Consider the following 101,866-nt stretch of genomic DNA (forward strand, 5'->3'; position numbering starts at 1 on the left):
AGAGAGAAAAACAATTTCCAGAAACCTATAAACTCAGTTTCCTGGAGCCCTAACATCACTCTCCCCTCCATGAGATAGAAAATCTTTAATTAGGGGCGCCTGGCTGGCTCAGTGGGTTAAGCCTCTGCCTTCGGCTCAGGTCATGATCCCAGGGTTCTGGGATTGAGCCCCACATCGGGCTCTCTGCTCAGCGGGGAGCCTGCTTCCCTTCCTCTCTCCCTGCCTGCCTCTCTGCCTACTTGTGATCTCTCTGTCAAATAAATAAAATCTTCAAAAAAATCTTTTAATTAGTCACTCCTCATAACCCCAGTGCAGCTCTTTCTACCCCTGGGTCCTATCTCCGTGCTTTAACAAAGATGTATCAAGCATTCTTTCTTGGCCATTGGCTCCTCAACCCCAACACTCCAAGCCACATCATCACCATTTCCTTTTTATATTCAAGTCCTGGGCATAGTATTCCTGCTGCTGCTGGCCTTTGGGATCCCTCAGTGTTCCGTGTTGGCATCTTGGCTCTTCCGTCACCTCTGAAACCAATTCCCTGAATTAACTTCTTATTTCAAATCCCTTCCATAAGCCATCTTACTCGGAGTGTGTTTTCAGATAAAGTCATGACTGATACACCTGAACTGAAAAGCATCCAGAACTGGAAATTGACAAATTATGATGCTGTCTGTATTTCTTTCCCCAAGACCAATTGGTTCATTATTTGGAATCAGCATATAAAAGTATTGGCTGTGTCTGGCTCAGTTCAATGAAATGTAAGATTGTCCTGATTCTAACACTTTACTCACCAGTGTCTCTCAACTAACTAAGGCAGAGATATTATTTAAAAGAAACTACCAATTAACCCTGAAAAGAAATGTTTAAACAAACAAAAAATGAATGTCCAATAATCATGTCTGTGCATATTACCTCATTCAGGAGACTACAGCTGTAATATCTATTCCTTCCCCCATTAAAGCTGCATACATATTAAATACGTCTTTGGTGAGATGGTTAACTCAGAGAGATGAAATCTTAATAAATATCAAAAAGTTACTTCCTAAAAAAAAAAAAAGTTACTTCCTATCCAAAAAATAGAACCCAAATGTCCATCAGCTGGCAAATGTATAAATACATACATGTAATGTATTTATGTGTAAATACATACATGTAATGTATTATGTATAAATACATACATGTAATGTATTTATGTATAAATACACCCAAAATGTATACAATGGAATATTACTCAGCAATAAAAAGGAATGAAGTTCTGATACATGGTACACCATGGATGACACGGGAAAACACTGCTGTGTGTGAGAGGCCAATCACAGAGGATCGTGTATCATATGATTCCATTTACATGAAAAGTCCAAAACAGGCAAATTTATCAGAAGGTAGGTTAGTGGTTGCTTTGGGCTTGGGCTTGGGGATGGGGGAGATGGAGTAGGAGAATTGGGTATGATGACTAAAAGATGTGGGGTTTCATTTTGATAATGACAATATTCTAAAATTGTGGTGATGATTATATAACTCTGAACATAATAAAAACCACTGAACTGTACATAACTTTAAATGGGTGGATTATATGCTAATGAATTATTTCTCAATAAAATTGATTTTAAAAAGTCACCTCCCAGGAGACTTTCACTATGCCCCTACTCCCCAATATCTCCCTCCCCTAAATTCTTTCAGTTCTGCTTTTATCGGCCCTGCATTTATGGGAAGCATTGTGGGAAGGGATTACCATTTATCAGTTGCTGTGTAAGAAACCATTCCCAGGGGGCGCCTGGGTGGCTCAGTGGGTTAAGCCGCTGCCTTCGGCTCAGGTCATGATCTCGGAGTCCTGGGATCAAGCCCCGCATCGGGCTCTCTGCTCAGCAGGGAGCCTGCTTCCTCCTCTCTCTCTGCCTGCCTCTCTGCCTGCTTGTGATCTGTCAAATAAATAAATAAAATCTTATAAAAAAAAAAAAGAAAGAAAGAAACCATTCCCAGAACTTAGTGGCATAAAACAACAGTATTTCTCTCTCTCTCTCTCTCCCCCATAAATTTACAATTTGAGCATGGTTCCGCAGGTAAGGTTCGTCTCTTTTTCCATGGTGTCAGTCAGGGTCAGTCACCATTTGGATATATTCTTTTTTTGTTTCTTTTTAAAGATTTTCTTTATTTGACAGAAAAACAGCTAGAGAGGGAACATGAGCAGGGGGAATGGGAGAAGCAGTCTTCCCCCTGAGCAGGGAGCCCGATGCGGGTCTCTCGATCCCAGGACCCTGGGATCATGACCCAAGCTGAAGGCAGACGCTTAACAACTGAACCACCCAGGTGCCCCTGGATGTGTTCTTATCCAAAATGCCTCATTTACATGTCTGACAAGTTGGTGCCAGCTGTTGGCTGGGAGCTCACTTAGCACTGAGGGTAGAGGGGACTTCTCATTTTGGTTTGTTTGGTTTTTTAAGTCTCAGGATAAAGGCTAGGTGCTGAAGGATATTTGTGAGGGTGAGCTGGGAGGAACCTTTAGTGCCTTTTAATGGCATAGTCTTGGAAGATAGATAATGTTATTTCCACTGTTGAGGGGACCCCAAAGTCCTGTGCAATTTCAAAGAGAGCTAAAATAGACTCTATCTCTGGTTGGGGGAGTGGCCAGGTTCTGGAAGAGGGCAGAGGACTGGAAATTATTGGTTTGGTCATTTTTGGAAAATACAGCTTGACACAGATGTACTTGTCTGGTGTATCATTTACAATATATCCACCTCCAAGTAACTGGGGGGAAAAAAGTCTAAATGGCAGCTTAAGGCACCATGGCATTTGTTGTTTATTAAGTAGTCCAGAAGTCAGTCCTTCCAGGGTTGATTCAATGGCTCACCAATGTCAATTTCATCTTTCTCCTCCTGCCCTCCTCAGCACATGGGTTTTTCATGCCTGTGCTTGTTGCCTCACAATTGCAAAATGACTACCACATGTCCAGGTATATATCCTTAACCCAACAGTAACCAAAGCATAAAGAGAGAGAAAAAAAAGTTATTTTGCAATTCTGTATCTCTTATCTGAGAGGAAAAGCTTTCCCATAAGGACCCAGCAGACCTCCCGTAACTCGCTGAGCAAATCAGGGGTATGTCCACACCTGACCAATCATTGGCAAAAGGGAGTGAGATTACTGTGATTGGGTTAACAAAATCCTGATTCATTCCCTGAAGCAGAAGAATTCAGACTTCTGGAAGCAAAGATGGAAGCTGTTGAGTAAATAACCAGCAGTGTATGTGCATGGTCGGGTTTCCGCACCACACTAAATTCATTCTTTCCTTGTGTGGGGCCTGCGCTGGACTGAGTAGATTCAAATGGAACAGCCACTCAACCCTCAGAAAGCTTATAGTCTGGGTGAGTTGGATTTACACAAATAATTATAACTAAATTTCTGAGGGCAGAGACCACGTGTTTGCCAATAGACCTTTATAACTACATGTTTGGTGCTAAATCTGATTAGGTCTTGTGGAGATAAAAATAAAGACCTACTTCCTGCCTTTAAAGGTTTCACAGTCTTTGAGAAAAACTGTAAACTGACAATCACAGAGTGTTAACTGAGATATAAACTCTGGGAGCAATTGGAGCAGAGGAGGGACCAGGGACAAGATGTGAGGTGTCAAGAAAGGCTTTCAGAAAGAATGATTATAGGTGGTCAGGATCAGGTAAAAGAAGTGTTTGGAAAAGAACTGCAGGATGGGGGCACATAAGCGAAGGTTAGAAAGCAAGAGAAACAGCTTCATGTGCACAGGGGTCAACAAGCAGTTAAAAACACTGGCCCATCAAGGGGACATACAGTTATGTCAAAGGACGCTGAAGATAAGTTCAAGTTGCCCTCAGCGAAAGATCCTCACGGACCTATCAGTGCATTCATTTATTAAATCAACATCTACAGAGCACTAGGTACCAGTTAGTTTCCAGCCTCAGTGCCTTTGCACTTGCTATGTGTCTGGACCAGCACTCCCTAAATCTTCTCAGGCTTCTTCAGCTCCTTAGTCTCTCAGAGACGCCTACCCCACCCCACCACCCCCCTTATCTAAAATAGTCCCCACGTGGTCACTTCCCATTACACCACAGTTTTGTTTTCCTTGTAGCATTAATCACATTATGAGATTATCGTCTTCGTTTGCTCAAGAGTTAATAGCCTGTCGGTTCCCACGAGAATGTAAGCTCCCCGCCAGCAGGGACCTGGCCTCTTTCATGGTTTTACCCAGAGTTTTGACCTCCTTAGGCCCTCAGCCTCCCTACGGGGACCATACAGAGCGTTCCGCTAGGTAAGTCCCCACCGGAGCATGCGCAGAAGGCCCCTGGCGCGCGCAGCTCTGGCCCCGCCCCGCGCGTCCCGCCCCCTCCAGGGCAGGTTGGCGGTCGCCGTCGCATCTTCGCTGGCCGGTGCTCCCGCCGGGACGCTGTTGCGCACGCCTCAGCGCGGTAACGGACGCGCCGCCCGGTGCGCCGGCTCGGCCCCGGGGATGGGCCCCAAGCTCGCAGACTCCGTGGAGGCGCTCCGCGCCGCCGGCAACCATAGTTTCCGCAACGGCCAGTTCGCCGAAGCCACCGTGCTCTACAGCCGCGCGCTGCGGACGCTGCAGGCGCAAGGTACGACCCCGGCCCCGGTTTCCCCACCAGGCCGGCCTCTCCCCGCGGCGTCCCCAGCCACGGCCGCCCAGACCTCGCTCCTGCCCAGGGTGCCTGCGGCTTGCTTTCCCCCGGGCCAGCTGGCTCAACAGGCCCACCGGGCACCCTTCCTGCCCATTCCCCGCTTCGGCATCCTACGAGAAACTTCCTTGAGCCTTTCTGCTTTTTTTTTTTTTTTTTTAATTGTAATACGGTTTTATTACTGGTTCTTTTTCACTTATTGATTCATCCCAAACATATCTCCATATCAGTGGGTGTTTTATCACTATTTTTTTTATTGCGGTAAAAAACAGCATTAAATTTACCTTCTTAACCGTCTTTAAGTGGAGTATTAAGTACATTCAGATTGTTGTGCAACAGATCGCTGCAGCAGTGAAACTCTGTACCCACTAAAACACTAATCTTCCTTCCCTCCCCTCAGCCCTTTGTTTCCACCTTTCTACTTTTGGTAGCTGTGATTTTGATTAGTTTAACTTCCTATGAGTCCAGTCATACAGTATTTGTGTTTTGTGACTGACTTAGTTTGCTTACCTTAATGGCCCCAAGGAGATTATAATCCCATGTTGTAGCAATGTGACAGATGGTTTCCTCCTTTTTTAAGGCTGCATAATTTTCCATTGTATGGACATACCACATTTAACTTACCCGGATGTAAACTAGGCCTGTCTGATAACCATCAGGGCTGCAAAGAAGACAGACACAGTGATTTGGTAAGAGAGGTGACTGGGGAGCTCTTTTGGAGTGGAAGGTCAAGGACAACTTTGAAGAAGTGACCTTTGAAGTGATGTCTGAATGATTAGAAAAAGCCAAGTGCATAGTTTTGGGTGATGAGTATTCCAGGTGGAACTGTTCATTCCAAAGGCCCCCAGACAGGATTAAGCATGGTGTGTTGCAGGAACCAGAGCATAGTAGCCAGTGGAAGAAGAGTAAATATTGAGGTCAGTTAGATAGAGCCATATTGTGTAGGCATTTTATACAGTAGGCTGTGGTAAGGAGTTTGGATTTTATTCCATGATGGGAGACAACTGGGGAGTTTGGGGTTTTTTTGGTTTCTTAAGATTTTATTTATTTATTTGACAGAGAGAGATCACAAGTAGGCAGAGAGGCAGGCAGAGAGAGAGGGGGAAGCAGGCTCCCCACCGAGCAGAGAGCCCAATGCAGGGCTCGATCCCAGGACCCTAAAACCTGAGCCAAAGGTAGAGGCTTAACCCACTGAGCCACCTAGGCACCCCAACTTTTGTTTTAAACAGAGGAGCAGCATGTCCTTTACCAGTTCTCCCAGCCTCCAGCTCATGGGTAAGACACTTTGGAGAAGAGTTAAGCCTCATTCTAACCAACCACAGTCCACTGGCCCAAACCTCTCCTCCAAAGTGCCTTACCCATGAGCCCTCATTTCCTGTAGTACCTATTTCCTTTTGCCTTCCTTCATTTGTTGAGTGCTTTACTATGTGTTAGACACTACAGACTTCATTTTTTTTTTGTCTACATACAAACCAAGGATAAGACACCTTATAGATGAGGAGTCCAGAAGAGTTAAATCTGTCTACCCTGGGTTATACAATGAGGACATCAGAGGCAGGATCTGAAAACAGGTCTGTCTGATTTGCAAGTCCGAGTTTTGAATCATTTTGCCAGGCTTCTCCTCAAATCCTCTCCAAAGTCCAATCTGTCTTGTTTGACCTTGTGCAATTTCAAGCCCCCCTTTGGCCCCCTCTTGTTTTTCTAGAACACTCCTCTTTAGGCCCACTTCCTCATCTCAGCCTCATTTGATGAAGTCACTGATGAATCTGAGGTATTGATTTTCTACCTTTTTCTTTCATCCTACCCCAGCTGGTCTGCAAAAGCATGTGCTTTTGAATGGATTTATTCTGGATCCTTAGAAGGGCTGCCTGGTGTAGATTTAGTTGGGGACCAGCATTTGGTTCTGATCTTGCTATTGATTTTCCTGGTAATATCTGGGCAAATCCTTTGATTTCTCGGCTCAGCTTTGCTGATCTTGAAAGGACAGCAGGGAGCAAGCGAACAAAATGAACCCTTCCAGCAAGTCTGTAAAGTGGTGTGTTAATGCGATAGGGGAGCACATGCGATCAGAGGGATCAAGTGACTCATGCGGGCTCAGGGGCAGGATCCTCGGCTCCTCTGCTGCTCTTCCCACCACACCCCTGCTGCTTCTGTGCATCCGTGCTCTAGCGCCTTGAGATAACTATGAGTTTTGAGTACTTGTGCTTATTCTTCAAGAGCAAGAATATATTCTACTTTTTCTTGTACTTTGCTGTCTCACTCAGGGCCTGGCAAAATAAGGGGGGACGTTCTGATTTTATTGGTTTGTTACTGTTGATATTGAATGAAAACTGTCATGCCTCGGTATGGTGACATACTTAGTTTAAAAAAGTAAGTTGTGGAAGGATAAGCAGTGGGGTGCCACTTAATTTCGAAAATCTTTGAAAGCTATAAAATGGAATATGCTCTTCCCTGTGAATTCGAAGGTAATAGAAGAAGGCAAGCATGACTACAGGAGGGTGTTACCTACCAACTTCAGAACTGTGCTGACCTCTGGGGGTCTGGGGAGGAAGCAAAGAGAAAAGGGTGAGGATGAATGGAGCTTTAGCCATCTCAAAAATGAAAGAGGTTGGAAACAAATACAATGTATTGCCAAGTCCAGGGATGGATGTCAAGTATCTGTTTCACTGTTTTCTGGATGTTTTGTAATTTTCAGGAAAGAGTTTATTTTACTTCTTTGGGGTATATACTCAGGAGTAGAATTACTGAGTCAACATCTAATAATTTTTGGAGTTTTTGGTTTGTTTGCTTTCCGTGATGGCTTGTGCTAGTGGGTATGAAGTGGTTGAAAAATTATTTTTTTAAAGATTTTATTTATTTATTTGAGAGAGTTAGAGTAGGAAAGCACAAGAGAGGGGAGGGTCAGAGGGAGAAACAGGCTCCCCCCTAAGCAGGGAGCCCAATGCAGGGCATGATCCCGGGACTCCGGGATCATAACCTAAGCCCAAGGCAGACGCCTAACCAACTGAGCCACCCAGGCACCCCAAAAAATTATTTTTTAAAATTGAAAGTCTTTGTGGCCACACAGTAAAAGACATGGGCTTCTGATATTCCTGAGGATAAGGATTACCTTTAGGAAAGTGTCTGATAATTCTCTTCCATACTGGGTTGCTCGAATCCTTCCCCTGATAAAGTTCTGCATATTCTTGCCAGACCCAGAGGACTCTTCTTTGGCAAAGTCCTCTCTGATTTGACCAGGTAGGATTCGTCTCTGACCTGTTCAGTCTCTCTCTTTTTTTTAATTTTATTTTATTTATTTATTTGACAGAGACAGAGATTGCAAGTAGGCAGAGAGGCAGGCAGAGATAGAGGAGGAAGCAGGCTCCCTGCCGAGCAGAGAGCCTGATGCGGGGCTCGATCCCAGGACCCTGAGATCATGACGTGAGCCGAAGGCAGAGGCTTTAACCCACTGAGCCACCCAGGCGCCCCTGACCTGTTCAGTCTCTTTATCACATTTTTCTTTTCCTTTTTCAAAAACCCCTCTCATTGGGTTTACGTGCTTTTTGTAACAAAATTCACACACACATGTAGTTACAGTATGGATATCCTTGAGCAGAAGCCAGCTGGTTCATGTTTTGTCCTTTGCCTGGTCCTGACTTGTGTGCTGGAGTGAGCGAAAGAGAAGTTGATTGGTTCCCTGTGAGTGGCAGGAAGCTTGCTGGCAGCCCCTCAGACCAACAAGCGCCATCAGGAAGCCCAGAGAGCTCCGGGTTTGAAATACACCCCAGAGTCCTGGGGCGTCCATTTCCCACTCTGTTAATTTCATGCTTTCTCTTCCCCTTGGGCAGGTTGCTCGAACCCGGAAGAAGAAAGCATCCTCTTCTCTAACCGTGCAGCGTGCCACCTGAAGGATGGCAACTGCAGGGACTGCATCAAGGACTGCACTTCGTAAGTGGGCGGGGCAGCCCCGGGGTCTCAGGACAGGAGGCTGTGTTCATCGGGCCTGTTCTCTTCTTGGGGTCGATCCCAGCGCTTCCGACTGTGTCAGATAAGGAGGAAGTGTCCCCGAGTGTCACCAGGTCACCAAGGATAGGAGGCTCCACGTGGTGCCTGCGGCCCCTGACTCATGTCTTTGGAGTCTGCCAACGGAGTGGGAGTCTTAGAGGGTGGGCTTAGGTGGGGACTTAGAGGTGAGCCTTACGGGCCTTGTGAGATCGGGGACCCGACGATGAGGGTGAGGTGCAGGCTTGTGACTGGCTCGCCCTGGTGTTTTCTGGGGTGGATGTGTGCAGGAGGGAAAGGAAGAGGGACAGAGGTTAGTTGAATCGCCTCAAAAGAAGCAAGGAGAAGAAGGTGTCCGTCGATCGCGAGGTGTAAAGGATGTTGAGCAGTTTGTTGTACTACTTTCTTCTGCGGCCAGTCTGACCCTGCCTGCTCTTCTCGTCCCTGAGCTGGCAACATGCGTGTGTTCTCAGACCCGCTCTCCTGCGGCATCGCCTTGGGGTCATGCCCTGGTGATAGCTGAGAGAGGAGGAGAGACGAGTGTGCTCCCGGGGCCTGTGCTCGGGTGCTCCATACCGGGCCCATGCTGGGTTTCCTTCCCGGAGGGCTCATGACCGCTCTGCGGGGTAAGTTGACCGTCCCGCCCAGGCTAGAAGTGGGTTGCGGCCGACTGAGGCCGTAAGGTGATCTACCTGGCGTTCCGTGGTCGGTGGCAGAGGTGGAATTCAGACACCACTCCAGCTGACGGCGAAGCCTCTTTCTCCCACCGGGTCGGACTCTGTAGGAACATGTGGGAGAGTACAAGCCACGGGCGCTTGTTCTTGATCTGGGGGGGGTGTGACTCAGAAAATTGGATTTAACAGCCTTAGTGGTTTTCTACCCTTCCTCCCTTCTTCACTTCAGTCTAAGTTGGAAAGTTCCTCTGCTGAGGTTTGACATTTTTAGCCACGTTTCTGTGCCAGCTGTGACCTCCTGTACGCTGAATGTCGCAGATGACCCTGCGTAGAAGGAGCTGTGGGGGGAGCCCTGGTGCCTCAGCAGCTGGATGACATTTCTGCCTCCTGCTCCAGAGCGCTGGCCCTGATTCCCTTCAGCATGAAGCCCCTCCTGCGGCGGGCCTCGGCCTACGAGGCTCTGGAGAAGTACCCCCTGGCCTATGTGGACTACAAGACCGTGCTGCAGATCGATGACAGTGTGGCGTCAGCCGTGGAAGGTCTCAACAGGTGAGCCTGACACCTCAGGTGGTCTCTCCGGAACTCCCTGGCCTCCTGGATTCACTCGGGACCATGGCTTTGGTCAGCTCCTGGGGGTCCCCTGAGACCTGCTGAGCACATGGTGAAAGTGCTGAAGGAGAGTCCGCGGTCATGGTTAGCAGGGCCCTGAGGGGTCAGAGTGAGAGGGTGGATGGCTCGATGGCCCCGCTGCTCAGGTTCATTCACGTGCTAACAGGTTCTGGAGCTCTGTGTAAGGGATTGTGCCGGGTGCCCTGGGGAAGACCCCTCTTGCTTCATAGACCTAACTAGAGTGGGGAGAGTAGGACACAGGTGCAGGCAGCCGGGACACGAGGCTTGTAGGGTGGTGTTTGCAGAGTTGGGTTGGCCTTTGGTACTGTGATGCCTCCTCGAGGCCCGTTGGGCACCATTTTGTTCTGGGCTTTTGAGTGGTGGTTTGTTTTTGCCTCGTGGCTGCCTTCGTTTGTGTAACTGGTCACGTTTCCCCTCTTTGCATGGGCCACTAGAGAGCCAACAACCACACTCGCAGCAACCCTTTCCAGGACTTCGTGGCATGTGTTAAGTGTATCATTTTTAGCTTGACTTGTTTTCTTTCTGTCTTCTTTTATTCAGTCATTCAAGAGAATCTGGCACTTCTGTGTCCCCGACTTTGCACTAGGGCCTGGGCTGATCCCTGACACATAGCTTTTCCTGCCCTAACAGAACCCCCAGTCTCTTGGGGAACCCCAGTCAGTCATAGCCACGCACACCACCGTATGGTGAGTGGTGTGGTAGGAGGAGGCCTAGGGGGCTGAGGGGACAGAAAGGGGCACCTAACCTTCCCTGGGGGAAGGAGGAAGCCAGTCAGGATTTTGGAGAGGAGGTGAGCTGAGGCTGAGAAACGAAGAGATCTGGGGCCAGGGCAGCAGGAAGGGCAACTGCCAGGGTGAGCCAGGATGATGTGTTCTAGGAATTGTGAGAAGTCCCATGTCACTTAGCACTGCTGGTAAGGAGCTCAGCTCGGACGTGTGAGGTGAGCCTGGACCTAATCCAGGCACAGTGAGGTTTTGTGAAAGGGTCTTGAGCAAGGGAGCAACTTGAGCAGATTTGAGAGAAAAAGCTCACTGGCTCCCGTGTTGCTGGATGACGTGAAGGAGAGCAGAGTCAGAAGGGTTAGGCGGTAGCTCAGATGGTGGAGATAGCGGAAGGAGGACAGTGGGACCAGTTTTGGGGACATTTAGGTAGTAGTTCAGTGAATTTGGATGTTGGCGTTAGTGAGAAGGGAAGAATAGAAGAAACATCCTGGTGGGTGACACGGTAAGTCGCAGGGGACCGTGAGATGAGAGGTGTGAGGACAGTGGTTGGTATCTACATGGGTTTTGGAGCAAAAGAGACAAATATAAGGCAGACTATGGATTCGAGGTCATCAGCATAGAGGTGGGTTGAGGTTGTGGGAGAAAAAGAGACCCCCACAGCAAGTGAGCCCGGGGAAGAGGATTGCGTTTTGAAAATTGCAACATTTGAGGGACTTCAGGGAGACGGCAACTGCAGGGGAGGAGGAAACTCAGAGCACTTAGGGAAGAAGTATTTCCAGAAGGATGAAAACCTCATTCCCATCAGGTGTTCCAATGAGTGAAGTGGACTTGTGGGTTTAAGAAGGAGAGTGGCTGTGGTTATATGGAAGCATGCGGCAGGTCAGAAGCCTGCATGGCAGTGGGTTCAAGAAGCCCGGCCGTGAAGAGGCAGAGGAGTCCAGCTGAAATGGCAGGGTGGGGTCTCCAGGAGGCGAAAGTGAGGAAACAGTGAAATGTGGCCACTTAGAGTCGGTGGAGAGAGAGGACGACGCTAGAGGAGAGCTGCTGGCTGTGGTTCCTGATGGGGGCAGGGCGAGGTGAGACCCAGAGCTGAGGTGGAGTGCCTGGCCTTGTCACTTCTTCACGTGTGACAGGAGAGAACTAGGAAGGATTCAGTGCCCACGCAGGTGGGTTTGCGTTAGTGAGACCTGGAACTTTGCCCTGAAAAAGGAGGGGAGGGTAAGGGAGCCGGGCTGAGGAGGGTAGAGGTTCGACATAGCTGTGCTAGTCAGGAAGACAGCTGGAGGCCTTAGAGACCGTGAGTTTGTAGTGATTGCCGTCTGGGACACCGTCCTTCTAGTCACATGGGAGCACAGTTGTTGGAGCAGAGAAAGCATACGGTTGGCTTTATTCACTGATGAAGCACATGATTACAGGGCCTGGGTGGGTGTCGTGTGATGTGCTACGGGCTGGAGATCTCTTAACCAAAGGGACGTGATCCCTGAGCAGCATCTGAAGGAAGTTAGCTGGGCCCAGAAGGGGGTGGGGGATGGAAAGTGAAGACATCATTCCAGGTGGAGGGAAAAGCGTGGGCAGAGGCTCTAACAGCTGGATCAAGAGGGAATGCGGCACACGGTAGAAGTGGGGAGGAGCAGGGGACCAGATCTCAGGCCCTGTCAGCCTAGGGACGTGGGAGGCGTTAGAGGATTTCAAAATTTGAGAATAACCTAAGATTTGTATTTTATAAAAATCTCTGAGCATTAGTCACGCATCAGGTGCTTGCATGGCCTTGTAATAGATCCACTGACAAAATATAAGACGTGATCCTTTCTTGGGGGCGTGTGTGGTCCTTCGGGGGTGAGGTTTGAGTACCCTTTTTTTTTTTAATAAGCGTACTTTTTTTTTTTTTTAAGATTTTATTTATTTGACACAGAGCGATCACAAGTAGGCAGAGAGGCAGACAGAGGGGAAGAGGGAAGCAGGCTCCCTGCTGAGCAGAGAACCCAATGTGGGCTTCAATCCGGGGACTCTGAGATCATGACCTGAGCCGAAGGCAGAAACTTAACCCACTGAGCCACCCAGGTGCCCCAGGTTTGAGCACCCTTAACAAGCAGCTGTCACTGCTTTGAGGTTAACAGAGTGTGGCCAAGTCTGGGCCAGGCAGGGTGGACGTGTCATGGTGCAGACTTGTGTCCCCTTCCTGCTGTGTGTCACAAGGCTGTAAAAGGATGGTGGCTCTCACACACCCCCTCTGGATTTCTGAGAGGAGGGGTATCTTCTTGACCCAGTCAGAAACCTCCTTGTAATTTTCTCTGCCTTTCCAGAATGACCAGAGCTCTCATGGACTTGCTGGGGCCTGAGTGGCGCCTGAAGCTGCCCTCTATCCCCTTGGTGCCTGTCACAGCTCAGAAGAGGTGGGATTCCTCACCTTTGGAGTACCACAAAGAGAACACTAAGGGCAAATTCAGAGAAGCCACAACCGCCAAGGGCAGAGGTAAGCTGTGACTTCCTGCCCAGAGTGTTACAATCTCCCCTTGGCCACCACCTTCAGAGTAATCCTGTAAAACCTGACCTTGCTTAAAGCCAAGCTATAAAAGTTATCCAGGAAACAAAAAGTCTTTACCTTTTAGAGACTGTCTTCTCAGTTCAATCCTGAAGGCAATGAGAAAGCCCGAAAAGGCACGTTGGACACTCAGTCTGGCGCATAGGTATACAGCGTTAGTTCCCTCCTCTTTCCTCTGGCTGCGCTAGGGATGGATGATCCAGGATGTTTTTGGTGGCAAGAACAGAAAACTCAATGTGGTAAAAATAACAAAGAGAACATAACGGCTCATGTAACTGAAAGTTACGAGTTCAGATTCAGGCTAGGTTTGCTCCAGGAGCTCACGACATTAGCAGACTCAGACTCCATTCCTTGGTACTCGTCTCAGCTCTCTTCTTTGGTGTGTCTGCTTTGTCCTGGGGCAGTCTTCCCTCCCAGGGGTAAAATAGCCATAAAGTAGTTCCTGGCCTCGTCCACAATATGCCATGCCTTGTGGCCCAGAGGAAGAGAAAAAGGTGGTTTTCTTCTGAGAGCTCCCTAAGAGAGGGTTTCTTTCCTTTAAATCCCTTTAAATACACTGTCTCAGTGTATTCTGGCCTGTTTGGTCACAGGCCATTCTCTAGGAACTGATCACTGGGGCCAGGGGGATTTTGTGGCCCTAAGCCATCGCCTCCACCTTCATAGTGAGAGGGTGCCGCTTCCCCAGGAGTACACACACCACACGGGGCCCTGGAGGTGGAATAGGGAGGGGAGGTCAAAGCCAGGGAGCCCCAAAACGGGAGACTGTCAACCTCAACCATGTAAAATAGAGGGGCCATTCTTCAGGCCACGGTTCAGCGGTGCCCCAGGGAATGAGCTGGGCCCAGTGAGTCTAGGCATTGAGGAGAGCAGGTGCAGTGGGTGAGCGCTCCAGGCTCGCTCTGGCGGCAGTGCAGGGCGGGGTCACTCCCCTGCCCTCAAGGGAATGAGGGAATGGATCTGGCCGTGGGTAGCATTCACTCTGGTTTGTGGGAACCTGCTAAGTGTCCCTCACTCTTCTCCAGAATGGAAATGTGGGGTGCTAACGAACTCGATGGCTTCAGGGCGCCTACTAAGTATTTCATTCTTTCAGAGTCACTGGCCCATATATTTTCCAGCTCTGTGCCATGTATTTCCAGCGTGACACAGAGAGGACAGGCAGTCTTGGCCGTCGGAAGCCCTCAGTATAAAAAGAGACGGAGACACCTAAACAGCATTTCCAAATACGGGAGGAAGGACACGTGCTTTAGAGCCTTTAGTATTTGGGGAGTTCGAGACAGGAACTGACACCTGTGCGCTTGGAGGAGTCAGGGAAAGCCTCCCGGAGGAGGTGACCAGTGGAGCTGGATGCTGAGGGGGACTGAGGGGGGTGTTCTTCAGGTGGGGAAGGGAAGGGAATGTCTGACAGAGTCAGTAGAAAGAGCTAGAGAATGCAGTGCGTGGTTCTCACTGGGGAGCCGCGGGAGGCCCCAGGCCTGCTGTGTGGAGTTGGGGAGCGTGAGGAAAACCGAAGGGATATGGATGCGGCAGCCCGCCCAGGAGAGGGCAGGAAGGTTCACAGCAGGATGTTGCAACCGCAGACAACAGAACTGGAAACGGTGCAGATCTCCAAGCAGAAGGGATGAATGAGCACTGAGCGCGAGCTACAGGGATACGCGGCAGTACAGCAGAGTCTGAGGAGCACAGTGCCGAGGGGAAGGAGTAAAGTCAAGTCACAGAGGAATAGGAATACTTAGAATCATTTATTCTTTTATATGAAATTTAAAAAAAAAAATGGCAAATGGTTTATAGGAATTATCGTATAGAGTTAAGCTACCAAGGAAGAAAGGGGGAAGAAAGCACAGGCTTGGGGATCATGGTTTCCTCCAGGGGTGGGTTGATTTGGGGAGGGGGCCCCCATGGGGCTTTAAAGGTCTCAGTAAATGTTCCATTTCTGAAGGTGAGGGATGAGTGTAAGGGTGTTAGTTTTGTTCCTAAAACCTTACTGATGTCATAAAGATTCAGGATTTTATAAAGATAGTTTTTAAAAATTAAAGAAACCCGGTGATCTGGGAGCTGGGGCTGGAGCGTGGTTGCGGCTGCGCAGTGAAGGGCCGAGGGCCAGGCCAGCAGCCCGGGTTTCGCCTCGTGTGTCTGTCCGTCTGCGCTGAGGCCGAGCTGCGTGGGGCAGGTGAGGGAAGGTCCAGGCTCAGAACAACACAGAGGGCTCCTCGGCCGTCTTCAGAGATCTGGGGAGCGACACCCTTTCTTTCTCAGATGCTTATTTAAATACTTACTTCCTCTCCTGCTTTAAGTTGATCGGGTGTTCTGCACTTTGTGGCGCACTCAGGTTTTATCCTGACACTGGCCCCGGGTCGGGTTGCTAGTGCCCCAGTATACAGAGGAACTGAGGTCCCCAAGACTAGGCAGGTCACCCGAGGTCCCCGGCTACTGAGGGCCACTGCGGGGACTAGACCTCAGCATGCCCTTTACCGCTTATCTGTCTGACGTGTGTGTCTCTGTGTGTTTCCGTCGGGAGTCCCCAGCCTCCGACTGAGAACCTGTTTAATTTCCCAGAAGCCACGTGGGGGACTCCTTCCTTGGGGACGCTGCTTTAGAGCAGTGTAGGGAGTCTGGGGAGGGGGCGCGGGAGAGGGTCGCTGACAGTGAGGCCTCATGGCCCTCAGGCACCTGCTCCATGGCTCTTTCCTCTTCTGAATTTGCATCTAGTGTCTTCTGCTGGGGATGTGGAGAGAGCCAGAATTCTGAAGGAAGAAGGCAATGAGCTTGTAAAGAAGGGGAACCATAAGAAAGCTATTGAGAAGTACAGTGAAAGCCTGTCCTTTAGTGACATGGAGTCTGCCACGTACAGCAACAGGTATATTCCATGCAGCTGCTGCCCTGGGGGCTTGTGGGACGCTGGCTGTCGCCCCCCAAGTCTGCTTGCGGACTGGGGTGGCCTCTTCACTCCTCTCGTTGACTCGGTGTGTCGCACCTCAGAGTAGGCGTACTTGGTGGTTTTCATCACTGGGAGGCAAGTGTGGCCGGTGGCATTCTCTCTCTTAAAGGAATAGAAACTGAGCGATGCCCCCATGGGGCCTGGGCTCTCTCCCCCTCCCTCCTCTTCAGGCTTTCGTGAACCGTCCAGCTGTGCACACTCCGTGAGTGAGAGCAGTGTGCTTGCCACCCAAACATGGCCTCCGCACCTGTCTCGTAGCCCTCCCCCTGGCCTAGCCCCACGGCTTCCCCAGACCCTCCGGTCGGGTGGGTTGGCCCTGTCTCAGCACAGGGACAGAACTCAGGGTGTGGACTCCCTGTCACCTGGCCTGGGAGCAAGAGAGATGGTCCCGCCTAGCCTGAAGGGTGTGACCTGCGGCCCAGTTGAACAACCCGCACCACGGGCTGCGGCCATGGCTGCTGGTTCTTTCTACCGACGGGGTAGGGGGGTGGGGGGGCACTGTCCTTTTACTGGGTGGGAATCATGGTTTTACACACACTCAGGCGTACTGGTGGTCAGTGGCCTTCCCCTTTGCAAGTCAAGAAATCAGAAGCTCAGAGCTGGAACATCTTCACCTCCGCTCACCTGGCCAGTAAATGGTGGAGACAGACTTGCAACCTGGCTCCGATGAGATCTACTAGTTTTACTGTCAGAAGCTTGGAACACTCACCGAGGGACCATCTCTGAGCCAAATCTTGCTTATAAAAGATTTACTATAAAAATGTTATCAATTGTTTCTCCCGCCCTGCTAACATACACATACTATTACTCTTTAGTTAAAAAATCTTGGATTTACTACAGTCTCGCCATTCCCTATGCAAAATTCTTGGGATAAAAATGTGTTCCAGATCTGAGTAAGGTCATATGGTTCATACATGGGACCACATAATACTCCCACAGGCTCTGGGGCAGTGGCTGAAGTTCACCGTTAGCATTTCTGCCTGAAACACAGGGACAGTCCATGTTCATGTGGGGCAGTGTTCCAGACTAAGTAACCGCGGGCCTGTGCGGGTCAGGTTTTGCTGTCAAATAAGTTCAAGAGAGAACTTTTCATTTTAAAGTGTGGATTTTGGCATTTGGAACCTGTGGTTTTACTGGCTGATTAGACCAGGGGTCCCTCAGTCTGTCAGGCTCACCGGAAGGAAGCGCTGCTGCCCATCTGTTCTGGGTTTCTGCAGCAGCATTTTGATAACCCCATCCCTGGGCCTGCTGGACTCACTTGTCTCATACTGCGAGAGACCTCTAATAGTCTAGTTTCCTGAATTTTTACTGTATTCAAGACAATGCTTTGTTTTGTTTCAATACGGTTTTTCACGCAAGTGTGTTTGTGCCACACTGTTTTAATTATTAGTGCTTTATACTCTCTTGTAGGGGTGGTTTTCTCCTTGTTCTTAATCAGAGCATCACTGGCTCTTTTCCCAGGTTTGTTCTTCTAGCTTTGTCCTTCTAGTAGGATTCTTTTTGACAGACTCCAAAAAGTATCTTGGTGGGCTTTTAGTTGTGGTTACATTGAATTTATAAATTTTTTTGGAAGACTTTTATTATTTATTTATTTGACAGGCCGAGAGGCAGGCAGAGAGAGAGGGGGAAACAGGCTCCCTGCTGAGCAGAGAGCCCGACTCGGGGCTCAATCCTAGGACCCTGAGATCATGACCTGAGCCAAAGGCAGAGGCTTTAACCCACTGAGCCACCCAGGCGCCCCTGAATTTATAAATTTAATTTCGAGGACTGATAACTTGACACAAAACTGAATTTTCCCTCCATTGTGGCTGAAATTATACATCCTGGATGCCACTGAAATGCCCTGCCTTGTGTGTCTGAAGCTCTGCGCACCGGGGCATCGCCTTTGGCTTCCTCCCGTTCTCTCTGTGCAGTTGATATCACTCGGGTGCCCCGCACGTACAGCTTGCCCTGAATGGACCTTCAGAAGAGTCTCATTTAAAATTAAAAATAAACCTGAATCCCTATCTCACTCCATATTTTAAAAGAAATTCTAAGTGGATCACAGTTTCAAATGTGGAAAGTAAAACTATTAAGTTCTAGGAGAATGCACGGATTAATTATCTTGCAGTGGGAAAAGTATTAAAATGGAATTGTTGTGGTGTGGGGGACAGGGACCAGAGCGGTCATTAAAGGAAAAGTAAATTCGACTTCATAAGGTTAAAAACCCTTATGTAAAGATACTGAGCAATTACATTAAAACGGATCTTGTTTTCTTCCATTATTGATTGAAATTAAAGATTGACACCCAGGGTTGGTACAGTTACAGGAAAATAGAAAGTTATTGATGGTGCCTCAGAGAGCAGCTCCTTTGCAGAGCATTTTGGCAACAACAGTCAAGATTTTAAGTGCCCGGGGGGCACCTGGGTGGCTCAGTGGGTTAAGCCTCTGCCTTCAGCTTGGATCATGATCTCAGGGTCCTGGGATGGAGCCCCACATCAAGCTCTCTGCTCGGCGGGGAGCCTGCTTCCCCCTCTCTCTCTGCCTGCCTCTCTGCCTACTTGTAATCTCTGTCTGTCAAATAAATAAATAAAATCTTTAAAAAAAAAAAAGATTATAAGTGCCCGTATCCACTGACCCACGATCCCTCCCAGCAGGCCTCTGAGTTTTATGCACAAGGACACTGATGGCAGTGTCTTGTGTTTACAGACTGGAAGCAATGAAAACTGTCCCCAGATAAGGAATTGGTAAAATAAGTTATGGTTCATCCAACCAAGTGAATACTGCTCCCACTGGAGATGCTGGGGATGGATGGATGGAGGCCCAGAGGGAGCGCCAACACACCTGTTCTTAGCGGCCATCTTTGGAGAAAAGAAGGGGGAAGGTGTACAGACTTTCTGCCCGTAGATGCAGAACATTTTGTCATATGGGTTTCTGTAGCTGTTTTTTTCCCATGATTATGAAAATTCTCACACTATAAGTTGAAAGAATTGTGCATTGAATCACCTACCATCTAAATTCCCCATTAACACTTTGCTCCGTTTGCCCCTATCGCTATGGAGCCGTTGACCGGCGCCTCTTAGTTTGGGCACATTTCAGCGTGAGCCGCAGGCCTCTTCCACCTTCCCGCTAACATGCCCACGTGCGCATCCTCACGGTCCGGTACCCTGGATGACTCTTTAATCCATCAAGGGGGAGGTTTCAGGAGCAAAAGATATCAGGCTGGGAGTGTGAGGTGGCCTGAGGGATGGAGCCACACGGTCAGGATGCGGAGTGCCGCAAGCCGGGCTCCCAAGGGGCACCTCTCCCCCCATCCCACCCCGCGCTGCACCCGCGGGTTCCCGCTATGGAGAGGGGCCAGCCTCCCCCCAAGGGTGAGGAGGGTGTGCGACCACCAGCTCAGAGCGCCGTTTGTCAACTCCAAGATCACCCCTCTGACCACCACACGGCTGGGGTGGGGGGGCTAAGCAGGGGCTGAGACCTCCGTCGGCCTTTCCCATCAGAGCGCTCTGCCATTTGGCCCTGAAGCAGTACAAGGAAGCAGTAAGGGACTGCACAGAAGCCCTCAGGCTGGATGGAAAGAACGTGAAGGCGTTCTACAGACGAGCGCAAGCCTACAAGGCACTCAAGGTAAGAAAAGCCTGAATGAAAGGCACCCACTGAGGCACCAGTGCCTGGGGTGGCCCTTCCAGAGCGTAGGCTGGGCGAGGGGGGGTGGGCCACGTCCCTCCCCATCCAGGGAAGCCCTGGTGGCTCCGGGCAGGCCCTGAGGCTGGGGTTCAAGACCCTCCACCCTGGCCGCTCCAGCCCGCCTCGGTCGGGCCTCCGTCCTCGCCCCCTTCTCTCTCCTCTCAGGACTACAAATCCAGCTTTGAAGACATCAACAGTCTTCTGCAGCTTGAGCCGAGAAACGGCCCTGCCCAGAAGTTGCAGCAGGAAGTTAACCAGAGCTTAAACTAAAGACCCAGAAGGTTAGCGGGAAACCTCTGCCCGAGCTCCCTCCTCCAGGCCTGCTCTGGGGACCCAGCATATCCCCAAGTGAGCTCGGATGTGACTCAGAGGTGACGGCTTCCCGCCCCTTAAGAGGCTTTGCTTGTTCAAATTAAGCTCAGAGTAGTAAAACAAAAAAACAATCCCCAGATGTTGTTTTGCTGGAACGGTCCCTACTCCCCGCCTGCCTCGGACAGTTGGCAGAGCACTTGGCTCTGTCCCTGCCCCAGCTGTGCTCCCCACGGCTGCCCTTCTAGCTGCACCAGACCCATCTCACTGTGGTTCATCTGAGCAAACTGAGCTCGGGGGTTGGGGGGCTAGGGGGGCATGAGGGATAAACTAGAACCCAGAGCAGCCTGTTGAGCTGGTTCTCCAGGGCTGCCGTCCCCGCCCTGTCCCGGGCAGAGTTCCCTGTGTTCTGAGCTCCAGTGCCTTTTGGCTGGGCCCTGCTTTGGTGAGGACGCGGAATCCTGACCCTCTGATGGCCTTGTCCATAGCTCTGCGCCGCAGCCTCCTGCGGGGAGGTGCCCAAGTGGTTTTAAGAGTCCGGAGGTGTGGCCGCTCCTGAAGGTGGGATGGAGAGAAAGGCCTTCTTGAAGTCCGTGTCCTTCCACTCTGGGCAGGGACTTCTTTTGACCTCAACAGTGGCCCCCCCTCCAAGCTTCTAGGTTCTTTGTAACGTGAAGTTAATTTGAACTAAACTACTGATTTTGTTGAACTGTGTATTCAAGCTATTGCATTAAACATCTTTCTGGTACATAGATGCCTACTGTATTCATGTTTGTGCTTTTTCAGCTTTGTGCCTGCACCTTTGCAGTAATAAAGAGCTACAGTGTGTTGAGCATTTGCACACTCGTTGAACAGACTTCCTGGAGTGTCTGCACGGGTTAGGCTCTGTGTACAGTGCTGGGAAGATCGGTGACCAGCCATGTCCCTGCTCGCAGAGGGCTGAGGCCCTGGTGGGCAGGGACGGTGGTCACCAGACAACCCCGGAACAAACCGCAGCCAGGCAAGCGCTCTAGAGCCATCACACAGCGCTTGCCCCGCCTGACCCTGGGGAGGGAAAGGGGTCCCTGAGGAAGTAAAGCTTGCACTGAGTTCTAACGTGGGAGTTTAACTGGTGAGGAGAGCAGTAAGGCAGGCCAAGCAGACACCACAGACGTTTGTATAGGCCCCAGCTGGGAGGAGAGGGCGAGGATGGAGCCCAGAAAGTACTTTCCTGGTCTGTGTCCTAGTCAAATTGTCCCCCCCCCCCTTTTTTTTTTTAAGATTTTGAGAGAACAAGTGGGAGGAAGGGCAGAGAGAGAAGAAGACTCCCCACAGAGCAGGGAGCCTGACATGAGACTCGATCTCAGGATCCTGGATCATGATCTGAGCTGAAGGCAAACTCTTAACCGACCGAGCCACCCAGGCGCCCAATGTGTTTTCCCCTTAATGGAGCAGCACGCAGTCTGAGGACCCTAAGAACAGAGGGAATCCATTATCCCTTTGCTCCTGTCACAGGAGTGCTGAGCGCCATTCAGAGGGTAGCACACTGCTTCTGAGCTCTGAAGGAGGAGCTTCTGCTCTGTGAGCTACCACAGCCCTCTGAACTAAGCAGATTCTAGGGGTCACAGACCCATGTGCCGCATGGCCAAGGGGCCAGAGCGGGGAGCTGTGCCCCTTTTATTGTCACCTCTCAGGCAAGACTCTTAACTGATGGGAGGCAGGTTTAGTGGTAACATCCCCTCACAATTGACTGACTTTTTCTTCTCAAGGTCTAGAAGGCAAGCACCTTGGTTTACTAATGGACACACAGAAGATAAAATCAGGACTTGGGAAGGTATCTAAAAGCAATTCTGTGGGGGCTTTTTCTAGAATAATGGTATGTGATAATGATAATGTGCCCAGACGGCACAGGAGGCCTCCTTGTGCCTGAGGGAGGTGGGGCAGAGCAAAGGGTGGGAGCTTGACTGGGCTGGGATTGGCTGGAAGGAGCAGACACCCGAAGTGCTGGAGGAGAAGGTGTGTACACCAGAGAAGGGGCAGAGCAGGACCATCTGGAAGCGCCCCAAAGCGCACCCAGCAGCGGCCCTCACACAGCACCGAGACAAGGAATTCAAGCTGCAGGTGCCCACGTCTGATGCACATGGAGGTTTCCGGATACCTGGCTGAGTGCCCGGCAGTGCAGGTATCCCCCCTCTCCCAAAGCACCAACTGCCGCTGGCCTCCCGCTAACTGAGGGATTGTGTAACATTATTCTAGACAAACAGAGTTTGCAGCACTTTTAATGCACAAAGCAAAAAGTGATAGGCTGGCGGGGTGTCCAGCCTTCATTCCACATACAGAGCTCAAGTACCCATACAGCCCCAGGGGGAAAGAAGTTATGGTTCACTGAGACGGAGAGCCAAGAACAGGAAACGCCATTCTGTTGTCAGCCAGGGGAGGGAGGATTCCATTTTCTGGGGATGAAAGGATAGGAATAAATGTTTCTCACATTTGGCAGACTCCCGGCCTTCAACTAAGAAGGTAGCCGGCCAAGCCAGGCCTTCCAGCAAGGAGCGTGAAGCCAGGCAATGCCAGGGGCAGCCCTGCCTCTTCCCAGGGAGGCCAGGCAGGACAGCGGGCAAGAGGACATCTGTACTTTTTGCCCAGTGGTCAACATTCATATCACACCGTCTGTCCTCTTCCTTTGATCATCACAGCTTTCCCCAAACTCCTTGGTGCCTCAGAGAAAGCCAGCCACACAGCTTCTTCAAGTCAATCCCTGACTGGTTTTTCCCAGCTTCTCTTGGGCTCAGCTGCTTCTGTCTCCATCTGTCCCACCCCCAGCTACCCACCTGGTCTCAGAGCACATTCACAGTCGTCAGCTCTGTGGCCTGGTGTGCCTGCAGCACTGCCAAGGCCTCTTCCACCTATGGGACACGAGCGGGGGGGTGGCAGTTAGTGCAGCTGCCCAGCGGGGTCCTGGGAGAGCCCTGGCCTCCCAGTGCCTAAGCATGCTAGGTACTGGAAGTCCCCTCCTTCCATAGCATTGGGGCTTGCAAGCGGAAACCCACGGTCACCTTCTCAAGACAGGTGTGTGACCCTAGACTCTGTCAGAACACTGCTCTCTGTACCAAGACCTTGCAAGACCTTGCACATGGAGCTGCAGAGAATTAATGTGGAAGGGCTGGAATAGCAAACGCTTAAGCCCTTTTCTCTGCCTGCTCAAAGATTCAGCAAGTGCAAGCTGGCAGTAGCAGAAAGGGAAACCGTCCCAGCCACCACCTGGTAGCTAGCTCTTCTAGAAGTCTTTGTCATAAGCTCTCCTCCTGCCACCCAGGGCCCAGACCACCTTGGCATTGAGGGACTCTGGGGACTCCAGCATGAGCAGCAGCTCCGAGTTGTCGATCTCCAGTAGCATGCCCGTGATCTTGCCGGCCAGCTGGGTGTGGGTATCGTAGATAAGGGGGTACAGACGCTCACCTGTACAGAACAGCTGGCTGATATCCCAGCAGCCCAAGAGCGGGGGGTGCGGGGGAGGCATGGGTACTGTGGAACAGAGCAGTGAGGCATCTGGGGGCTCATCCCGTCCCTTAGCTCCACTGGGAGCCTCTTTCCCAACTGTAAAGTATGCGGAGCAAACCCTGCTTCAGAGGCTAATTTGAAGAATCAAATTTGATATTCTAGGTGAAGTCATCTACACAGGGTTGGACACAGACTTGGGCTTTAAAGACTACTCTTGTTCATCTTGCAAGAAATAGTTCCCGTATACACACTGAAATCCTAGACAAGATATGCTAATGCTGGACTGGACTTTTGGGGGTGCAGGGGGAGCCACATGCGCAAGATAAATTCACCTTCCACCATCAGGCACTCCTAGTGACAGGACCCAGCACTGGTGGTGAGGCACCCCCTCAGCAATACGTGGACGGTCTGGCCAGACTGGGGTGCTGCGGTGCTAGGGTGCTGGGGTGGGAGAGGTTTACAGGGAACGGCTAACAGCTTCCTGCCTCCATGAAGCCCGTGGAGGATTTCCTTTGACCAGTGGGAAGTGGCAGATCCCCAGGTGAGCTGAGCAAACAACAGGGTGGTGGCAAAGGGGGCCTTCAGAGAGGGTCTGGACATTTTGGTGGCCACGGAGGAAAGAACCTAACACCCAGTAAATAGCAAGCTGGTCATTCGTTCAACAGCGAGTGGCATCCTTTAGCAGGGCTTGTCACAGACAGTGGGCTGGGGACGATCTGCACAGGGAACTCACAGCCCAGCAGGGAACAGGTGTTTGCCCCATGCACACTTAATTCCCACCTCCCCGCAGTGGTCACTGGGAGCTGGACATGTGGGGACAGCCTCTTCCCATTCAGGAGAGGTGAGGCGCTGTGACACCCACCAGCAGAAACCCAAGACCATACCCTGGGGCTCCTGGCCCCTCTCCAGCCCGTCGTGGGCCTGGTGCTGAAGAAACCCGGACCAGTGTTTTGAGACCAGAGAGCGGGGAAGCTGAGAGAACAGAGGCAACCTGAGCAAGGACACCCAGCAGGTGGGTCTGCAGCAACGCTGGACCTTGTCTACACGTCTGACCTCCATTCAGGGCTTTTCCCAACAGGCTGGCCACCCCTCGGCCGCTGCTTCCCCTCCAGGGTAGGGGGACCAGCCACTCACCAATCATCTGCTTTTGCTCATGTAGCGGCGCTGCAGCCAGCATGGACGCCGTCAGGGGCTCCTGTCCCGGGATGCACACAGCGGGCTCCTCCACCTGAACACAGTGCCGGGGACACGTCCCTTAACCACCGCAGATCACAAGACCTCATGACACTTACCCTGTTGGAAGCACAGGCCTCCAGGAATGCTCTGGAAGAGGGGGGCAAGTGGCAAAGTAGGGACCATTGGGTGGGATAGCATCCCTAACAAGGGCACAGTGGGCCAGACACACCCTAATTCGGATGCCTTAGACGGTGCCAGGAACCTGTGAAGTCCCCCGCCTCAATGTTGCTAAAGGAAAGCGTGACTATTCACTTTGTGCCAAATAACACACTTACTATCACCCAGCTTTATAGCCACATCCCCAGCATACGCCTGACCCTCCCACACCATGGTAACTTTGAAAGCATTCTGCCACTTAAAGAGTACACCTGTTCGTTTGGCAAGAAAGACTTTGAAATCTACACACTGAAATTCTAGACAGGATAGGCTAATGCCAAGTCTGGGACTTGGGCAGGGAGATAAATACACAGCTCTTTAAGTCAATGACAATAGATATATTCAGTTATACTGTAGATTAATCACATCCCATTTCTAGAAAAGCTTTCCTTGTTGCTCCACACTGAATATTAATGAAATCCAGGTTAATGTGGCTAATAACCCAGGCAGAGCAAATAATAAACCAAATAATAATAAATAATTAATAAATAATTAATAAACCAAATGTGACCTTGGACCTTTTCCTCCTTCTGTTAGTAAGGGGGAGTGTTTTTTTTTTTTTTTAAGATTATTTATTTATTTATTTATTTGATAGACAGAGATCACAAGTAGGCAGAGAGGCAGGCAGAGAGAGAGGAGGAAGCAGGTTCCCCGCTGAGCAGAGAGCCCGATGCAGGGCTTGATCCTTAAGGTCCTGAGACCATGACCTGAGCCGAAGGCGGAGGCTTCAACTTACTGAGCCACCCAGGCGCCCCTCAACCTACCGAGCCACCCAGGTACCCCAGGGGGAGTGTTTCTTGATTGTACACATTAGCAAATGAAAATTCACAATTCAAGAAAAGAAAAACAAAAAAACAAAAAAACAAGGCCCAGAGAGGGCCAATGCCTCCAATGCCTTAGCCGAGGTTCTGAGCCAACCCCCCTGGAGCCCTGACTAAGAGAGCAGTCAGGCCAGCCTTACCCCAGGGTTGTGTGTTGCTGTGGAGTATTTGTGTGTCAGGAGAGGCCCGCTTGGGGTAGAATATCCGGCCCCGCCGGCTCCTGTGGTCTGGGTACCAATGTGGGCTGTGAGGAATAAGCAGGTGCGTTAGGCCCTCACAGCCATCTAAAGCCACAAAGCCTAAAGACACACATTCATGTAGTAGCCCTGTGCCCACCAGGAGGCTGCCACTTAGATATACACACATTTGCCGAATGAAGGAACGGAGGGGCTCGCCTTACAGCCCACATCTACAACCTTGTTCATGGCTGCTGAATGCTCGCTAAGGTTCTGATCCGAGGCTAAGCCCTGGCATGTGTGATCTCATTGTCCCATGCGACCAAACAGGAAGGCTATTTTCATCCCTATTTTAAAGAGGTGGTGACCAGAGCGAGCAAGGCCAGAGACCTGGGTCTGTGGGATTCTAAGGCCCACGCGAACTCCTATGCCACACAGCCTCCAAAGTCAGCTCTACTCTCGGAGAGGGCAGTGTCACAGCCAAGGTTGCCGTGGAGGCCAGTGCTGACTCCCCACCTGTGCCAACCTGGCACCAAGCCCCTGCCCCGCCCTCCACACACTTCCATTCCTATTGGCCCAGCCCACACTCACCCACTCTTTGGGCGTGGGGCACCAGGGGCGGCACCTGGGTAGAGGCCTGCCTGACACCGCCAACCTGGGCCGGGGGGCGCCGCAACATGGCTGGTGGCCGGACCACAGAGGCACCTGGAGGGTAGATGGCTTGTGGCACAGAAAACATGGAGAGAAAGGTTGGCGGGGCAGGACACTCCGAGTGGCCCACTGCACCCTGAAGATTCCAGGGTGAGGAAGGGAATGGGAAGGGGGAACCAGAACATTCTCAGCAAAAGGATGAGTGAATTCACTGAGTCAGGCAGACCCAGAACTCTGGGGGAGGGGTGTGTGTGGAAATCTCCAATGACAAAGCCAACTTGTTTCTATCCGGAGGCCCCAGCGGCCCCAGGAGGCATAGCCATCATGATCACACCCACAGGGCCCCCAAGACACTGTCGAATCAGGGTGAGCTCTCCTCCTAGGGAGGGGCCATCCATCAGCCACACAGCCCCAGGAGTTAACTGTGACGGCCCCAAATCAGACCGTCCTTGGGAGCTAATTGAAGAGGATGGCTACACCCATAAGTCATTTACAAGTTCAGCACTGCATGGTGCTTTATATAGGCCTCGTTCAGAAGAGGAAACTAGAAGTGAATTACCCACTGAATTAATACCCGGGGGAGTAGCAGAGCCAGGCTTGCCCCCAAAGCCTGTGTTTGTAGCCCCGGGTTCCACACTGCCTTACAGGGCCCAACCCTGCGGGCCTGGCTGAGGGTACCAGGGGCTGAATCACTCACAGGACGGTCTCGGAGGCTGGGCTGTCCACCTGGGGGAGGGCTGCATGGGGGGGCCAGAGGCGTAGTACGCAGCCTGGGCTGGAGGCTGTGAGGGAGAAGCCTGGCAGTCAGGGGTTAGCAGCAGGGGAGAAACCACATCCCCTCCCAGACACCCCTGTAGGAACTTCACTGCCCCCATCCAGGGACTGGCTAGTGAGGTGTCACGAGCTGGGACGATGTCTCTGCTGCCCAGCTCAGGCTGTCCGTGAGCCCTGAACCCTCCGGGACAAGGTGTCAGTTTCGCTCCTTGCCCCTGATCAGAGCTGGTAGCCCAAAGGGTGGCATGAGATGGTCACACACCCACTCGGACCTGTGCCAGCCAAACCTACTGCTACAAGGAGCTGGAATGTCATCCTGGTAGCTGTTAACGGCCATCACATTTCCACTTCCTGTAAGTCCCGTGAGCTCCCTCCTTCGCACACACCTCCAGCAGAGAGGCTGGCGGGCGGCCCGGGAGACAGGACAGGCTAAGCTGGGGAAAGGCTAAGTAGGGGAGAGTAAGGTGTATAGAACAGGGTCATACAGCATAGAAGGCTAGGTCTCTTCTATTTAATGCATTGTTTCTCAAACTTAGTTGCCCAGAGAGAGCCTCTTTGAGCCGAACCCAAACCTCTCCCTGGGTGGGAAGAACGGCGGGACAGCAGCACGCTTACCCGCCCCTCACAGATGGGGTTAGAACGGCCTGCCTGCCGAGTTTCCAGCAGAAACACATGGACAGCCCACATCTAGCTGGGAAGCTGCCCTCCTGCTGTACCTGGCTGTCAGGGAAGGGGTTCGGGCAGGTCGTCACCTGGGGCATGGCAGGCAGGAAGTAGCTGGCGGGCTGCTGGAAGGAGCCCAGGAGGGGGCCACCCAGGGCCCGCACCGTGGAGAGACGCTGCATGTACTGGTTGGTGAGGATGGCTTTCCGCTCCTCTTTGCGCTGGGCCAGTGCCACGTACAGCGGCTTGGTGCCCACGATGCGCCCGTTCATCTCGGTCACGGCCTTGGTCGCCTCTTCTGGAGAGGAAAAACACACAAAGCCAAACCCCTTGCTGTGGCCACCCTCTGTCATCACCTAAAAGCAAGACAAGACAAGGTCTACTGGGGGTGGGGAAGGAAGACTCCGGAGGGCTGCGCTCCTCTTCTTCCCCTCACCCCAGGGGCCCAGGAAAAAATCGTCCCCCTGACATTGACTGAGGCCCATGACATGCCAGATACTGGAAGTGCCTTCTCAGGTCACATGTACCGCACCTGATGAGGACCCCTCCTCCACTCCCACTTCGCAGGGGACCAAGTGGGGCTCGAGAGTGACTTGGCAGAGACCAGGCCACTTGCTAACGGGGGGCTGCTCGCTGTTTAACAGGACACTCCCCAGAGTCTGTGGAAACTGCTGCATTTCAGGATTTTCACATTTTCTTTCTGAAATGGTCTTCCTAAGCTGTGCAGGAAAGCTGCTTTAAACGGAATCTACCTACATTACACGGGCTACCATGAAGGAAGAGGATAGTTGAGGATTGCTTAAAAAATCTAAGACCAGGGCACAGGGTTCTTTAGCCAGAGCCACAATATTAAACACGTCGTGTGATGTCCCTGTGATGAAAATCTGCCTTTCAACTACTCTTTGGTTTTTTTAAACGACCCATACAATTCTTTGGTTCATGTGGGAATCAGGGAAAGAATAAAACGTTCTTAAGAGTTTCCTAGAAAGTCCAATAAAATCACACATATATATATATATATTTTTTTTTATGTGCAGCTTGATCCCCCTGGGATCATGACCTGACCAGACGCTTAGCCAACTGAGCCACCCAGGCGCCCCAAAAGTGATTTATATTTTTGGTGCCTTATTCTATTTTCTTTGTGGTAGAAATAAAAGTCCTTATTACAGTTTAAAAAAGAGAGTGACTTGTCCAGAGTCACCCAGCCTGTGGACACACATCATCCAGGATTCAAACCCAATGCAGCGTTCTGATAATTGTTCATTGCCTCTGCAAGGCACTGAGCCAAATTCTTTAGGAATCTGGGGAAGAGGTTCTTAGCTTTGTTACTAAAATATCATTTTTTTAAGTTTTGGAATAACTTCAGATGCACAGAAAAAATGCAAAACTAGTACGGAGTGGCTATCTTTCAGCCCACTTGCCCCAGTCTGAACAGGGTACATGTGTAGATTAACGTTGGGACGGTACTATTATCAACCACAATGCTATTAACTGATCCGCGGATCTCATTCATCTTTCACTAGTTTTTCTAATAAATATTATTTTTCTCTTCCAGGATCCAATCCACATTGCATGTATGGTTTGTAATGTTTTTTGGAGTCAAGACACTGGCCTGGCTCACACATTTGGACTTGAACGGATATACTTTTAAAATCTGCTTCTCTATTAGAGCCCATGTTCCGTATGTCCTATATCATCGGTGTTCGAACTGCACTTTGCTACCCGACCACACGGGGGCCTGAGCCTGAGGGTTCACAGACACTGCCCCTGCCCAGGGAGGCCCGTGGACAGAAGTCAGGGGATCTGTGAACTCGGATGGGGGGGAACAATGGCCTCTCCTTTCTCACATTAGGGTTCCCTCCTATTGTGAATACAGACAACAAAAATAGGGGAGCCTTGGCTGTGCTTGGAATTTTGTCAGAAAGAGAAAGAAAATATTTTCATATCCTGTTAATCACTGCTGCCTTCAAAATATCTATACTAACGGTTGCCTCCCTAGATCTTATAGTTGGGCACAATAACAAAGCACCTACTACTGTCACCTTCGTGTTTTGATAATTTTGTTTCAATATAATTGGTTTTCCGCAATGCTCTGAATTTTCTTTTATGCACTAAAAAGTATTCTCAAAAGGGATCCATAGGCTTTCCTCACCCAGATTTTCTTGGCACAAAAGTACTGCTTAACAAGTTAATAAGAACTTCTGTTAGATAGTAAAGAATGATAAAATACATTTATGCAGCTTACTATAAACGTGGTAGTGCCATTAGCACTTTACAGGCCTTAATTCCTTTTCGTAATCGTTGCATTTTATATACAATTGAAATCATGGAAATATGTAAACGTCCATAAAATCCCCACTTTATAACCTCGTGGGTCAATGAACAAGATAGTGCCGCAACTCAGAGCAGCCCAAATTTTTACAATTCCCTTCCCTCAGCGAGTCCTCACGGAGGTCGGTGAATCTCCGGAAAATAGACACGACATGTGAATAATCAGATCGTCATTTCACAGCTTATTGGGGGCAGGTGCTCTGCACTCAGGCTCTTCAGTGCTCAGGACACCTTGAGAGGTAGGGAATGTTGCTCCCATTTGACAGATGGGTAAACAGAGTCCAAAAGACAGAGTCACTTCCCTCAGATTCTACAGCTAGTTAATGTAGGACTGGGATTTAGACCTAGTTCTAACTAACTTGAACATCCCAGTTTTCAAACACCATACTACACAAAGTACACGTTTGCTGGCAAAGAGGGTAGATAGCTTTTTTATAATGTTTAAGCAAATGTACAGATGCTTAACTTACACATCTCATAGCTCTGACATTTTTTCAAAGATCCTTAACTCAAAAATTCTTAGAACCTCTGCCCTAAACACCAGACTTCCTGAAGGACATTTAAAATTGTATTCAACGGGGATGCCTGGGTGGCTCAGTCGGTTAAACAAGCGTCTGCCTTTGGCTCAGGTCGTGATCCCAGGGTCCTGCTCGTGGGAAGCCTGCTTCTCCCTCTGCCTGCCACGCCCCCTGTTTGTACTCTCTCTCTCTCTCTGACAAATAAATAAAATCTTTTAAAAAATAAAAAAAAATTTAAAAATTGAAATTGGATTCAACAGACAAAAGACCTTCTAGACCACTTCCCAAGAACCCAACCATCATATCACATATGCAGGTCTCCAGCCCCACCACTCACACTGATGTCTTTGGAAAGTTCCTCCTTCCCCCCGCTGCAGGTCCCTACCTCCTTATAGCCAAGCCAAATGCTTCTGCCACTGTCAGAAGGAGGAAGCCCTCCTTCCTGGTCCCCTGAGTTACCACAGCTCTGCCTCCAATACTCCCAGCCCACACCACAAACACCTTATAAGAGATGTGAGTTGGTGATGCATCTGACTTCCCCCTTGACTGGAAGCTACTCAAGGGCAAGAACCACATCAAACTCATTACTACAGGCTTCCCAGAGGCCCTGGTGAGGCAGGAGGAATATGGAAGGAATGAACACTGGGTTATCCGAAAATCCTCTGAGGAGCTTTAAAATAAGATGCCCAGGCCCTACTGTGAAATCTTCTTTCCGTTTGTCTGACTCAGGTGTCTGTCTGTAAGAGCTGCCAAGAGGGGGTTAATAAGCCAGGGGTCAGAAACATCCAATGAACCCAACAGTCTCATGGTGTAGATGAAGTTCAGAAAACAGCCCATGGTCACAGAGCTACTGAGTAGAACGGCCAGTCATCACATATCAGGTGCTAAGCGGGCTGGGCTCATGGTAAGTGCTCAGTAAATGGGGAACAATGAATGACGAATGAAGTAGCCCAACCCTCTCATTTTCCAAATGGGGAAACTGAGATCCAGAAGACAACAAAAGTCAATGGAAATTCTGAAACGTGAATTTCTAGAATCTGGCATATAGCAGGCACTCAATTAATGCTTTTTGAATGAACCAAGGTTACAGGGAACCCCGATAAGTCCAGCTATGTGACTGGGACTGGACTCACATCCTCTTCCCCTCCAGAGCAGACAAGGCTGCAGAGGGCCACCAAGCTCCAATGGGGATCAGACATAGCCCCCTAAACTCTAAAAGGAATGGCTCAGCACCAGCTCCTCGGAAGTCACAAAGTGGGGGGGGGGGTGCAAGCAGCAGGAGGACAGGAGGGGAAGGCTCTCCATCCCCTGTAGGTGCCCCCAGTCCTCACCTTAGCACTGGTAATCACTCCATAGGGAGAGAACTCTTTTCTCAGCTTCTCATCATCAATGGAGTCATCCAGGTTTTTAACGTACAGGTTCACACCCTAGAAAGAAAGGTTACTGCTGGGGGTGTCCCTTCCCTCCAAGCCTCGGGTTGCTCTGTGTCAGAGGCCAATGTAAGCCATGGGGGGCCTAGAAGCCCTGGCCACCCAGCCTCCTGTTTCCAGTCCTGCATGGCACCCATGCCCCCCAGTCACTAAGCACGGAAGCTACAGCTACCCCTGCCCAACCACTAAAGCCCAGTTCCCAGACACGGGATTGCTGGAGGAAGGCTTCCCATTCAGGGCCCTCCACACACAGACATGCTCACATAGCAGCAGCTGCCCCCAGGGGGCTGTCACCTGGTAACGGGTCAGCCGGTCCTGCTTCATCTGCTCAAACCTGCGCTTCAGCTCATTCTGCCGTTCCACCCGCTTCTGGGCCCGGCCCACGTACAGCAGCCGCCCGCTCACCTCCTTCCCATTCATGTCCATCACCGCCTGGCCGGGGAAGGGGCGAAAGTAACTGGTAACACCCCCATGAGGCCCTGCCTCCAGTCCCAGCATCTGGGCCTGAAGGGGGCCACCTGTCAGCTGGGCCAGCCTCAATGGCTGAGAATTAGTAGAACCAGGATAAAGGCCCTTTAAAGTGAATCCACTTTTTGAAAACATAGATTTTAAAAATTGGGGGATGCCTGGGTGTCTCAGTCGGTTAAGTGTCTGCCTTCAGTTCAGGTCATGATCCCAGGGTCCTGAGATCGAGTCCCTCATCAGGCTCCTTGCTCAGCAGGGAGCCTGCTTATCCCCCTACTTGTTGCTCCCCATGCTTGTGCTCTCACTCTCTCTGGCAAATAAAATCTTGAAAAAATATAAATAAATAAAAATAGGGATGCCTGGATGGCTCCGTGGGTTAGCCTCTGCCTTTGGCTCAGGTCATGATCTCAGGGTCCTGGGATCGAGCCCCACATTGGGCTCTCTGCCTAGCAGGGGGTCTGTTTCTCCCTCTGCCCCTATTCCCCATTTGTGCTCCCTCTCTCTCTTATACACACAAAGTCCTTAAAAAAATATTTTCACACAACAGTGACTTTTGCTTCCCCTCCCAAATATGCAAATCCTTGTAAACATACTCTCAGACCCCAAGAACTGCTAGTTCCACATCAGTCTTAAAAGGTCAGTACCTGGGTTTTCTAATCTGTTCCATTGATCTGTGCATCTATTTTTGTGCCAATACCATACTATTTTGATGACTACAGTTTTGGAATATTATTCAGCCATAAAAAAGAATGAAAGCTTGCCATTTTCAGGACATGGATGGAGCTAGAGAGTATAATGCTAAGCAAAATAGTCAGAGAAAGACAAATACCATATTATTTCACTCATGTGGAATTTAAGAAACAAGACAAATGAGCAAGGGGGAAAAAAGAGGGAGGCAAACCAAGAAACAGACTCTTCACTATAGAGAACTGATGGTTAGCAGAGGTGAGAGGGTGGGGTGAATGGGTGAAATAGGTCTGTTAACACAGTGTAGTTTCAGGTCTACAATATGGTGATTCAACACTTTAATACAGGTGCAATCCTCGATTCCCATCACCTATTTAGCAATAGTTCATTTTTTATGGGTAATATTCCACTGTGTCTTTAAGTGTGTATAAGTACACACACACACACACACACACACATACACACAACACACACACATCTTTTTTATCCATGTCAGCTGATAGACACTTGGGCTGATTCCATAATTTGGCTACTGTAGATAATGTGACTATAAACATCATGGTGTGTATGGAATTGTTGAATCACTATATTGCACACCTGAAACAAACACTGTTAAAAAAAATTTACGCCTACAGAAAATGTATAAAATTCATTGCCAAAGTCTCTAAGATTTTGGAGTCAATGGATCCTTGAAGCTCCAATGTGTCATTTTTACAGTTGAGAAAACCAAAGCCTAGAGAGAGGGTGGGATTTGTCCAAGGACACACAAGAGGTCACCTTTTGAAAGGGGCCATTCACTTAAGAACAAAGCTTCAGAGTCAGAGGAGTGCGTTCTAATCCCAGTGGTGCCTCTCACCAGCTACACCCTTGTGGTAACCGTTGAACCCACGCTGGTAGAGCAGAGAGGAGAGTGTATGCAGCCTTTCGCACAGTGCCCGGCCCATGGTAAGTGCTCGGCCCATGGTAAGTGCTCAGGGAGAGGCGGCTGCCATCAAGATGGCACTGGGCCTGATCTCTCTAGCCAGAATCCACAATGAGCTGAGATCCCCATGTCCAATGGTCTTAATGAGGCAGCAGCCTGGGAAAGAGCGTTAGGGTGGGAAGCCAGATAGGAAAACATTGTCATGGTGTGACCTCATTCCATTCACTTGCTCAGCCTGTGGGTATCTGGTACTTACTGGCAGGTGCAATGCCAGAGATTTCGCTGTGAAATAAGATCCAGTCTCTACCCACAGTTCTATACATGGAGATCTGGGTTATTGATGGAGAGAGGAAGAAGGGGCCCCTCATCAGAAGCATGAGGATAGAAGAGGCTTCTCAGAGGAGGCAAAGAATAAGCAGAAACCCACAGAGTAAGCACTGAGTAGTCTAAAGACGCACTGTCCAATATGGCGGTCAGTAGCCACAGGTGGCTACTGAGCACTGGAATTGTGGCTAGTCTGAGTTCACACGTGCCAGGAGTACCAGATTCCAAAGAATTAATACAAGGGGAACATAAAATATCTCAATTTTTATATTGAATATATACTGGAGTGATAATTTCAATATATTAAGTTGAAGGGGACATTATTAAAATCAATTTGTTGTTTGTCTTATCCTTTGTAATGTGGCTGCTGGAAAATTTTAAATCTCACTTGTGGCCCCCATTCTATTTCTACTGGACAGCCCTAACTGAAAGAGCAAGAGAAGGGAAACATTTTGAGAAACACATTTGCAGAGACCTGGGAGCAAGGAATCACCTAGCACTTCCCCTCCCCAGCCTCAGTCCCACCATCAATTCAAGAAGAGGGCAGTGGCTGTCTCAGAGGCCCCTCCACCTCCCATGTGGGCAAGAACCTATGAAAAGCAGTCGGTTTTAGTTGGCTTCCAAACAGAAGCACCCAAAGGAGGCTGCAACCCTCAGCCTTTGTCACAGGCAGGAAGAGCCCTGACTGCTGTGGGCCCAGGCTGGGGAGGGACTTCCTTCTCCTTCGCAGCAGCTGGAGCCCTCTGTATCTGATCTCCTTTCTTCCTAGTGCTGGCTTGGTGCCTCCTCCATGAAACAGAGCCACAGGGAGGCTCCTACCTTCTGGGCTTCCTCATGCTTCTCAAAGTTGACAAAACCAAAGCCTCGGGAGTGGCCGCTCTCATCCTTCATCACCTTCACACTCAGCATCTTCCCTGGGAAGGGCCAACCTGGCTCAGAGGGGAGTTTGGGAAGCCCCAGGATGTTCCCCTCCCTTTCCCACCCCCCTTGTGGCTTTGGCCCCCCCCGGCCGTGTGGCCCCCCCCCCCCCCCCCCCCCGCCCGCCACAACTCCTCAGGAAGCCTCCGGAAAGGCCCCTCCTCCCAGCCCAATCTAGGGACAGAGGACAAAGTGATCCCTGATGCCCTTGGGGAACACGCCCACCAAACTGGGAGAAGAGGTCTTGCAGGCCCTGCTCATCCAGATCCACATGGAGGTTCTTCACGTAAATGTTGGTGAACTCCACGGCCCGCGCTCCCAGCTCTGCTTCCCGCTCCCGTCGGGACTTGAAGTGGCCGACGAAGCTGCGGACACACTGACGGGGTAGGCGGCTGCCAGCCCTCCGTCACCCCCATCCCACCCAGCAACCCTGTGTCACTTGCGTCAATTGCTACCAGGTCCAAGGCCCCCGAATCCCTCCTCGGGAGGCTGGGCAGGGCAATACTCTTTGGACGGACTACGGCCAAGGCTGGACCACTTCCAACAGCCAAGATTCACGCTGTAGCATACGGTTAAGAAGGGTTCATTCTTGGGGCAAATGCACAGGGAACTCCTCCCATACACCAGGCAGCTGAGTGTGCAGGAGAGAAGAGCAAGTGTGAACTGGAGAGTCAGATGAGCACCTCAATCCTCACTCTGCAGTTGCCTAGCGGTGTGACCCTGGGCACGTTACTCAACCTCTCTGAGCCTCAGCGTGCACTCCTCTAACACTGGGCATGAAGGGTGCCTGGCTGGCTCAGTCCATGGAGCATGCGACTTTTGGTCTCAGGGCTGTAAGTTCAAGCCCCGTGTTGGGTGTAGAGATTACTTAAAAAAAAAAAAAAAAAAAATACCAGGGCTCCTGGGTGGCTCTGTTGGTTAAGCATCTGCCTTTGGCTCAGGTCATGAACCCAGGGTCCTGGGACTGAGTCCCAGGTCAGGCTCCCTGCTCAGCAGGGAGTCTGCTTCTCCCCCTCCCTCTCCCCCTCCCCACTGCTTGTGTGCGCTTTCACTCTCTCACTGAAATAAACAAAATATTTTTTTAAAACCACACAAAATAGAAAAAAAAACTGGGCATGAAGCTCCGATCACAGGCATTTGCTTGTTCATGTAACAGGTACCGGATGCACTAGGGAAGCAGTGGTGAGAGAACCAGACATGTGCCATGCCATGGTTACTATTGGGGCAGACTGAAAATATTAATTTTTTTTTTTTAAGATTTTATTCATCTGACAGACAGAGATCACAACTAGGCAGAGACAGGCAGAGAGAGAGGGGGATGCAGGCTCCCTGCTGAGCAGAGAGCCCGATGAGGGGCTCGATCCCAGGACCCCGGGATCATGACCTGAACTGAAGACAGAGGCTTTAACCCACTGAGCCACCCAGGCACTCCTGAAAATTTAACTTTCAAAATCAGCTTTGTCGGACAAGTTCATGTAAACACTTCCAGAAAAGTATCCTAGGTTAAGAAGAAGACATAAGAGGGGCGCCTGGCTCAGTGGGTTAAGTATCTGCCTGCGGCTCAGGTCATGATCCCAGGGTCCTGGGATCGAGCCCTGCATCGGGCTCCTTGCTCAGGGGGGAGCCTGCTTCTCGCTCTCCCCACTGCTTGTGCTCTCTCTCTGACAAATAAATAAATAAAATCTTTAAAAAAAAAAAAAAGAAAAGAAAACGTAAGAAAATTCCACGGCATCTATAGCACAGTTAGCACAAACAAATGGTAGCTGGCATTAAAAATTACAGAACACGGAGTAGCAAAGGTGAACCTGGGCAAACGGGAGCTAACAAAGATCATGTCCTTCTGAGAACCGGGGAAAGCCCGCCAGGCTCGGTTTCACTGATGGGAGCCTCCCTGAGACGCTCTGGACAAAGCCACTCTCAGTGCATCTTCCAGCTCAGAGCCTGCTTCCCTCCACGGCACTGAGCGTGGGGCTGGTTGTCCCATGGGCAGGATCCAAGCCTGGGAAGGAGATGCGCTCCAGCGTCTTCCCCCCTGCCCTGCCCACCGTGAGGCTGGGGGTCTGCCGCGGTGGCAGCGGTGCCGGGCGGGGGATGTGGGGGGATGGCGAACAGACATGTAAGAAGATGGCATGCTAAGGGCCTACCTCCCTTCCTGTCCAAAAGCCCCATGGAACAACACAAACGTTTTAAGAAAAAAAATTCACAGCCATGCCGAGCAGGCTGGAAACCAGACATCACTGAATCCAGTGGTGATCTGGCCATTAGCTGTTCCCGCCGAAATTTCAAAATCCCCTCACTTAGGACTCAGCACAATCCTCTAGGAACATCTGCAGCCCTGTTCTTCCCTGGGGAAAGGGTGCTTCCGAGGGACTGGACCCTTCCGTGGTCACCCCACCAGCAGAGTTCTGGCTGCGGCTCAGTGTCCGGTGCCCTGAGGCGGTGACGGGCAGCCTCCGGTCCCCCACATCCCAGCACTCACACTTTGCGGTCATTCAGCAGCATCCCGTTCATGGTGGCGATGGCCTGCTGCGCTGCCTCATGGGTCTCAAAGTGGACAAAGCCAAAGCCTCGGGAGCCGTGATCGTCACATACCACCTGGGCCACGGAGGAGATGGATGGGGTTGGGGGGGCACCCCACGGAGAATGGCAAAGGTAATGAATAACCACTACCTGCGTGCTTACTCTGTGCCCCAGGCGGGGTCCCTCCACGTTCCACTCCAGCCCCCTGCTCTTCCCTCCAGATTTAATCATGTAGACCAGAGCCCCACTCCAGGCTAAGCACATGCTAAGGGGATCATAGGCTTCTCTTGTCCTATTTGCTCTAAGAGCTCCTCCAGGCAATTCTTAACCTCTGAGCCCCCACTGCCCAACTGGGGAAGATGGGAATGAAGGACTAGTCCAAGGTCACCAGCCGGCCAAGTTTCTGATTGTGCGAGCTACCACTTAGATGGGGAACAGGGCGTCAGGGTCCTTTCAATGTCGTGAAGATTATCAGACTTAAAATACGTGCATGACAAGCCTATGAGGTAGGTTCTACTAAGGCCCTCTTTTAGAGGAAGTCGAGGTATGGAGAGGTCACACAGCTGGCCCAAGGTCACATTGCCAGGAAGCGGAAAAGGCTGGATTTTGAACCCCAGACAGTCAGCACCAAAGTCCAAGATCTGACCGACTATGTTGTGCTGGCTTCTCAGCAGCTGGCCGACTACACGGGTCTAGTGCTCTTCCTGCCGTGCTCCAGAAACCTTTCCCGGGCAGCCATGTGGTGTGGGTTTCTAGCCTCAGCCTCTGACTGCAGGGCTCACTGGGCTTTTCCCCCACAGAGCCCAATCTCCAGCTTTTCCTAAAAGTCTCACCGTCTCCAACCAGCCTGCGAGCTCCTGGGGTAGGCCCCATCCTGCCACAACGGGTCCTTGTTGGGCCTCAGACACTTGCCCAGGTCCCATCCAGCTTTCTGTCCAATCCTCTGTAGCCCAGAGGAAGCCTTAAGGCTTGACGGCCCTCATGGCCTCAGTGAGCAGCCTTCCAGTATCCACACCCTTCATCCTGTCATGTCTACTGTCCTCACTTTCTGAATTTGAACTTGTCTCGTGACTTGCTTTGGCCAACAGAATGCAGTGGAAGGAAAGGCGGGCCAGTCCCAAGCTTACATCTCAAGAGGCCTGGTGAGCTTCCATGCAGCGTGCCAGGAAGACACCGCCCTTGTCATAGGAATGGCCTGAGCTAGCCCGCTGGAGGAGGAAAGACGGCAGGGAGGGGGGCCGAGCCAGTCAGCTTGCAGGGGGCCTATGAAGGAGCCAGCCGAGAGCAGAACTGCCCAGACCACCAGCTGCAGAATTACAAGCTAAAGAAACGGCTGTTGCTGACAGCTTGGCAAGGTGTGAAGCGGGGGCACTGATTGGGATCCCTCTGCCACACGGGTATTTGACACAGACCCTCTCCTGGAAGGACGCACACCCACCTTGCAAGAGAGGATGTTCCCAAAGGTGGAGAACGTGTCATATAAGGCTTTGTTGTCAATGGAGTCCTCCAGGTTCTTGATGAAGATGTTGCCCACACCCGACTTGCGGAGTCCGGGGTCTCGCTGCGACCACATGATGCGGACGGGCTGGCCTTTGATCACTTCAAAGTTCATTGTGTCCAGTGCCCGCTCCGCTGGACAGGGGGTGGGGGGAGGAGGAGGAGAAAAGGGGGCAAGTAAGGGTATTTCTTTCCCTGAGCCCTAAGGTAATTTATTAGAAGCAAAAAAGGAAAAAAAAAAACAAAAAACACAAAAACTCACTGTCTGGGTCTCACTTGAAAGAAGGGAGATACGTGGAAAGAATTAATGTGCGCAGTGCTCCTCCCACCTTCCTGCTGGGGTCTCGTTCGGCTCCTCACGTGAGCCGGGATCCCTAGCCCCACTTCACAGAGGGGAAAACTGAGGCTCAGAAAGGGGAAGGGTCAGTGGTGTGGCAAGGTCTACTGCGGTGTTCAAAAGCACACGGAGTAGATGCAAATGCAAAGGAGGGCCCATAAGACAAAGACTGGCAGCAGTTAGGGGAAACCAAAGCTCAGAGGTACGGAGGGACAGAGCTGAGACTCAATCCCGAGACGTAGGGCTCTGGGGGAGAACACCTCTCTGAGGTGGTTTCTTCACCTGCAAAGTGGGGATGATGAGATGATGACCCCTTTTCCACATCGAACAAAGGGAGATGGCACTAGCTACCTCCAGGGAGTGGGACAGGTTGAAAATTGAAGAAGATACGCCAGGGGCCTTACACTTTCGGCCTGGCACAAAACAGGAGTTCGGGGAGTGGCAGGGTGTCTGCAAACAGCAGCCTCTGCCCATCCTCCCGCCCCTACCACAGCCCGTTCCCTCCCGGCTAAGAGGCAACATCCTTTCTCTTCCCTAGAGCTCCATTTAGCTCATCTGTGAAGTCTGGCGGAAAGGCCAGAGTGCGCAGGGCTTGGGGGAAGAGGTTAGAGGCAGGGGTAGGGAAAGCAGAGCAAAGGAGAAGGCGCTCTGGAACCTAGTTCAGTCACCTGCTGGGAAACAGGCAGAACCACCCCGGCAAACCCTCGTTTAGGATCCCTTCCCACCCACCCAGGGTTTTTTACCACGCACCAAAGGATACTGGAGATATTCACAGACACAGTGCATTCCTTCTGCGCTGTTGGGGAACAAACCATCACACCTTTTCACAGATGGAGAGGTGGGGAGTGTGAACTCTTGTTCAAGTTCACACCCTAGTGACCGAACTTTGGCAAAACTTGGTGCTCTCACTCTGCATCCTCTCCACCGTCAAACAGTGCGGTCCTAACCACCCAACAAACCAATCAGTCCTCTCAGCTCTGAGACATCAAGTCTGGGGCCTGGAATGGAGACCAGATCTGGGCAGCTGAGAAAGGTGCGAGCCCAAGACCCAGTGCTCCTGCCTTCCCCACTCATCACCTGCAAACTCACCAGGTGCTTTGATTTTCTCATCCTCCCAACCACTGCGGAAAGGCGGGTACCGTCCCCATTCCTCAGACAACCGAATCTCGGAATGGCTGAGTAATTGCTCAAAGTCACACAGCTGCGGGCTTTCCAGTCCGTGGTCTGCCCAGCCCCAGAGCCCTTGGCTGTTTTCATTCAGCCTTAATATTTGCCCCCTGTAAGACGGAGCACCAGTAAGACACACAGTAGGCGCACACTGATTGCCTGTTCTTGTCTCAGGGGCAGCACCCCTTCCAACGCCCTGTATCTCTGGGCCTCAGTTTCCCTGGCTGCAAAATGAGAGCCGTGGGAGCAGCCAGATTTGCCAGCGTGGGCCCGAGCTGCCACTGGTCGGCCCCCGCGTCTGTGCGTCTGTCTGTCTCCCCCCTGCCCCGGGGCTCACCGTCCGCCGGCTGCTGGAAGTTGATATAGGCGTAGCCCAGCGAGCGGCGGGTGGCCACGTCGCGGCACACGCGGATGGACAGGATGGGGCCGGCGGGCGAGAACTTCTCGTACAGCATGGCTTCGGTCACGTCGGGGTGCAGGTCGCCCACGTAGAGCGAGGCGAGCGGGTAGCCCGGGCCGCTGGCGTTCATGGCGTTGGCCGAGACGCCGCGGTGGGCCTCTCCTCCGAGCGGCCGCCCCTCCCTTTAGCCCCCGCCCCGCCCCGCGTCCCACCTGGGACCCCTCAGCGCTCCAGCAGCCCCAGGTGAGGCCTCTGGGACCCCGCCTCTGCAGGCGGAGCGCGTCCTCCACCAGGCCTGGGGTCGGGCTGCGGGGACTCGGGTCAGAGCCCAACCCGGGCTTGTTCCAGTCCCGAAGGTCATTGCCTTCTGGGTCTCTGGGTCCATTTCGCTTCTCAGTAAAACCCCGACGGCGCTCTTCTCAGGGATTGTAAGGGACCCGATGCAATTCTGTGCGTCTCACAGACGAAGAGAATCCCGGGCCAGACTCCCACTTTCAAAGCTTGTGCACCTTGCCTCCTGAAAGTCTTTTCAAGATAGCCAGAATCCAGCACCCGCTCTGGAACCGGCCTTATGACCTGGGACTGAAGGCTCCACTTGAGAATTTGTGACCAAGGCCTTCCTTGACACTGACTCTCGTATCACCAACATCTTTTCCCGGATATTCCTGGCCCACCATTTTTTGGGGTTTTTTTGAGAGTGGTGCGAGGAGTTAGAGAGAATCCTAAGCAGGATCCACTCTGTGTGTGGAGCCCAGTGCAGGGCTCCATCCCACAACTCTTGAGATCATGACCTGAGAGGACTTCCCCACCCCACCCCAGCTTTCTTTTGACTAAGCCCTTCCACCAGCATTCCATCGGGAAGCCTGTTACTCTATGGGGACAGGAGTCACCTGACAGTACAAGGCCGAGACAGTGGCCTGAAGCTGTGCTTGCGGCCTCAACCTACCCGTGGTGTGGGGGCATTTAAAAGAGAATTCCGATGCTCTGTGGGCCCTATTTCCCCTTGCCCCTCACAGGGACTCTCCCGGTTCCCAATGACCTTTGCTTGAGTGAGGTTTCGGCAGGCGGAAGAGCTCGGAACGGGTCTGGTTGTGCTGCACAGTAGTAAGCAGGCACAGGACTGAGTAATCTTGGGCTGAAAAATACCTTCCTTTCTTCCCTTTCCTTATGGGAGTGTGGAAGTTTTTAGAAAGGGTGCAAATGCTATGAGGAAACAGTGCTGCAGGCTCTCAGAAAGTGTTAGGGCAGAGGACAGTCTGGTAGAACCCTGGGGATGACCACGCCTTACGCATCTCTCACAGGCTTTGCTACATCTCAGGGTTTAAAAAAACGGGGTGTGTGTGCTTTTTGAATGGGATGTAAAATAACTGTTCATAGCAAATCTTAGAAGCTACAAAAGAGGACCTAACACATGGGTGGTTTGTCGTGGAGGGCGGAGAAGCGTCCCGTAATAGGCAGAGTGGCTCTTTATTAATGGTAATTTCTCCTCCTTTACAACACCCTGACTTCTGGTTCTAAACAGGGTGAGAAATAAAGATGTTCCCTACTTTTAGAGCAGAGCTACAAGTGAGTGTGACCAGAAGAGGCAGCTAATTCTGGTAGTGAGAGAGATGGCGCCATACATCAGTTCACAGGCAACTGATAAAATTTTTTATTTCACTTTTGAATTTTTACACTTTTCCTGATTATTCCGTGATAAGGTGGAAACTAGAACTGTTTAAAAGACATACACAAATCTAGTACATCAATAACCGGGGATTTTTCTTTTTTTTTCTTTTTTTTTTTTTTTGCTATACTATTTTCACAACCACAGGAGTGCTTGCTAGGCAATATAACCAACCGTCACAGAAGCAAACGTGAGGCAGAATACTGGTAAGGAAAAACGAAGCAAGAAAGAGCTACCAGATATACAGACAGGCTCGTTCCACATTCACTACTGCATTTTCAAGCGCCAAGTATTAACTGCACATTTTTGTTCAGCTAGAAAGGGGGGAGGGTTTTTTTTTTTCCTTTTTTTTTTCCTTTTTTTTGGTTTTAAATCAGTGCATGAATGTTTCTTTTCTCATTTCAGCAGATGGACAAACAGGCGGACACTACAGCTACATGGAATGTTCCAGGGAGAGGGGGTACTGTGAGACTGGTAGGCCTGGCTATTCTGGACTCTCCCCACTGTGGTGTTCATGCAACTTCCCTGCATTATAGGGTCTTGTTCAAACAGGTCTGTGAACTTGGCTGGAGGAGCACACTTGGGAGAGCTGGTGACAGGTACTAACAAGCATTATCAGGGCTGGCTGCAACACAGGGAGAAATCATGGGTATTTAAAAACACTTTTTTGACTCAGATCTTGGTCTGACTGAAGAGCAACGAGCGCGCTGAGAAATCAGAGGAAGCCAGAGCTATGTGCTGGCTCTTCTCAACTCCCCTGAAGTGAGGCCTGCGAACCAAAGTGCTTGCCATCTTCGCTCACCCCCTCCAGGCCCCCGCCCTGCCCGTACGGTGTTCGACAACGAACAGAAGACAACAGAACTGAAAAGGAAAAAAAATGTAAAGGAGGAGGACAGAAACTTCAAGAGGGAAAAGAAAAACCAAGGTCAACAGTCAAAAAGGACAGTGGGAAGAATGTCTCGATTTCAAAATTTGAAAGCCCCAAGCTAGGAAGCACCCAAAGACTTGAGTACTTCTTAAGTGAAAGGCAATCTCTGCAGAACATGACTCTGAAAGGTATTACCCAGGAAACAGATAAGGCCATTCATAAGATACACGGCTTTTCTCTTCTTTAGGTCTTGGTTACAAGGAAAACAGATTCCACTACTGGAGCCCAAGTTGCAAATCAGTAAGATGGCTGTGGGAAAGGGGTGTTAGTCACGGGGTCTAGGAGCACTGGGCCTTTTCACGGTGTCAAAACCCAATTATCAGCCACAAAGAGTTTCCATTTTAGGCTTCGAGTTTATGGAGAGGAAGACACTGTGGACATCTACAGTCATGAACTTTTGAGTGGCAACAGCTCAAACTGGCCAAGTGTCTGTAACCCCCCCAAACAGGCAGAACTACTATGAGTTGCTGTCATAGGACAGGGGTCTTACTCTGTGTCCCAGCGTCACAATATAATCTCTATAACTTTCTGTACAACTTTACAATGGAACTGTTATTTCCGTGACTAGTTTATCAGTTTAAACTTTCCAAAAAGTTACACATAATTTAGGTCTAGTTTTTCTACCAGTAAGAGTTCTGCTAAGTTACAAAACCCCATAATCACAGTGTTCAGTTTAAAAAAAAATTCAGCACATAGTAATCCTGTCAATGTTAATCAAAATCAAAACTTCAGAATGCCGTGGCATTTATGTGACCAATCTGAGTTTTAGATACACACACCAGCTGTTTATCCCATGGACCATTTTGCTAGGCTGAGGCTGTGAAAAATTGAAAGTCGACGTACGACTTTTTTTTTTTTTTTTTTTTTTATCGCACAAAGGGATATATGTGAAGGGTACAGAGTGACACTGAACAGATCACGAAGCACAACAGACATTAGTTCTCTCCCTCCCCAGCATCTCCTTCATCTCCCTGGTTTTCCGACGTCCACAGCTGCAAGAGAAAAACAGAACTCTAATCAAAACAAGGCTCCTAAAATTCACTCAGAGAAGTGGGCCCAGTCTGGACCAACTTATCTCATTTAACTGCTTCAAATTATCACTGTATTACTGCAGACTATGAGGACTGCAGAGGCCAAAACTTTAGCAGTCATTTACAACCAATTTAACAATTTAGTACGTTTCACTCTACTTACAGGGTACAAATCCCCTTGGGGAGTCTTGGGCAACAGTGAATTCTTCGGTCGGTGATAGGAACAAGACTCTAAGCCCTCCAAGAGCAGGGTCGTTAACCAGCAGTACTTACAGTGAGATTGTCCCTAAGCAGCTGCATGATCAGGGTGCTATCTTTGTAAGACTCCTCGTTCAGCGTATCCAACTCAGCAATTGCTTCATCGAATGCCTGCAACAAAGAGCCATTAGCAGAGTTGTCACAGGTTCTCTGGAGCTAGTTTAGCCTAATTTTTTTCCTGTTAACAAATATACGTACTTTCTTTTCCTGTACAGTGCTCTAGGGGAGTTGAGGCTATTATTAATGACCTTGTTTGCTAGTTGTTTCCACAAACAGATAATGCATGGTTATAAGGCACCAACCAACAATGACAAAAAAAATCCCCAGAGAACTTCACTGAATGTGGTAACATAACAGGTATTACTGTCAACCCAACACAAATCCATATTATTATTATTATTATTTTAAAGATTTTATTTATTTATTTGAAAGACAGAGATCACAACTGGGCAGAGAGAGGAAGGGAAGCAGGCTTCCCGCTGAGCACAGAGTCCGATGTGGGGCTCAATCCCAGGACTCTGGGATCATGACCTGAGCCAAAGGCAGAGGCTTTAACCGACTGAGCCACCCAGGCACCCCCATATTATTTTTTAATTGCCAAACCTAACTGCCAATAATCCTTTCCTTCCTTTACTTAAACTCAAAAGGTCTGATACAAGGAATAAAGGAAGAACAGACGTTCACACCACTAAATCTGATTCAATTAAGTGATGGACCTTAAATAATTCATTTCATGTACTTTTTCCAAATTAAAAAAAACATTTAAGTAACAGTGTGCATGTTGAAAGACTAAAAAATATGTAGAAAAGGCGGCTGAGTTACTAACAGAAGACAAGAGGCAGCCCAGCACACAAAGAAAACCTGGTCTGCTTTCTTTCATAAACACAGCTGTAACTTCAAATCTTGGTACAAGGAATATAATACATAATAGAGGCTGACAGAGCCCAAAGTCTGACAAGGAACAACACACTACCTTCCCCCTGAATTTTCTACAACCACCCGCCCAAGCCAATAATAAACACAACAACAACAAAGATCAGCAGGAGGTGCAGAGAAGAAATCAAAAAGTGATAGGTCTGTATTTATGTCACAAAAGATCTACTCCATCTCCAGAACATCTTCAGAAGGACTAGCACAGTCAGTTGTTACATTCAGGCAATAAAAAGAAGTACGTGTACACACACACACACACACACACACACACACACACACACACGCAGTGTTATACTACAATCAGAAACCACACACGGACTTTCTCACCGTTTTTGCCAGGCTGCAAGCCTTTTCAGGAGAGTTTAGAATCTCATAGTAGAAGACTGAGAAATTCAGCGCCAGGCCAAGTCGAATTGGGTGTGTAGGCTGCATTTCTTTCTTACTAATTTCAAAAGCTTCCTGGTAAGCCTGCTGGGAGTTCGACACAGTGGCTACAAGAAAGATAAGGACATTAAAGGCGAGGTTCTCTCTGAGGTACATCACATGCCGGACCCCCATCCAGTTATTTCACCCCACCGAGCAGGAATGAGGAGCGACCAAGCAAGGGGTCAGTGTCTCCACCATCTGATTAACAACGATTTGTTTCACGTTTACTCTAAGCCAAGTACCACATTAAATGCTTTGGGGGAAAGCAGAAATAACCTTTAACAAGACAGAACATGGGAAACAATATGCTCCAGTAGAGGAATTATGGAAAGAGTCAGCAGACTCAAACCTGAACTCCCAACTCTTACTCTCTAAATGTGGGGCTTGGAGTAAGTGAAAACCTCTGTGAGCCTTGGTTTCCTCATCAGAATAACAGGCAGATCCCCACCGGAACTCCTAGGGTTGTATAAGGAATAAATGAGACTCTAAAATACTTGGCACATAGTAGGTACTTAGTAAAGCAGAGCTGTAGTTCTCACCATCACAAAACACATATGTGATAAAAGAAACACTATTTACTATGGTGGTTTTATACCATTAAGTCATCTTAAAGTTTTACTTCTAAGAACAGATACCAAATAACCCTCAAGGTTTTTTGTTGTTTTTTTTTTTTTTTTAATTATAAGAAAAAGATTTCTTTAAATGGACTACTACATCACATTTTTAATGTCCTCTGCACTTTACCCTTAGATACATTGATTTGTCAAGCCCCATTATGCTGACCTGCTAATCATAGGTCAGCATAATGTTAGTGGTCTTTTAGATTCCCAGTACCGTGATGTTCGTGTCTATGGTAAACAAAGTAAAAACTGTTTGAAATTACTGAGGAGGAGGACTGGCTCCACTATTAGTCAAATTCCTTTAAAAAAAAAAAAAAAAGTTACTTACTTTGTTTATTATCTCCAGATGCCACCTCAGAAAGATATCTAAAATAATCGCCTTTCATTTTCAAGTAGAACACCTTGCTTTCCGGTTGTGTAGCATTGGGAATAAGATATTTGTCCAACAGCTCCTAAAAAATGATTCACATTCTGTTAAGAATCTGGAAATATTATTTACAAGATGTTAAAACTATGTTTGAGATTCAAGACACACTACCACTTCTAAATAATTTTGACGATTAAAAAAAAACATAATTTGCATCCAAAGCTTTTAAGTGGTTTTTGGCCCAGGTCCTAATAGCACATGCCTGTATTCTTCGGTTAAAAATCACTTTTGACCATCCACAAGGGGTTGATTAAAGTACAGCCATACAATGGGATGCCACGTAAGGCCTTAAAAATGATGATGCAGAACTACACCAATAACACGGAAAGATTCTCAAAAGAAGTCTGAGTGAAACAAAAAGATCATAAGTACCACATGAATCCTATTTTAATGTTAAACTATGTACGTGTACACACAAACACATAAGGGAAAACTCTTGAGGAATATTTATCGGTATGTTAATAATGATTCTCTACACGACAGGATTAGAAATGATTTTTACTTTCTGATTTATACTCTTCTACCTGGTCACCACCCCTTTAAAAAAAAAAAAAAAAAAAAAGAAACTGTATTTATTTTTTAAATTAAAAAAAAAAAATCTTTCCCTTTTGGGAGGAAAAAGGTGAATAACAGAGCAAAACTGCCAAAAACTAAGTTGAAAATCAATCAGACCTGGGTAGAAGTCCCTCCTCTGCTGCTTACCATCTGTGCCCCTGGACAAATGATTTCTAAGCATCCTGAGCCTCAGTTTTCCCAGCTATACAATGGGGAAGCACAATAGCCATCTTCTAGGGTATGAGGACAAATGAGCTAGAGTACATAAAGTGCTTAACACGATGCCTGGCACGCAGTAAGCACTCAAAAAGTAGCTAATACTATTATTAAGAATAAATTCCTTTAAACATTTATGCTTACAACAAAAGCAGTTCTGAAGGAGTCCAAGCTTCGTATACAGAGCAATATTTTCGAAGAGTTGTTTTAGAATGTGGCATCCTGAAAAACTGGTTAAGAGGCAGTAAGTACCATGCTTTTCTTCACATTCTTTCAGATGCTCTTAAAAGCTGGTCTACATTTCAGGAATTATGGAATTTTCTTGCCCTTGGGATGCATGCCATACTTCATCTGAATACCAGATGTACCTAACATTCAGGAATTAGTGCACCATTAACAAACCCCCAAATTACCAACAGGCAACAAATTTAGCCATGACACTCTTACACCATGAGTCTAACAAGAGCAGCTCAATGCAAAAGCTTAGTTGTAAGGGGATTTAATCAATCGATGTGAGAAGATGCAAGGGGCGGTAGTCATTTTAATACTCTCTGCAGACAGCCAGGGTGTAATTCCTTATGGGTTAGGGAGGAGGAATACTGCCTGATGGCTGACAAGCTTTGTACTGGTTTTCAAAAGAAAGGTGTCATGGGCAGTAACTCGGAGAGGCAGCCAGCAGGGGAGGAGGTAGATCCACAAGTGTGAATTCCTTTTCCCTTCAAAGCAGCCCTCACCGTTCATTTTTACCTGATTTCACCTGGAAGAAAAAGAAAGTTCCCAGTGGGCTCAGGATGTGAGGGAAAGACAATATGATCATGATTTGCTCTAGGATACACACCCCTCCCGTCCAACCCCAGACTGTGGCCAGAGCGGAATAGTTATGACTCAATCATCTGACTAAGGCTTATATAAAACCCAGGAGAGGACAATCCCCAAACCATTTTTGATTTGGCTTTGGACACAGGCCCAACGGACAGACGTGGCTAACTTTCAGGACCTTACGCTGTGCGGACAGGACTGGGAGAGGGGGAATGAGAGTGGGGCTTCTGGCTCCCACCTCCCCGGCTGGAGGTGACATCACCGCTCAGACACAGAACAGCCCATCTGTGGCGGCACCTACCTGAGATCCTGCCAATGTGGACTGAATTTCTAAAGAAAAGAGGGAGGGATGCTCCTGTTTATCATAGGTCTTTGTGAAGGGAGAGGAAAAATACCCCATTCGTGATGAGCAACCTCTGATCAAACAGGAAGTGAGGAAAATCACATCACATCACAGGCTTAAAAATCAGCTCCAAATGAGTGCAGCTTTCCAGCATATTCCGACACCTTTCTCTCATGAGCCGCGTGAGAGTTTGCGTTTGAGCGTTACATTAATACTGTTCGCAAATCGCCGTTTGAAACCGAAACCCCGGCCTCTTACCAGAACGTCATTGCAGATGTCCTGCAGCTCGGCCTCGATCTTCTCCCGGTACTCTTTGCCCATCTGCTGCTTCTTCTCATTCCTCTCTGTTTTCTGCTCAATGCTGGAGATGACACGCCAGGAGGAGCGGCGGGCGCCCACCACGTTCTTGTAGGCGACAGAGAGCAGATTTCTCTCCTCGTTGGAGAGTTCATGCCCCTGTTCCGTGACGGCCTTCATGGCTGCGGCCATGTCGTCGTAGCGCTCTGCCTGCTCGGCAAGTTTGGCCTTCTGTACCAGCTCACTTTTATCCATGGTCGTTCCCTAGGACAGGAGCGAGCGAGAAGAGAGAGAGAAAGCAAGTGTGAGGCTTCAGGGCCCTGGAAATGCATGTGTGAACCTTTTCCCAACCCGTCAGGCAAGAATCATATGTAAATACGAAACATGTACTTGCGAACGCCCTCTGCCGTACTGAACATGAGCACTCAGAGGGCGAAGTCCCTTGCTAATTTTTTTGCCAATTAATTTTCCCAACAGTCCTGAAGAGTAGATTATGTTCACAACAATCCCTTTCCCCCTTTCTGGAGGTGAAGAAGTGGAGGGTCAGAGAAGGCAAGTGATGTGTCCGGCAGCGTTGCTAAGAGACCGCAGACTCCAGCCTCCCTGTCCCCGCGAGTCTGATCAGCCTCCCCATCACACGTGGGCTGCTGGAGAACTATTTCTTTGGAAGCTTAAGCTAAATACACTTCCTTAACTTCTTTCGAGAATTGTCTGGTTTGGACCAAATCTAGTTTTTCCCCCACAGTATTGGGAAAAACACCTTAAATCTGAGGACTGCCTCAATCTTAAAGCAAAGACAGGACTTTAAATGTTACATCTGGCAGTGCCCATCAAGCAGTAGGAACCTAAAAAACAGAAGCCATTTTTGTCCTATCTTCTGCAATTTGCTGACTTGCAGGATACACTGTAGACAAGAGCATCAACTGAAGGGAAGTAGATCTGGCTCTTTCTAGCCCCAGCTCTGCTACTGACAAGTGGTCACATTGCTTAACCTCCGAGAGCTTCAATTTTCTTACTGGAAAGAAAGAAAGAACATTACCTACTCTCCGTGGGGCTGCTGTGAGAACAAATGACCTAATCTACGTGAAGGTGCGTTGAGAAGTTTAGAGCATTAAGTACAAATTATCCGACGCTAATCGTCTCTATGGTATAGGCAGCAAGAGATGGGAGTGTGTTCAAGACGCGCAAGAGAACTGCAAACCGTAACTGAGTTCATTTACAATCTTTTCTGAAACAGTAAAAATTTTAGTAACCTCAGTTCACCAAATCCTCTATACACCTACCAGTAAACACTCCTTATTCACCTCACCTTAGTCAGTTCCCCACTATAATAATCCCCATTTACAGAGAAAGCAGTAATTTTTGGATAAAATGTAACTACAAAAATTTGTTAACCAGTAAGTTCAATAGACTGTTCATTTAAATTTTGGTATGTCCATCTGTGCCACAGCGTAAAAATACACTATCTTAAACCGTAATAAGGTTAAATACTACTAGAAGTATCAGTATTTTTATTTATTTTTTAAAAGATTTTATTTATTTATTTGACAGAGAGAGATCACAAGTTGTCAGAGAGGCAGGCAGAGAGAGAGAGAAAGGAGGAAGCAGGCTCCCCGCTGGGCAGAAAGCCGGATGCGGGGCTCAATCCCAGGACCCTGGGATTGTGACCTGAGCCGAAGGCAGAGGCTTTAACCCACTGAGCCACCCAGGCGCCCCTAAAAGTATCAGTATTTTTAGAACAAATTCTTACAGGGGCACCTGGCTGGATCAGTCAGTGCATATAACTCTTGATCTCAGGGTCATGAGTTTGAGCCCCATGTTGGGTATAGAGATTACTTAAAAATAAAATTTTAAAAATAAAACAAAACAAAAAAGCCCCCAAATTCTTTCATTATAATATACACAGCATCACAATTTAGAACTCTGAAAACAATAATTTTAAAATAGCAAAAGAAGTACTGTCTCCTTCTCACAAAATGGTTTTTTACCTCAAGTTATTTCTGTATTTTCAAGTGTGGGATCCTATAGACGGGGCCCTACCACATGAAAATGTTTTATTACATGGAGCATAATGGTAAGATCCGCCGCCCCCCCCCCCAACTTAAACAACTGAGAAGGAGCTGGCTCCCTAAGTTCAGAACTACTATTTTTCTTCCCACAGTTTATTATCTAAGTCATACTCAAGCTGTGTCCTACATAAGGCTCACTAATTCTAAGTTTCCACTCAGTGAAGTGAGTCTCACCTGATCTGCCCGCCTTCTTCACCATGTCACTGGAATGAGACTGTAACAGAGATAATCCTCACAAAACATTCCACTTGCTCTCCTACATTTCCTGGCAGCCCTCAAGCAACCAGGATGGGTCCCAGGGTGAGTTATGTCTCATGAGACAGCAGAAATGATGCCACTTCCAGGTGAAAACTGAAAAGACTGTATGTCATTTGCGGGCTCTCTTCTCTGACATCAGCTGTCTAGAAGGCCCTGTGCTCTTGACGATGTGCTAGGGCCTGCAGCCCGAGTCCCTGAGTGACTGTTTACATTGACTCCTATAGGCTGGCACTGGACATGGCAGTATAAAAAAGAAATCTTTAGGTGAAGTTACTGAGATGTTGGTGCTGTTAGCTGCCACACCACATCCTAGTCTACTGTGATAAAAGTATACCAAAAGGGACATCAGGGTGGCTCAGTCAGTTAACTGTCTGCTTCCAGCTCAGGCCATGATCCCAGGGTCCTGGGATCAAGTCCTACATCAGGCTCCTTGCTCACGGGGGGAGAATGCTTCTTCCTCTGCCTGCTGTTCCCCCTGCTTGTGCTCTCTTTCTCTCTGGCAAATCAAAAAGTAAATCTTTAAAAAAAAAAAAAAGGTACATCAAAAGGACACCATTCTTCAGCTTCAAATTATACCTTCTCGGTTTATGTCTAACTTTCTTTCTTTTTTTTTTTTTTTTTTAAAGATTTTATTTATTTAGGGCGCCTGGGTGGCTCAGTGGGTTAAAGCCTCTGCCTTCGGCCTTTCGGCTCAGGTCATGATCTCAGGGTTCTGGGATCGAGCCCCGCATTGGGCTCTCTGCTCAGTAGGGAGCCTGCTTTCCTTCCTCTCTCTATGCCTGCTTCTCTGCCTACTTGTGATCTCCCTCTGTCAAATAAAATTAAATTAAATTTAAAAAGATTTTAAAAAGATTAAAAAAAAAGATTAAAAAAATTTTTATTTATTTGACAGAGAGAGAGAGAGAGAGAGAGAGAGAGAGATCACAAGTAGGCAGACGCAGGCAGAGCTGAGCAGAGAGCCCAATGCGGGGCTGGATCCCAGGACCATGAGATCACGACCTGAGCCTAAGGCAGAGGCTTAACCCACTGAGTCACCCAGGCACCCCTATGTCTAAGTTTCTTGACTGCAAGTCTTTCAGTCAGGATACAGCCTCCATCAGCAAATAATCTTACTTCATTGTTCCTCAAAGTGAGAAGTAGGTAGAAGTCAACTTTCAATTAACTTCAAAAATGTTCCGGTCTGCAGACAAATCCAAAGTTACAGTCACTCAGTGGCCCACTCCAAAGTTCATCAAACAGCACCTGCGCAACTATACCAGGAAAGATTCCAATTAATAAAATCCTGGCCAAAAATAAATTAGGAGCTAAGCCATCCCATACAGGATTATAAAAGAGTAACAGAGAAATACAAAGGATCGACACTGCTAAAGATGCCAGGAAACTCTGTGGCCTTACCAGCCCAACCCCCTGGTTAAGCTCCCCTCCCAAACACTCCAAGTTAAATCACACTTCTCTGAAGAATCCTTACTCCTCCCTGGGAGCTCCCACAGGTACATGCCCTCTCTCTCTCAAAATCAAATGTGACTTGTTTGGGGCGCCAACTATTTTAAGCTTCTCCAGGATCACGGAAAGAGCCCTTGGACACTGAGAGCCAACATGATATGGTAAGACCCAATGCATGCCTTAAAAATGTATCCATCTGTTCAAAAAGAAATTAATTCCACACTCACACACACAAAACAACTACAACAAACAAAATCCACAGCTAAATGTCCTGATGCCTACTGCTTACATAACTTTTGACTTATGTAACACGGATTTTGAAGCAGCTAGACCAATTTCAACAGGAAATGGGTTACACAACACCCAGCAGTTTGGAGGAAGGCAGGAGACAAGGGACATCTGGAATTGTTCCTGGTTCTACATCTGCAAGAAGGCTCCCATTCACTCTCTCCCAGACCCACTACCTGCAGTCCCCTTCATGTCTTTATGATCAGACTCGTTCTTAAAATTTTGATCGAGTCACTTCCTGCTCAAAATTCTTTAAAGTTCTCTCCTGCTGACAGTAGTCAGATTCCCTCCAAGTTTTTCCAACCTAGCTTCCTAGACTTTCACCGAAACATGCCTTCCACACAATTTGTGCTTCTGCCAAAATGGTTTTTTTTTTTTTAAAGCTTTTATTTATTTATTCGACAGACAGAGATCACAAGCAGGCAGAGAGGCAGGCAGAGAGAGAGGAAGGGAAGCAGGCTCCCCGCTGAGCAGAGAGCCCCATGTGGGGCTTGATCCCAGGACCCCGGGATCACGACCCAAGCTGAAGGCAGAGGTTTTAACCCACTGAGCCACCCAGGCGCCCTCAAAATGGTTTTCTTAAAGAGTCTGCTTTTCTGTCTCCTTGTCTTTGCTCACCAAGCCACTCCCTCTGCCTGGAACGTCCTCTCCCGTTTACTCAGCATACAAAATTCTTCAGAGCAGGGCTCAAGAGCCATCCCCTTCATGAAGACTTTCTTAAACCGCTAAGCTGGAGATGTCTAATGTAACAGCCACCAGCCACATGCAGATAGTGCCACACGTGGAAACTTTAGTATTTCGGATATATGGAGTTAAGTTCTTAAAAAAAGATTAAATAAAATAAATTTCACTTGTTTCATTGTACTTTTTAAATGTAGAAAATTTTAAATTACACACGGTTCGTGCTGTTTCTATCGGACAGCACTGCTCCAAGCTGAGAGTACTCTCAACAAAGCATTTCATCTATACCTCTCTTAATGTCCTATCACATTTCTCCAGCACTAAAATTATCTGTATATATCTTGAAGTCCCTCACCACCCCATCAACTCTTTAGGGCAGATCTCCCACAGTGCCTTGCACATAATTAGTATGAACAAGCATCTGCTCAATGAATGAACAGATCCCCAAATGAAAGAATAAAACTGCAAATCTGGCAGCGTCTTCTCTCCGCTCAAGTAATTCAAAGCACCTCTTTTTCACAAGCACATTAAATCCTCATGTTTGCACCTTATTCCTTGTACTCCTGCACCCTACTTCAAAATTACTCAAAGGCACAGCACAGGGACTGTTGTTAGTGGCAGTGGGAGAGTACAGTGTCAGGGATACAGTTGGGTGAGCAGAAATTAACACACAGACTTGTTGAATCATGTTACCGTGATTACCATGATATGCATGGTAACTAATGTTACCACTGTGTATCGACTATACTTCAATTAAAAAAAAAGTAAGAAAAACAAAGTGGCTCTTGGTTCTGCCTTCACCCTCACTCCGTCCCTTTGAATGACTCTCTTTTGGCAGCTCCATCTAAACTTTGCCTGGCCCTCAAAGTCCTTCTACAGGATTTTGGCTCCTCCATACCCGTCAGGCTTTATCATCAGCCACTCTCCCAAAGGTACCTTTCCCTCTGGCTGAACATCCTTGAATACTCCATAAGTGGCACGCTCAAACACCCCTGAAATTGCTTTTCTAGTTCCTTCACCTAGAATGCTCTCCCATTTACTTCCTGCCTAAGCAAACTCTATCCATCCAACTGGGTAAAGTCTTCCCTGGCACCACAGCCCCCACTGAGGTTCCGGCCTGTGAGCCCCAGCCCACTTGCAGCCTGTCACACTGCCCAGGGCCTACACCACGTAAGTTATCTGGTACAGATAAGAGTAGTGTCCCTTTACAGGCAGTTCCACGTGGATATGTCCTCAAAGGAAACCTTCACATTTGTTTCTCATTTAAGGTCTCACCCTGGGCTAAGCATAAAACTAATGCTCAGGTAAGTGGCTGCAAATTTTTTTCAGCAAATCTGTCCTGAGAGGGCAGAGAGAAGCCAGGGCAGCTGTAAGCAGGGTGGCAGAAAGGCGGCAGGACTAGGTCTAAGAGTGGGTTGTGAACTACAAAGCTACGTGAACTTGTTCAGCCTCAGCCTTCCAATCTGTACGCAGGCGATACAGCATCCTCCTCAAGAGACGTGCTGGGAAGAGGAGATGCAGGACATTAAAGGAAATCTTTTTTAAAAATGCATAGTGCAAACCAAATGGAAGTACTATTATTCCTCTCACAGGACCTCCACATCACTGTTTCAATCCACAATGTGAGCTTGGATTCTTTCTTATTTAGCATACAACCCATGAGAAGGAAAGCCAGTTGAGATTCATCTCCTACAGGAAGTGAAAATGTTACAGGGTTAACATTCCTAGATAAGACTCCACCCTTCGATAGCCTCAAACGGGACACCCATGGCAACTGTAACACTTTTATCCATTAGTTCCTAACTGAATTTTCTTGAATTGAATATTAAGAAGTGATGGTTTATAATCAGGACCTACTTTTCTTCTAAGACTTTTTCAACCGATGTCCTACCACAAAAATACCTCAGCAAGAGAGCTTTTATTTGCCTCCTCAAAAACCTTAAAAGACTAGCAGCTTCACCATCAGGCCCAGCACTAAGAGCACAGAGACACCAGAGCCCACTTTTCCCCGTGCTGGGCTCAGATCGGGAAGACACAGACAGGTCTCTGCACAGCTCTCAAGCACAGCCACAGGGCGACGACACGCGTCTGTCGACATGTGTTTGTCTGCGACATGCAACTGTCTGCTCGAAGCCACTGGATGCAGCACTTTAGAGGAACGGGAAGCAGGTGCGGAGTAAACCAGCACTGCTGAGTGAAAAACTGGGAACAATCTAAATATCTAATAAGGGAGGGGTTAAGAAGAGGGACTGCTGGGCCAAGACTACATGGTTGTCAAAAGAAGGGATTTAATGTCATGGATCTGCTGATGAGACACATGTAACAGGAAGAATTAGAAAAAGATGTACAAAAGTATTTCATTTTTGTAAAACACTCCAAAGAGTACTATGAAAAGTAATTCCAAGGGTGCCCATGAAATAACAGGATTTCCTGCAAATACATGAAACCTCAAATCTGACAGTAAATGCTGAAACAAGAGTATCTATGAATCCACCAAGGCCCTCTAGTTCAAAATTCTTTGCCCAAGGGATTTCTCTTATCCAGATTCAGGATACTGAGAGGTCATCTCATAGGGGCCAGAAGCAGACACCCAGTATAAGAGGGAAAAAATAAAAATAGAAATGACTACCCACTGTTAAACCATATTTAAAAAAAAAAAAAAGAGCAGCCTTGCAACGGAAGAGAATGACCTTCTGAAATGTGGCCTTTAGAAGTACTTAACTCTCAGCTCTGTTTTGTTTTCAAGGAAAAGAAGAGGCTTAATTCTTTTTGTTTTTTTTGTTTTTTTTAAAGTAGGCTCCACACCCAATGTGGGGTTTGAACTCACAACCCTGAGATCAAAAGTTGCATCCTCTGCTGACTGAGCCAGCCAGGCGCCCCATGCTCAGTTATGAAATACTGAGCTTTAATTGAATTTGATAATTTCCTAGAAATTTAAAATTGAGGATTCCATTATCTATCGTGTGTGAGGATGACTAAACCTCTATTATGAAACACACAGGAGTGGAATTTGTTTCTAGGAAAGCCCTACATAATACATATCTCAGCTTCTAAAGAGAAATTAGGCCATTTTTTTTTTACAGTAACTTCTCTGAACCTCAGTTTCCTTAAATGTTAAAAGGAAACATTAGCAGCTATTGAGGATGTGCAAAAAAATGGCAAGATGGTGCTGGTCAGAGTAAAGGCTCAGTAGACATATTCTTACTCTTTTTGTTTTGGTTTGGGTTTTGGGGAGGGTTGCGGGGGGGTGACAGGGAGAGAGAATCTGAAGCGGACTCCATGCTTGGTGTGTGGAGCCCGACGCAGGGCCGAATCTCACGACCCTGAGACTGTGACTTGAACGGAAATCAAGAGGAGGACACCCAACTGACTGAGCCATCTAGGCGCTCCAACACACTTAGTACTTCATTAAAATGTAGTGCATATAATTTAATGTGTGTTGAAATCACTGTAAATGAAAACACTACCAGTATGTCCAGGAACTTTTCTTGGAATTCGAAAGAAATACAATTAGAACAGTGTGGTCCTTGTCTCTGAGAGCTCACACTCCCCCAACTGGAACAGAAGACGGCACATACTCAAGGGTTATAAAGTTTCTTGAAGAAACCAGCCAGAATTAGAGGGAAGGGGTTTAGTGTAAAAGTGGCTGGGTCCTCACTGGTTTTCTGGGCTGCAGGGGTTCTGCCAGGAGAGGAAAATGATACCCCAGGTAGGGACAAGAAACACCGATATATGAATAAAGAGCACATTATGTTTTTCTAGATGAAACTGAAGAAATCAAAGGCCAAAGTAAATAAAGAGATGAGCAGAGTTATGAATCTGGAGGGAAAACTGACAGGAGCATCTTTACAAGCTTCCATGGGGTAAGGAACTGAGGGTAAATTCTGACTAGCGTTCAGTTGTACCATTTCAGACAGAGGACCCACAGCGCCACAAGGCCAAAGTTACAGTTCCGGAGTCACTCCGCTGAAGGAAAGACAGATGCCGAGGTACAGCAGGAAGGACCTGAGAATGTCAGTGGGGCCAGGTGGTTAGGGGGTGTTACCCAGAAAAAGTGAAGTACTCCTGGCTCTTTAAGAAATCTCCTCACTGAAAAACACCCACTCTAAAAAATGTCTGTGTGCCATTCTACACACAAATTTCATAGTCCTGTCATAACCTGAACTCCATTCAAACATTTGCCTGCTCTCTGATAGAAAATGAAACACAGCATGTCCTAAATACAAAATCGTTAGTGCTGATGTCCAGCAAACACATAACTGTGAAGGGAAAGTTCACTTTCATTTCAAAATCTCTTCCCTCTTCCACGTCAGTTGCTGAGGATCACTGTTCTTTAGGTCCAACTGGCCAAAATTAAACTTTAAAAAATGGAGATATTGAATGATATGCCCAAGGTCACGCACTGTGAATCAACAGCAGATAAGAATAAATTAACCTCTTCATGTCTGATGATCAATCCCAAACAATCTGTTAGTTCTGATCCATAAACGCAGCTCCACCGGTCCATTTTGGGAATAGGGTTCAAAAGCTTGGAGCCCATCAATACAATGGAGTGACCCAGCCCAATTTACCAGTACCACACACCAATGCCACAGGCTACCTGATCTCTGTGTCTGTTTTCTCATGCATGAAAAAGGCATTCATTTAATATGGTTCTTGGAAAGAGTAACTTAGTTCATGATGCAAAATACTTCAGTGTCTACACACTGTAAGCACTCAAATGGCAGCCACACCGGAGTCTAACAAACGGCGTCAGCCAGGCTTGAAAGGACACTTCCAACACACCTCATTTCTTTTAAATCCAGATGGATTTCTTTAAAGACTTTTAGAAGAAAGGCACATGTTAACTTACCTATGCCTATTTCTAAAGTAGCACTTAGCATAATTTACTGTAAATGTCTTTATTGACTCTCACATTGGATTGTGAGCTTACGGTAGGAACCCAGACTTTTATCTTCGGGCACCCAATGTGTGGCACAATGCGTGCCATGCTGAGTATGACTATTCAATCCCTCGGTGCACTTTTTTAAAAGGGAACAAGGCTGTTATTTCCTATGTGGACAGAGTTAAGCAGACCACACCTGACCTATAAAGTACAGACTATATTTATCCTCTGCCTTAGTCTACTTTAGAATAGAGCCACCCCAGCTCCAGTCAGGAAACAACACTATGCTTTTTGACTAATGTTTCTCAGCTACCCATTTTTGTATTTATAGATTCAAAATGAGTTTCAACAAGCCCTTGGAGTACTGTCTGTCCATCTCCTCTTCTGTTCAAAAGACGGTATCAGCTAACTGGCTCGGTAAATGTAATAAAAATACTCATCATTTATAGTTTACCCAAATGTGTAAAGCACTAGGGCTTTAATATCAACTCCTTTAATCCTAAACATCCTATGAAGTAGGTACCCCTATAGGCCCTTTTATAGATTCCAAGAGTAACTTGCCCAGGGTCCCATAGGTAAAATGAGCACACACGCTTTCCTCTATGGGCACTAACTCCTAAAGATCAACTATGATTCTCAATGCTTACTTTTGGAAAAGGGAGAATGGACAATTTTTCAAAAACAAAAAACAAACAAAAAAACCCCCCATAGTTATTACAGTTAGGTTTCAGGGATCAGCCTTAATTTATCTAGCTTTAAAAATCAAAATAAAATTAACTTAAAAACAGCATATGCCAAAAAGCTCAACAGACTGTCAAACAAGCTTTAAGGTAAGGTTTGTGGGCAAACAGTAACAATGGCCAGGACTCATATCTACTTTATTGTCACCTCTGTCCAGGTCAAGGCCATTCAGAAGTAACTTTTACTCCTGGGTCTTTTGGGGAAAACAATGAAATAAAACTAACAGGAAGAAACTTACATAAGAGAGGACTGGCCATATTAAAAAAAAAAAAAAAAAAAAGTCATCTTTTCAACCTACGGCCTGCTGGGAATGACTTGTTTTCTTGAGGCCATCAATCAGTCTCATCTCATTATAAGTACACATTAGAAACACGTAAGTATGCCTATATCAGAAGATCTTTTAGCCCAAAAAGCAGTAAGCTTTCTTACTTGGCTTTTAGCACACATATCCCAAAATAGAAAGTACTTTAGTCTTTTTCCTCCATAAGTATTCCCCTTTGAAAAATTCCCTTAGAATCCAGCTCCAACTGTTAAGTTTCTCCCTCATGACACAGAGATGACGACCAGAACCATATTCATGTAAAGACCAAGATGGTTGTAATACTTAAAAGTTGCTTCTATCCAATGAATTTCTTGTTCCCTTGCTAGGGTGAATTGTCTGTCACCTCTCTCTAGAAACATGTAGGAACCAAGGAATGGGAAGTCCCTTTACAAGTAAACCTTAGTTCATTCTGGGGTATCCTTATTCCTTAAAGGAAAATGGCCCAGTCTGACACCACTGAAAGAAGTACCCTAATAGGACATTATAATTTACAATTTTAATTTACTAGTTCCTCATCTCTTCCTCCCCAACAAAATATGGAAAATCTAAAAATCTACAGAAAAAGTAGTATGATAAACCAAAATTAGTGATGGGAGTCCTGATCAAATTCTGTTAGATGAAGAACCAAGTATCAGACAAATCAAAATGCCACAAAGTAACTGATGACCTGTCTCCCTGACATGAAGCAAATGTGAGAACACTGGGTTTTTCACAAGTGTTGCTTCCTGATGCACACCAGCAGTATCATCCCCACGGGCCAGAATGAATACAGTCCCTCCCAAAAATTACATATGTATCTTCCAAAACAGCTAAAATCCCTGTCGAAACACATTTACTTTAATAGGAGACACGTAAAGAAAAATTAAGGACGAAATGGGGTTCACATGAAACATGCGCCACCACCGGGAGACACTTATCACCAGAGCCAGACTGCTGGGTTTGATTCCTGGCTCCAGCACTTACTTACCTTGTGCTGTGTACACGTGTGTGTGGGCGTGTGTACCCCTGGGAAAATTATTTAACTCTTCTGTGCCTCAGTTTCCTCATCTGTAAAATGGGGCTAACGGTACTTACCCATCACTGGCTGTCAGGAAGGCTTTAGTATGTGTAAAGGGCTGAGAACAAAGCTTCACACACAGTAGGTGATGTGATCGCTATTACTATTATTACAGACCAACTGTCCTGATGCTACCTCATCAGTTGGTGAATAAATCACAGAGACAGAGTCTATGTGTCTATACTATATAGCATATACGCTGTACCTAGTCTCTCTATATATTCATGGATATGGTCAAATAACATATATTAAACACCTACTATATCCCAAATGCTTATTTTGATTTTTCAGTTTATCACAAGAACACAACAAAGACTATTACCACCTGGATTGTACAGATGAGAAACGAGGCTCAGAAAGACTGGACATGGGGTACACAAAATAAAGTTCTACAATAACTTATCAGTTTTTGAAAACAACATGTACACAAAGCAGGGATGGGTCTCATCAGAATGCAGCTGGAGGAAAAAAGAAAGCCATTAATAGTGAATTCTGTGATTAAAAAAACAAAACCAAAAGCTTACATTTAACAGTTTACCCTTTGTAAAAAGGCCCCCAAAACAACTCTGGAGATAGAGAAACTAAGAACCAGAGATTAAGTAACACACTAAATACCCCACAGTTAGAAAACGCTGCAGGTAAGACCTGAATCAAATTTTTATCTGACTCCAGGTCCAGTGCTCTTTGTTTCTGTATCCACAGCCAAATGGGCAAAAGACACTTTTCTTCGCAGTGGCTCAACTCTCTGGAGACTCTGCCTCCGGAACTAGCATCATGGGAATTTGCTCAGCCTGGTTTTATGGAGGCTGCCTCCCTGATCTATAGAGCTCCAATTCTAAAATGGCTTCAACATAACACAAGCACTGCATGATGGGAAATGTACAGAAGATTATAGGGTAGGAGCCATACTCCAGGGGCTGACAGTCCAGAAATATTTGCTCCTGATGAATGAGGATATTCAATCTAAAAACTAGGCGTGTGGTCTAGGCCAAATTACCTCATTTCTCATAAAGACTTCATCTGTAATGTGGGTGAATGGTTTCTTATCTCACTGAAAAGGGAGGCTAGGAAAATCACTCAGCAGTTGCTACTGGATTATTACTCTTCCATCTGGAAGACCACACCTAAAATTCTAAGTTGGGTCTAGTAAAACTGACAGGTTTCACCTTCCCCCTCCTGCATGCTGCTAAGGAAACAGATCCTAGAAAAATGAGGGCTCAGGCGACTGAGATATTCCTAACTGAGAAACAGGGTACACTGGAAGCAATCAAGGAGAAAATCACTAAGAATCAAACATTATTTATACATACACATTTCCAAAGAGAAAATGCAAAAAGCTGGGTAGCCACGTGTCCAGTTCTATAAACTGCCTGTATGTGTGGTTTCAAATGAACAACCGAGACACAGTGAGGAATGGAGACAATTTTCATATTCTTGAAAGTGCTTCATCTTTCTTTTTGGATCCTGTGGCCGCCTGATTTTTGTTATGTTCCTAACATCATCCTGCCAAATCCGGTCTCCCACACAGGGCAAGTAAAATCCGAGTCTGACGCTATCTAGCCTTACTAACAAGAAAAGGAGTGAAGACAAGGAGAAGAGACATGCATTTTTACAGAAAGGTTGGCAAATTGTCTTACCAATACTGCCACCTTCGAAAATCCAATTACATGCAGTTCTCCATTTGCAATAGACAAAGATGTACTCAATCCTCCGAAGAAAAAGGGCCCGAATCAATCCTATCCCTTCCCCACCACCAGGGAGGCCACCAGGCAAATTTCAGTCCTAAAAACGTGCTAACACACAGTATGGGGGGAGCTGGGGTGAGGACACAAAAGACAGGCATTAAAGGACGGTAAATACCGTGGAAGAACACTCCCGATTTGCAGCCTCTGATCTGTTTTTCCTGAGGATCGGGCCTGACTCCGTAACCGGGTCCAACAAATGCATTTTCTTGACTCAAACCTCAACCCTGTGCTCCTCAAGGAATCTCGGGTCCTGCTAGACTCCCAAACCAGCGAACGATGATGAAATGGCTTTACTGCAAAGTGGGAGGGGGTTTTCCCTCTGCTCTCTCCCAAGGTTAAACCCCTTACCCATCCAGAGGGAGTCAACAGAGGCCCTGCGGTTCGAAAACTCGCCCGTATTTGGTTAAATTTTAATTTTTGGAAACCAGAAAACAAGGAGCAGGGGTGACAAAGCTTAAAGGGTCGGTTTTCGCCGCCCGAGGAGCAGGGAGGGGTCGCGCGGGCCACGAAGGTAGGTCGGGAGTCCGCGGCTGAAGATCCCTTCCCGCCCCGTACGGAGCCGCACCCCGCCCGCAGGGCAGGGCCGCAGGCGGCAAGGGCTACCCGGGCCTTTCCGTGAGCTAAGGGGCCCGGCCCCGGAAACAGGGAGGGGCCGTGGCCAGGCCGGGCCCGCGCCGCAGGCGGCCGCGCGGAGCCGAGGAAGCCGCGCGCCACCACCTCCCGGGGCCCACCCGCAGGGTCGCCCGCTCCGCCACGGCGGACGCCGCCGATGGGGGTGGGGAGAAGCTTCGCGCTTGGGCCCCCAGGGGCCCCGGGCGGACCCCGCGCCGCACTCACCGGGGGAGGGCAACAGGAGGAAAAGACGCTTGTGAGCGAAGCTCCGAGCGCGGTGACCGCTTCCTTCCCAAGCCCACTCCTCAGGCGGCAGCGGCGGCGGCTGCACTGGCGGCGACGGCAGCAGCTACCCCGGCTCCGGAATCGGCGGCGGCGGTGGCGGCAACTCCACTTCCGCTCCGGTCACCACTTCCGCTCCGGCCCGGGCCCCGCCCCGCCCCTGCGCCGACTCCTCATTGGACGAGCGGGGCACGGGGTTGCCCCGGCCGCCCGAGAGGGGCGCTGACGGAGGGAGGAGGAAGAGCGGGGAGACTTGGTCGTCGCGGACCGGGAGCGAGGAGGGGGCGGGCGGAGGGGGACGGAAATGGGGGCGGGGGGGGGGCGGAAAGAGGCTGTGGGAGAAAAGTGGGTGGAGCTGGGGGGGGAGTGTGGGAACCGGGGGTACTGGGTGAGAGGAGGGCCTGGGCCGGCACGAGCACCCGGTGCTGCGCTCCCAGCTTGGGCTCAGAACCCTGCAGGGCTGGGCCCACAGACGCCGGGGTCATCGGTTCCTTCCCCACCCAAAAAGGAATCGCCACCGGGTCGGAGGCTGAGGTCAACCCCCTTTGGCTGTGTGCTTTGGGAATACTAGACCTAGGGAAGCACAGAAATTGCTCATCCTTCAGTTTTTGCCTAATCTTCCCTTCAGCCCTTCGAGGCACTCATCATTTTCTCCTTTTGTGGACAGGATAGGCCCCATGAAGTGCCAGGAATCGAACCAGCCAAGTCTTTTTTTTTTTTTTTTTTTTGAAGCCTGTGTCTCTGCTGTCTTCCTTGAGACACGCCCTTCCCAAGGCTCCAAGGGGAAGCTTAAGGAACGGAAACCGGCCTCTACAGCCCCTCATCCAGTTCTCCAGAATGTCTCAGAATGTCTCTCATCTCCTCTGCCTCCCTTTCATTCATTCTTTAAGCAGATATTTATGGAGCAGGCTTTGTGCATAGTGTTGGAGACGCAGCAAGCACAAGACAGCCAGGCACTGCTGTCCTGGAGCTTGTTATCTGGTAGGAGAAAAATCAAGTAAACAGGTCTTTGTCATCTCTCCTTTACCCTTACTTAGCTGAATGACAGACTTCTAAGTCACCACCCTACCCTTAGCCCTGCCCCCCATCAACTGCCAAGGCGATCTTTAAAAAATGTCATTCTTATCTTCCCTTTCTTGCTTAAATCCTTTGGTGATTACTCACTCAGACCTGGGAGACAAGTGATAAGCTCCCTGAGTGTGACAGTCCACGTTCTCCAGAAGCTGCCCTTAACCTTCCTTCTGCCTTTCCCTGCTATTTCCCCTCCATCTTAAAACCCCATTTCCATTGGATGATGCCTTACCCTCCCACTCTGCCATCTCCAGTATTTCTAAGCCATTTGTGTTCATTGCCAACATCTTTTTAAAGACCAAGCGATTTCTATGTGAACAGAAATCTGCATCAGTGCCTTGTCAGCCAACACTGTGTCCACATTTCTGTGTGGCAACAACTGGCTGAAGCCAAGGAGTGGCTGCCCACTCTAGGTCAGGCACAGATTGTTCAAAGTGCCAGGGTCCCCTCCTGATCTGAGTCTACTTTTCAAGTTATCTGCCATATAGGCATTTGTGCCAATGACCCCTACACTCTTAACTTAAGCAAGAGTGAAAGAGAATGTTGTGTAACGTAAACAGCATGGATTTGACATTAAAACCACAGGATTTGAACCCCGGAGGTTTCCCAGTGCAAAAACTTCTCCATGGGGATCCATTTTTGGCAAACCAAAAGATCAATACTAGAGATTGCATAGGTTGAAATAAGACGTAAATGTAATCAGGGACACCTGGGTGGCTCAGTGGGTTAAGCCTCTGCCTTCAACTCAAGTCATGATCTCAGGGTCCTGGGATCAGCTTGGGCTCTCTGCTCAGCAGGGAGCCTGCTTCCCCCTCTCTCTGCCTGCCTCTTGCCTACTTGTGATCTCTGTCTGTCAAATAAATAAATAAAATCTTAAAAAAAAAAAAGACTGAACATAATTGGACTGTGCCTTTTGTCCCCATCCAGAAAATGCCTTGGTGGGTCAGAGGCCTCATGATAATTACACCCAAATGATGGCATCAGTACAATGAGGGACAGAAGTGCCCTTTACCAGGCATCTCTGAGCGTCGGCTAACGGGTTGCATCGATGACCTACTTTCGCCATCTCTGCATTCTAGGCCAAAGGTCAGCAAACCACAGCTATGAATTGACAGACACAAACAGATATTAAAATACAATGTTACAGATACATCCATTAGAATATATGTGCCATATATATATTCGTAAGAATATATATATTATATATGTATATATACAACATAAGAATATATATTATGGGAGCCTGGGGGAAGGGCCCCAACCCATCTTGGGAATGTGGTGGGAGAGCAGGAAAGACTTTCTGAAAGGGAAGATGCTTGAGCCTTAGATTCCATAAAGGGCTTGTTTTAAATTAAGAGACTGCTTTTTTAAAGCAGTTTTAGATTCATAGAAAAATTAAAGAGATAGTACAGAGAGTTCCCATATACCCAATCTCTGCCCACCCACAGATTCCCTTAAAATTAACATCTTAGTTTAGTGTTGTACATTAGTCAGAATTGATGCACCAATATTGATATGTTATTATTAACTAAACTCAAGTTTACATTAGGTCCCTTTTTTTTTAAAGAGAGAGCAGGAGCGGGGGTGGAGGAAGGGCATGAAAGAGAGAGAGAGAGACTCTTAAGCAGGTTCCACTCAGTGTGGAGCCCAACTCGGGGCTCGATCTCACAACCCTGAGATCATGACCTGAGCCGAAATCATCAGACGCTTAACCTGCCCAGCAACCCCAGGATTCATTCTTTCTGTTGTACGGTTCATTGAATTTTGACAAATGCGTACTGTCCGGGATCTCCCATTACAGTATCATACAGAACAGTTTCACGGTCTTAAAGCTCCCCTGTGCCTTCCGCCTCATGGGGCAAAGAGAGAAGATGCTGAACAGGAGGCAGAATTACACTGTTGTTTTCCTCCATCCTGTCCCAAGGGGGCCTGTGCTCTCTCTAAATAACATTAAAGCTAAGAGCAAAAAAATAAAAGATTAAAAAAAAAACACACAAAAATGATTCAATTATTCAACCCTCACCCCCTGCCCTCACCCCAATCCTTGGCAATCATTTCTCTTTTATACTGGTTTTAGTTTTGCCTTTTCCAGATGTCAAGTAATTGGAATCATACAGTCTGCAGCCTTTACTGACTGGATTCTTTCACTAAGCAGCATGATTCAAGGTTCCTTTGGGTCTTTTTATAGCTTGATAACTCATTTCTTTTAATCACTGAATAATATTCCATTGTACAAACGCACCACCATTTGTCAATTCACCTGCTGTTACGGATTGACTCACGTCTTCCAAGAAGATATGTTGAAGTCCTAGTCCCTGGTACCTGTGAATGTGGCCTTATTTGGAAAAGCCTTTGCAGATGTAATCTAGGTAAGCTGAAGTCATTAGGGTGGATTCTAATCCAATGTGATTGATGGCCTCATAAAAAAAAAAAAAAAAGGGAAATGGCCACTACATGTGATGACAGAGGCAGCCGCAAGCCAAGGAGTACCTAGGACCCATAACCACCACCTGAAACTAGGAAGAGGCAGGAAAGGACTCTACCTGGAGTCTCGGGGTAGGGGGACCTCCTGACACCCGGATTTCAGACTTTGAGCTTGTAGAACTGTGAGAATAAATTCCATTGTTTTAATGTTGATTCCATTTCTGACAATTATGAATAAAACTGCTATAAACCTCCATGTGCAGGTTTTTCTGGGGACAGAAGTTTTCAGCTCCTTTGGGTGAATACCTAGGAGCATGACTGCTAAATCACATGTTAAAACTATGTTGAGCTTTGTAAAATATTGTCAACTGTCTTCCAAAGCAGCCGGACCATTTTGAATTTCCACCAGCAGCGAAAGATAGTGCCCGATGCTTCCTATCATGTCAGCATGTGGTGCGGTCAGGTTTTGTTGTTTTCGTTTTGTTTTTTATTTCAACCATTCTTACGTAGATGTGTAAGGTGAGAACCTAGTTTGTTTCTCTAAAAGTTTTTTTTGTTCCTGTTATTCTGAAATTTCATGGTTAATAGCCTTGAGACACCTAGTGGTCTTCCTTTCTTCCTTGTTTCCTTCATTCCTTCCCCTTCACTTCCCCTCCCTTCCTTTTCTTTCCTTATTTCCTCCATCCCTCCTTTCTTCCTTCCTTTCTTTCTTTCTTTCTTTTTTTTTTTTTTAAAGATTTTATTTATTTATTTGACAGACAGCAATCATAAGTAGGAAGAGAGGCAGGCAGAAAGAGAGAGAGAGAGGAGGAAGCAGGCTCCCTATTGAGCAGAGAGCCGGATATGGGGCTTGATCCCAGGACCCTGAGATGATGACCCGAGCCGAAGGCAGAGGCTTAACCCACTGAGCCACCCAGGCGCCCCCTTCCTTTCTTTCTTTCTTTCACTTTTTTTTTATGACAACAATTTTCAAACACAAAAGTGGAATAGTACAGTAAAGTCCACATATCCACCACCCGGCTTTATTTTAATATTTGATGGTATCCTTCATAGCGTTTTTTGTTGTTGTTGTTGTTGTTTGTTTTTTGTTTTTTGAGAGAGAGAGAGAGAGAGAGAGCACATGCACAGGGAGGAGCAGAGGGAGAAGGAGGGAGAGAATTTAAAGTAGGCTCCATACCCAGTGTGGGACTTGATCTCATGACCCTGAGATCATGACCTGAGCCAAAATCAAGAGTCAGCTTCTTAACTGACTGAGCCACCTTAGCGCCCCTATCCTTCATCCATTCTTTTTAAAAGATTTTATTTATTTATTTGACAGTGAGAGAGACAGTGAGAGAGGGAACGCAAGCAGGGGGAGTGGGAGAGGAAGAAGCAGGCACCCTGCTGAGCAGGAAGCCCAATGGGGCCTGGGATCATGACCTGAGCTGAAGGCAGACACTTAATGAACGGTGCCCCCTTTCATCCATTTTTGCAAGAGGATTTTACAGCAAATCCCAGATACTTTATCATTGTATTTGTGAATACCTTAGTATATAGCTCTAACAGATGATAATTTAAAAACTAATAATGATATAACCGCAATTCTGTGATCACACTTAAGGAAATTAACACACAGTCCATGTTTGATTTTCCCTAATTGTCTCAAAAATGACTTTTTTTTTTTGTATTGGCTTATTTGAGTCAGGATTCAAGTTCTACCAATTGTATTTCATTGCTAATTCTCATTTAATCTATAACAATCACTCCTCCTCTTTTTAATATGATTGATTTGTTGAAAAAAACTGGGTAAATTACTCTACAGAATTTCTCACAGTTTGAATTTGGCTGATTGGACCCTTGTGATGTTTTTAAAATGTGACACCATGACTTGAATATCCTGTATTAGATTCCAGTTCAGTTTTTGGCAAGAATATGTTACAGGTGAGATTGTGTATTTCCTATGACATCATACCAGGAGGCACATAATGTCTAATTGTTTCTCAATGATCTTTTTCCATTTGAAAACCCTTTTTCTTCAGCTCTGAGATATTTTTGTGAATTTTTTTTTGAAGATGTCTTTCCTACTTCTCCCTACTTCTCCCTATTTTCTGTGTCTTCACTTTCTAGAACTCCCAATTATTCACATATCTGAGCTTTTGGAATGATTGTCTAATATTACTGTTTTTTTTCCTCCTTCTTTTATGTTTCGTGTGTGTGTGTGTGCGTGTGTGTGTGTGGTGTGTGTTTGGGTCTCTTTTCTGAATATCATCTTCCCACCTGTATTTAGTCAGAGTTCTGTGTAGGAGACAGAAGCAGAAATCACTCTAGATATTTTAAGCAGAAAGGAATTTAATATAGGAAATTAGGTGCTTGTAGACTGGTTGAGAGCATTGCCAACTTGGGAAGGGAAGGAAGGGACAACTCTTGTTTCAAAGTCACCATGGAAAGGTCTGAATTGTTAGGGTCATTCCTGCTGCTGCCACCATAGCTTCCTGACCCCGTGAAGCTGGGGACTTGGGCACTGGATCTGAGAGTGTGTCCACTGATATTTGGCTCAAAAATAGAGTTCAGGGGAGCCTGGGTGGCTCAGTGGGTTAAAGCCTCTGCCTTCGGCTCAGGTCATGATCCCAGGCCCCATTGGGGATCATGGGGATTGAGCCCCGCATTGGGCTGGATTGAACCCCGCATTGGGCTCTCTGCTGCACCGGGAGCCTGCTTCCCCCTCTCTCTCTGCCTGCCTCTCTGCCTACTTGTGATCTCTGTCTGTCAAGTGAATAAATAAAATCTTAAAAAAAAAAAAGTAGAGTTCAAAGACGCGAGAGTTGTTTTTTGGCTCGAATAAGAAGTCGAAATTGTGGGGTAGACTACAACAGGTCAACTCAGTGAGGTCTTTGCTATCCATCCAACCATTCTGGCTTTTTGTTTCAATGAAACAAAGGCTGGAATCCTGACTTACATCAATCAGTATGATCAGAAACCAGAATTCTCCAAGCTCGCTGAATTGAATTTTGGTCACATACTCACTTTTGCTCTCATATAAATGAGGTCATTGGGAAGGCAGGCATCATTAACCTAAAAAAAAAAAAAAATTTTCAGTCTATATTTCAGTTTCATGATAACTGAACCGGAAAGAAGTTTCACAGTGTGTCGAGGTTTTGCCGATTTCTACCTGCAGAGAAAGTGGCAACGCATTGTCATGCTCCAGTACTTCCTCTAGCCCTGGAAAGTTCGCAGAGCTCTCCGCCTCCAGTCTGTTTCTTCAGAGTACCAGCTGGGCAAAAAGAACCATTAATTTGTTGGGTGTTTGTGTGTGTATTTTAAGAATGATATTTTTTACCATTTAATTTTAAGTAAGAAAACACCTGCTGTATTCATTTTAAATAATGTATTTTTGTTACATGGGGACGCACGGATATACTTTCATTGTAAGAAAACTAAAATATTTAAGATTAAAAGTAAGAGTCCCCTGTGATCCCTGCTCCCCATCACCATTCCCTCTCCCCCGAAAGTAACCAAGTAGCAATTATAGGGCAGAGCTCATTAGTCATGGTAGGTCAGGGTTATGCCACAATAACAAAAATTGTCAAAATCTCAGTGCCTCACAAGAACAAAGATTTATTTCTTGATCCTTACATGTTTGTCTTGGGTTGGCTGCAGCTGTTTCTCTGGACATAGGTTGAAGGAGCGGCCAAGATGTGCTAATCTCAATGGCAGAGGGAAAAGAAAGAATGGTAGAAACCTGGGGTGCCTGGGTGGCTCAGTGGCTTAAAGCCTCTGCCTTCGGCTCAGGTCATGATCCCAGGGTCCTGGGATCGAGCCCCGCGTCGGGCTTTCTGCTCAGCGGGGAACCTGCTTCCTCCTCTCTCTCTGCCTGCCTCTCTGCCTACTTGTGATTTCTGTCTGTCAAATAAATAAAATCTTATTTTAAAAAAAAGAGAGAAAGAATGGTGGAAGCTTTTTAAAGCTTCTGCTTAGAATGTCTCATGTCATTTTCACTCACATTTCCTTGGTCAAAGCAAATCATATGGCCAAGCCCCACTTCAGTAGGGGTGGAGATGTATAATCCTTCCACAGGGAAGGGCAGTGAACATTTCCCCGTAGTTTTATAGAATTCATAAAGCTATAGAAATAGGTATAATTTTTTAAAGACTTTATTTATTTATTTGACAGAGAGAGATCACAAGTAGGCAGAGAGACAGGCAGAGAGAGGGGGAGAAGCAGGCTCCCCATTGAGCAGAGACCCCCCCCCCCGATGTGGAGCTCAATCCCAGGACCCTGAGACCATGACCTGAGCTGAAGGCAGAGGCTTAACCCACTGAGCCACCCAGGTGCCCCAGAAATAGGTTTCATTTTAATATAACTTATGATGGTACTGAATCTTACTTTCTGCATGCAAAAATGTATCTTAGAAGTCTTTCCATGTTATGCAAATAGATCTGTCTTCTTTTTGAACAGCAGCATAATATGCCATAATATGAATGTACCACAGTTTATTTAGCTATTTCCTTATTTGAAGACGTTCAAATTATTTTCTAATTTTTTTTTATTATTGCAAACAAGGGTGTAGCAAATATTCTCGCACTTGCCCCTTAGGCATATGTGCGAGTGTTTCTCTAGGGTGGGTAGAGAGAAGTGGAATGGCTGATGAACATTCTGTGCCTATTTTCTCTCTGAATCTTAATATGGCACACTCACATGAGAATTCCAAAGAGAGTTCAATAAAGACTGTTTACAAAGAATAGTGCAGTGCCCCAGGGCTGGTAACAGCGGAGTTATCACCAGCTCTGGGCCAGAAGGAGCAAGGTGAGAGAGCAGGGAGTAGAACAGGGAGGAGAGTCATGTGGAATGGTCTGGTGAAGCCAGCCCAGTATGGCCCCACAGGGAAGGAGCCTAGGGAATAAATGGCTCAAATCACTCTTTTCCCCTCTGGTCTCCTACTGGGTTGACATGAACCAGAGGACTGAGGGCCAAGGAGTCTGTTGCTGTAGTCCACACAGGCCTGCCCCCTAACCTAGGACACAGAAGAGGAGGGGAGAATAGACAGCCAAACTGGAGAACCAAATAGAAGCTATCCACCCCACTCTCCAACCCACAGGACAGGAAATGACGTAATTGTTTGCCAAATCGTAAAGCAAAAAACAATACTTAAGAGTCTGTTTTGGGGGTACCTGGCTGGCTCCGTTGGTAGAGCACGAGACTCTTGATCTCAGGTTTGTGAGTTCAAGTCCCATCCTGGGCATACAGCCTACTTAATTTTTTAAAAAGTGGGTTTTTAATTTGCATTGCTCTAATTATTAGCAAGGACTTCTGCTGATAATTCAGGGACACAGATTGTCTTGTCTTCTCTGGATAGTGCTTCAGCAATTGTGTAATCATATCTGGGCCAGTGGACAGGAAGATCTGACAAATGGATCTGGAGGCATCTTTCAAGTCCTGGATTAAGCCTTACCTGAGGCTGCCCATGACTATTTGGTAACATGAGCCAGTGAATTACCTTTTATTTCAGACAGTTTTGTTGTTGGTGTGATATGTGTGTGTGTGTTGGTCACTCATAACTGAAAGTCCTCCAACTGATCTGGGATTTGGACCCCATTCTTTATATACTGTACCTTGCTTTGTGTATGTTTTGTGCATATAAATTTAAGGTTGAATGAGACCTTAGACATCATTCTATTCCAATTCTTTCATTTTCATTTATATATTCAAATGTTTAATCATACAAAATCATAAGGCAGTAATGAGACAAATCTCTTGTCAGTTTTGCTTCTAATTTTAAATAGTAAAGAAACAGAACATCATAAATAAAGTTTATATTATTTTCATATCCTTCCTCAGTTCATTTCCCCTAGGGAAACCACTATCAGGAATTGATAATATATTTTTTTCCTACCGTATTTTAATAGTTTTACCACATACATATATATCTATCAACAGTATGTAGAATTGCTTTCTGGGTTTAAATTTTTTCATATGAATGCCATCTTGTTATATGTAACATTGTGTACTTTGCTTTTACCATTCTGCATTAGGGTTTCAAGACCTAAACATACTCATACTCACAGATATGGTTAATATCACTGTTAATATTCACTGTTGTGGGGGCACCTGGGTGACTCAGTCAGTTAAGTGTCTGGCTTCAGCTCCGGTCATGATCTCAGGGTCCTGGGATCAAGTCCTGTATTGGGCTCCTTTCTCAGTGGGTGGGCTGCTTCTACCTCCCCCTCTCGCTGTGCCTGCTGCTTTGTCTGCTTGTGCTCTCTCTGTCAAATAAATAAAAGTTAAAAAATTTTTTCACTGTTGTGATAGTACTCCATTGCCTGAATATACTACAATGTACTTATCTAATTTATTTCCATAACACACATTGAGATTATAGGTTGTTTCCTCAATACTGCAATGAACATACTAGAAGATCTCATGGGACAACACAAAAGTGTCTCTAGGGTATATATTTAAAAGTTGAGCTGCTACATCATCATAATATATGCACATTTTTCAGCTTTACCACAAATCATTGATTTACATTGACGGTACCAAGTTACAGTTCCACCGGCACTGTATGAAAATCTCTGTTTTCTCCATATCTACAGCAACACCGGGAATTACTAGGCTTTTTTGATTTTGCCAATTTGATTGGTGTGGAATTGTATCTGCTTATCTTAATTTGCATTTCTCTTATTATTAGTGAAGGTGAGCATCTTTTCCTATGTTTATGGATGATTCTGTTTCTTCTTCAACTGTTCTCACTGTAGCAGCAGGAAAAAAAATATGACAAAGATCACACAGTTTGGGCCTCCTGGGTGGCTCAGTTAATTAAGTGTCTGACTTAGGCTTAGGTAATGATCCCAGGGTTCTGGGATCAAGCCTTGCTTTGGGCTTCCTGCTCAATGGGGGACCTGCTTCTCCCTCTCCTTCTACCCTCCCCCCACCCACTGCTCATGCTCTCTCTCTCTCTCTCTCTCTCTCTCAAATAAATAAATAAATAAATAAAATCTTTAAAAAAAAAAAAGATTACACAGTTCATCAACAACAGTGCTGGGTTTAAAACTTGGGTCTTCTCCAATCAAGTCTTTTTCCCAGCACATTGAACCACTTCCAGATATAAATTTTTAGAATGCTATTGTTTCTACTAACAGTTATAACAAAGAAAAGATCTTTTTCCTTCTAGTTAAATGTTAGGACTATGAACTGCCGATAGTTGGATGTTGTATCAGTAAGGGTTAGGTTTGTCTGTAAATAAAAGAGATGACAAATACCAGTGACTTTAACAAGCTAGAAGTTTTTATTTCCCCTCCCTTATAAAATTGGGAGACAAGAAATTTGGCATTGATTTGTGCCATGAAGTCTTCTGGGACTTAGGCACCTTTAATATTGTTGCTTCATTCTACATAGCTCCTATTTCCAGGTTTGCCTCGTGTTCTAAAATAGCTGCTCCAACTCCTGCCATTACATCTGCATCCAAACCAGACGGAAAAGAGGATGAGACCAAGGGGAATGGTGGAGGTATTGGAAGCAACACAGCTGTCTCTTAATGAAGATTCTAGAACCTGCCTTGTGATTATCTGATTTATATCCTATTGGGCAATGCTCAGCTACATGGCCATACTTGACAATAAGGGAAGTTGGGAAGGTGAGCATTCATTTGGGGGACCATGTACCTAGGCACAAGGGAGATGATCTCTAAATACTATTCAGATTCTAGGAATTGGACACTCATCTTCCTGTGGCAGGTGAGTAGAAGAGTTCCTCTTCTAGGAAGAGTGTCTCTGTCCTCTGACCTCCATGACTTCTGGCTCTTCCCTCAGAGAAACTCTGCCTTATCCAAAATCCTCAAGGCCATATCTAATAGACACTAGTGTCGCCTTCCAGGGGGTCTGGCCAGATTTTCATAGTCCTGTTTCCCAGTGGTTTGAGAGCACTGGAACTTCTCACTGCCTTGTAGAAGAGAGGGAGGCATGTATCAGGAGACATTAATGGTCTCTGCCACAGATGTTAAGAAAAATGTCTGGCCCCAGTTTTTCCATGCTTGAGTGCACGAGTCTCATCCTGCATGGAGATTAAGGTTTAATGACTGTTCTTTTTTTTTTTTAATATTTTATTTATTTGACAGAGAGAAATCACAACTAGGCAGAGAGGCAGGAGGAAGCAGGCTCCCTGTGGAGCAGAGAGCCCAATGTGGGGCTTGATCCCAGGACCCCGGGATCACGACCTGAGCCGAAGGCAGAGGTCCCAACCCACTGAGCCACCCAGGCGCCCCAGGTCTAATGACTGTTCTTAAGGAAAGATCATATAGAGTTGAAATTATTCTTGACACATCCATGTGTGTTATCCTCTACAACTCTGTGGATGTGTACCAATCAGCCATTGCTGCATCATGAGCTACCCCCAAACTCAGTGACAGAAACACAACCATCATTTATTTTCACATATTCTTTTGCAGGTTGACTAATCTAGGCTGTGCTCAGCGGGGCTGGCCTGGGCTGGGCTCCAAGCTGTAGATGAGGTCAAGTTCCGCTCTAGGTGTCTCTCATCTTCTTTAGATTAGCAGGCTAGCCAGGCCATGTTCTCTGGGATTGCAGAAGCACAAAAGGGCTAGGTCAACCAGGCAAACACATTTCGAGTGTCTGCCTGTGTCAAAACTGCTAACACCCCATTGGGAAAAGCAAGTCACAAGGCCACGCTCAGTGTCAGTGGGCGGGGGAGCAAATAGGGTCGGGCTCTGTACCAAGCTAAAGCAGGAGCACAACGGAACCCACCAGCCTGCAGCATCAAAACTTCTCTCCCTCTATGGAGGTGGTGTAGGGGGAAGACTGAAATATTTTTTACAATTTGATTTACCACAAAGTGATTATTTATTTATTTATTTATTTAAAAGATTTTATGGATTTGAGAGAGACCAAAAGAGAGAGAGCAGGAGAAGCAGACTCTCCGCTGAGCAGGGAGATGGATCCCAGGGTCCTGGGGTCGAGCCCCGTATCAGACTCCCTGCTCAGCGGGAAGTCAGTCTGCTTCTCCCTCTCTCTCTGCTGTTCCCCCTGCTTGTGCTTTGTCAAATAAATAAAATCTTAAAAAAATAAAAATAAAAAAAATAAATCAGGTGCTCTAATGCATTACTCAGTTTGTGGCCCTGGATCCTTCTGTTCCTTATTTGAGGATGTCAAGAAATGCTTCGCCCATCACTTGCCCAGCTAGCCGAACATTGCATTTTACTTCTTTGTCAATGGCTTGGAACCCATGAAATAATTTATATATTATTTCTGTATGAATATGCAAAATATATGTATGAATATCAAAATATACCGGTTTTTACAGCTGGATGGCAGGCATGGCCTGAGCCACAGGTTCACTGCATGGATGCTGCGCAGAACTTCTGTGCTTTCAATCCCCTTCCCGCTCTGCATGTCAATGACGTTGTCTGTCTACCAGCTGTTCCCCTTATTTAAGCAGCACTGCAGATAAGAAAGGTGCCCGGCTCTGTAGTAGAGATTGTGGCATGCTGCCCAGAACCCCCGCTCCGGTCCGAGGCACTTAATGCCCCGGCTGCTGGGAGCATTGGCGGCTGACAGTGCTCAACGGAGTCCCTCTTGGGGACTTGCCCTTGGCTGAAGAGTGCAACCTCGCTCAAGTACTCCAATGACTGAACGAAGTGGGAGTCCCGAGGTCCAGCCTCCTTGCCGTCCCACTCCATGCTCCTCCCCCTGCCCCCAGGGTGGGCATCAGCTGAGGCCTCCAATAAAGCTGCATTGCAGTTTGACTTGTCCCTCCCACCTGTGCTCCCTAGTCCCTCCCACCTGTGTTCCGGGGAGCACTCCGAAGGAAGCTTTCTGCCTGCACACCACCGCATTAGAGTCTGATTCCCAGGGAACCTCACCCTCAACGGGCTCTGAAGTCCCACAGAGCCGGGCTTGAGTCTCATCTCAAATACCCACTAGCAATACGGCTTCAGACATTATGAATCCATTGTAAGCCTCTGTAAGTCTCACATTTTTAATCTCCAAAGACGCAATAATAGTAGTATCCGCCTCTTCCAGTGACAGCAGAGGATGAGGAGAAATAATGCATATAAAGCACTTAGCACGGTATCTGGAGCATGTTAGAGTTTGCTGAAATGTATCCCCCCACCTGTTTACTCAGCTCCTTGCCCGCATTTCCAGAAGTGTGTGTCCCCGCGTCCCACTAAAACAGAAACGGACCTGTTGTGCTACCTCGTTTCCAGCAGATGGCGCCAGCGGACAAGGCCTCAGTGCGGTCCCGCTCCGTTAGTTTCCGCTACTCCCAGATTATGCATCAGTTTCCCAAGCATTAGCTCATTTGATTCTCTTTCATCAGCCATTTACCAAGTGCTGACTGTTCTGTCGTTTATTCTTTCATCCCTTCCCAACAAATGCTTACTGAGCACTTACTCCAGCCAAAGGGCAGCTTTAAATCTCTTCTAAAACATCGTAATGACTAAGAAACAACAACAAAAAGAAATAAAATTCCCAGCCCCTGCTGGAAAGCTGGATTGTGAGACGAAAAGAGAAGTTTTAGGCACTGGTATTGGGCTGGTGCCAGCTTCCATAAAGCAGAAGAAGAATAGCGCTGAAACAGAGTCAGGAGGCGGTGGTCCCTCTTCAGGCCCCCCAGGGGGATTCTGCACACCCCCCACAGGCCTTTCCAAGGGCTATTGATCTGAAGGCAGAACAACTGGTCCCTGGCCTGGTTAAAAGTACCAGCTGGGAAGAAGGAATCCATAAAGGGGGCGTCTATGTGCTTGGGAGGTGAGGGTTAGCAGGCCTGGGTTCAGGAGTTGCAGACCCGAGTCAATTTGTGGGTCCATCAGCCAGGCAGACAGGCCAACAGACACTCCTGGAAACCACGAGGTCTGTATCTGTGGTTGGGAGAGAGAGGCTGCCCAGCTCACCTTCTCCCACCCACTCCAGAACTGTGGGGGAATGTGCTTTCCTGAAGGTCATCACGTAGGGTTGTTGGAGATCTTGATTGAGGAAATGTATCAAGTGGCTGGTTACACGGGGAGCTCTCACTAAATGATAACTATGTATTACTAACAATAATACTACCACTACCAATCAACGGTTCTTATGATATTCTCGGATGTAATCGCTAAGAACAAAGTTTTATTAGAGGTACCCCAAACGGCAATCTACAGAGAGATTTGATTATTTGGGATTTCAAGAGGATCCAGGACTCTGAAGGTGAAGGGAATACCAAGTCAGGGAAAGGGGCACACAGATGAACTCAGTAAAGTCTGTTGAATGGATAACTAAGGAGGATTCTCTTCTAACAGCAAGAGTTACATTCATGATTCCAACAAGCGTTTATAGAGATCAACTCTGAGTCCAGGACTGTGCTTACTGTTGGAGCCACAGGGCTGAACAAGCATCTGGTGTGTTTTCAAGGAGCTCCTAGTGCAAGGGTAGAAAGCCAGGGTACCTACAGGGTCTAGCCTGGTGATGGAAATGAGGGAAGTGTATGAGGTGTGAAGAAGGAACATGGGTAAAATAAATATTTTACCTTCTTCTTTAATCCACTATAAAAAAAAACAGTATTGCAAGAGTTGTGACAAATGGCTCTGATATGAGGCTTTAATGCAGAGACAGTAGGGCATGGTGGGGACTGTGGAGAAATACAGAAACCATGCTGTATCCAAATGCGCCTGCTGCTGCAAGGGTGGAGAGCTGTAACCATCTTATTGGATTTCCAATTTGTCAAGAGAAGACAGAAATTGGAATTTTTGTGTGCATTCTCTTAATTTTTAATTTTTGGCAATGAATGCAAAAACAATATGTAAAAACACCATATGAGCCAAATAGTGCAAGCCAAGTAAAACATAATTGTCAGAATGCCAGATCTGAGCCTGAGGGTCCAGTGTGTCATCTCCAATCCAACTGGAAAGACGGTTGGGTGTATGGGCAATTTTGATGCAGTTTGTTAAGTTTAAAGATGGCAAGAGGGATGTGGTGGGTGCACAGAAGAACAGCTGGAGGGGGCTGTGGTCTTTGAGGAGGAGAAGATGCCTGATCTGAGTCTTAGAGGAAGAGCCCAACTGGCCAGGAAACTGGGACTGGCGATCCAGTTGGAGGGAATGGCACAGGGGAGTTCAGGAGCCTCTGGACTCCCCTGTACCATTCCCTCCAACTGGATGGTGTGGGGAGCAGGGGTTGAGAAGCTGGGGAGGTGGGCAGGACCAGATGCAGGATAGCCTTAACCGCATCATCTGTTTTCAATGATTTCTTAGTTTTTCCCTCCTTGTATTTTCTGCTGTTTTTGATAGAAAACCATAAGTTGCGTCTGTGCACCCCAAACAGCCATTTCCTGTGATAAGAAGACACTCTTTCAGCTCTCAAAGTTGGCAATACCCCTCTTTTCTCCTTTCCTGGCTTTGGCTTACCCCATCTGTGCCTCACTCTGATCCCCACAGTATTAAAGAAAATAAATACTTTTGACCTTTGCCAGAACACCTTGGACTTGCCAACATAAAAAGAAACAATTTGCCAGGAGGAAATGATTCCATTCCTCCCAAATGCTTCTCTATGTCCAGAGCCAAATGCAGTTCTGATTCAGAGACCATAGGAGAGGCCAGCAGGGCTCTGGGCTGGAAAACAGGAGCCCATTCTAGTCCTGGTCCTGTGGACCGACTTCTCGTGTAGCTGTGGGTACGAGCAGGCCACTCGTGCCCAACCTGCCAAAGCAGGTGGGTTGGACGGTCTCCCAGAACCTTCTCCATCAGGACCGGGACCCAGATCTCTTGTGCACAGGGCCGGCCTGGACCTGAGGTCTATGATGTGTGGCCTGTCTAACCTGTGTATGCTGCATGTCAGGTGCTATGCCAGAATCTTGCCACACATCATTTCATGTAATTCACACAAAAGCTTCACCCCACTTTATAAAGTCGGAAGCCGAAGTCTAGGAAGGTGGCCCAACATGATGGAGTTTGTATGTGTGACCTCAAAGACTATGTTCTTTGAAACAAAATGGAATTCATGGTGGTGGTGAGTTCTCTGTGTCAACCTGACCGGGCTGAGGGATGGCCAGAGAGCTGGTAAAATGTTCTTTCTGGGTGTGTCTGTGAGGGCGGCTCTGGAGGTGATTAGCATTTGAATCCAGAGACTAAGCAAAGAAAATCAACCCTGCCAGTGGGGAGATGGGGGGGGGGGGAACCACTCAATCTGTTGAGGGCCTGAACACAATAAAAAGGCAGAGGGGGAGGGTGCATTTGTTCTCTTTGCCTGAGCTGGGCCATCCATCTTCTCCTGCCCTTGGACACTGGCATTCCTGTTCTCAGCTCTCCAGACTTAGGCCGGGATGTCCACAATCTGCTCTCTGGGTTCCCAGGCCTTTGGACTCTTACACAGCTGGCTTTCCTGGTTCCCAGCCTGCAGACATCAGATCGTGTACGTGGGAGCCTGCAATAAATCTCTTTCTCTCTCTTATACACACACAGGTACAGACACACATATCGCATTGGTTCTCTAGAGAGCCCTGCGAATACTTTTGTACATATGATAACATGTCAAACACCACAGGACCCTTTCCCATGAAAAGTGAACTCTGGTGCCCATCTCCCACCTCCCTTGGGGCAACCTCTTTTACTCATTTTGATTCTCTGGTGATGATCTCCCTAAATATGAATAATAATTAGACAATATTTGTTGTCTGGAAAGTTTACTTATCCTCCCTGCTTTCTCCTACTGTTCATATTTATATACTTATGGTAGCTCTCATTTCGCCCCATAAATTTAATAAACATAACCTCTATTTTGTTCTAGCATCATGTGGGCAATCCTTTTTGACACCCCTTCCTAAGGGGAAGCATGAGCAATATTTTTTCTCCATCTTTCCTCCTTCCTTCTATTTTCCACCTTTTGTCAGCCTTGCCAGCTTCAAAAGATCCCCAACATCTTTTAGTTGTGTGTAACCATGGGACTCGTGCTGGCCCATGGGTTGTAGGAGGGGGTGATCTTTGTCCCCGTAGGCTGGAGCGTCTAATGGCTGTGGGGGTTCCATCCCTCCATGAAGACATGCATGCTTTCTTGCCTACCACTATGCTTAGCAACATTCTACATGGAAGAGCCTCCGTTCCTCTGGGTCCCAGGAGACCAGAGCACCCCCACCAAGAGACGAAGTGTAGTATGAGGGATTTGTAAATCTTTGTCGTCCTAAGCCTCGGAGAGTTTGGGGGTTAGTTGTTACTGCAGCCCAATCAAGCATGTCCTAGCTGATGCAGTGAACATTATTATATTCTGTCCTGTAAACACAACCAAGACTTCCAAGTTTTGTCTATACCTTAAACAAACAGATTACAGAAAAAGACAAACTTCCTCTGTCCTGGCAAGTCTGAAAATGTCATAATTTACCCTCCTACTTGATTACATTTGGCCAGGAATAGAATTCTAGGTTAAAAATCTCAGAACTTTTAAGATACTACATTATGGACATTTGGCTTTTCATTTCTGATGAGAAATCCTTCTTCTTCTTTTTTTTTTTTTCTTTTTAAGTAGGCTCCATGCCCAGTGTGGAGCCCAACATGGGGCTCCAAGTCATGACCCTGAGATCAAGACCTGAGCTGAGATCAAGAGTCAGCCACTTAACTGACTGAGTCATCTAGGTGCCCCATTCCGACGGGAAATCTAATACTCTATGAGTTCTTTTTTCTTCATAGATGAATATTTTTTTTTAATTTTTAAAGATTTTATTTATTTATTTGACACACAGAGATCACAAGTAGGCAGAGAGGCAGACAGAGAGAGAGGGGGAAGCAGGCTCCCCGCCGAGCAGGGAGCCTGATGCAGGGCTCAATCCCAGGACCCTGAGATCATGACCCGAGCTGAAGGCAGAGGTTTAACCCACTGAGCCACCCAGGCGCCCCTAGATGAATATATTTTTAATCCATGAAAAACTTTTAGAGTCTTTAAAACGTATTGTATATGACACAGTCTCTTAACTTTTCCCTCATGTTTTCTGTCTTTTTTTTTTTTTTTTTTTAGAGAGAAAAAGAGTCTGTGAGCAGTGCAAGGATGGGCAGAGGCAGAGGGAGAGACAGAGAGAGAATTGTAATTAGGCTCATGCTTAGTGCAGAGCTGGATGTGGGGCTCAACGTCATGACCCTGAGATCACGAACTGAGCTGAAACCAAGAGTAAGACGCTTAACTGACTGAGCCACCCAGGTGCCACTCTCTCTGTCTTTTCCATCTCTGTCTTTTTTTTTTTTTTAAGATTTTATTTATTTGACACACAGAGAGATATCACAAGTAGGCAGAAAGGCAGGCAGAGAGAGAGGGGGAAGCAGTCTCCCTGCTGAGCAAAGAGCCCAATGCAGGGCTTGATCCCAGGACCCTGAGATCATGACCTGAGAAGAGGCCTAACCCACTGACCCACCCAGGCGCCCCTCCATCCCCATCTTTTTGTTCTATGTCCAGAGGACTTTCTTTAATTTTGATTTTCAACCATCTATTGGTTTTCATTTTAGCAATCATGTATGAGAAATTTAATACATGTTTATGTAATTGTATCAAACAAAAAAAGCGTGAATCATAAGTGTACAAATGGATGAATTATCACAGCCAGAGAACAAGATTGAGTCAAGAAATAGATTCTTACCAGCAAGCAGTCGTCCCCCCGTGCTCTTCCCAATTACTACCTACCCTTATCCCCAGAGATTATCCATACTTCTAATACTGTCAATTAGCTCCTTTTGTTTTTGAAACTTTATATAAATGGAGCCAGTCATTCATACTCGTGAGAGATACATGTTTCCTCAGCTATAAACTGAGAGTGAAGATACAACTGAAAGATTGTGCTAGATTACAGGTGCCTAGTATGTGTTGGTTAAATCTGTAAGACCCATTGTGCCCCAAATCATTCTCACATATTCATCTTACCTCTCTTGGACTTAGGGCATAAAAACAGGTAAAATATAGTCAATTACCCAGACAGCTTATGGTTCTGGGATCTGATGTCAGGCAGACTGGGAGTTGGAAGGCCACTAAGTAGGAAGGGAGACTTTTTCTCCAGACTCTGTATGTGACGATGAATCAGAATTCCTGTCGTTCCACATCCTCACCAACATCTGGTGTCGTCGCTACTCTGTGGAGTTTGTCCCTTGTCATGGTTGCATAGTGGCATCTCCTTGCATTTATTTCGCATTTTCCTAATGAGGTACCATGTGGAACATATTTGCATGTGCTTATTTGCCATGTATATATCACCTTTGGTGAGGTGTCTGGTAGGGTCTTTGACATTTTTAATCAGATTGTTTGTTTCATTGTTCAGTTTTAAGGATTCTTTGCATATTTTGGATCCCAGTCCTCTGTCAGTCGTGTCTTTTGCAAATATTTTCTCCCAGCCTGTTGCTTGTCTTCTCATTCTCTTCAGATTATCTGTGTTCAATTTTAATGAAGTCCAGCTAACCAAGGATCTCCTTTGTGGATCATGGCTTTGGTGTCACATCTAAAAAGGCATCACCAGACCTAAGTTTTTCTCCAGTTATCTTCAAGGAGTCTGGGCTACATATGATTTTAATCTAACCTGGGGCTTTGCCCCATCTAGTTGGTTTCCGACAATGCCCTTGGCATATTGTCCTCTAACGGCCTTGGCGGTGTTAACATTCTGCAACTTCCTCTCCCTTATCTTGCTGAGAAGGCAATTTCAGCCCCGCATTTAAAACCTCCCAGTACTTATGTCTGCCAGATTACTTCCCCTCTCTTTACAAGTCTTCTTATCAAATTCAGTTAAGACTTACACTCCTGTAACCAAGATTTGTTTGATTCTATATGGGCTTAGAAGCTGATGTCTCCTCTCCGAGGTAGAATTACATTTACCAAGCTCACGGGACCGATGTGGAAAATCAGAACGTCAGTGTACTCGGTGATAACGGGAAATATAATTGCCAGGCAGACTAGAATAGTCTCATCAGCATGACCAGCACATTCCTCCATGAAGGCAGATCTAAGGGAAAACCCAAATTATACAAAGAAGATGGCTTGGTGAGCATTTGATCATTCCACTCGACTGATGAGGAGCCCACTGCATGTCCAACACTGTGCCAGACACTAGGTGGAGAATAGAGAACAAGATGAGACCAAACAGACAGATGGACATGAGAATGAGAGAGCTAGGGCTCTGTGCTCACAGGTCCTAAGGTGCTGGGAGAAAACAGGCCCTGAACGGTACTGGGACTTCTAGGTAAAAAAGACTGAACACCTTAGCTTCTGCTTTCTCCTTGAACCAACTAAAATAACAGTTATAGGGATTTTTTTTTTTTTCAAAGGCATTACACAAAGACAGAGTTCAATACACAAAGACAGAGTTCAACGACTAGGGTCCATCAACTAAATCTAGCTGGCTTGCCTGTCTAGGTACAGCCCGTACTAAGAATAGTTTTATCTTTGCAAATGGTTACAAAAATTCAAAACAAGAATAACATTTGGTGACACGTGAAAATGCTATGAAAGTCAGATTTCAGTGTTCATAAATAAAGTTCGGTGGGAACGCGGCCATGTGTTCCAATGTATGTTTCGTGTATTGTCTACAGCGGCTCTCGGGCTACAATGACATCGTTACGGAGGTGCGAAGGAGACCATATGGCGTGCAAAGCCAAAAATATTTACTATCTGGCCCTTTACAGGAAAAAAAAATGCCCACCCCGGCTCCAGGGCAACACTCTTTGATGGAACTTTCTGCAAGGACAGAGATGTCATGCACTGTCCAAGAGAGTGAGTAGCTGGCCACTCGCTCTGTGGGGTTACTGAGCCCTTGAAAGGTGGCTGGTACAACTGAAGACTAGAACGTTTTTTTCATTTATTTTAATGCATTTAAATTTAACTAGTGGCCTGTGGCAGGAGTGGTTGTATTGGACCTCAGGGTGCTGGGCTGTGACTGGAGGGTATCTGGGGTGGGGAACACCACGTGTGCTGGACGGTGGGGCCTCATCCTGAAAGCAGTGGGATTAAGCGAAAGTTCACATATGGAAGGTTGACGTGCCCTCCCCAGTCTTCTCCTTACATGCTTCTTTCCTGACCTAGATTCCAGAATGCTGGCAGGGAGAATTATGCGCTCCTAAAAAGAAACTAGAAGAACTGTCTCTGGGGAATTTGACCAGCTCGGGAGGAAGCACTGAAAGATAATGCGGGGGCCTCCCTAATAGTCAATCACACAGTGTCCAATCGACCGTAGTCTGGGTCCCACGCCTCCATACGGGCTGACCGCCAAGGACCCTCGTCCATTTGAGGAAAAATGTAAATGAGAAAGACCAGACAGACAGATGAATGGATCTAAGCAAAGATCTCTGGGAACACATTATTCTATTAAATTTGAAGGTTTGTGATGCTGGAGGAGAAACGCGATCTTGACTTTCCCAAAGCTCAATTTCAATGCAGCCTTTTCTTCCCTTGCCTACATAAGCAACAGACCGTGGTCGTCTCAACTTCTGGTGACTTCCTCGCCCATAGAAACAGATATTTTTCTCTCCTAATGCTATTGTTGAAGTCATCTCAAAATACCAGTTATGCTCGTCACAGCTTTGAGATGATGGTAGTTATTAGACACACTGTTAAATCTAATATAGTAGCACATATGTTACTATATGACAGATTTGTTTTTTAAATATTTTGATCACTGCCTTTTGATAGAGATGATTTCCTTTGTATTCCCAGGCATGGAAGTTTATTCATTTAAGCATATGACACTGAGGAAAGATCTATGGGCTTCACTAGACTGGGGGGCGGGGCCAGGGCACAAGAAGGGTTAAGAAGGTCTGCATTAATCTTCTCTTTAGGGCTGTAAGGGGGTGGGGGATGGAGGCAATAATCACCAGGCACTCTTTGCCAGATTTTAAACCTCATAATTCTAAGAGTAATTATTATTATTATTTTGATAGCTTTCATTAGTACTTTAACATGCTTATTTTGTCATTTCAGTGGGATATTTGGAGGGAGGAGAGATGAAGAGAGGAACGCAATCCGCTCTCTTGACCCAAAGCTCTGTTTTCTTTTGTCAGAACAGGTATACGCACATTATAAACAAGTTAGAAAAGTACAAAGAGGGCAACAAAAATGACCTCCTATCCCACTCTCTATTCCGCGAACATTGTTCTAGACAGCACCGTACGCATACACATGTGAATATACATACACACCCACTCAAACATATAGAGATGAAAATATGTAGAAAGAGACGTATGTGGGGGGCCTGGGTGGCTCAGTGGGTTAAGCCTCTGCCTTCTGCTCAGGTCATGATCTCGGGGTTCTGGGATTGAGCCCCGCATCAGGCTCTCTGCTTGGCAGGGAGCCTGCCACCCGCCGCCCCCACCTGCCTCTCTGCCTACTTGTGATCTCTGTCTGTCAAATAAATAAATAAAGTCTTTAAAAAAAAAAAGAGAGAGACGTATGTAATTTTTAACAAAAACAGTGTCAAAGTTCACATTTATCATTATTTCATTCTTTGCTACACATTTACTATGATTGTGTTTCTTCCCCTGCCTTTATCTTCTACAGCAGTAACAAGAACTGAGAAAGGTCATTATTTTCACCATCCACGCAAGGAAATGGAGACTTAGATGGTGGAAGCCTGGTCCGTGATCCCACATGCTGAAAAGAGGGGGAGTCTCTTGGTCATCCCAGAATGACTTACTACTCTTCAAGGACCTCATGTCTGTGAGGAGGCAAACCCTGGAGTTCAGCTGGTCTGAGACACCTTCGTCTTCTCGGCTGCATTGACCTGAAAGCTTGTGACCTGAAATCTTAGTGATTTCCGGGGGATTCTCGCTTGGGTAGAGGTGACCCATATGCTAAGTCCCAACAGAGATCTGCTGACAAGCTTCAGTTGAACTGTCATACTTGGAGGCAGGAATCTGGCACATCCTGGGTTCCTTTCTTTTTTTCCCTTCTGAGTCCTTTGGGAAGCAAATGGGAACAATTCTTCACACTAACCCCAAATGCAACAACTCACTCCGGAATGTCTCCATGGGCACCACGTGCTACAGTGGGCGGATGGAAGGGTGTGCACACAAAAGCTGACCTCTTCATCCTGTCTCACTCCCAGGAACTGGAGGAAGGGGAGAGAAAGTAGACTTCCTGAGGTCAATCCCAGAGTGTATTTAATCTTAGGATCCCAAAGCTCTGATGGGCTACACCAGAATCATCTGAGGAGCTTGTTGAAAGTAGTGATGCCAAGGATCCCAGAGTAATAGATGTCAACCTTGGCTATGCATTAGAGTCAGCAGGGAAGCCTTTAAAAAACAAAATCGTGGGGCACCTGGGCGGCTCAGTTGGCTAAGCTTCAGCTTTCGGCTCAGGTCATGGCCTCAGGGTCCTGGGATCAAGACCGGAGTTGGGCTCCCTGCTCTGTGAAGAGTCTGCTTGTCCCCACCTCTCCCCGCCCCCCACTTGTGCTCTTTCTCTCTCATGCTGTCTCTCAAATAAAGAAATCAAATCTTTAAAAAAGAAATGCAGGGTAGGCATAATATGAACTGAATGTTCCTGTCTTCCCAAAACTTGTGTGTTGAAATTTTACCCATCCCTTACCCGTGATGGTATTGGGGGTGATGGGGGTGATGGTATTGGGAGCCTTTGGGAGGATGAGATGAAGTCATGGGGGTGGAGCCCTTTAAGGACAGGAAGGTGGCAGTCTTCAGCCTAGAAGGGGGCCCTTGCCAGAACCTGACTGTGCTGGCACCCTGACCTTGGACTTCCAGCCCCCAGGACTGTAAGAAATAAAGCCCTGTTGTTTGTAAGTCCCCCATTCTGTTGTGTTTCTGTGAGAGCCATCCAAGCCACTGCTAAGACAAGGTGCTCCGAGCTCCTCCAGAAAAACACTAAAAAAACAAGCAGAAAACCATCAGAACTAACTTTGTCAGAACTCTGGAAAACGTTCAATGTCTAGAGCAACCAAGTGAATGCTGACTGAAGAAAAAGGCAACTTAAAAACAGCTCCGTGCAAATAGGGGTGTCATTGGAGGGAGAGTTGTGAACAGCCCAGCTAAGTGTCTGAGGAGAATCCCAGCACAGAGCCAGTCTGTGCATACTGAGCGGTGTGTGTGTGTGTGTGTGTGTGTGTGTGTGTGTGTGTAATTGAAATGTAGTTGACACACAATGTGATATTTGCTTCAGGTGTATAACACAGTGATTCAACCTGTGCTCGCAAGGGTAGCCACCATTGGTCCCCACACACTATTACACTACCCTGGGCTATATTCCCTCTTCTGTGCCTTTCATCCCTGTGACTGACTCTCTGCTTGTAACTGGAACGCTGTACCTCCCGCCCCCATTGCCCATTGTGCCCATCGCCCAAGCCCTCTCCTCTCTGGCCATCACCAGTTCTGAGAGGTGTGCTTTGTTTTGTTTTGTTTTGTTTTCGGTTCCTGGTGTCCAAGAAAATTTCTGTCAAAACACAGTGGGACAGGAGCTGAAGGAACAGAGACTTCAGTGATGAACTACATGTGGGTATGTGGTCATTTGTACAGCCGTGATAGAAAGGCTAACCCAGTGCTCGGTCAATGTTAGCTCTGGCCATTAGGGATGGACTTAGGCTTTAGGTCACATGCAGTTAGTGTGCTCAGTGAATGCGCATCATGATAAAAATAATGAAGACTAGAATTCACCAGAAGCAGTATATCAGGATGTCTGTTCCTTTTCCGCTTCTCTTTTGGCATCTGAAGTATCTGAAAGCACTTTGTTCAGTTAAAAAAAGAAGAAGAAGAATTCTGAACCAGCTACTTTGTTCCCTTATTCAGGCCTAATTCCACACTTCGGTGAAAATTCATGGTTTTTTTTTTTTTAACTGGGAAAGCGGTGGTGAAATGGAACATAGTCCAGGTCAGAAGTCGGAAAGCTGGGCCCTGGTCTCAGCTCTGCCTCTGGCTGGCTGTGTGACTTAGGTCATCTTGCTTCCCCTCTCTGGGTTTCATTTTCACCATCTAGAAAATGAGGGAGTTAGACCAATAATAACTCCCATTTGTCAGATGCCTACAATGTACAATTATACATGTGGGGAGCTGCACAAAAACTGTGTAAGGTATCCTCCCCATTTTATAGTTGAGAAAATTGAGAGGACCAGAGATAAAGTGACCTGCCCAAGGACACAGAGTTTGTATCTAGCAGAGCTGAGATTTAAAACCAGGACGCTGGGCTCTTTCAGATAAGCCCCTCTACCTTTCACATGTTTCAGAGTCAAGACTGTCTTTACATAACGTATTTATGCAGTGCCTGGTTTTCTCTATGTCACAGTGAGGATGATGGCTCTCTCTGTCCTCCCACTCGAAGGTTCTGGAATCTGGTCCATCTCCTGTGTTTCTGAGAACCTCTGGCTCATCCCCTCAGAGACATTCTTCACAAACAGCCATTCCATATTTCCCCTTCTGTGACAGACACTCCTAGCTGCTGAACTTATGTCTGGTCTCCTCTTTTTACTTAGGAACAAAATTGTAATTTTGTTTGAATAAAATGCACTCGGTTAAAAAAAAATACCTGCCTGCACTCCCTTGCAGCTAAGGGACTGACCCAGTTCTGACCAATAAGATGTACGTGGGTATTTGGATGGGGCTTTTGGGAATCTATTATCTTCTTCATACTAAGGGGTAGGGAAAGTCAGCAGGCACAAGCTTTTTCCTCATTGCCTTTGTTTTCATTCCTGCCTGGAATGTAGGTGAGGTTTCTGGAAGTGGAGCAGCCATCTTGTGACTATCAGGGTGAGAGGCACATGCTGAGGACAGCAGAGAAGGAAGACAGAAGAAGCTTCAATGCTTACCAATTTCTTTGTAATCAGTCCTCCATACTGGCCTGGATTGCCTACCTCCATGTCCCTTGTTACATGAGAAAAATAAAGCTTTATTTGATCAGATTCCTGTTCTGTCAACTTCGTGTAATCCTAATTGACAGGTTCTCTAAGAAAAGTCTCCCCTCTGCCCTGTAGTCCTGACATGTGGCCTTCATAAGCACCTAGGGTGACTCAAAAATAGACCTGGGGGAGAAGAAATTGGCCATGGCTGTGATTCTGAACTTGCTGAACCTGTTCAGTCCATGCTCTGAAGAAGAGTCTGTTAATTACACTCTCCTTGGCCAGCAAGAGCACAGGAGGCTGTGTCTGTGTATTCTCAGGGAAGTTCAAATATAGCTCAGGCTCTGCTTCTGCTGAGTATGCAGCATCTGCATGTCTGGCAGCCCCAGTGAAGAATGGGGAAGCTTTCCCCAGCAGGTTAGAGTCTGAAGAAGGTGCTAGAAAACAGGGATGTTGGCAAGATCTTCCCTCCTGCCTCCTGCAAGGTGGGTATTAGACCTCCTAGTTAGCAGATGACAAAACTTGCCTGAGGTCCAAACTGAGGCTCAGAGGGTGAAGTGACCATGTGTCAGTCTGATTATTGGATTGCATGCAACAGAAAAGGATTCTGTGGAGCTGGAGAAGAAAAAATAGTTTGGGGGATGAGTATGGGATGGCTCACAGAATTTCAGGCGAAGCTGGAGAAGCAACTTGAACACAAAAGGAACCAGAGTTCCGGAAGGTCTGGATAGTAGAAACCAGCACTGGGATGACATAACTTGAGTCACGAGCCCACTCCACAGTTAAGGAGGGCAGGGTGCCCTGACCGACCTTCTTTCTAGATGGTGTTGGAAAAAGTGGTTTTCCGGAAACAACCAGAGGGTTCAAGTACTAGAAGAAAGACAAGAGGATGTTGGGTGCAAAAAAAAAAAAAAAAAAAAAAAAAGATCACTGCAGGTAATATAGAGTAAAGAATGGTTCAAGAGTGATCACTTTTGGGAGCTGGCTGACCTTAGCTCAAATCTTAGCTCTGACCTTTGGTCAAACCAATTCATCTCTTAACCTTCAATTTCCTCATCTGTGTGTGTGATAAGAATGAGATGTATTTAATCTACTAGAATATAAACTCTTGTGGGTAAGGACTTTTGTCCACCACCCCCTTCAAAATGCTCTATCCCCAGCACCTCCCTGAGTGCCTGGCTTGTAGCTGATGCTAAAAACATATTTATTGAATGAATGAGCAAATGAACTCTACATTTGTCCCAGAATACCTCTTATGTAGGGAGCTACTTTGTTGAAACTATAACATGATAGGTGCTTGGAGTGGAAAGTGAGCACCTCCTCCTGCCTCACTGCCTCCCTCCAGGGAGGGAGGAGAAGGAAGAGAAATCCAGGCAGCCACTGGGGTAGATGAAAGGACCTCCACTTTGCAGACTCTTCCCCTGACACACTCCCCACCAGCACGCTGACCTGCTTACTCACATCAGTCACTCTGCCCTCATCCTCGCAAGTGAGGCTCTTTGGCTGAAAACCACCATCCCACGTTGAGTGCAGGATGGATTCATTCTAGCGATCTCCAGGACGTCCTGGTATAACGTTGGCGTGTTAAACTCTGCTGATAGGTTTGATGGGTTGGGAAGTCTGCAGTCACCACGCCTCTGCGTTTCACAGTGAACCACGACACAGAGTGGCAAACGGAATAAATCACAGCCCTGGAGAATGCATGCGCTGTCAAAAAACAAAACAAGACAAAACACACACACAGCAGGACATCACTGGTGAAATGAATGCATTTCGACTTTCTCAGTCTTGTTTTCATTCACCAGTCTCGACAAGACGAAATTCTGAGTAGTTTTGTTCCCCAGGGCCACTGTAGAAATACAAAGCATGAAAGAAAGAGACAAGCTTTGAAGAAATAGGGATTTGAGTATACTTGGTCCCTCCCAATAACCAGCACCTCTGCCTTATTCATTGTCACCTGCAGGAGCTTGGCCATCAGCATGCCCACAATTACCACCATCCCCACAAAGCCACCAATCCCCATAACACCACTATTTACCATTACTGTTTTTATTTTAAGATTTATTTATTAATTTGAGAGAGAGAGAAAGAATGACAGCAAGCAGGGGGGAGGGGCAGAGAGAGAGAGAAGCTGGGCTTGATCTCATGACCCTGAGATCATGATCTGAGACGAAACCAAAAGTCAGATGCCCAACCGACTAAGCAACCAGGCGCCACTGCTATTACTGTGATACCAACATCATTACTGTCACCACCACCATGGCACCAACTGCCATCAATGCCATCACCACCATCCCAACCAAGCTTAGTGTTACCAGCAGTGACAGTAGCCCACCCCCAACCGCAGCTACCACTTCTAGTATTTCCATCTCCATCATCATCATTGTAAAAATGATCAGCATGCTTATCACTACATAGTAGATGATACCGGGACCCCACCCAGATGCCCTTTACCAGGCTGGTACACTCATCTCTCAGCTGCTGTGAGAGTTGGTTGCTCACAGGTCATGGCTACTCCCTTCTGAGAATACCCCCCAGCCAGTGGAACTGCTTGGCCAGGAAATGCCTGGGGAGTTGTGCCCCTGAATGTAGCCTGCACCCGTGACTTGACTCACTGGATGACTGGATGTGTAAGTCCCCGCCCCCTTGCTGAAGGCTGGGATAACCCACTGCCAGTGTTCATGCTCCTTGAGCTCTCTTTGAAATTAGACAGAGGCAAGACTTTAGCTGAAACCACTTTTTTTTTTTTAAATTTGGCCAATCTTTCTTCCTGTCCTATTCTGCTTTCCTTAGCCCCTCAAAGGCTTCACTTAGGTGTTCCCTCTAAATCACTTGAACAAGAATCCCATGTCAGACCTTGCTTCCAGAGAACCCAGACTAAGACACACTACCTCCACTTGAACCATTATTCTAGGAGACATCTTTTGGCATGCTTTCCCTGTCCATACCCCCTTCTTGGAAAAATTCCACCAGGCATAGACTGGCCAGCTCTAGCTCGTGAGGGTCAGTTGCACTCATTCTTCCCATCTCTGTGTCAAACAACATCGCATTGATAGCTTGGAATCAGACATGGCAGGAGGATTCACACAATGGAAATTGGCCAAAACATTTTTTTTTTTTGTTATTGTTTATTTTGGAGTGCTAGTTGTGAAATATTTACTGGCATGGCACTGGGCATAGGTTGATCAAACAATTCCAAGACTTTGTTGGAAATGCCAGCTCTGAGGTGTAACATAAGGGGCGGAGGTAGACTCCTACCCCTGGGGGGACTTATCCATAGGCTTCTAGTGGCGTCTGAATTATGTGATGAGAAAAAATGGCTTAGGTCTGCAGGTGTCTAATGGAATTGGGAAATCAATAAGTTGGGGCCAGTTGGCAAGGAGAATTGAATAATGCTAATAAGCATAGTTGCCATTTATTGAGTGCTAAGCTAAGTATGTGTTGTGCTAAGCCCTTTGCATGTATTATCTTGTGTAAGTCTTATGATACCCCTTGTAGGAATGCTATCACCCCATTTTATCAGATTGAACAAGCTCAGGGAGGTAAAGTTCTTGCCTAAGGCCACATAGCTTTTTGGTGCAAGAACTGACCCCCCCAGTCTTTCTGACTCTAGAGTCTGTAGCCACAGCCACTCCTGAAACAGATCTGGGGGCCCAGATTGGCAAAAACCACAGGCACAATGATACTAGGAGTGAACAGAAACCAGAGTAAGGCAAATGTGCTTGTCAGGACACTTTGGTTTCAAGTTACAGAAACTGAACTTGAATCAGTTTCAATAAAACAGGATTCTTCCTTGACTCAAATCTATCCTTAGGAGGGACAAAACTAGGGCTGGTTTTAGGGCAGACTGGAAGAAGAGTCTGGAATACCAAACCAAGCAATCAATTCATTCTCTCTCTCTCTCTCTCCCCCCAACCCTGCCTCTTTCTTTCCCTTTTCCCCTTCTCTCCTTTGTTTCTCTTTGCAGCTGGATGTATCACAGGGAAAGGCTGTCCCAGCTACCCCGCGCTGTTGGTCCCATCTGACTTCAGAGGGTAGCTATCCAAAGCACCCAAAGGGTAATGGGGTCCTGAACCCAGAGTTCATGCCAGGTGACTCTGATCAGTGAGGAGACAGAGGGATTATGAAGAAGATGAAAAAAATCTCATGGATAGTAGATAGTCTCCATAGCTCATCATCTTTCCCCATGATTGGAATTCCTGGACTTGACCACAAGTCTTGCCCACCAGCAGGTTGTGTGAAATGGAAGAGAGGTAGTGCAGGTTTGGTGTCCAGGAGATCACGACTCAAACAGCAGCTTTCCCATCCCCACTCTGTACTTTGCCTGGGAGACATTTGATGGTTAACCAGCAGTGCGGCTTTGGGCAAGTCGCTTCACTTCTCCTAATCTGAAAATTCAGATGCCCATCTATGGTGTGGAGATGACCATCATGCTTAGCTAGCAGCATTGTGAGGATGAAATGAATAAGGTGAAGCCCCTGGACCAGAGATGGTGCTTAGTCAGCGTGAGTTCCCACATCCACTTGCTTTCCAGCAGAATCAGCTCTCCTCTCTTAGGTTATTTCCAACTGGGCTAGTGGGGTGGCCTCCACTCTTACCCAGGGATACAGGAGAAAGGGAAATACATTATATTATAAATATCTGGATGAGGCCCTAATTCTCTATTCTGCTAGCAGTTACATAAATCCTAAAGTCATTTCTATCTTTCCCTGCCACCCTGGCTAGCCTCCAGACCAATTAAACATTGATGATGTAGCTATACTTATCTCCAGTTCCTTCTTCCCACCAAGGCTTGGACATCAATTCTCTCTTTCAAATAAAAAATTTAACCCTCACATTTTTTTAGTTCTTCGGCTTATGAAGTACTTTCAGATTCACTGGTTTCACATACTTATTATAGCAGGTAAAGCAATATGGAAAAGTACAAAGAAAAAAGTGAGAAAGTCAAGTGATGAAGGTCAACATCACGAATGGTAAGTCATGTTGATATTATGTGCCCCTGTTGTGATGTGGTAAGAAGAGTACATCGCTCTCCCCGCAAACCTACAACCTCAGTCTAAGAATGAGAAAACATGAGGCTCACCAAAATGGAGGACATTCTACAAAATATTTGACCAAAAATGTGTCAAGACTATGAAAGACAAGGAAAGATGGAGAAACTGTCACAGGCCAGAGGAGCCTGAGGAAACATGACATCTGAATGCAATATGGTATCCTGGTTTGGAAACTGGAACAGAAAAAGGACATCAGTGGAAAAATTGGACAATCCTAATGAAGTCTGTAGTGAGTTAATCACATCTTACCTCTCACCAAGTTAATTTCATTTTGATAAATGCACCATGCTTATGTAAGGATGTTAATGTTAGAGCAAGTTGAGTGAAGAATAAATGACTTGGGACTTTTTGCACTGTCTTTGCAACTCTTCTGCAAATCTACAATCATTTCAAATTTAAAAGTCTAAAAACAAAAATAAACTAAAAAGCCTGGAATTTGCATAATTCAAATGAACTGAAAGTCATGCAAGCATCTTTCAAGGCATGTACACAGATAATCAGGAATAATTTTATCAGAATCGTTTCATATTACAATACTCTTCCTCAATTTTGAAAGACATTTCAAATATCTTTCATCATTTGCATCATTTATTTGACTGGGATTTAACAGAATTTTTGTAAATGAAAGTAAAGATGAAAGACTGAACTTTAGGTAGCTCTTTTTCCACCAAAAGCAGTATTAGCTCATCAAAGATCCCTCCGGAAAACATCAGGAGGTTGCAGTCATCATTGTTTTTAGCTAAATGTTTCGATTTCAGTTGGTGACTACCTGCAGTGAAACATTAGCACTGTTATGCTTTTCCCCATCTCTTCTCCCCAAACTTCCCATTTTGTATAGCTTTATTATTATATTTACATTGTTAGGTGAAACAGTTAAAGATTGCTTTTAGCCATGGGTTACAGTAAACCAAATAGTAGCTTAAAAAAACAAGTACTGAAGAGTTAGACGGTTGTTGCTGCCTCTGGTTCAGGGCCTCAAGGATGTCAGGATTGCAGTCTCTATAAGTCTCTTGGTGTTTTCCTCATGATTACAAAAGAGCTGCTACAGCTCCAGCCACCATGTCCTTATTCCACTAAAAGAAGGAGAAAATGATTCTATCAAGAAAGTTTTCCACAAATTCCTAGCCTGTTATCTCATTGGCCACAAGTGCATTATATGCCGCCCCTGGCTGCAGAAGAGGCTAGGAAATGTGGGATTTTTTTTTTTTTTTTTTTACTAAACACATTTGACAGACCTAATAAAATCGATATTTCTTAGCAAGGAAGGAAGAGCTGATAATTCTCATAGTTATTTTTTCTTGTTCTATATTTAAGCAGATTTAATATTTACAGGTAATCTTATATACCAAATCTTCTTTATACCTAAATTCTTTATTTTTATCCACTTCTTGGTTGGCAGGATTTCATTGTCAGGGATGAGCTGAGGCTTAGGAAGCAGCCACAAAAACCTGCCTTGCACCCCCTCTCATTTCTCCACTGCCCTGGTATCAGACTCTAAATGGAAAGAGAGAGTCATGGGAGCCCAAACCTGGCTCCCTTACCCAGGCAGAAGCTGTCCCTTTAAGAGAGAGGAGGCAGAGATGGCTTACTGCTGCCAGGAAAGGCTTCTGATTGACAGCCAGCAGTGCTCCCCAGAGGTCTGATCTCATCGCCAGTGAGCAACAGGGCCTCTGACTGGCAGCAGAATGAGGAGCCCAGGAGCTAGGAGCCGTTGCAGTTGTGGGGTGACTGGGACGGTTCTGTGCAGCACCTACCCCAGCAGCCTTTGAAAGCTGCAGTGATTTGTCTTCAAGGCATTCCTTTGAGTCCAACCCAGGCTCTTCAGAGCCTCTCTCTCAGCTTCACCTACCAAGCAGGGCCGGACACTGAGCTTCCTTCCTCCATTCTCTCTGTCCTTGGAACTGTGGTGTCCTTCCTGCAAGACCGGACTCCATATCACGCCCAGAGTGCCAGATCTGGGGCACAGCTGGATCTCAAGTGCACGCTCTCCTCCCCACACCCTCTCCAATGATGAACTTGACATTATTTTTTTCTAACTGTAAAACTAATATAGACATTGTTTAAAAAGAAAGGAAGGAGGGAAGGAAGGAAGGAAGGAAAGGGGGTGCCTGGGTGGCTCAGTCAGTTGGGTGTCCAACTCTTGATTTTGGCTCAGGTCATGATCTCAGGGTCATGAGATCTAGACCCACCTTGAGCTCTGTGCTCAGTGTGGCATCTGCTTGAATTCTTTCTCTCCCTCTATCTTTGCCTCCTCTGCTTGTGTGCTCTCTCAAAATAATAAAATAAAATAGAATAAAATAAAATAAAATAAAATAAAATAAAATAAAATAAAAAGAAAGGGAAGAAAGTACCCATTGACTCTTGGACATTGGTGACCCCCAAGCAATTGAAAATCACATATAACTTTGGACTCCCCAAAACTTAACTATGAACAGCCTACTGTTGACCAGAAGCCTTTTGATAACATAAATAGTTAATTAACACATATTTTGCATGTTATATGTATTGTATGCTGTATTCTTACAATAAAGTGAGCTAGAGACAAGTGTTAAGAAAACCATAAAGAAGAAAAAATACATTTACAATACTAGACTCTATTTATTGAAAAAAAATGTGTATAAGTGGACCCATGCACTTCAAACCTGTGTTGTTCAAGGGTCAACTGTAGAGAGCACTATAAAGAATAAAATGAAAATTATATTAGCAACAATCACCACTATTCCTTTCCTTCAGACTTTTTCTATGCATTTACCTATTTTTTTTTCTTTTTTAGAGGAACAAAGCTTATATAAACTTATATAAAGCACACAGATTTTAATTATACAACCAGATTAATTTTTATGTATGAACAGACAAATGTGACCCCAACCCAAATCAAGATCTAGAACATTTCCAGAACCCTAGCAGACTTCCTAATTGGCAAACCCCCTCCCCACAATCTTGATCACCACATTCTAGTCTTTCCTACTTTTGAACTTCACAAAAATGGCATAGAGTCATTTAAAAAGTTAAAATGGGACATAGCTGTTCTACATTTTTTTTGGTTAGTATATCTTGAGTATTTCCCTGTCATAATTTTTTCAAAACTTCTTTTTAATGGCTATTATTTCATCATATGATTCTACACGATTTACTTATCCTTCTGTTCTTGCACAATTAAGTTTATTTCCAAATTTTTGCTATTCGAAACAGTGCTAAGGGGCACACCATTTTTATACAGCTTTCTGGAGGGCGGGAGAGTGAGGTGGCTCAGAGCATGGGTTTCAGAATTAAAGAGATTGGGGTTTGAGCCCCAGCTTATCACTTGCTTGGCAGGCTTGAATTTGTGCGATTTATAAGCCCTTGTTGAGCCTCAGTTTCCCCACCTGAAAATGGACATGGACATGGCAATAGCCATCTCGTTGGATGCAACTGCAAGGTCTAATTGAGGTAAATGTAAAGACCTTAACATATTGCCTGGCACCGAGTGAACACCCAGTAAATGTTAAGCTGCTATTATTCATCTTTGTGTTCACTTCCAATTATTTCCTTAGGAGAAATTCCTAGAAGTAGAATTGCTGGATCAAAGAGTGCTAGTCTTTAGGGTTTTTCACACAGTCTGCCAAATTGCCCTCCAGAGAAGCTGTGCCAATTCACAGAACCACCAGCTGCGCGGGACAGTGCCCTTCCACCACAGTCTCTCAACAATCAGTATCACCATAAAGAAGAGAGGGAGTGAGCAAGCAAAAACAAAGGGAAGGAAAAAGCAAAAAAGAAACCTCACCAATCAGATAGGCGTGTGTGTGGGGGGAAATCCCTTATTGTTGTTTTGTTTTCTAGTGAGATTGACCATTTTCTTTTCTTATATTGGCCCTTTGTTTTTCTTCATTTGGAGATTTGCCTGCTCAGGTCTTTTGCTATTTTTTTCTTGGGACATGTGCTGGTGTTTCAATAATTGGACTGTTACCTGGTTTAGGAAGTCCTATTCTTCCTTGTATGGGCTGCAGTTACTGTGCTGGGTCTTTGGCCCTGCTCCTCATTCCCAAGTTCCTACCTTGGTGGTCTACCTGATGTCCTGGTCCCTTTAGGTTTGGGCTTCTGCTTCATTCTTGCCAGGACCCATTTCTCTCACACTATCTCATAACTTGCCAGCCTGAGATGGATAGTGCCCAGAGAAGCTAATAATCCAGTATCTCTTTTTCCCTTTAAATTCATGTTTGCTCGCCATCAAAAGAAATGAAACCTTGCCATTTCCAACGACGTGGATGGAACTACAGGGTAACACGCTTAGTGAAATAAGTCAATCGGAGAAAGACAACTATCATATGATCTCCCTGATATGAGGGAGAGGAGATGCAACACGGCGGGTTAAGGGGGTAGGAGAAGAATAAATGAAACAAGATGGGATTGGGAGGGAGACAAACCATAAGTGACTCTTAATCTCACAAGACAAACTGAGGGTTGTTGGGGGGAGGGGGATTGGGAGAAGGGGGGTGGGGTTATGGACATTGGGGAGGGTATGTGCTATGGTGAGTGCTGTGAAGTGTGTAAACCGGGCGATTCACACACCTGTACCCCTGGGGATAAAAATATATGTTTATAAAATAAAATAAAATTAAATTAAATTAAAAAAAATAAGTTCATGTTTGCTCAACATTTGCTTAGAAGGGAGGCTGGTTGAAGCATAAGAAAAGAGCTGGGAAGGAAGAATCCTTGTGGCAACAAGCAATTCAGCTCTGCCCCGAACTTGCATGACTGGCTTGATTAGATTAGCGGCCTGTAGTTGAGCAAACCCATCTTCCTTACAAGGCAGTTTAACAATGCAAATCACCTTTTCCCTCCCCCAATACCCAAGCAGTTTAAGTATCCCTTTCAAATGAGCATATTGGTATCCTTCTTGAAAGGAATCCAGGTCAGTACAATTCTTTCCATCTCATTTCGTAGGCAAGGTTCTTTCAGAGCCTCAGAGATGCACAGCACTTTTGACAGATTTGAACTCTTGTCAACTGACCATCTGATGATTGCTTTCCTGGTTCCACCAGGTCCCGGTAAGGGACATTTTTTCCTGGTAGGGGACATCTTTGGGGTCATTCCTTGCCAAAGAGGTGATCTAGGATACAGGGTCATGAAGGGAAGTGTCTAAAAAAACCTGGCTGTCCTGAAAGAAGATACAATTCCCATCTATTAAAGTGGAGAATATTAAAAAAGAGCGAGAGGAGAGAAAATGAATTATCTAGAAATTAACTTAGCCAAGCATGTCAGAGAAAGCTCACTAAAGGAGAGGTTTATTTCTTGGATAAATAGAGATATATTTGTGAAAGGAAAGGCACAGCATTGTCATGGTGTCAACACATATAATTCTAACAAATATTTGGAGAGAGAAATTGGATAAACCAATTCTAAAATTTGCATGGAAGAATAAGTTTCCATGAGTAGCTAAGACAAAGTAGTCTCAAAAAAAGAGCAAAGATGGGGATCTTACCCTACCAGATATTAAGATATAGTATAAAGTAGTCTCAAAAAAAGAGCAAAGATGGGGATCTTACCCTACCAGATATTGAGATATAGTATAAAGTCTAATTTTTTGTAGTGTAAGCAGTATAGACCGATGGAACAGAAGAGAAGAATCCAGAAAGAGACCCATGCATGTTGATATTTGGTATGTGATAGAGGGGGCAACATAGATCAGTGGGGGAAAGGATGGATTATTTTAATGGTGTTAGGAAAGTGACTCCACTGTATGGGGAAAAAAATAACATCATATCTCATACTATGTAAAGACAAATTTCAGATAGCTTAAGAAGCTATAAAAAATTGAAAGGCAAATCTTTATGATATTGAGTTAGGAAAGCATTTCTTTCTTTTTTTTTAATTTTATTTTTTATAAACATATAATATATTTTTATCCCTAGGGGTACAGGTCTGTGAATCGCCAGGTTTACACACTTCACAGCACTCACCATTGTACATACCCTCCCCAATGTCCATAATCCCACCCTCCCAACCCCCCTCCCCCCATCAACCCTCAGTTTGTTTTGTGAGATTAAGAGTCACTTATGGGGGCGCCTGGGTGGCTCAGTGGGTTAA

The 101,866-nt window shown here is 46.8% G+C and overlaps 3 protein-coding genes across 4 annotated transcripts; 1 reads left to right on the forward strand and 2 right to left on the reverse strand.

Annotated features, from left to right (window-relative positions):
* Positions 1–4,363: 4,363 nt before the first annotated feature.
* LOC111141451 (translocase of outer mitochondrial membrane 34) lies at positions 4,364–20,890 on the forward strand. 2 transcript variants are annotated; one of them, XM_022494018.1, is made up of 8 exons: positions 4,364–4,602; positions 8,490–8,589; positions 9,714–9,866; positions 12,973–13,142; positions 15,918–16,065; positions 19,629–19,755; positions 19,981–20,096; positions 20,613–20,890. In XM_022494018.1, exons 1-7 carry the CDS (start codon positions 4,476–4,478, stop codon positions 20,083–20,085), a joined length of 930 nt encoding a protein of 309 aa, XP_022349726.1. In that variant the 5' UTR covers positions 4,364–4,475; the 3' UTR covers positions 20,086–20,096; positions 20,613–20,890. The 2 variants fall into 2 exon arrangements, with proteins under 2 accessions (XP_022349726.1, XP_022349725.1); XM_022494017.1 differs by lacking the exon at positions 20,613–20,890 and having other exon boundaries at positions 19,981–20,243.
* Positions 20,891–22,502: 1,612 nt separating this feature from the next.
* LOC111141535 (poly(A) binding protein cytoplasmic 1 like) lies at positions 22,503–41,727 on the reverse strand. The gene is made up of 15 exons (XM_022494145.1): positions 41,535–41,727; positions 39,635–39,828; positions 38,156–38,271; positions 35,902–36,041; positions 35,578–35,672; positions 32,655–32,792; positions 32,262–32,357; positions 28,171–28,437; positions 27,342–27,426; positions 26,585–26,713; positions 25,958–26,061; positions 24,739–24,832; positions 23,432–23,562; positions 22,935–23,009; positions 22,503–22,556 (listed from the first exon to the last, which is right to left on the reverse strand). Exons 1-14 carry the CDS (start codon positions 41,725–41,727, stop codon positions 22,941–22,943), a joined length of 1,851 nt encoding a protein of 616 aa, XP_022349853.1. The 3' UTR covers positions 22,503–22,556; positions 22,935–22,940.
* A 1,506-nt stretch (positions 41,728–43,233) lies between these two features.
* On the reverse strand, positions 43,234–64,638 carry LOC111141382 (tyrosine 3-monooxygenase/tryptophan 5-monooxygenase activation protein beta). Its single transcript, XM_022493884.1, has 6 exons — positions 64,443–64,638; positions 50,078–50,380; positions 47,788–47,911; positions 46,741–46,904; positions 45,496–45,591; positions 43,234–45,183 (listed from the first exon to the last, which is right to left on the reverse strand). Exons 2-6 carry the CDS (start codon positions 50,369–50,371, stop codon positions 45,127–45,129), a joined length of 735 nt encoding a protein of 244 aa, XP_022349592.1. The 5' UTR covers positions 50,372–50,380; positions 64,443–64,638; the 3' UTR covers positions 43,234–45,126.
* Between the last annotated feature and the right edge of the window lie 37,228 nt (positions 64,639–101,866).

This window comes from Enhydra lutris, unplaced genomic scaffold (genome assembly GCF_002288905.1).
Source record: "Enhydra lutris kenyoni isolate GAN:26980312 unplaced genomic scaffold, ASM228890v2 scaffoldscaffold6, whole genome shotgun sequence".
Taxonomy (NCBI): domain Eukaryota; kingdom Metazoa; phylum Chordata; class Mammalia; order Carnivora; family Mustelidae; genus Enhydra; species Enhydra lutris.

What these genes read in the sequence shown, in the direction of transcription:
- LOC111141535 (XM_022494145.1), bottom strand. Translation starts at nt 41,727, where the DNA reads ATGAACGCCAGCGGCCCGGGCTACCCGCTCGCCTCGCTCTACGTGGGC. An exon ending in GGAACATCCTCTCTTGCAAG is followed by an intron (nt 38,272 to 39,634) that starts GTGGGTGTGCGT and finishes TCCGTGGCCCAG; the next exon opens with GTGGTATGTGACGATCACGG. An exon ending in CAGAGTCCCTCAATGCCAAG is followed by an intron (nt 23,010 to 23,431) that starts GTGGTCTGGGCC and finishes CGTGTCCCATAG; the next exon opens with GTGGAAGAGGCCTTGGCAGT.
- LOC111141382 (XM_022493884.1), bottom strand. Translation starts at nt 50,371, where the DNA reads ATGGATAAAAGTGAGCTGGTACAGAAGGCCAAACTTGCCGAGCAGGCA. An exon ending in ACATCTGCAATGACGTTCTG is followed by an intron (nt 47,912 to 50,077) that starts GTAAGAGGCCGG and finishes ATCATTTTTTAG; the next exon opens with GAGCTGTTGGACAAATATCT. An exon ending in CTTGCAGCCTGGCAAAAACG is followed by an intron (nt 45,592 to 46,740) that starts GTGAGAAAGTCC and finishes TCTTTGTTGCAG; the next exon opens with GCATTCGATGAAGCAATTGC.
- LOC111141451 (XM_022494018.1), top strand. Translation starts at nt 4,476, where the DNA reads ATGGGCCCCAAGCTCGCAGACTCCGTGGAGGCGCTCCGCGCCGCCGGC. An exon ending in TGCATCAAGGACTGCACTTC is followed by an intron (nt 8,590 to 9,713) that starts GTAAGTGGGCGG and finishes CTCCTGCTCCAG; the next exon opens with AGCGCTGGCCCTGATTCCCT. An exon ending in TCTGCCACGTACAGCAACAG is followed by an intron (nt 16,066 to 19,628) that starts GTATATTCCATG and finishes CTTTCCCATCAG; the next exon opens with AGCGCTCTGCCATTTGGCCC.